General features: G+C 45.1%; 1 protein-coding gene and 1 long non-coding RNA gene across 9 annotated transcripts; one reads left to right on the forward strand and one right to left on the reverse strand.

The window, feature by feature from the left end:
- The first annotated feature begins 23144 nt into the window (after positions 1-23144).
- LOC146895025 (uncharacterized) lies at positions 23145-34205 on the forward strand. Its single transcript, XR_015737951.1, has 3 exons — positions 23145-23242; positions 30751-30866; positions 33745-34205. It is a non-coding gene; the product is annotated as an uncharacterized LOC146895025 (long non-coding RNA).
- A 4741-nt stretch (positions 34206-38946) lies between these two features.
- On the reverse strand, positions 38947-115312 carry Rnf152 (ring finger protein 152). Of its 8 annotated transcripts, none has more exons than XM_087906624.1 (5): positions 114950-115312; positions 113708-113830; positions 93568-93723; positions 83080-83132; positions 38947-46769 (listed from the first exon to the last, which is right to left on the reverse strand). In XM_087906624.1, exon 5 carries the CDS (start codon positions 46636-46638, stop codon positions 46027-46029), a length of 612 nt encoding a protein of 203 aa, XP_087762750.1. In that variant the 5' UTR covers positions 46639-46769; positions 83080-83132; positions 93568-93723; positions 113708-113830; positions 114950-115312; the 3' UTR covers positions 38947-46026. The 8 variants fall into 8 exon arrangements, with proteins under 8 accessions (XP_087762750.1, XP_087762749.1, XP_085544557.1 ...); XM_087906623.1 differs by having other exon boundaries at positions 82976-83132; XM_085688431.2 differs by lacking the exon at positions 93568-93723.
- Between the last annotated feature and the right edge of the window lie 28867 nt (positions 115313-144179).

Raw genomic sequence — 144179 nt, forward strand, 5'->3', positions numbered from 1 at the left:
TACTCACTACATTCCTCGGACAAGTCTCAGATGTTTTTCTAAATGAAACCCAGTTGACAGCTTCTGTTCTGTTTTTTAATAAAGTGGCCATATCAGTGTGCTTGCCTCTTGAGAGCCCAAGCTGCTCAGTGCCAGAGTATTGAAGAATGAGCTTATAATATGTAAGGGCATCTTCAAACCATGTTTCCCATTCTCTGTATCCATGACAATAAATGAGAGATGGGCTGTACACATGGATGGAGAATGGGTGGCATTAAAGCAACCAGTGGTGACTTGTCAAGTGGAAGCAAACTCAGTCTGAAGTTCATGTCACTAGTAAAACAATTGCCTGTGAGTTTTAAGACAGTTCAGAGTTGTGAGTTCACATCCTAGCTTTGCCAATAAATAGCTATAGGATATTATACAAGATTCCTCACTGTTCTGGACTGATATAGACTTTTCATCCTCCACCTTTTGCCTATTGCATCAAACCAACCTAGTTCCCATGTCTCAAAAAATTGTCCACAGCAAAACTCACCATGTTCCTCCATTGTCTAGATGTGAAGTTAAATGCTCAACATCCTTATCCACCAGAGGAATGTGAATCAAAACAACTCTGAGATTCTATCTTACACCTGTCAGAATGGCCAAGACCAAAATGATGACAGCTTATGCTGCAGGGGGTGGGGAGTAAGGGAACACTCCTTCATTGCTGCTGGAAGTGTAAACTTGCACAGCTGCTTTGGAAATCAGTATGGCGATTTCTCAGAAAATAGGAAACAATCTGTCTCAAGACCCAGCAATACCACTTTTGGATATGTACCCAAATGATGCTCAATAATACCACAAGGACATATGCTCAACTATATTCATAATAGCATTATTCATAATAGCCAGAACCTGAAACCAACCTAGATGTCCCTCAACCAAAGGATGGATAAAGAAAATGTGATACATTTACACAATGAAGTACTACACAGGGGTAAAAAATGATGACATTTTGAAATTTGCAAGCAAATAGATGAATCTAGAAAATAAAACACATTGAGTGAGGTAACCCAGACCCAGAAAGATAATTATAATATTGCTTACTCATAAGTGGCTTTTAAACATAAAGCAAAGAAAAAGCAACCTACCTACAGTCCACAACTCCACAGAACCTAGACAACAAAGAGAACCCTAACAGAGGCATACATGGATCTAACTAGGGAAGAGAAAGAGATAAGACCTCCTGAGTAAATTGAGAGCATGGGGGGGTCATAGGAAAGGGTAGCAGGGGAGAGAGGAGGAAGGGAGAGGAGCAGAAAAAATGTATTGCTCAATAAAAGAGAGAGAGAGAGAGAGAGAGAGAGAGAGAGAGAGAGAGAGAGAGAAGTTAAATGACACTTGAGTTGGGCATCTGAAATGATCAGGATTTGTTAGGGGTGGGGAACAGTGACGCTATTCCAAGGGAAAGAGCAGCATGAATGAAATCAGAAAAGCATAAGTATGTTTTCTGAAGGGAACAGCAACTCCATGCATGAAAGAAAACTGGGGAGACCTTGGGGATGAGACTAACTAGAAAGGTGAAAGTGTGCCACATCATGGGGACGTGGAAAAAGACCCTGAAGAGTTATACTTGGTGCAGATGACAGGCAAAGAGTAGGAATCACCTAATGTGTTTTTAATGTAATGTCTAATTTATTCTTTGAGAAGTTCATCTATGTATACAATGTATTGTGCTTAAATCCACCCCCAACTCCTCCCAGAGCCCACCACCACATCCTCTCCCAACTTCATGTTTCCTTTGTGTGTTTATATGCCACTGAAGCCACTTAGTGTCACCATTATGCACATGGGCATAGGGATGTCCAGTGGAGCACAGCAACCTACGAGGGACCACATCCCTCTGGAAAACCAACTCTTCCTGCATTCACGAGCATCTGTCACTGTCAATAGCTCCTCAACAAGGGTGGGGCCACATGAGCCTCCCCCATGCGTGCTGGCTTGTGGGTTACTTTGATCTTGCACAGGCCCTGTGTAGGCAGCCACAACTGTTATGAGTTCATAAATGCAGTAGTCTGTCATGTCCAGAAAACAGTGTTTCTCAGCATTCTTCCCTGACTTCTGGCTCTTATAATCTTTCCAAAATGTTCCCTGAGTCTTAAAGAAAGAGAGTGTGAAATTGATGTCCCATTTATAGCTGAGCACACCTTTTCTGTGCTCTTTGACCAGTTGTGGTTTCTGTGTTCACTACCACCCACTGCAGAGAACGGCCTCCCAGATGATGACTGAGAGCTGCTCTGCTCCGCGGTACAAACATGAGCCTTTAGAGGCCACTTGCAGTCACAAAGAGGAGAAGCCATTGTGCTCAGTTGTACTGAACTTGAGTCTTCTCTTCCCTACTAAGCATGCTTTGCTGCTGAAAGCCTTTTGCTTCTTGTCTGGCTGCAATCCTGTTCTCCCTTCTGAACTAATTAACTGTTTATGTCCCTTGTCACACCAGCACCAGGTCTGTCTCCACCTCCTTGACAACCCTGTCCCCTCTCCGCTTGCTGCTCTCAATCCTAATCACAAACTTCTCAACCTCTGTGCATAAGTGACCCCAATTCAATCCAAGGGTTGTTTATTCTTACTCTGCACATTTTACTCTTTGGCTTAAGTCAGGATCTACAAGACAGATAGCACTCCAGAACAGAGACATTGTGTGACAGGCAGGATAGTGCAGGAGCTCCTTCAGCTTGTACTCTTGCTGAGGCCATTTTAGGTGTAATTAGAAATTCATCTTTTTGATGTAGAATCTCATGGAAAATTGTCCATCTCTGTTCTAGGAACCTGAAGTCAAGATACTCCTTAGCTTCTGTTAAATAGCTTGTTTGCAGAAAACCACCCTCTGCAGCTACTGAGAGAGGTACCAGGATGTGATTTTTGCCTTTCAAAACCTCTTTTCCCTAAACACTTGGTGCTATTACTTAGGTCTTGAACACCTGTGTATAGTCCCAGCCAGCTGGAGTGAAGACTTTAATTAACTAGACTGTGTTTGAGTGTTGTATTTGGAGTACTCATAAACAACTGGCTTCCTGGACATCTCCACTCATATGACAATATTCATCTCAAATGCTACTTGTTCAAACTTTAGTTTGTTTTGGCCATCTCCATGAAATGTGCAAACTCTTCATCCACTGCACCATTTACTGAAATGGCAGAAACACCTATAAATGCCCATCATATCTAGAAGCGCACATGGCGACTTTCACTTTGTCCTCTTGCACCTATCCACTTCCAGTCCGCTGCAATCTTGCTCCTTCTAGGTGCGTTAGAATACCAGTTGAGCCACTGTCCCTCAAAAGAAGCTTTATAACGCCCTTTTCCTCTGGGAAACAACTGACAAGCTCAGTAGCGTATGAAGCAGAAATGCTTAAGTGGTGGTATGATTTGTGTCCTGGGAAAAAGGGATTTCACATTCAAATGGATTGACCTTCATTGGTAATAAAGAAATGTTTGGGGTGATGTAGAAACCCTAATATTAAATATATTCTTGGAAATCTGCTTTTGAAGCAATTGAATTGTACCTATCGCAAGCACACATTTAATATGGCATATAAGATGTTACCTCAGAAGCAGCGTCTGCTGCTGAGTGATAAGGCACGCCATTTGAAGCCTCCAAGTTCTAAGACAAGGATACAATCAGTTGTGGTTTGCTGTGAGGTTTTTGAGGGCGGTAGGTGCCAGTTAGAGGCAGACACAAATGTTATGAGCACTTTGATGATCAAGACTTGTTTCCAGAGGCTGTCCAGGGTTCCAGCAGTTCATTTCCCGGAGCCATCCTTTTCATCCTGTTTAGACTGAAGATGGCACAGGATGGCCTCTGCTGTGTTATAGGGTGTTATAGGCTGAACTGTCCCCCCAACAAACACACAAAAATGACCGAGTCTTCACTTCTGTGCAGTATGAATATGATCTCAGAAAGAAAGTTTTTGCAGGTGTATAGAAATCGAGGTCACACTTGTGTAGAGGCGATCTGAATCCAACAACCCTGTCAGAGCAAAGCTGGGAGCCGCAACAAAGAGAAAAAGGCCACATAGAAAAAAACAGGGGAAAAGGGATCTGATTCCTCTGCCCACAACCAGGGTAACCAATGGATCCCAGAAACTTCCAGAAGCTTAGAGAGAAGCTTTTTCACAGAACTCAGACAAAACTTTGTTTTTAGACTTTTGATTTTATAAAATGAAACAAGTTTTTGTTGCTTTTAAGCCACTCAGTCTGTGTTTCTTTCTTACAGAAACACCCATAAACAAATATAATGGTTCATCCTTAGATGGGACAGAGATAGTAGCCGAAAGACAGGCCAGTAAAAACTCCTCACAGACTGAATGGCAACCTAACCAATCCTGTCCATCTCAAGTTCGTAGACTGACCAGCTTCTCTGGACTTTCATGCCATCTTTCCTGGATTATATAGTATATAAATATATATATACTATATATATATATATATATAGTATATAAATATATATATATATATAAAGTATAGTGGGCTTTGGGGTGGCTCTCGGCTCTAGTCTCGCACCAAGAGAAAAGAAAGTTCAACTTCATTGTAATAATACTTATTTAGATCTACTTGCCTGGACTCTCCTAGGCAGCAAGCATCGTGTGTGAAGTACAGTCTCTTAGTAAAGAGCTAACCCACCTTGGCTTTATTTGTTGCAGTAGTCCCATATAACCGGTAGCACTGTACACTTCATCCAGGGGCATGAAGATGCCACAGTCCAGAGAAGTTAGAGCAGATCGAGGTCCCTAGATCAAAGTTACACAGGTAGAATCCAATCCCAGACCGACTAACCCAGTCTTTGTTGTATGTGATAGTTAATACCGATTGTCCAATTAATAAGGTCTGGGATCATCTAGGCGACAAAGCGGTGAGGGAGTTTGTAGATGGGGTAATTGAGGATAAATCCAACTGTGAGTGCCACCATCCCATGGCCGGATCCCAGGCTGTAAAAAGGGGCAAGTTCAGCACCAGTGTTCATCTCTCTCCTTCCTGACCTCAGACACAGTGTAGCCCGCTGCCTTGTATTCCAGCTGCCATGCCTTCCCTGCCGTGAGGGCTGGACTCTCAAGTGGAGAGTCAAACACACCATTCCTTCCTGAGCTGCTTTTGTCTAGGGTTTTGTCACAGCAGCAAGAAGTGTTGTTAATGTCATACAGTGCACTGGGGAGCCACAGTTCAGGGCTCGGAGAGCCGAACAGAACCCTAAAATAAATCACCTATCTTCAGAGTCCTTTGAACCTCGGGATAAAGGACACACCCCTCCACCTCCTCTGAAGACAACAGTCCCATGTGTCCTATGCTGGCCTCTAATTTGGTATGTAGCTTAATATTGCCTTGACTTTCTCATCCTCTTGTCTATACCTCCTGAGTGCTGAGGCTACAGATGTTTGCCACCACACCTGGTTTATGTGGTCCTGGTGATCAAAGGCTCAACTTTGTGCATGCTAAGCCCTAAGTCACTGAACCTTAGCTCACCATAGAGATACTGAGTCTGATTTGCCTTTTGCTCTGACGAGAATCATATTTGTGCATCTGAAACACTGCTTGCCACATTTCTTTTGCTCAAAAAACACTGCTTAATTCTGCTTTGGCCTCCATCAGCCAAAGCTCCTGAGCCCTTAGCCACTGGAGAATAGCATTACTGCTGTGATCCAAGGCTGCGGTTTATTCGCCTGCCAAACAATATGCTATTATAAACTTTCCCAAGAGTACATGAGAGTTAATGTTTACAAAGTGCTCCAAGAGACACTGATATAAGATGTTAAAAAGGCATTGATAGAGCACATTCTGCAGGCCCACATCTCACTCAGTCTTGATGGATATGCGTCTCTCTTGCACAGTAGGTGGACTCTGCTTCAGATGAATTGAGCTCATTAATTAGGCTCCTGCCTGCAGTTTATTGTGAAGGATGCTCCATTATTGCTGTAATTAGGACCCTGAGCCAACTTTTAGACTATCTCACTGCAAACTTACAGAGGAAGGGGCTTGTCTCCTTAAAGCCACTGTGCTCAGAGATGCTAAATTCAAGTCCTTTATCTTGTATAGACAGGCAACCAAGTTGCTAATCAGATGAGGAGATCCATTGATTTCCACAGTGCTTCGAGATGACTCCTCTGTAAGCACAATAAATGGATGCGTTGCCCAACAGTGTTTCCTCTCTCCAGCCCTGAGCACCATGCACACCCTTGATGCCTCCTTGTACCACAAAGCCTACAACCAATCGGGTTTTTTTTTGTGAAAAAATAAAACAAACAAGTTCAAAGCAAGACAGAAACAAATTCCAACCTTCTTTACCCATTTGCTGGCAAGAAGCTACTGTATTGGCCAGAGAACCCGCAGTACTTCAAGGCAATTCTCAAGTCAGATAAAGGGGACATCACTAAGCCCCACATTCAGATGTCCAGACCTGGCTTCATTTAGTTTGAACTGGGTAAGAGACATCACCAATCTCTCTGTCTCTCTGTCTCTGTCTCTGTGTCTCTCTGTCTCTGTCTCTCTCTCTCTCTTTCTCTCCCCTTTCTAATGCCCCCTTCTTCTTTCCTATTTTTCCTTTTACAGCAATTGTAGACAATGCTTTTCTTTAAAGAAAAATTAAGAAGGAAAACACACCTTAGTACCATAGAGAAGGTTTTTTTTAAAAAACCTTGAGGAATATAAATGTTCAGGTCATCCTAAGAATTCAGTTTTAATGCAGCCATTTGACAAATCCCATATAGTTGGAATCCAACAGCCCTTGTAAAAATAATTTCTGATTAAACCACAGCTCAACATTTACATTTTCCTCAATGCCTTTCCTTAATATAGCAACACATGCGAGCACACGATTGGCACTTGGCCCCCGGCAGCCTTCTGTGCTCACCACCACCATGGAGAACTGTGCCTTCAGACTGCATAATGAATGGTCTTATCAGTTATTACAGGTCTCGGCGGGTTCACTTCCTGGCTAGATTAAAGGGAATATAAATAGAGATAATATGCACAGGGTCCATCTAGAGCTCTTTTGGAACAGTTGGTTTTCTTGACTTAAGGAAAATTACTACATTACTTCTAAAAAGAAGCTGTTTGAATATTTTCCAGCATTAGTAATCAGGCAGGGAGTATAAGTAAGAACGAAGGCAACAATCCATTTGACAAAGGATGGAAAAACTGAAAAATCAATTTACCATGCCTTAAAAGGGCTACAATTTAACGGAGTCATTATGGTCCAGAACTCATTACTCAGAGCTATTGAGAACCTAGCATGTGGCTCTGGGTGCTGGAAACGAAGGGAAGCACTAGAGCTGGGGGAAGTCGTCATTCTGACAGCCATTGCAGTCGAGAACCTTCCACTTCTTACCCCACTTCTTATCACTACTAACACAGCGATGAACACTTCACTAATTTTGGAAATGTGAAATATAAAATCAAAACATTTATGTTGTTAAGGACCCTCATCACATAAATGCTAAGATTAAAGGTACAATACCTGGAGGGCCAGGACCCAGACTCTAAAGGCCCAGAGACCAGGGATAGAAGCAAAAACATGTCAAGGGAATGATACCTAATTCTGCTGTACTCTAGATTGGTGCCTAGCTCAGGTGTCGTCAGAGACACTTTCTCCAGCAGTTGATGGAAACAGATGTAGAGGCCCGCAGCCAAACATCAGGCAGAGCTCAGAGAATCCTGCTGAAGAGAGAAAGGAAGGATTGTAGGAGCCAGAGGGGTCAAGGACACCACAAGAGAACCCATAGAATCAACTAAGCAGGGTTCTTAGGTGCTCACAAAGACTCAGCCGACAACCTGGAAACCAGCACGGGGCTGACCTAGGCCCTCTGCAAATATGTGACAGCTCCGTAGCTTGGTCTTCTTGTGGGACTCCTAACAGTGGGAGTGGGGCTGCCTCTGACTTCTTTACTGGCTGTTGGGATTCTATTCCTCATACTGGATTGCCTTCCCCAGCCTTAACACAAGGAGAGGTGCTTAGTCTTGTTACACTTAATATGCCATGTTTCGTCAATATCCATGGGGGGGCCTGCCCTTTTCTGAATAGAAACTGAGAAGGAATGAATGGGGGTGCAGGGGAGAGGTGGGTGGGGAGGGGCTAAAAGGAGAGGAGGGAGAGAACACTGTGGTCAGGAGGTTATAAAATTAAAAAAGAAAACCTGAGGAGCTGCAGACATGGCTCAGTGGTTCAGAGGTTTAGTTCCTAGTGCCCATACATCAGCTCACAACTGTCTACAGCTGCAGTTCCAAGAGACCTGACACCCTCTCCTGGCCTCTGTGGGCACCGGACACAATATGGTACAATAAATGCATGGAGAAAAACCACTCATGCACATGAAATTAAACCTTTCTGTTAAATAAATAAACAAATAAAAACTTTCAAAAATCACTATGACATTTATGGCAATTAATTGTTGATTAATTAAATATTGATTAATTAATTGTGGAACTTTGACATTAAAAAAAAATTTTGACATTGGTTGGTGAGCTATAAAAGGTAAAATATTAAAGTGAACATAATTGATCAGGTAAGTCAAGAAAATGAAATGAAATTCCTTTCAAACATTACCAGTTTATGAAAGGTGTGTTGGATCTGTTTAAGTTGAAAGACAGCCCGTTTACTTTAGATATCCATTAGGTAGAAATGGAATCTTAGGGGAGGGCACTGGTTCAGACCACTTAGTTTCTGCTCTATAGAAAGTCACCCTTATATTAAATGACTTTAAAAAAACCTACCATTTGATTTGCTTCCTTTTATAATTCTTTCCATCTCTGAAGATTTCCTTCAGGTATGGTTTAGGCAGTCCCTGGAAGATGGCCTCCTTCCCGTGACTAATTCTCGGCACATGAATTGGCCAGTGTCTTCCACTGCAATGGAGCCTGTCTGTCCTGGCTGGCCTCCCGTGTTTCAAAGGCCAACCTGAGTTGTAGTCAGGGTTCCAAGAAGGAGAAAGAGACTATGAAGCCCAATGCTGACTATTTTCCAAGTCTCAGACTTAGTTGTATTTGCTCCTCTTCCACTGTTTGTCTGCTGTGGTTCATGGGATCGCACTTGGGGACCCACACATGTGTGGCAATCACCCTACCACCAAGTTACATCCCCAAGCTGGCCATCTCGTTGGTGAAAGTAATTTGTAAGGTTAAGAGGGTCTGTGTTGAAGGGAACTACAGAGGGACAGAGAGAATCACAAACAGTCTATGCCAGGATCCCTTTTGCTTGGGTACAGAGAAGGGAATTTGGGGTTCACCTTAAGCATGTGTTTGCTTTCAAAAGAAAAGGAATTAGAAAGTGTTGTCGTCCTTTAAGACAGAATGATTGCTTTGGAGAGCATCACCCAGCAACAGAAAGGTAACACCTCCCCCCCCCCCCCCCCCCGCCAGCAGGCGGACCTCTTGCTTGTGTTATTGAACTCTCATGCATCCAGCAATTCTACTGAGAAACTATCACTTTAAAGGGATCAAACCATACAAACCAAACAAAGTCAGATTTGAGTGTGTTGCTTTTCAAACAGTACCTAATGAGATTTTCATTGGGTGAAGCCATTCGGGCCTTTCAGGTCATAATTTAAAGAGCTTTGTTCCGTCGGCATTCACAGGATCTCACAAAGAGCCTGCAGTAAAATTCCCGTTTGACTCCTGTCTGGGCATCAAAGATAAATGGTAAAGCAGAAACAGAGTGGAAAATGTCAGAGAATAAAGAACAACCTACAGCTTCTCCAGGGTGGCTCATTCCTTCTTTCTCCTTCCCTCTCCCTGGACTCTCCCCGACCAGTCTTTCACAACTGCGGTCCACTCTTCTCTGGGAGTGGCCCTCATTTCCTGTGTTTTCACTTGCTGCCTCTGCCCTTTCCAGGCCTCCTCGTTCTTCCTAAGGAGACTGTTATCCAGTCTGCCCTTCACACAGCTGGCCAGCTGCTTTCTGAGGAGATAGGCCCTTGCCTCACTCTGCTCTGCTAAGTAGGTACAGTCATCATGGCTGCTTGATTCAATCAAGTTCCACCTCCTCTGTCTAGCACTTCAGACTTGGGATCTGATCGAAGTTTTGGGTTTTGGTTTTGTTGGCTTTATATATATATATATATATATATATATATATATATATATATATATATATATATATATATATATAAAGTTTATTCTCATTTTTCTACCCATCAATTCTAGCCAAACAAATTTTTTGGTCTCTCCAAACACACTGTGAACCTGGTTGATTTTACTGGAGGCTTTCCAAATGCACCATCTTGAACACCACCAGTTACCTAAGTGAAGTTTGAGTACTACCTCCTCCAACAACACCTGCTTTGTTTCTTCCCTTGGTAGTGACAGTGACAGCTCTGTAGCGACATAGTAAATACAAGCGACAGGTAAACAGTGAAAACGAACGCTCACAGCCTAGCTGTGAGAGAACTGGAGCTGGGACGCACGTCTGTGCCTCCCTTGCAGTGCTACCTCGGATAAATCACTTAGCCTTGCTCAGTTCAAGCTTATGTTTGCTTGGAGAAAATAAGATGCACATTGGTTTGTGGACATTAAATCATGGTGTACTACAAGCCTGCTACATAGTTAATAGTTACAATTAACGTACTTTTAAAAATCCTATTTAACTTATATTCATTTTGTTTATTTCCCAGCACTTTTCCTGTTGCAAATCTTTTGAGGACAGAACTTCTGTCTCTCCCCAAGGCACCTTCCAACTACTCATATGCAAAACACTTGAAAATTTTAAAGTTTCGTTTACTTTTATTCAATGCATATGCGTGTTTTGACTGCATGTATGTACATGAACCCTGTGTGTGTCTGGTGCCTGTAGAGTCAGAAAAGAGTTCTGGATCCTTTGGAACAAGACCCTGAGTCAAACCTGGGTCTTCTGGGAAAACAGAAGAAAACCACAGAGCCATCTCTCAACGTCCAAAATACACTTCACATGAAAAAAGGCTTTTCTTAAAGATTAAACTCCCCTAAACTTTCCCTGAGCAGTCCAGCTAAAATGGTCCCCAAGCCTCATTTCCTATGAGACTTAATCATAATCTGTAATAGTATTACATGTATGTTGCTTTGTGATGTGTTTGTTTGTCCACTAAAATATACATTGAATAAAACAGAGATTCTTCTGCACATTTCAATTACTGTGAACTTCCAGCACTTAGAACAACACTTTAAACATAACGGGTGGTGGACAGCTATTGAACGAGTGGGTGCATGGATCATGGATGGATGGAAGGATGAATGGAAGGATGGGTGATGGATAATTGCATGACCAGATGAATGAAGACATCTCTTTTCCACCCTTGAGTTTTATCTCAGTTTTAGTCCATTTAGGATACTGTGAAAAAATGATAAAGACTAGATACTTTATAAATAATAAGAAGTATGTTTAAAGGCTCCGCAAATTGAAGCCCAAGATGAAGGCATGGGCATTGTCAGGGTCTGGTGAGGCCCACACTCTGCTTTCAGAATGACACCTGTTGCTGCAGCCTCACAAGGCAGAAGGTCAGAGAGCCAAAGGGACAGACGGGACTTGCTTTATAATGATATTAATTCCTCCTAATCACGTCTTAAAGACTCTACATTTTAGTACTATGGCACTGGCAGTTACATTTCAATACAGGACTTTGGAGAATACATTCAGACCATTGTAATCCCTAGAGAAAATGACATCACTGACTGCTCTTCAAAGCGAGCTTTACAGAGGACAAGTGAAATACCAGAAACTGGGCTGTGCTGGCAGAAGAAACTGAGAACGTGATCTGAACTGGAATCTGCAGTTGCTGTGTCTGCTGCTAACCAGATTCCTTTCTCCCCCTCTCTCCCCTTTCCTCCCTCCCTTCCTCCCCCCTTCCCTCTCTCTCTGCCTCCTTCCCTCCCTTCCTGTAGTTCCTTTGCTTGCTTGCTTGCTTGCTTGCTTGCTTGCTTGCTTGCTTGCTAGATTGCTTGCTTGCTTCAGGGCAGATAAGCTCATGAGAGCTGTGAGCTTCCCTGCAGCTTGTTGTGAACCAGAACAGAGGAAGATCATCTTCTTTCTTGATGAAACCTTTTAATGGTCAGTCTAAGAAACAGCTCTCACTGACCTGTCAACTAAGAGGTTCAGTATGGTTGTCCTGGATCATGGGATGTTTCACAGAGTGAGCTGGCTGAGACCCAGTCACGTATATCTGCAGCAGCTTGCAAGAGTGAGAAATCAGCATGGTACCCAGTTATGAGATTCAGGGGTTATTAAGAACTACTCTACAGCCTCGTCAGACTGAACAGCACAAACTTCATTTTGGTGGCTATTTTGAAAAAGCAGAAGGAAGACAGGGGAGGTTTGGCATTTCCAAACGAATCTTATCAATACAAAACAGTCTGCTTACCTGAAATGACAAGCCGGTCACTGTGAGTGCTCATTAGTCTATTTGCAATGATCGTGACATGACCTCTGATCTCCGTTGACTTCTTTCATGATAAAGGAATCTATCATCTTTTACTGAAATAGACAATTTTTTTTTGGTATGGTATGACGTTGTTTATAAAACAATTTACTCTGCAAATGACAACCATACAAAGTCAAATTGCAATTCCAATTCATATGTGTTCCCATATACATAGAACTGGGCAAACCAAGGACTGCCTACTATTTGATCTTTCCACAACGTATTGTAGTTTTTTGATTTGTTCTTTGAGATTGTCTTCTAGAAAGTTTATTGCTGTTATTACTAATATTATTATTATAATTTGTTTATGATTCAAGTTCTGATGATTTATTTGTTACTCTTGGGGAGTTATTTTTAAAATGTCTTTATCACCTTAGGGTCAGTGTCAGGGAGCAGGCCACCAAGAGCCATGACCGCCTCCTTTAAGCAAAGGAGTGAGTTTTCACAAGTCCACCACACTCCACCTTCTAAACAGAGGAAGGAGAAGGAACGGGAGTCCAAGGCCATCACTGGCTGCATAAGGCAGGGTGGGTGGAAGGAAAGGCAAAGTAGACTTACATCCGGCCTAGGGAATCCAAATATCCACAGACACCAATCAGAAGACCACTGAGTGTGACTAGATACAGGACAGATTCCCAGTCAACTTCCAGTTGCTATGGCAATCACTATGAACAAAAGCAACCTGAAGACTGGGGTTGATCTTAGCTTACACTTTCAGGCCCTCACTGAGAGGACCAAGGGCAGGAGCTCAGGGCAAGAACTGAGCAGAGACCATGGGGTAACACTACTTACTAACTGACTAACTGCCCACAGTTTGCCAAGTCTGTTTTTATGCCATCCAGGACCACCTTCCTGGAGGTGGCACTGGCCAATGGGTTGGGTCCTCCTACATCAGTGGTTAATCAAGAAAATGCCCTACGAACAATCCTAATTTGAGGCTCTTTGTTTCTAGGGGACTCTACTTTATGTCAGGTGGACAAAACCTTAACTGGCACAAAAACTTAACTTGACACACAAATATATAGATACTAAACCATGTTTCCTTCATTGTGTCGCCCCAGGATTCCATGTTAATAACACAATATAAAACAACTATAAATTTAAAAGGCTTCACAGTCTTTTAAAAATTCAGTCACACAAAATTTAAAGTCTCTTTAAAATATTCAACATCTCTTATAAAGTCCCAAGTCTTTCAAAGCCCCAAGTGGCCTTTTGTAAAATACAAATAGGTTAAATATTTTCTTACTCTCGGAGGGAAAAACTGGAGCACAGTTATAAGAAAGTCAAAGCAAAATTAATGTCCAGCTATGTAAATCACTCCCGTAGCCCAGTGTCTGCCATCTAGGACACACATACAATCTTCTGGGCTCCAAAGGATTTGGGCAACTTCACTCGCCCGGCTTTCCATAAGTAGCACACACAGCATGTCTTGCAGCCTTGGGTCAGCTCTACTCCGTAGTTACTACTGCCCTTGTGAGCAATCCACGGTCCTGGCATCTCCAGTAAGCTGGATATGCCCACGGTCTTCACCCACTGCCGCTCCTAACTTCTCTTCAGAGAAACTCCAATCCTGCCACATAGTGCTAAGCCTCATCTGCTCTCTGTGACCCCTTCGTGCCTTGTGGAAAACACACTGCCAAGCATGGATGGCAGCTTGATGTGCAGTCTTGGCTCCTGTAAGGACCACAGCTTCCGGGTGCTGACCCCAAGCTTTCCAGCAGGTTATTAGCTCACTGATGATTTTCCAGCTCCAGCTAACCAGTGTCCATTGTCTCCATAAAACAAACTCTCCACGATCAGCCCTGATAAAGCCTTTTCTCTGGATGGTCACAAACCAGGCTTCTGCCATCCACCTTTTTTCTGCACATTCCCATCTTCTAAGCTTCTCTAAAAGCTCATTAAGCACAGAAAACTCAATAGCCTTGTCTAGATCAAAGCTCCAAAATCGTTCCACAGTTCTTTTCCAAAACCACATAGTTCCCCATGTTCCTGGTATTAATTCTGTTCTCATCCATTTTTTCTGCTACTGTGAGAAAACACGGAGCTTACAGTTTACAGTCCATCACTGAGGGAAGCCAAGACATGAACTCAAGTCAGGAACTGAAGCAAAGACCACGAGGAGAGCTGCTTACTGGCTTGCTGGGGCCACTCTCCATTAGCACCCAGTACCGCTTCCCCAGGGGCAACAGTGCCCCTGGTGGAATGGGTCATACCACATTGACTATAAACAAGAACATGCCCCCACAGATGTGCCCACAGGCCAATCTACTAGAGCCAGTTCCTCAAGTGACACTTCTTCCAAAGTGACTTTAGTTTGTGTGACAAACTTAACAAGTGCAACAATATTAATTCCACATTCCCAGCATAGAAGTGGTACCCTTGGTCTATCTAAAGCATAGCAGTGAAAGACCTGTTAGATATTTATGTGGAACAGCCAGCTTTCGACACTGGTCAATTACACAGTTGAAGGTCAAGTGGCCGGAGCAGCTGAGTTAAATGACCACTGCAGCTCTGACCAGGGCTCCAAGGCAGACAGCTTGAACAAAACTCTTTCTTTTCATCTTTCACCCAAACTTACATTTCAAATGACTCTGGGGTTTATGCACATGGAGTATCTTTATCCCTAGTAAAATTGATATTAGATACGGTGCATTTACTTTCATAATTCCTTAATTTGGAAGAGGAAGTTTAAGATATTTGCTTCCTTCTCTGACCCTGATGATTTGGCTCTGTCGACGGTAATCAGCCCCAGCCTCTGGCAGGCTGGAAGCACTGCTGGAAGAGGGCTAGCCTTGATTAATTAAACCGTTTGCTGAGAGCAAATGGCAGAGTCCTCAATCACAACCCAGGCCTTTGCAACCACGTCTGGGGAATCTCTGGTCTGAGTCTGCAAAGCTGTTACTCTGGAAAGCTATTCCTCCCTGGCAACGCTTTACTTTATCACATTGTTTATCAGAGAAACACGTTCGTATTTTCCACTTGAACTGTTCTAAGTCTACATTGGCATTAAATGCAATCACTGTATTGTGTAACCACCACTGCCATCTATTTCCAGAACTTTCACCGTTCCAGATAGGAACCGTTGCACATTAACTCCCTGCTTTCTTTCTCCCTGGCTCCTGGAAACTGGGATTTTTACTTCTCTATCTTCTTTAGTTAGTTTGTTTTGAGGCAGGTCTCACTATGTAGCTAAGGCTGGTGACCTAGTGAGACAACCCTCCAGCCTCAGCCTCCCCAACTCTGGATTTCAGGCGTGTGTCAAAATGTCAGCCTTGTAAATTGAGTAGGACCCTTTAACAATCCAACTAGTGAAGTGGGCAGGGTGGTGGGGATCATTTCATATCAATGGTTGGCACTGAGAAACAGTTTAAAATCTTTCTGACATAGCTGGATTTACAGAAGATAAAATGGCCTGGGCGTGTAATTCAGATAGTAAAGCAGTTGTCCAGTATGCACAATGGCCTGCTTCTCAGTCCCAGCACTCTTAATCTTCACGAATTTGCTAGTTATAGATATCTCGCATACGCAAAATCACAGCAGCGCTTGCCTTTCCATGTCTAGTCTCCTTCACTCCATGATGTCGTCTAGGTCATCCATACTATAGCGTGTAATCTTCTCTTGTTATTGTTGTTCCTTCCACCCTTTCTCTAATTTAACAGAAAATATACAGAAAAGCAGAAATACCTTAGCACAAAACTGCCTAATTATATATCATTCAAAGCTTCAGTTCTCTTAAAAGGGACCTGATTCATCCAAACATATGATTTTCAGACTGTTTGAACTTGAAACTAGCATCATCATGAACAACCTGCTTGGTCCTAAGAAAGAGATCCCTTCTTTCTATGCTAAGGAAATGGTAACTCTTAGGAGTCTTAATATCCAGAGTTTTATATGACATTCACAGACATTCCAGTCACATCCATTATTCAGAAAGGTTGAAGTCATTTTATTTCACTTCAGGGACTGTTTATGTGATGAAAGACTGTCTAGTTAAATAGAAGTACATTTAAGTGATCTAAATCATTTAAATCCTTGTTGTGAAGCATGTACTGTTTACTCACCAGGAGCTCGCAGGTGCAAGAGGGTAAGCGATGAGCTGCCGCGCTCCAGGGACATTTCTCTGCAAGGTGCACAGCTGCCTTGCCCTCTACTTGAAGATGGGAAGCTAAGCACATGCTACACAACAGAACCACAGTCACAGTTCTCAGTGGAGAAACTCACGGAAACCACTGGAAGGAGAAAGTCAAGATGGGAGGGAAGGAAACAAAGAACAAGTCCAGAGAGGACTCCAGGACTCATCTGATGCAGCTACAGAAGCCTGGCTCTCCTTCTGGAGACCTTGGGAGCACATACCTTTGCTGTAGCATCATGTCAGAAGGTACGGGTGGAAGGGAAACCTTCCCTTTCTTTTGGGAGATAGAGCCTAGTGGGGGTCAGAGCCAGGGTAGGGGATAAACAGAGGAATGGAAGTCCATAAATACCAGGGCACTGCAGAAGGCAGACAAGTGAGCACTCTGTTAGGGTCCATAAATCTTCCTGGTGGGTGTGATAGCTGCACTGGAAGCTAAAAATTAAGTAGAAGCTTTGCTGTCAGACTAGATGGACAGGGTGGGCCAAAGAGTATGGACAAATGCACTTGTCAGGCAGGGTGGACCATAGAGTATGGACTAATGCACTAGACAGGCAGGGTGGGCCATAGAGTATGGACAAGTGCACTAGACAGGCAGGGTGGACCATAGAGTATGGACAAATACACTAGACAGGCAGGGTGGGCCATAGAGTATGGACAAGTGCACTAGACAGGCAGGGTGGGCCACAGGGTATGGATAAACGCACTCAGGGACAGCTCTAATCTTCTGACATCACTTAAGATTATAGCTAGACAAGGCCATGGATATAGCTCAGTCTCTAGAGTGCTTACTCGGCAGGCACAGGGCCCTGGGTTTGCCCCTCAGCATAACATAAACCAGACCTGGTGATGATGCCTTTAATCTCACACGTAAGAGATGAAAGCGGATGAGAAATTCAAGATCATCCAAGCTGTACTGTGAGTCCAAGGGCAGCCTAGTCTCCATGAGATCCTATCTCAATTTAAGAAGAGGCCTGGAGATGCTGGGAGTGTTGCAGATCAGAGGTAACTAGGACAAACCCAATCTTCTTAGCCTGTCCAGGCGTCCCTCCTACATCCATGTCACAGCATCAGTAGCTCAAACAGTCTCTCTGTTGTCACATGCTAAAGAATGCAACCTATCTCCATAGCAGCGCACCAGGGCTGTCTCCACAGCAGAGCACCAGGCCTGTCTCCACAGCAGAGCACCAGGCCTAGAAGTAAATGTCTGCAAAAAGACTGTGGCTATGTAGCTCAGTTGGTGGAGCACTCTTCCAGCATGCAGGGTTCAATACCCAGCACTAAAATAATCCCAGCACTCAGAAAGTAGAAGCAGAAGGATCAGGTGGCCCTAAGGCTAGCCTGAGACCCTTGCTCAGAAAAAAAAAAAAAAAAAACAAGCAAAACAAAGAAAAACAAAAGCAAAACAAAACCAAGCCTGTTTCTTTTCTAAGAAGGCTGACTTTTAGCAGACCACAGAAGTACCCACGTTGCTGATCTGGGTACGGTGTTTTGGCTGGCACAAGGAACAACACTGTGTCCAGTTTGCTGTGAAATACAGTGAACGCACTTGTGCATTTGCACAAAATGGCACATGGGGTCAGCAGAATTATGGGATGCTTGACATGGTTTATTTTTACCTTCTCTCTGCTGCCTGAATAAAGTTTCTTCATGAGACGAAAGGGTTGATCCCACCAAATGGTCATCGACATCATACACACACACACACACACACCAATCAAAGAACATTTGATGACCTATTTAGGCCTAACTGCTTTAGGGCTTCTCTGCTGGCTGTGGGAGCCGAGAGCCAAATGCCCTTCTGCCCACTGATGCACGCTGACATTGTTTGGTGTCTTGGTTCTCCTGCATGGCAAACAGGAGGACCTTCTGAACTGCCAAGGTCAAGCAGGTCTTCCTCCTCATGCTAATCCATCATCTATTTGTTGCCCCCAGAACCACTTGTTCTGAGTTGAATCTGGCCAATGCCACCACTGCACACACGATGGGCCGTGTCTTACTGCGGTAAGGAGATTAGCCATGCTTGAGTGCTTTCCATTTGCAGAGCACTTAGGGATATGAAGCTACACTGTTTGATGCAGGCTTTTTGGCCACTCTACCTCATTGAACTTTGTAAGGACAAAGCATAGCTTCTGGTTCTGCACCGAGGTAACAAGTTTAGGGAAGGATGGCTGGCAATTTCTTGTGAACTGTTAGGAGAGAGACCTACAAAAACATTCATCCAGTGTAACCATTCTGCCAGGAGCAAAGGTATTCTAAAGAAAGACACCGTGTCCCACCCTTTGGCTATTGAAACAACGATCCTCAAGAAACTGGAATATCCCCAGGGCTCTCAAGCTCTGAGGATGACAAGGCTGAAGCCCAGAGCAGAGGAAGAACCTGCCTCCCAGAGAGAAATTTCACTCAGTTCCGACAACTTGTCAGACCTCATCGCTGGAGAGACTGGGACTGAGACAATGATGGATCACCACGGGCAGGACCACACCTAGACAGGACTGCTCAGCTGTGTACAACCCTTGCCCTCAAGTCAAGACTCTGAAGATGGAGAAGGGAGTCATTGAATCATTTTGTTCCTCTTCCTAGTGTGACTACCATCAATTATCTCCTTTCTTTTATTTTTATTATTATTTCTCTGTTTACTAATTGGCCTATTGAGGATTGGGGGTTGAGCCTAGCGTGTTAGGACTGCAAGGGTGTAGGCTCTGATCTAACGAGTCCATGATCATGAAGACTTTACAGAAGGAGCTCTTTGATTCTGTGAGGTCCGTGCTTTCCCTGAATGGGAGTCCTTGGGAGACCTTCAGTTCTAGCTCCCCTGGTTAACTCCCTCCCAAACATCCCCCATGTTGAGGACTGTCTTAGAATTTCTATTGCTGTGAAGACACACCTTGTCCACAGCTTCAGATATTTAGGCCATTATTATCTGGTGGGAAGCAGGGCAGCATGCAAGCAGACATGGTGCTGGAGAGGAAGCTGAGAGTTCTACATCTTGATCCACAGGCAACAGGAAATGAACTGAGTCCCACGCTGAGCGTAGCTTGAGTATGAGACCTCAATGCCTGCCCTGCAGTGGCCTACTTCCTCCAACAAAGTTACATCTATTCCAACAAAGCTATACCTCCTGATAGTGCTATGCTCCCTATAGGCCAAGCATTCAAACATGTGAGTTTATGGGGGCCATACCTATGCAAACCACCACAGGGACTCGGCAGCTTCTCATTTGCCCTCACAAGTCCAGATGGAGTTGCTATGTAACAGCTAGAAGCCTTTCAAGGAGATACCATCTTCAGGCCAGAGCTGTCCAAGTGCTACCCTCACCACACTCACACATGAAACCATCTGCCAGGATAGCACCTTCTGTGGAAGACTGGGCTCCCTTGCATCAATCACAAATCAAGAAAATGTCCCCACAGACATTCTGATAGGCCAATCTGATGGAGACAATTTCTCAGCTGAGATTCCCTCTTCTCAGACAACCCCAGTTTGAGTCAAGTCTTGTGATTATGTGAGTCTCATTTAGCCGAGGCTTGCCCAGAACTCACTGTGTATCCAAGGATTCCTTGAACTTTTAATCTTCCTACCTCTCTTCCACATGCTGGGATTACAAGGGTGGTGTCACCATAACCACCCTTGATGGAGGGAAAGAGTAAAGCCTTGGCAAGTCCTGAGCCAGCTGCTCCTCAGCTCCCTTCAACTGCCCTCCAGGGGTCCCTGAAGCATTGCTCAATACTGGTTCACTTACTGAATATATCAATAAAAAGATGAGAAAGTGAACCCCAAATGCACAAATGCTTCAGCCACCTACTTAGCCAGACCTTCCTGGAGGAAAAGTCCTTCTGACGAGCGTTTTCAGACTTTACTTTCTTCCTATTGACAACCACCTCCTCCTTGCCAATCCCAGACATGTCATTTATATATGTCCGGAATCCCTGGATAATGGGTATGCTGCAAAAAAAAAAAAAAAAGAATAAATAAACTAGTTCTTTAATGTCACAAATAAATGCAGTGGAATTAGACATTTCTAAAATCACTTGGTCTTGAAGAGTGAAATGGAGATGATAAAGGAATGGTAAATAGGCTTTTCACTTGAAGAGAAAGTGGGAAAACTCATTCAATAGACAAGAGAAGTTCAAGAAAGAGAGCCATGCTTGCATGGAGAACTGGCTTTGTTGTTTCTGAGGCTTTGCCCTCTCACTGCCTTTCCCCAGAGCCTTCATTCAGCCTCTTTCTCTGGGCTCTCTGTTGAGGGGAGAATGTGGATCTTTACAACTGGGGTAGCAACAACGCATTACTATAAACAAAGGTCTACTTGGTTTAGAGACACATGGACTAGAAATGTCCACACACATGCACCCCCCACACACACACACACTGCACTAACTTACACACCAGGCAGACGTAGAAACCATCTCTTGGATCTCAAAGCATTCCAGGCATTCCCTAAGTTCATTTATTTCTTTCTCTACTCATTCATTTACTCATATTTGCTTTGTTGGATCAAACTCAGGGCCTCATGTATTCTAGGCAAGCACTTTACCAGCCAAGCTACCTTCCCTATTTATTACCTATTTATTTTGGGCCCAGGAATTGAACCCAAGACCCTGTGTATGCTAAACTCCTAACCTACCTTGAGCCTCACCTACTTTATTTACATGACATCACAGTCATCCTCACAGCCACACGGACTGCTGTAAGTCAGGTATAGAGGTGACCTGTGCTGAACATCCGAGGACAGGGAACCTCAACTGTGGAATGACCTCCATTAGATGGGTCTGGAGGCAAGTTCATGTGGCAGTTTTCATGATTAATGATTACCTTGGAGGCCCAGTCCACTATGGGTGGTGCCAGCCCTGGACATGTGGTCCTCCCGGGCTGTATAGAAAGGCAGACTGAGCAAGCCATGGGAAACAAATCTATATGCAGTACCTCTCTGTTTCCTGCTTGGATTCCATGATGGTGGGCTATGATGGGAACTTGTAAGTCAAAAAACCCTTTCTTTACTCATGTTGGTTTTGGTCAGTGCTGTATCACCGCAACAGGAAGTAATGAGAACATCATCGGATAGAAGTGTGTATTCTAAAATGTAAACAAGGGAAAATAGCCTAAATTTCAAAACATGCTACACAATTACTGTGAACTATATTTAAAGTATATATCTGATCTATGTACCTAAAGAAATGTATATATTCAAGTTTACCTAAATCATGCTTTTTCTTTTTAGATGCCTGGGAGTATTTAAAAAATGCCACGTTGTAATTGGGATTGTTGTATATTTAGGCATAAGAGGCATTTACTGAGCATCTGCCGTGTGTTTAATCTGGCGTATGCCACACTTACACTACTCAGTCTCACCCATACCCTCCTAAACCCTTGCGACTTTGGAACCAGTTTGAAGAAAGCTGATTGCTTGCTCCCTGAGCACCCATGTAAGTGCCTATCCCACACACCTCGTCGCCCCATCTAGAGCCTCCTCATCTTTCTAAACCCATCCAGAAACTGAGTATAACAGAACAGAGCAATAATGTATTCAGATTAGCAGACTATGGGGAAATACCCAGCATCTGTAGGTGATCAAAACCTGGGGATCCAGGGGGGCTGTGGATCTTCATTCACTAATTCTTTGTAGCAAGTTGACTTGCCCAGACAGTCATCCATGAACATGAATATTTCTGAGCAAGAGTATATGACTCTATTGCAGGAAGACAGCTGTACAGGAACAGTTCATTAAAATGACTTTGATAGACAGGAAAGAGAAAGCGAGCTATTCCCTACAGCAAAGCAAGAATCTAAGTGCAGAAAAGGATGAGATCTGCAAAGCTCAGAATTCCAACCACTCATCCATGTCTTCCAGAACTGTCAGCTTACCCAGTGCTCAAGGTACCTGAATGATCTCAGTGACAACTCAGACTCATTCATTCTGGAAGTGTTCACAGATGTGGGTACTTGGGCTTCAGTGGCAACCACACAGTGGGAAGGATGTATCAGAAACAAATCCCAGGCAGAAATAATTACACCGCCCCCTCAGCTCTGGTACTGGCCCTGACTCCAGCTCCAGCGGGAATTCTTCCTCATCTACCCAGCGTTTACTGACTCTACAGCTCCTTAGAATTTATATAGCCAGTCTGTCCTCTTTTTTTTTAAAAAAAAAATCTTTCTTTTATTTAGTCAAAATGTTGTACTGCATTTAATTTTATTTTGTATGTGTGTCAATGTGTACATGTGAAAGGCAGAGGAAAACTGTGAAGGTCAGTTTTATTTTTCTACCGTGCGGGTCACATGTCTCAAACATCGGTCATTAGTCTTGACAGGGAATGCCTTTACCTGCTGAGCTGTTGCATTTAATTATAAATCATTCTTAAACTAGTACCTGATATAATTTGATTATGAAATGTTCCCTATAGGCTTATGTGTTGAAAGCATTGTCCCCAGTTGATAACACTGTTTTACCTTAAGAGATGGGATCTAGAGGAAGGAAATCAGTGGGGTTGTGCCTTTGAAAGCTGTACCAGGTGGTGCGGGAGAATTATCTGTATTCTGTCAATCATATTTTAATAAAACGCTGATTGGCCAGGCAGGCAGTATAGGCGGGAAAGCCAGTCAGGAAGTAGGGGTGGGGAAAAGAGACTGGGAGTATTCTGGAAGCAGAAGCTCTCTCAGCGACTCCTGTGCAGATTACTGAAGAGGCAGCATGTAACTTGCCCAGCTAAGAAAGGTACGGAGCCATGTGCTAAAGTAGATAAGGATAATGGGGTAACTAACATAAGTTATAAGAGTTAACAAGAAGCCTGACCTAATAGGCCAATCAGCTTTATAACTTATAGAGTTCTCTGTGTGATTGATTTTCCTTGGGACTTGCCGGCTGTTGGGTACTGGGTGGGACAGAAACCCCAACAAGCCGGCCCTCAAGCTACAACCAGGTCTCAGTCTCTTTCTCACTTCCTGTTTACCATGAAGTGAACAGTCTTCTCCACATGCCTATATTGCCATTGCACCCTGTAAGGACTTTTCTGGTGCAAGGACAACTTGGTAATCTGGAGCCAAGGAACCACAAGTCACACCATGCAACAAACCTCACATGAGAGATTTATTGGGGAGAGACACAGAATGGTAGCTGCCTCTGAGCAGGAACAGGCACAGCAGAGGATTGGGTAGAGGGGAGAGCTTCTATAGGCCTTTTGGAGCATGCACAGTCGTTAATGATGAGTCATGAGGATAGGCATTTCCAAGTCAACCCAGGAGCAGTGTGCTTTTCCCTTGGCTCTTGCCTACAAGCTTGGGGTGAAATCAGGGTCACAGCGTTATTTCCTTGGCCCTTTCTCCCTATGTTCCTCCATTTTTAGTGTACTACTGATATCTAATCAGGGGTTGGGAAACAGGGTGGCATTATCATTAAATTACTTCCTGCTGTATGGAGGCATCGAAGTCCATGGGGCAAGCTTGATCCTCACCATCTGAGTACAGTCAGGAGCCAAAGCCCCCTGAAATAGCAAGAGATTAAAGGTCTGGTTAGGAATCACTTGAATTTGTTGTTGAAGAAATCTAGAAAGAAGTTTATAAAACAGGGGCAAGTAGGATGAGGAAAAGGAGAAGAAAGGTGTAGTGGCATTTCAATAAATAAAAGCTGAAGATCTGAGAGTAAAACAGTCCCATTGGTCAGCCTTACAGACCAGGATATGGTAATACACACCTTTAATCCTAGTAGCTACAATGGAATGCACCTTTAATCCCAGTAGCCACACTAGCTGCCATAGAAATTGGGTGCTGCATGCCTTTAATTCCAGTGGTACGTGCCTTTAATCCCAGTTCTAGCAAGGAATATAAAACGTGTGTGTGGGGGCGGGGGCTCTCAGCCATAGTCTTATTCTGAGATTTCTGGAGGCAGGATCACCATTTCGGACTGAGGTCAAGGTAAGAGCCAGTAGCTGACTGGTTTGTTTTTCAGATCTTTAGATTGAACCTCAATTTTTGACCCTGAATTTTTAACAATGCTTCAGAAAGGGGGTTAAGAAAGGCGTTATTCAATTCCATATTGGACTGTCAACAATCCACTAGCCAGAGGAATCAAGCTGCTCCTTACATTTTTGGAGATTTGACGGGAGTTGTCAGACCACATCTTTTACTATATCTGATTGGTTGACATAGAAGCAACATTCTTCCTCGAGGAAAAGACGAAGGCCACTCTTCTCCATTTTGAGTAGATCTAATCCTTGCCAGTTTTCTCTAATGGTTTTCAAGTGGTTTACATAGAAAGAAGAATTTTTCTTAAAGCCTCACAATAATTTCCTTGTCTTTTATAAAGCAGACTGAGCACCCCATCAAATTGTAGAACCACTTCAGATAATGAATCAACCTGTTGATATATTGGGGTGTATTTGGTTTCAACAAGTACCTTCCCTTGTGTGCCAATGGGCAGTATGAGTAGCCATTTTGTCCCCTGTGCCAGGAGGTTTCCTTTTGACCTAACATTCCAGCCTTTTATTTATAGGATAAGAGGTGAGGGGCTCTCTTCTGTGACAACTTCCTGCTGAAATTGAGACGTCACTCTCAGGGCACAGGAAGGTTGAATGATAATAAAAGACTGGGAGAGATTTCAGGCAGTGGAGAATTGATGAGAAGGATCTGGTTTGCTGGCCCAGCTAAACATACAGAGAACTCTCACACTGGCTGGACTTGTTCACATCAGCTTTCAGCAAGTCCAGGACTCCCAGCTGCTTGGGGCAGCTTGTAGTCTGTGCTTGTCAGTCAAGTGAAAATCTGCTGAAACATACAGACTAGAGACAGAAGTTAAAGTTTAGGAACTTAGAGGAAAATCAAACATTTGGAACTTTCAAGGTCATAGTCCTGGTAGCTGGGGGAGGTGAGGGTTCCCAGGAGAAGGGTAAACAGAGATCACACTCCCAGGAGTAGGCAGGTGGGGAAACTTAGGCTGTATTTATCTGTATGAGGGGTGAATCCAAGTCTTATGACTCCCTTGACTCCCTAAAGCTTACATGATTTTTCTTTGTTTATAAGAAGAGATAAAAGTTTTAGATATATTAGCATTATCACTGTTTGAAATCCACTTTGTAAAAAATCAGCTAACAGTCATAACATAGCAAAATCTTTTGGTTCTTTAAAATGCTAATTAACCCAATTAAAAAAAGGGGCACTGAATTGAACAGAGAATTCTCAACTAAAGAAGTTCAAATGGCCAAAAGATACTTAAGGTAATGGTCAACCTCCTTAGCGATCAGGGAAATGCAAATCAAAACAACTTTGAGATACCATCTTACACCTGTCAGAATGGCTAAACTCAAAAACACCAATGATATCCTTTGCTGGAGAGGATGTGGAGTAAGGGGAACACTCATCCATTACTGGTGGGAATGTAAACTTGTGTAGCCACTTTGGAAATCAGTGTGGCGGTTTCTCAGGAAATTAGGGAACAACCTACCCCAGGATCCAGCAATAACCACTCTTGGGAATATACCCAAGAGATACCCTATCATGCTACAAAAGCATTTGTTCAACTACGTTCATAGCAGCATTATTTGTAATAGCCAGAACCTGGAAACAACCTAGATGCCCCTCAATGGAAGAATGGATAAAGAAAGTGTGGAATATATATGCATTAGAGTACTATTCAGCGGTAAAAAAACAATGACATCTTGAATTTTGCATGCAAATGGATGGAAATAGAAAACACTATCCTGAGTGAGGTAACCCAGACCCAAAAAGATGAATATGGTATGTACTCACTCATTAGTGAATTCTAGACTTTAATAAAGGACATTGAGCCTATAATTCTTGATCCTAGAGAAGCTAAATAGGAAAGTGAATCCAAAGAAAAACATGTAGTTATCCTCCTGGATATTGGAAGTAGACAAGATTGCTAGTCACAAATTGAGAGCCTTGGGGGTGGGGGTTATAGGAGACGGGGAGAGAAAAGTGAGAAGGGGAGGATGGGGAGAGCTTGGGGGAATGGGATGGTTGGGATGGAGGAAGAGTGGATATGGGAGCAGGGAAGTATAGATCTTAATTAAGGGGGCCATTTTAAGGTTGGCAAGAGACTGGTCTCTAGAGGGGTTCCCAGGTGTCCAATGAGATGTTCCCAGCTTGTTCCTTGAGCAGCTGAGGAGAGGGCACCTGAACTGGCCCTATCTTATAGCCACACTGATCAATATCTTGCATATCACTGTAGAACCCTCATCTGGTGATAGATAGAGACAGAGACCCACATTGGAGCACTAGACTGAGCTCCCAAGGTCCTTATGAGGAGCAGAAGGAGGGAGAACATGAGCAAGGAGTCAGGACTGCGAGGGGTGCACCCACCCACTGTGATGGTGGGGCTGAAATAATGGGAACTCATCAAGGCCAGCTGGACTTGGACTGATGGAGCATGTGATCAATCCGGTCTCTGTGAACATGGCTGACAAGGAGGGCTGACTGAGAAGCCAAGGACAATGGCACTGGGTTTTGATTCTACTGCATGTACTGGCTTTGTGGAAACCTAGTCTGTTTGGATGCTCACCTTCCTAGAACTGAATGTGGGGGGGGGGACTTCCCACAGGGTAGGAAACCCTGAGTGCTCTCTGGATTGGAGAGGGACGGGGAGAGGGAATGGAGGGAGGGGAGGGAAATGGGAGGAGGTAAAAATTTTAATAATAATAATAAAAACCTGAAAAAAAGAAAAAAAGTATAAATATTTCTCCTTTGTCCAGAGAGCCATGCATATAGATTTGGATTAAACAGAGAGGTTTTAGCACATGAGAAGCAGCTTTAAGTTCTTTCTTAGAAGACAATCAAAGGAAACTTCAAATCTTGAGCTTGTGGCTGATAATCGTAGTCAGTGCTTTACCAGCTTACCAGAACCCCGTTGATCAGTGTGATAGTGTTGAACCTATAAATAGAGGGAGAAGAAAACCTGAAACATTTTTCATTACCTTAAATTACTTTCTTGTAATTTTATAACTCGCATTTACATAACTTAAAACATCAGCTTTCGCATCCTCAGGGACTTTGTTTGACCCTCAGAACTTACGTAAGCTTTCACACTTTCCACTTAACCATTTACCAGAGACACACGTAGTTATTACTGAAAGTACTCACTGCAAAGCAGGTTCCTTTAAATCCTTTTGTTTGGCTCTCTTTTCTCTGTCATAGTTGACATGCCTGATATAGGACAAAGATGTTAGAAGAAACCTTTAAAGAAACATGCTTGGGTCTACAAGAGAGGAGCCATAACCCAACTTCAGAGCCAGCTTTCCTATAAAGTGGAATAACAAGAAACGACTCTAATATTATGTACATTCAAAAGACATGAACCCTTGATAAACTGAGTCCAGTGACCAGACAGCTCAGAGATAAATTCAGAGCCCTGACCATCGAAGTAGTCATGGCCATTGGCATTCATGGTGTTGGCAAATGGCTGGCAGCAGCGGAGAAAGTAAAAACAAAATCAATAAATACGGAAAACAGAAAGCTTATATGTTCAAAGTAGACAAGTCAGAAACAAAACAGGTGTTGCCACAGTCATTCATACATTCAAGTGAGCCTAACCCATTTCTGATTGGGCTATTTGTCTACCACAAGATTTATAGACATAAAAGAAAACACAGACTCATCCTCACAGACAAAACTTTCCAAACAACCAGAACCAAGCAGGTAGACAATGTCTCCCTTTTTGTCCTGGAAGGGAGTAAAAGGGTTTTATAGTTGGGTGATGAGAGGGGAATAAAGTTTGCCTATAGAGGAATTAGGTGTCCCACACCCAAGGGTAAATGTGGGAGGCCAGCAAGGACAAGGTGTGTAGAATTGTGTGATTTGGAAGAGAAGGAGGAGGATAGCCAGTGAGCCTAGGGCCAGGCAAATGGGAGGAGTGAAGGAAGCAGAAGCTCCCACTTTGGTTAGGAGGTCCCTCCCCAGAAAGGGGATGGTGCAAGTAACACAAGGAAGGAGCAGGTAAGAGAGATACCCCTAAAGATACACATAAGTGATGGAGTTCGGTAAAGTTGGTAAGGCTGTTCTCTACTCCAACAACAGGGAAATGAGAAGGGGAGGTGAGTCCCCAAAACTCAATCAGGACCAAGTAGTGACCCCAGTGTCCAGGAGGAAGGAGGTGAGCTGCTCTGATATAATGATGACTCCCTGGTGCTCCCTGCCAGAGATGGTGGTGGTCAGACCAAGGAAGTCTAGGCCCCCAGGCACCTAAGATGGGCTAGAGTATGCCTGCGCCTGATGCCCCCATGCCACAAATGACATGGGGACAACCTGCATACCAGTGACCCTTTTGATGGCACCTTGGACATGGCTGAGGAGCTTTACAAGGATACAAGAAGGTCCAGGCTCAGTGACCATCCTGACCGCATTTGAAGCAGGGATGGATCCAGATGTTCTCAGGCTTTAGGAGGTGAGGAATTTAGGCAGTGGCTATGGCCAGCTTAAAAGCCTTAGCCCACATCAGGTATTTTTGTTTGGGGTTTTCTCTTCTCTCCTGTACCTTAAAGGCCATTACTAAGACTTTTGCCTATGGAGTCAGGGTTCCCCTCTCTAGGTACTGGAGTTTGACCCTAATGTCAAGAAAACTCTGGGAGAAAAAGTAAGTCATAAGGAGTTGTTGCTAATGTGGGGTCTCAGGATCCAGATTAGCATATTGTAGGAGGAACTGTGTAAGGCAGCCTGGGAACTGGGATGGGTTTTCACATTTGTGCATGATGACCTCTTTGATTTAGGGCAGCCTTGTAAAGACTGACCAGGAAGCAAGTTATAAATTGACCTCTAGCTAAAATTGGAGTTCCATTAGGAATTCCAGACATGGGTTGCCTGAGCCCCGACTGGGTGGGCAGCATTAGCTTGGTGGACTTCTTCTGCAGGTACGCTAGCCTGTTCCCAGGCTTGTCTGCGCTCCTCAGGCACGCTAGCCTGTTCCCAGGCTTGTCCGCGCTCCTCAGGGAGAAGGCTGGTGTGGACTTCTTCTGCAGGCACGCTAGCCTGTTCCCAGGCTGTTCCGCGCTCCTCAGGGAGAAGGCTGGTGGTAAGAATCATAGAAATGTCATGGAAGGTGAGGTTGTGAGATTGGGTAACACACCGGAATTCTTTAATAAAGGTAGAGGAATTAGCTGTATAGGACCCCAATCATTTTTCTATTTGAAAGAATGCATTTAGTAAGTAGGGGACGTGTATCCTGATGAAGTCATCCACCCTGGTGACTTTCTGCAAAAGAAGAACTGTGACTGGGTGTGACCGGGTTAGGACGGGTAGGGGAGGCAAAGAGGGTTCCATGGTGGGGCAGAAACAAGTAGCAGGGGAGCTAAGGGCTATCAGGTCAGACACTAGAAGTTGGCACCAGAGAGGTTTGGTTAGGGCAGCCTATCACTGAAGGTGAACAAGCAGAGATGAGAAAGGAGCTAGGGGCTGAGGTCAGTAGGGGGAAAGGTTGTTAGCTGGGTAAAAAGTAGTGGAGGAATCACCTGGTTCAGGCTTTATGGCTAGGAGAAACGGGGTAGGGGAACAGGAAGAACAGAGAGAGGAGCTTGGGTCAGAAACAAGAGGAAACTTGGACAGAGGGAATTCCTTTACGTTACCCAGATTGCTCGCAATAGTTGTAAAGGTCCTGAATAATATTGGGCTCTAGGGAGCCATTAGGCAGGCATTTGGATTGGTTATCTAGAAAAATTGAGGTCAAATTTCATTACAAAAGCACATAAATTTTGGGACCTTTCAGATCAGGTGCCAGGTGGAGAGGCTGGAGGTTTTCTAAGAGGCATCCAAGGGAAAATCACAGGGTGTGAATGTCACTGTTTCCATGGATACAGGGAGGGTTGTTACAGCAGCCTATAGTCAAGGATGTCCCAAGACTTAGTGGGGATCAGACGAAGACCAAGCCATTTAGTGAGTCACACTGCACCCCACAGGGGTCAGGGCTAACCACCTGTGGAACTAGAGCTCTCGATGAGGCCTGAAGTCCTGAAAGAAGATAAAACCCGGAGCTTAGGAACGAGGTTTCATCCACAGGGAGGGCAGGGGATGGAGTCGCATGGAATCAAAAGCCATGAGAGCACAGGGAAGCAATGGGCATCTCTGGGAGGGGGACAGGAAAGAAAGGGGAGGAAAGGGTCACAATAGCCCAACTAATCTTCAGGAAGCTACAGGGTTCAGGTTCCAAGGTAGGGGTTGAGGGAAAAATGAAGAGGACCAGGCATTACTGTAATGACCATATCTAAGGTGATCTCCATTTCCAAGGGCACCAGGGGGTTACCAGACAGTCACTTCCTCGGACTTAGGAAAATGTTTACACGGACTGAAGGTGAAACTTAGCAAATTATTTCTGGTGGATGGGATCCCACATGATCTGGAAGGTGAGTCTGTTGTGGGTGGACTGGAGATGAGGGACTAAACCTCCAGAGGGAGCACTGGCCTAGGAGGGCCTTCCTGCCATGAAACAATGTCAAGTTTTTCCTGTGCAAGGGCATTTTGACAGTTGGAAGCCAAGGAATACCACAAAGTCACACCATCTGATGAACTGCATAAAAGGTTTATAAGGGAGAGATGCAGGATGGTGGGTGTCTCTGTCCAGGAACAGAGACTACAGAAGATTGGGCAGAGGGGGTGGCTTTTTAAGGTTTTTTGGGAGCATGCTCAGTGAGCAAGTGGGAAAGTACAGCACTGCCAACAGTCTCTTTTGGTCATTAACACTGAGTTATGGGGGCATGGATCATGTCAAGGGCAGGGTATTCTTAACTTAGCCCCCTTTCCCTACACATCCTATCTCAACATGGGTCCATAATCAACAGTTCTAAGGACTATGAACTAAAATCTCTCAAACTGTGAGCAAAATAAGTCAGGCATGTTATCACACCCACCAGAAAAGCACCTAATGTGAAAGTCATTTCTATTCAATCAAAACGATCAGATATCTTCTCAAAAGGGCCACAGAAATTGGGCTGGATAGCTAGGAAATCGATGTATTTTACCTTGGGGTGGGTTTTTGTTGCCCAATGAAAATGGTTGAGGAAGAACAGTTCGAAAGAAAACCCGAGTCATTTATTGATTGTTTGACATGAATGTTGGAGGAAGTTATGAACAGTTCTAAATGGTATGGGACATACACAAGCAGGAGCTTAATCACGTCGTGGGATGGAGTCATGAGCTTAGAGTATATAAAAACCAATAGAAACTCAAGGAAACACAAATATCCCTCACATGCATAGACTCAAGCATGCTTTAATTAGTTTGCTCATTGTTAGACGGGGTCTCACTGTGTAGCCCTTGCTGTCCTGAAACACATTTGTATACCAGGATGGCCTTAAACTCTGATCCTTCTGCTTCTGCCTTCCAAGTGCAGGGTTAGAGGTATGAGCACCATGCTTACCTTCCAGAGCATATTTGAAAGCAAATATCACAAAAGTAAGTACCCTAAGTACCAATTTCATTCATGGTAATGTTAAAATGACATTCTAATGTTAAAAAGAAAATTGAAAAATTGCTTGAGCATTTTGTCCGTGTTCATAAGTCCTAGCTAGTCCTCTGAGCTGTGGTTCTTCAGGGATGAACCTCTGCTAAAAAGTCTTCCTAAGGTTTTACCCACCAAACCCAAGACTTGTGTTGGGCCTGGAAGTAATCTACTTATGAATAATTGCTCCCATGCTTTGCTAAACCAGATATTTTAAAACTGAAATCACTGGGTTTTATAGTCTATGGAAGAGAGAGGTTATTGCAATTCAGGATTTTACTAGTTTAGTACCTTATCAACGTTGCAATGTCTCTAGTGCACAATTCCATTTGCTGCCAGGTGAAATCCTTACAATTTGAGCAAAGACGCCCATCACCAGCACTGCCCAATTGATCCTGTTGTTTAATTGCTACTCTTAGGAGATCATTGTAGGCTTTGCTCTTCATTGACAACTTAGTCTGTTATGTTTTTCTAAGTCACACAATATGTAGTAATGACTATTTATGAATTTTTAGGCTATACTTTTTCAAACTAGACTCTGATATATATGCAGTACAGTCAAGTCTGAGTCATCACACCCCTACTGCTGAAGCAGATTTATACATATTTTCTCTATAATTTTCACATGGAAGAGCAATCCATTGTCAGTGTGTGCAATACACAATTTTAATGGGTTAATTATTTAATTACCATTAGGACAAATCTAATACAACTATTGTATTATTTCATGTTTACATGACATTGTCCAAAAATTTAAAAAGAGGGCTAGAGAGTTGGCTCAGTGGTTAATAGCACTAGCTGCTCCTCCAGGAGACCCAGGTTTGCTTCCCAGAAATACTATCATGGCTCACAGCCCACCTATATCTCTAGTTTCAGGAGATCCATGACGCCTTCTAACTTCCAAGGGCACCAGGAAGTCATGTGGTATATATACATTCAGACAAAATACTTACATACATTCTCTCTCTCTCTCTCTCTCTCTCTCTCTCTCTCTCTCTCTCTCTCTCTCTCTGTGTGTGTGTGTGTGTGTGTGTGTGTGTGTGTATTTTTAAAGCAATCAAACTAATATTTTCATTTTATTGTATATAAGTGAACATTTAAGATACACTTTTTGTTTTGTTTGCGGCAAGGCTTTGATGGTCACTTTAATGCGGAAATACATGGGGTAAGTCAAAACTAAAGTCAATGCGGGACTCAAGAGATGGTTCAGATTAGAGGTTTACCTCACAAGTGTGAGACTTTGCATTTGGATCCCCCAGAACCCACTCAAAAAGCTTAGCATGGTGGTACAAACCTGTAATCCAAAATGGAGGATCTCTGGAGACAGGTAGAACAAAACATCCACCGTACATGACAAAGTGCCAGATGAATCATGTAAAATAGAAGACACCTAATGACAGACACCCAAGGTTGTCCTCTGACTGTCTCCCACATGCCAGGCTTACATGCTCTAGGACCTTGCTATGCATCCACCTCTATATGAACACATGCACACATACATAAGAATAAATGAGCTCCATGTCCATTTGGTTATGACCCTTCAGTCATCAGCACATGCTCTGCAATGGCAGAGTCTTTAGTTAAGTGATTGGGAGGAGATAAAACCCTGCATCATTTTTTAGAGAATCCCTGGGTACTTTGGCATACTTGGGAGGTTGCCATGATCAAAATCATCATTAGTAATCATCTCATGATGATGGCAATCAAAGCCAAGGTTAACGTTCTATCACTGAGCTACATCCCCAGCATCTTATGATGTTCCTTTCTTATGTCAACTTGTCTAGGTCATGATATCCAAAGACTTGGTCAAACATCAGTGTGGAAGGCCACTCTGAAGGTTATTTGCTGTGACTGACGTTTATACCTGAATGAAGGACATACTCACTGTGCTGTGGACAGGCCTCATCTAATTCACTTCAAACAAACAAAATCCCGACCTCCCTGGAGGAAGAAGTGTTCTGCCAGAAGATGGTCTTTGCATGCAGCTGCAGCACCATGGCCTTGTGGGGCTCGAGTCTGCTGCCCTCCACGGAGCATTTGAACTTGCTGGCCTCCACACTTCACCGAGTGAATCCATCAAATCTCTCTCCAGCTTTATCACCCTCCCTTTCTCAGTCTCTGTCCCCCTTTCTCCACACACATGTGTCCTATTGTTCCTCAAGAGAACCTCAACTAACGCACAAACCAAAGACTCTGAAAAGGTCTATAATTAAAAATTAAAAAATTAAAAAACCTGTTTAACCCAGTGTTTTCCCAGTTTGCTCAGCTATAAATCTTTCTTCTGTAAAACATATTATCCTGAATCACACTTGGGAAGTGCTCGCCTGCTGAGCATACCATCCACATCGTCTGTAGTGTGTGTCACTGCTGACCTGACCATCCACGTCCTCTGTAGTGTGCGTCACTGCTGACCTGACCATCCATGTCCTCTGTAGTGTGCGTCACTGCTGACCTGACCATCCACGTCCTCTGTGGTGTGCGCCACTGCTGAGCAGACCATCCACGTCCTCTGTAGTGTGCGTCTCTACTGACCTGACCATGCATGTCCTCTGTAGTGTGCGTCACTGCTGACCTGACCATCCACGTCCTCTGTAGTGTGCGTCACTGCTGACCTGACCATCCACGTCATCTGTAGTGTGCGTCACTGCTGACCTGACCATCCACGTCCTCTGTAGTGTGCGTCACTGCTGACCTGACCATCCACGTCCTCTGTAGTGTGCGTCACTGCTGACCTGACCATGCGTGTCCTCTGTAGTGTGCGTCACTGCTGACCTGACCATCCACGTCATCTGTAGTGTGCGTCACTGCTGACCTGACCATCCACGTCATCTGTAGTGTGCGTCACTGCTGACCTGACCATCCACGTCCTCTGTAATGTGCGTCACTGCTGACCTGACCATCCACGTCATCTGTAGTGTGCGTCACTGCTGACCAGATCATGCGTGTCCTCTGTAGTGTGTGTTAGTGTGTGGAACTCTGCTTTATTTCAGAAAGAATTGCACAAGCGTTGGAACAAAAATGTTGCACACATTATTTTCTTCTGCATAAGGCATAGAAAAATATAACTGCTTGTGTGAACACAAGGAGGTAAAAAGTCCACTACGAGCCCTTTACACCACTTAGGGAAAAGCAGCAACCACCTGTGAATAGACCCATGACTGCGTTTCTGTAAAATGTTCTTTATGGATGGCTTAGTCTGTTTGGGATGCTATAGTAAACTACCATACACCTGGTGGCTTATAAACACAATTTATTTCTCTCAGCTTTGGAAGTTGGGAAGTTCAGAATGGAGGTGCTGGCAGATTCAGTGTCTGTCAGTAAGAATGCATTTCTGAGTTCTTCAATGGTGCCATCTAACTTCTTCCACAGAACAGAAGAAAGCAGGGCGGTGTTGTCCCGCTCCTGCTTCCCTCTCCTACCACCCTCCCTACTGCCCTCTTCCTTGGCTGTTGGTTTCAAAGTTCCAGCCCCCACCCCATGGGAAGAGGGTGTGGTTGGGCAGAAAAGCATCTATCATGGCAGGAGAAAGCAAAGAAAATGGCCAAGCTCCTGGCTTTCTCTTCCCTCCCCTTTTATTTCATCCCGACTCACACCATGGACTGGTTTGCCCTCATTCAGGGGTGCCTTCTCCCTTGGCTCATCCTTTCAGGAAAACAAAGTGGTTCTCTTTTTATTAATCCTGTGCATTATGTCTCTCCTCTTATGAACTAGTCACCTCTCCCAAAGATTTGAACAAACGAATTCAGGGCAGACGCGACATTGAGACCATGGTCATATATATAACGAAATAGAGCAGATTATGGAACGCCATTGCTCACAGCATGGTGAGCACAAAACCATGCAGGACTGGCCAGAGCCAAACAAGGGATACCCATGTCTGTTTTCCTTTCTATTTCTCCTCTCCAGAAACCATGAGAAAATCTCTTGTGACCACATCTCCTACCAAAACAGGTGAGCCTACTGTCTTTCTAGGAAAAAAAAAAAATAATGAGGCAGATGCCGTGGGCTACAGTATCATTTATTGGAATCAATGCTTGTTTTTCCTACAAGACTATAAGTTCTGTGGACATGCTCAGGTTTAAAATAAAATGTGTTAGAATATAGCCCTGACTTTCTGAGTGTTTCAAGGCAGAGAAAGCCGAGGAACCTGAGAAGGCAGGGTGTCAGGCTCTCCAACACTCTCCCACCAGCACAGAGCAGGAGCCCCTGACCTTTTCATTCCAGAAGGAGGCAATAAAACCTGCAAACATAAATCTGTCTTCTCTTCATTGAGCCCCAAAGACCGTCATGTGACAGGTGTCCTTCCTGTGCCTGAAGGAGAAAACATCCATGTACAGGGATACCAGGAGAGATCTGGACAAAGGCAGTCCCTCCAGTCCGCTGCCTTCAGCTCCTCAGATTCATCTGTCCTCAGACACTCTGCCACAGGATTTCTTGTGCAATACAATTTTAGGGTGTGTCTGTGTGTGCGCACGTGCATGCGTGTGTGTGTGTGTGTGTGTGTGTGTGTGTTTGTGCGCGCGTGTGTGTGTGCGCGCGTGTGCATGCGTGTGTGTGTGTGTGTGTGTGTGTGTGTGTGTGTGTGTGTGTGTATGAATGCTGAGGCACGGGTTCAGAGACTACACATGTTGATTGCATACTCTATGAATGAGCTGCATGTTCCAGCCACAGCGGCCATTAACGAAGCTTCCTGTGCCGGGTAAGAGTTGTATTAGAACACGTCTGTTGTGTTCTTCCCATCAATTTCTTTTTCACAAGAGCCTCAGCAGTGACCCTTGCTGTGAGCGAGGAGTTCACACTTTTTCTCTCTCAGTGTAGAGGGATCATTTCCACCCTGAACAAAGTGGGCCCCATGCATCCCTGGACCCTGGTGTGCAGAGGAAACACTGGAGAAGAAAGATTGCTCAAATTGTACTGATGGTCTGAATGAGCAATCTTCAGAGACAAATAAAAGTGTTTGCCTCTACTCTGATAGCTTTAGAGTTTTAGTCTATTAACCTTAAAAAATAGTGCTAAGAGCCTATGAAATGCTCCTGAATGTGGATATACATGTATATGCATACATGCATGCAAACACACATACATGCACACTTATCACACAAACACATACTGCATAAACGTGCACTCAAATGCACAAGTCACACATCCAGATAATCACTTATTCTTTCAACTAAAAAAGAAAGAAACAAAAAAAATCACAAAATAGTGTGAAGCAGGGAGTCAGGTAGGGAAGAGAAGCTGCATCCGATTATAGCTGTACTGTTTTCTGGGTCATGCAGAACTGCACAAAAGACTTCAAACCTATAAAAAGAAAAGCAGAGGCTCAGCCTTACCCCAGAGCTGGTTGTTTCCCTCAGCTGACCATGCACGCCTAGCACTGCACTGTACACACCGAAGAGGGCGTTCTCCCCAGACCAACACTGAACACAAACCCAAAAGGAGCATGCAAAACTAACGCAACTGCCCTAGGTTCTGATGTGTGCTCTCCTCTCTCTCTCTTTCTCTCTCTTTCTCTCTCTCTCTGTGTGTGTGTGAATGAGAGAGTAAGTTGAGTGCATGACCGTGTGTGTCTCTCTGTGTGTGTTTGTGTGTGAGAGAGGGCAGGGAGAGAGGTGGTGTATAACTCTGTGTGTGTACATGTGCGTGTGTGTGAGGGCGACATGTGTGACTGTGGGCCTGCTGATATTCACTCCTCCAGGCCTTGAGTGCTCACACGTTCTTCCTTTACAGGGACAAACTAGGATGGCAAGGACCCTGGAGCTGACAGACGCCTCCTCCTCCCCGCCATATGTCATTTGCACTTTTGAAGTCACAGTGGCTGTGATTGAGCCCGTTAACATGGCGGGAAAGGCTCGTGAGGCTTCTCTCCTCCCTGAGGATAAAGTAGTAGAAGGAGCCTCCATTTCTGTGGTGTAGCTTCCCATACTTCCACAAGCAAACCTACTCACTAAGCCAGGCTTGTGTGGAATTGCTTCTTTGGTCTGTTGTTGCCCTCTCTACCTAGAATTAATAGAAACAGACTCTGCCAGTCAACACAGAAAATCTAAACCAGCCAACAAAGTCATCAGGAAAGAGGCACCTAGAGGGCTTCCAACCAACCCCTCTGCTCCACCCTGTCTCTATCACTCCACAAAGATAGGATCTTTACCCAGCACACACATGGGGAGCCAAGTCGAGGAATTCATTTGCCTGACCTTCTACCCTCTTGCTGTTGAGTTCTCTGGCTGACGGCAAAGTTCAAGTCTAAACAGGTGGTACTAGAAAGGGGATGTCTGTCCAACTCCCATACTGGAGACCAGGGAAAGTCACACTAGGGGTTTATAAAAGAAGAAAAGTAAATTTCACACCGTCAAAAACCCAGACTTCCTAAAGCAGAGCTTTGTGCTGGGAACAAAACAGTGGCATCAAGTTATCATCACATCTCACTTAGGAAACGATGAGGAGGAATTCAAAACCTGACAGACATGAAGCATGCTCATACTGGCGTCCGTGCAGATCAGATAACCCCCTAATTAGGAAGAGGCCGTGTGCTAAAATAAGTTGACTTTCCCTAATGTGATCAGAGACGGGAAGCCAGGATGCTTTCCACCCAGGAGTGCTGTGCGAACTCTGCCAGCATCAACAAGAGCACTCGTCTGAAGTCACCGTTCCACACCAGAGCCAACAGGCGAAGCAGGGGCCTCGGCAAGGTGGCTGCCTGCCCCGAACCTCAGCATGTGCTGTCCTTTCTCAGTAGTGAGGACAGGGTGAAGTCACCAGGAGCCCTGAGGACTCAAGCAGTTGAGTCTGCCTCCAGCTCCTGGTTACAAACCTGTTCTTCAGCTTCCCCGAAGTCACGTGAAAGTCACCTCCCGGTACAACCCTCCACGTTGGGGCTGTCTTGCTTCAATACCCATCTATTAAAATTTTCCAGGATGATAAAAGTCACAGTCATTTTTTTTCCTTCTGTGGGATAGGGAGGGGGGAAAAAGTCCAATGCACGAATCTACTTGAAATCACGTTGAATTTTAATCATAGCAAATGTGTTTTAACAGTAGTCGTAAAATGAACATTACCACATATACAAAGGACAAGACACCAGTTTGGCATACAAAAATACCATATATTAAAATCAGTTCATTGGAAAAACTCGAGACTGGCTGAGACACCATCTATCACAGAGAGAGCAAGCAGGAATGCTTTTAAGACATTCAGATTAATAAACAGCAGCTTGATATCCCCTTATGAAGTCAGTATTTGGCAACATTTGGACAAGAATTTCTACACTGCCCTGCAGCTCATTTATCTGTAGGGCAATTTGGCCCTTTAAAAGAAAAGCTCCCCGAATAAATAGTCTCCATGATTATAAAGGAAACATGTCAGGAACTGAAACTTACATCCACAGACCAACACTGACCTCACCATTTGACTGCAATTATCCGAGACTAGGAGGCCCATGTGTGGAGCTTACAGAATGGAAACAAGATGGTGGTTATACATATATCTTCTGTTGGGAGTTGGAGGCCAACCTGCCAAGCTGAAAGCAATTTTCTCAGCTCTAACCATCAAGCGAGGACACACAAACAATGGTGAAACTCATGGATATAATGAACGGCAGCAGCCAGAATATAAGCATCACGTTCTTCAACTTCTGTCTCCACAGTAGCACTCAAGTCGCAGTAGCCTCGTTGAACTAGGAGTTTCCACAGCAAAGAGGGTACAGGGCTCGCCAGAATGACCAGCTCTGCCTGCTCACAGCAGGCTCTGGAATTTTCTACATCCCTGATAACTCAAGAGTATCGGAGAGGATGACGAAGGAAGAGCACTCCTTGGGAACCCCTCAGTCAGGCACTTTCCTTTTGTCTTCACCTCAGCATCCTGAGCTGAATTTGGTGCTCCACGATGTAATGGCCGGGCTTGATGACATCAACCCAAATAACAGTTTTCTGCTGGCTTCTACCATGACTGACATACAGTGCCAAGTCTACTTCTGAAGCCATAACCTCATTACAAATTTCTCTCTCTTTTAAAAACAGTATCTCCTTTTCCAGGCACATCTGCCTGTTAGGAGCATTGCGCTGCCTTGTCCTCGGGCGGGGCTCCTTGGCAATGGATTGTGTTTGAGCCCACCTAGACAGTCATATGACAACAGCCCCCGCCTGCTCTCACAGTGCATAGATACCAATTTGTCCCCTGAAGGACATATTTGTCACATCTGTTTCTTTTTTCTTTCTACTCCACATTTCTTTGCCACCGACATATCTAACCATTTCCTACTAGATTATCAAAAAGCAAAAATCTAATTAAAGACCGACCAGTCCCATTAGAAAGCTCCTGTTAGAATAACACAGTGAATAGCTGGCCAGGAAGATTATAGGAGGCTGTCCTGTGGGCTGCAGCCCTCCCCAGTGATCCGGGAAAGACGCAGGCTGTGACTGTAAAGAACAAAGGGAAAGCCCTGCTGTTGTGGCTCTCAGGAGGCCTCACTGATGTCCTAATAACGGATTGTCCCTGAAAACAGAACATGAATATTTAAAAGTCCAAAACTTTCTTACATTAATATCCAGATAATCAAATCAGCATTTTTCAAGCACCACTACAGGGTGAGAGCCACACATGGGGACACCCTAGGCAGTAAGTATGGAAAAAAAATCAAAAGACCATGCACAGCAAGCAAGGAAGCGTGCAGAGAAACTGAGTCACACTGGAGGAGTTCGGGGATAGTGGTTTTTACAATCTTGACACTTAACAGGGACCAAAAAAGGAAAAAGACAAGCTTTTTACAAGTCAGAATTAAAAGATTAAATGCCTCATCTGCTCAGCGCCTCAGTCATAATTGGCTTTCCAATGCTGTTGTAGGATTACCCACCTCTGTACATATGGAGCGGTCTTAAGACACTCCCCAAGACAGTTGGTTTGACACAGTATATGGAGATCATAGCATCTGCTTAAAAATTAACATATAAATTCAGTACTTTGTGATCCATGAATGAAAAATAGTATCGATAATCTTCTCTACTTTGTTTTTAACCTTCAATTACAGCTAAAGTGTGTGTGTGTGTGTGTGTGTGCATGTATGTGTGTGTGGGGGGGGGTAGGGTGTAGTAAGTCAATTGTGTCAGAAAAAAATGGCTTGAATTTCCACTTTTTTTTCAAGAGTTTCAGGTTGAAAAAGATCTAGCAACTATCTCCTTCAAATAAACACGTTGAGTAAAGTGTCCCATGTGTCTCATTGTTGCCTGTGACTTCTGACTGGTAAGGATCACCTTGCAGGTTTCACTGAGTGTGGTGGAGATATCAAGAAGCAACTTCTTCATGAAGGTTCAGGTTGTGGGCTGGATACCTGGTGTAGTTTTAAAATGCTGCCTGATCCACAGCATCATTTTTCTCTGACAGAGCGCTGTAGTTGTGTGGGTGTAACCCATAGCGTATGAATACCCTCTGCCCTCCTAATTTCCAACAGACTTAAGAAAATACCACTTGGCCAACATTAGATACAAAAAGATGAGCCCCAAGGGATCATCTTCCCTACTAAATGCTGCAGCACTAGAAACCCAGCCCAACTCTGCTTCATGGAAGCAAACACACTTAGTTTCGTACACTGGGAGAGCAATGAAGAGGCAGGCTAGGCAATCTCAACACAACACAACACAGATTTTCAGATGAAGGCATGGGAACACTTTAAGTCAAATCTAACCATGAATAAAGGCTAACCTATCAGAAAACAGTCCGATCTTTATACAGAAGCATGTATCTCAAGCTTAGTTTTCTGTTCTCCTTACTCACTTAAAAGCAATTCTACAGAGCAGCTGTAGTAACTTCCAGTTTCTAAATTCCACTGGGCCATGTTTGTTTTCCTTTTTAACTATGAAAAATGTAAAAGTGCCTTTGTGCAAAGTTTCAAACCTTCTAATGACAACTAAATTTAAAAAGAGAGACACTGAAACAATGTCACATCTCAGTCTAAAAATAGTGCCTCCGTTTTAGCCTGGCATCCAGAAAATTACACCCACATATGGCCACACCAAGTACAATGACAAACTGGCTGACTTCAAGGACAATCACAAACACCCTGAATGCTACAAAGCATGCTTGCTCTTGGATTTCCCACCTCACTGATACAGTGATGAAGTCGGGAAAGAGATCAGATGAGAACGGGGATTTCACCAGACTCTTATTTATTTGATTTTCTGTAACATTGACTCTTTTTGACCACAAGACCCGAAACACAGTTTCATAGCACAGGTCATGCACGACTTGCAAATGGAAAATTTTACAACTACTATCTAGCTATGAACTTTGGGCAGTAGATTCACATGCAGCTAATGGTCTCAGAAAAGGGGCTTCATAAAGCCTGATTTAAGCTTCACTGCTCGTTCCCTGGTCCTAAGTAAAATAACTCCAAAGGACAATGGGTGAGATTTTATTATCTCGCTCAGCCCCCAGAGCTCATAAGCGTCTCTAAACCTGCAAAGGAATTTCCTTTGGAAACTGCACACTCTCTCCTGGTTTTGCTGCTACTTTGTAAACCTTTGGATGGCATCATGGTCAATGTGGTAGCCACAACCATACAGGGATGTTTACTTTTAAGTTACTTGAAATTAAATACCATTTCAATGCCACTTCTTCAGTCATTGCTACTCAGTTGCCCAACAGCCATGGGACTGCACAGATTACAGAGCAATTTCCTCTATCCAACAGCACTGACCTAGAAAATTCCAGGAGCTGTAGCAACACACAGCTGCCACTCCAAGAGGCCCACTCTGTGAGTCATGCAAGGGGTGAACTCTAATTATATGTCTAAAGAAGATACCTTATATTGAAACTCAGAGACAATTTGCTGTTGTCGCTACAATTTATGTCCCATGTCATTATACAAAGATTTTCTAAAGACAGCATATGAGGTGGCATACTTGGCTCTACGTAACGGAGTAAGCATTCTCTTGCTTATGTCAAGATCATTAATAAAGAGGAAATTCATGCTTCTTATAAGTTACTATTTACACAACACTCATTGTCCTTGACATGTGGGGATTGGGTCTTGGCCAATGTTTTACATTTCTAAATATTCAAATCACACAGTTCAGAAGTTTTCTTTCAATATTCATATTCATCCCCAAATCAACCCTCCTTTTCTTCCCAGAGAGGAAGCTACCTAAAGAGAAATTAATCTCTAGACAACCCTTAAAGCACTAATTGACAAAGCAAAGGGTATTCATAGACCCTGTAAAGAATCATTGCCTGGCGGAGAACCTGACATATCTAGGGAAGGATAGCAGGGCACAGCAGTGCACAGGTCTCATCCTCTAGCTGCAGAATTACAACCTGCACGCTCATCTCCACTCCCACCCCGCTCTGCCATGAGCTCATCTACAAAATGAAGTCACTGGAGGCTCCTTTCAGCTGTAACTTCTGTTCTTGCCACTGACATGTGACTCTAAGTCCTGGTTGCCTGTGTCGCATGGGGTAAATAGGTTTTTAATGATGCGGGTAAATTCCAGAAGAAGTTGAGACCTCAAGTATATAGAAATTGTCAGGCTTCTCTCTCTCTCTCTCTCTCTCTCTCTCTCTCTCTCTCTCTATCTCTCTCTTCTCTGACACACACACACACACACACACACACACACACACACACACACACCTCCTAACAAGCACATATGCAAACTCTAGGCAGAATCCATTTCAACAGTTTTCCATAATGTTTCTTGGAAGCACACACACACAAGCCCTGACTTGGCTGTTACTGTCAGGTTGGAGGTCAAAAATCTGCCAAGGAGCAACTGATTTTGTTTCGTTGAAGCTCAAGCGTTTTTACGTAAAAGTGCTATGGACTTTTTACTATACCACTTTGCTATGGAAACACAGAACACCATACGCACACACAGTATTCTATAAACAGCCTCCTAAACAACTAGAACCCTATCACACGCTGCACTAGAGATCAGTCATTTTCTACTGGATAGAAAGGTATGCAGATATCGCTCACAAATTAAGTTAAATAGGGTTTGTCTTAAAATTGCAAGGGTTAAAGTTCTTTGGAAACATAATGTCCTTAATGTAACATTTCTGTCTATGTGTGTTTTCCCCTCCAAAAGAGATCAAAATTAGGTCAGGCATGCATTACAGCAGCCTGGGAGTTTGAGCAACTGCCACTACCCCAACAGTATATTATGTTACATAATAGAGGACGGTATTCAGATAATATGATACCTAAATTATTAATACCAAATAAATCCTAGATTATTTGTTGTATAATGCCCAATAGCTTACACAATAAAATGGGATTTTAACCTAATTTCTAGTTTGAGCCCTCAAATGCATTTTTTAAAGGTCTTACAAATTTGAAGGATTTAAAAAAACCAGAGTTCATAATTTAATGTTGAACATTCATGCCAATTGCTAGCTCTGTACTTAGAGTACAAAGAGCTATTATTCTTTTGGGTTTCCCCCACAGCAACGCCATCACTTTCGTACACATTTGTTGTACCGCTTGAAGATGAAGGCTAGTATGCAAATATGCCGCCTCAATCTTACAGGACGGTTCCTCATTTTCCTTTTTACAGGCCTCCGGTCACTGCTTACCTTTCCATTGCTTTTCCCATCCTTCCCACCATTTCAGGGATTCCAAATAACAGCAAGGATTCTTTGACAATACCAATAGCTTCTTAGTTCTAGAAAAGGCATTCAAAGAAGACTGTGGAGCCCAGAGCTCTTTCTTTATACACACACAGCCAGAGACAGGGACCGACCCTTTCAGTCTAACTAGTCTTTCCCCACGACTTCACATTTCACGACAGTTGCACACTCACAAGAAACCGGTCCGCTTACACAGGGAACACGAGCTTCTCTTCCTCGTGCCACTTCTGTCAATAGAGACGTTTTGAAACACAAAACAATTTCTTACTGATTCCAACAAGATGAAATTGTCAATTCTAAACAGGTTAACTCTTACAGGAACATCTTAAAAAATGATCACCAAGGACAGTCTATAAAAATGCCCATCTAGGTGTGTCATTAATTAGCAACACTTGAGGATTTCACACAAAAATCTCCAAACTGGGGGACATGACGAGTTCTCCTGATAATCCCCTCCCATGTCTTCCCGACAGGAGCTCACACAGCACAGCAGCCGGTGGGTGTTGCAGGCGATGTGTGGCAGACTCTTGAAGGAGAAGATTCAGGCACTGACGAGGAGGCCAGTGTTTCAAAAACGAGGCTTATACTTGCCCACAGTCTTCCCCCGAGGATTCTTCAGGAAAAACTCAAACATCTGAGGTAAATCAATTTGTTCACACAAAATACACACACAGATTCACAATATTTACATTTTAAATTCTTATTTTGTGAGATGGCTTGAGAAAAATTTGCAGAAAGGTTTCCTGGGGAATTAGGCATTTTCCCTTCTTTCCCAGTCTCCGTCACCCACCCACTGGGCTTCCAGCTCCACAAACACAGAGCAAGCTCCGTCACGAAGGAAGAGAAGTGAAGGAACATGACAATACCCAACATGCTGGAGACACGTGTTCAAATACTTTCTTCAAGCAACCAAAACGTCTGTTTTGGATATTTGATTTGGGTCCCATTCAAAATTTATCAAAATGTTACAAAGACCAGGATGCAGGCACACACACACACTTGCACGCCAGCTCTGTGTCTTCACTGGTCTTCTTTCCTTTTAATATGAATTTGAGGTTTAATTCTATTTGCACACACAGCATCTGTTTTAGCCTACCATCTATCGTATTGAGAGAGCTCATCACACCCACAGGTACAGTTTCATGTCTAAGTAGAATAGCCTAACTTGGGGAAATAATTTTGGAAAATCATAAATCACAGCCCATCGAATACACAATTATGAGGAAGCATGCACCCATCTCCACAGCTGTCACCGTCTCCAAACAGTTCTCCTGGGATCTTGCTGAGACCTCACCCTCTGCTCTTGTCTGCAGGTGAATCAAGTGGCCAATCAGAGACCAGCGCTTGCACCAAATGGTCAGTGTCACCCCCATCTCATCACAGGGATCCCATCACCAACACCTGCTCACCCCTTAAGTTGGTACCCACAAGAGGCATCCCTGTGACAGGCTTCAACCACAGGATATCACAGTGAAGCGCTTGGAGATGCAAGACATATTGTGTAGCACAATGCCCAGGAGGAAGACCAAGACACAGGCCACCAAGATGACAGTGCACACGCCAGACCACGTGGAACTCTTCACCACACCCCGCCTGTCAGGCTCCTCCTCCACGGCCTCTTGGGGAGCCCCACCCTGCAGGGGCTGCTGTTCTGCAGGGATGGTCACCACGGTGAGGGACTTCTGCTGGCTCCCTGGCAGCAGACGGCAGCCCATGTCTCCTGGCAGGAGCGTGCGCTCCTTAGAGATGGGCAGGGGCAGCATGTAGCACCCATTGCTTGGAAGTTTGATGAAGACTGGGGTGTGCTCAGAAGTATGCGGTATGGCAATGACGGCCAGGACCTCGGGGTCATCGGGCAGCTGTGATACAGAGAAGCCTGGGGGCAACTTGGTGATGCCACGGCACCAGGGGCACCTTACATCCTTCTGGCTGGTCCTCATCTGCTGGAGGCACACCGAGCAGCAGGTGTGCTTGCAATCCAACAACTTGGGCCTTCGTCGCGGGCTGTAATAATTAAAACAGATCTGACATTCCAGCAGGGAATCCTGGGAGAGCGTCTCCATGGTGGACCAAGAGCCAAAGGGCAGGGCCAACAAGAAGGTCAAAGAGCTGTTTCTCAAAAGTCTTCTGCGCCAATCTTCTCAAGGAGAGCAGCAAGCTCACGGGCATCTAGCATTCGGGCATGTGCTAATTTCTGAGGGAGAAAAATAATGCAAATGAAACTAATTAATCCGTTAGAAGAAGTTGAAATGTGGATTAGTTAAAATATACTATTATTCAAAAGTCTTGACTCTGGGTCAAACTTAAAAAAATGTCTGTCTCACCACTGGGACTGTAGGCGTCCTGCACCACCTGGTGAGAAATCAGTCGCTTGCTTTTATCTGTCTCCCTTTAAGAATTCACAGTCAGATAGTGACAACTTTATAGACCAGGTGCTCTGTGTAAGCATAACCTACTTGTTTTATGACCATTCCTTTCTTAATTATATCTTTACATTTTGTTATTTACATTGTCACATAATACTCCCACAAATGTGTGGGACACAACGTGATGTTCCAAAACATGTTCACATTGTGTAGTGGCCAAATCAGGGGAATTAACATATCCTATTACCTCAATATTTACTGCTGATTTCTATGTTTTTGTTATTATCTGTGATATATATATATATGTTAATATATATTAATATAATATATAATAAATATATAATATTTACTGCTGATTTCTGTGTTTTTGTTATTATCTGTGATATATATATGAAAACCCAAAGCAATGTCAGGAATTTCCCTTAGCTTCTCTCCAAACTATTCGTTGAGGCAGGCTCTTTCAACTGAATACACAGCTCACCCATCAGCCAGCCCAACCAGCTTGTTTACCCAAGGGCTCCCTGTCTCTTTCCCCTGTGGAAGCCACCACACCTACCAGGCATTCGCCTGGATGCTAGGGAACCCAAACTCTGGTCCTCAGGCTTGCATGGCTAGTAAATTATCTCCCAGCATCATTTCCCTTTTACTGGCTTATGTGGAGTCACAAAAGAAAGTGCTTCATTGTGACAGCTTCAGGCAGCCAGACAAATGTGCTCCTTTCTCAGAGGTGATTGAAACAGCCCCACAGGCGGGAGCACGCAAACCCATCTCTTTATCTCTTCCTCCAAACACCTTTAGTGAGATCATTCTTATCAATTAGCTTTAAAAGAGACCAAAGAACAAGAGGATAAGCCAGCTGCAACAAAAGCAAAGCAGCAACGGACAGAAAGGACTGCCGTCAAGGGCCAACTCCACAGAGAAATCACCAGTCGGTTCTTTCAATTCCATGATTGTTCAGCCTCGCCTGATTGAAAGCTTATATTTTGTGAGATTTTTGGCAGTGCAGGGAATGAACCCAGGACTTCACATGTGCTAGGAATGTCCTCTACCGGGGAGTTATGCTGCCCAGCTCCTAAAAGCAAATACTCGACTCATTTATCACAGACGTTAGTGAAGAACTAACAGAAGACTATATATTTGAGGGGAAGCATGCGTAGAGTGCCCTGGTATCAAGGGGAGACATAGATACTTATTGAATTTGAAATAGGTTTGAGGGATGCCTCAGCATCTCAGGTTTGCAACAAAGGCTCCCCAGGTCTGTTTCCGGTCTAAAGTGCCCACCCACATGCTTTCTGCTTCTTTTATGAGTCATGATTCTGAAGAAAAAAAAAACTGTTTGCCATGAGCTTTTATATTTCTAATTTAATTTCCTTTGTGAAATTAAAAACAATCACCTTTTTTGATGTATACATGGTTAAAATAAAAATGTTAAATGCTTGAAGAAGCAGCACAGTTTGGACACCAAGTATATTTTGTACCAAAGAGCTGACTCAGAGAGCAAAGTGCTTGCCCGCTTGGCAGCTTCACTTCAGATTCCCACACCCGTGAGAAATCTCAGAAGTCGGAACTGGCAGTCACATCTGTAATGCCAGCTTCCCAATCTGTAGTGAGGCGAGAAGCAGGGATGCAAGTGCCCTGCTCATTGGTCAGCAAGCACAGTAGCAGAAACACAAGAGACCTTGCCTCAAAAGAGATGGGAGGAGGGCACCACAGATGTGTAATACAAATTAAATTAATCACTGATAAAGTTAAATGCTTAAAAGAGAAACATTTTTGTGTGTTAAAAGCACCTATTTTAATATTTTATTAAAACTGAAATTAATAATACATCCTTCAGAAAGGCCATTTCAGAGTCAGCCGTATCTCCAATCACTAATCTGAATGGTCTGTCATATATGTGGTAGATAAGTGTCGATTATGTGGCATATAAACATATATGTGTGTACATGTATTCATGTATGCTCACATACAGCTAGAAGTCACAGGACAACTTCAAGTGTCAATAGTCGCTGTCCGCTTTTGTTTTGAGACAGCATCTCTTATTGGCCCAGAACTTCACCAAAAATGTAGACATAACTGGCCAGCAAGCCCTCCTGTCGGCAAGCTACTAGGGGCCTGCCCTTCACCTCACATTGCTCCATTGTTGGGACTACAAGTGCATTTCACTATGTCTGACTTTTTTGATTAGTCTTTGTAGCTAAGAATTAGGGTCTGCCTACAGAGAGCCCCAAATTAGAGCTCAGAATTCTGACTACTTATGCTTTGTTTCAAAGTGTCAGTAAGACTGGAGGAGTTTGGGATGTCAGTGGAAAATCTGAACTATAGAGAAGACTATGGCATGCAGAGCAGAAGGCTGGACAGGCTGCTTCCTGTTAAGAAAGCAGTATGAGCCAAGGAAACACTGGAGCCATGGTCTAGCTATTCTTCCACCTCCCACGTCAGTTAGAGGGTTGGGTCTAATACTACAGAGACTTGCAGGTGTCTTCTCAGAGAATTCTACAGTGTTTGCTCTTCTTTTATGTTTGGTCTTTGACAAAGACACCTTTAAAAGAAAGAAACAGTAGCTCAGCACTAGGATGCTTCCCAGCATGCCTAGCATCATCAATAGATAAATGAAGGAAATGAGGAAATAGCACAGTAACATAGTGAAGCTCCATATTATTCCCAGTATGGCAAAGATGAAATAAGTAAGTCCTTCTCAGAAAGCCTGTGCTCTGAGTCCTCTTCCATAGGACAGAACAGCAGATCCACAGGGAAGGAGGACAGCACCAGTTACAGACTGAGGGCTATGGACAAGGACCAGGCATTTGGTTTTATAGTAGGCAATGGAAAAACACCAAAATGTTTGAGAGAAAGACTGATCCATCTGGGTCAGGTTGGAAGGACCCATGAGCAGACTGCCACAAAAAAAAAAAAACAGATAGGAGCTGTGGCCTAGACAACTGTCACATTCGACAGAGAGGAGTCATGGTCTGGACAACAGCCATGTTAGACACCTAGGAGCCATGGCCTGGACAACTCTCACTTTAGACAGAGTGGAACCATGGCCTGGACAATCATCACTTTAGACAGAGAGGAACCGTGGCCTGGACAACTGTCACATTAGACGGACTATCATTAGATAGTTATAGGATGTTAGTTTGACAGAGGGGGGGAGGAATTAATTTTAGGGCTAAAGCTAACCTAAGATAAGGCAATTAGCTTCTGGAGGACTGGCAGTGTCCCTCCCTGTCCATACCAATACAGTCCTAATTGGTCAATCAGTTTTTACAGACAGGGCTTCTTTGTAGGAGACCTCACTCACTAGAGTAGAGCCGGGTAATTACTGCAATGAAGAGGTCACAAGAGTGAAGATGTCAAAACAAAGCCTTGTGAAGGACATGGTGTCACCAAGAGAAGTGGAGATGACATGCAGCATGTTTGTTTAGGACTTACTCCACTGCAGGTTCTAGCAAGGTATGTAAACCGTCCAGGGAAAGTGAATGCCGGGCTGACAGACAGAATGATAATCACAGGAATGTGAACCGTGGGCTCAGGAAAGTTATTATGTAGAAATTAGAAAGAGGAAAGGAGGTGCATTGCTGCCATGGAAGACCCCGAATGGAGAAATGAAGAGAGCCTGAAGAGGTGGTGTAGTCTCCCCTTTGCCCTAGGCAAGGTTACTTACCCTTCCTATGGCTCACCTCCTAAAGAGAAGCCACACCTAAATGATTACGATGTCCACTGTTGAAAAACCTTTCTATAAATCTGTAAAACCCATAACACGGTGAGCTTCAAGTTACAGCAGAGCAGGACACTGTCCTCACTGTCTAATCTCCTCAGTGACTGATACAAAGTACGTCAATCACTGTGAGGTGGACTTTGCAAAAGTGATGTTTGCTTAAGGAATCTGCAGGAAGAAGCCCTAGGCAGTCAGGATGATGGAAGCTCAAACAAAAGAGCGAGACATGTGCCCTTAAGAAGAAAGACCTTGGGGTCTTCTAGCCTTCTTGTGACTTGGCTTGCTCTTTTTTCCCCCTCTCTGTAAAAAACCCTTCCAGCACCCTTTGATTACACAGCATCTTCTCAAGATGCCTGACCCTGAATAAAACTGACTGCTTTCCTTCCCAGATCTTTGTTTACTGAGCTTGTGAGCAGCTAGATGTGGATCCAGCGACACTTCTGCTAATGCTGTACGCAGGACAATTTATGTATTTTTCTTAAAGAAAGCAGAACCAAAAGTCCCCAAGGTGTGCTGACGAATCACAGCCCTAGCTACTTTAAGTGTTAACTTCGCTGACAGAGATCAAACCGAAGCCTGACTCACTGATGTGAGTGTGCACAGGGAAGGCTTGAATACTTCGAGCTATGGTAGCAGAAAAAAAAATCACAGAAAAGTATTAAAATGATAGAATCCTGAAGCTTTATGAGAAATCTTTCCTTCACAACTATACCCAAGAAAATACCCTTGCTGTAAATGTAGCTGGCACCAATATCAAAGTTGTCAGTTACCTGCTCTCCATGTTCTTTAGATCATGTACTAAGTAATAGCAGAGGAACAGTCTGATGTGGGCAAAGCAAGGTAGACTCGGTCTCTCTCGCTCTCTCAGATAAAATCCTCTCTGTCTCTTACCACCTCTGACTATGACACCAGAGAAGTCACTTAACTTTTCTTATCCTGTGACCTCATCAGTCAAGCAGAGATGGTGGCATTCTGGCTGAAGGTCAAGTGAGTCCACCTCTCTGCTCAGAGCATAACAGCAGGGAATTTGCCCAGGGAAAATGCCCAGAGGCACTTCCTGGTTATCAGAGGACTGCCATTTTGAACAGTGAGCTATAGAAAATTCAAGCATTCTTTCTGGTTCTGCTCCAAGGCCTGCAGCACCATCATTTTTCAATAAAGTCAACTTGCAATTTGATTTATGAATTTATGCTCAGAGAAATGCTCATTTAATTTGTGTTAAGTTCCCTTAAAATTAGATTATACTACTCAATTTCCAACTCCATCCAAATAAGTTCCACTGAGGCAGGGTGGGAACACAGTTCTTATTTTTAACGCTACAACCCTGAAAGCCTTTTTGACAGTGGCATGTCTAATTTATACCCTGCTTTGTTCTACACTCAGCCAACCTGTATGGCAGTGCAGCTGGTTTTCTGGACTATAATTAGTGATGACGGTGATGAGTTGGGTGGAAAGAGGAGAACCCGTGAGGCGGTGGCCTGTCGCTGAGGGTGACACACTCTCCCTCCTGTGCCACCAACAGAGAAGCAAACCAGCTTCCAAGACAGGTTGCAGGAGCTCTGCCCACTCAGGCTGGAGGAGAAGTTCAAAGGTCTTGTCAAGTGTGCTTTACAAATACGCACACTGGCCATGGCCTTGGGAATCTGTGTTTGGCACTGCCTTCCTTGAGAGCAAGATTGGATACTCAAATAAAATACTCATTAAATTTTAAAAGGAACAAGTACTTTGGTAGAGTGCACAAGAACAAGTATAGGCTAAAATATATTGGACCAATTTTTAAAAATGTCACTGCAATTTATTTCTTCAAAGAACATAAAGTAGAGACCAAAGAGGAAAACAGACCACACAATAAGGAGCAGTGGCCAGGCAAGACGTTTCCAGAACATTACAGCTTACAAGATAGACTTCCTTTCACGCCTGACCTCATAAAACAGTGCCTGATTACACACACAGTATCTTTTCTATACCACGCAGATTGACTAATATCTTCATTGCATATTAATTACTATAGCTTTAGGAAACTTTGGTATCAGGGATCTGGAACCATTTTATATTATTGGCAGTTTTATAAAATAAGATTTCTTTTTTGGGGACTATGTGATCTGTACATCTTTATAAAATACAGGTGTGGTAATATATTTGATTAAATTTAGTGAGAGGTGAAATAGCAAAGGTTTGCAACAGGGAACTTTCACAGTTCTCATAGCTTTGTACAGGTCCAGGCACATGAATCTGCACGTAAGTAGGATGTGATGAACAACCCAGGTTGGCTTACTCCATTCACAGTTAGACATTCCCAACTATTCCTCGGCCACAGGGCAAATCAGGAGGCCTCTGTGGAACCACAGCGTGATACTAGTGACATCCACCTAATCTATACTTAGCACAATTGGCATTCTACACAAGGACCTAAATTTAATGGTAGCAGTGAAAGAAATCTCAAAGATTAAACTCCACACTGTATTGCTTTTCTTTTTTCCTACTGAAAAAGCTTATTATCTCTCTGAGGTCGCCTCGCTACATGATGCTTGAGGGAGATATTTGAAATGAGATTGGGTAAAATAATTATCATTGCATTTTATCTGGCCAGGCTGCTAACTTATACTGTATCATAGCCAATGCCCCAATTAGTGTACAGAATGGAAATGGCCCAGTAATGTCCTTGACTTCTAGTCTTCTTGCAGCAGGGAGAAATCCTTCCAGGACAAGAGACCCTTCATGTATCAACAGTCTACTTGGTCCAACCACAGCCAATGCTTTAACAGAGCGAGGCAGTGAATCCTGGATATTGACAAAGTTCAATCGAGGATTCCACTGGCATAAGCTCCAATCTTTGTACCATTTCTCCCTTGGAGCATTCTGAGTTTCTATACATGATGAATCCCAGAGTCTAGAGATGATGAAAAATGGGGAGGAGCACTGGTGGTGAGCTGGTAACAGAGCAGGGAGGGTGTGGCACAATCCCAGTGGTTGAACAGGAAGAGAAAATGACAGGGCAGCCGTGAGGCTTACTGCCCCCAGTGACCTTCTCAAGCCAAGCTCCGCCTCCTGGCCTGGCCACAGGCTAGTTACCTGTATCCCTGTATATGGCATGGAACCAAGAATGTGCTGTGCCTGGGGGCCCTGAAATAGTACATGAAGAGCCTCTCACTGAGAAACCTAACCTATCTAGCAGCCATGGCTGCCAGAGGTGATTTGACTCAACCTGATTTGCATTCTGTAAAAGTCAAGTTAGCAAAAGAAAAACGCATTGGATCTAGCACAGTTTGCTACGGCATACTACAAAGTATACTATAAACTACATACCTAGCCTCTAGAGCCAAATCAGCATCGTACAAGTCATGATGGTCATTGATTTTGACTATGTACCCAACAATTAATACCATTTGAACAGAAGATAAGGGTTTTCTACTCTTAAAAGATAATTCTACTCTTAAAAATGCCATGCTACCTTAGGAAAATCGCCTCTGGACTAGATGGTACCCTACCTTTTAGTAAAAGCACCGTACGGCATACGGCTGGGATTCCAACAGCATGGCAGCCTTCCACACTGCTTGTTCCTTCCATGTCTTTTCTACTCAGCAATAATTCAAGAAGATTATGTTGGTGAGCTTCAAAGAATGCATATTTGTGTAAAATGAGAAGTGGCATCTAAGCTATTTATGATGGCCTACATTAGAAGTTGTTATGGGGTGCCCCAGGCGCTCACAATTACAGTGTTGTTCCCTAGCTGGTGGCACTAGCTTGCTGGACTGTGAGCCTTTAGGGGGCAGGCTTGGTTCTCAGAAGGTCACTGGGGGCAGGCTTTTCCAAGCTTCTGTCTGCTCTCTGGTCTGTTTTGAGAAGCTGTTACAGAAGGGACACCACTATAAACTCCACCACGTCCATCCTGTAAGCAAGGCCTGAGATCTCACGAATCTGGAGCCAAAACAAACCTTCCACCCTTAAGTTGCTATTGTCAGATACTGTGGCCGCGGCCAAGAATGCATCCAGAAAGTATGACAAACTTTTAATATTTGACCAGCGCCTGGATCAAGGAAGACATTCCTGTGACCCCAACTTGTGGCCCAGGTAATTCAAACCATCCTTGAAAAGAAGAGGCTGCATAACCATGGGGCTCCTGCAGGGGGCCAAGGTTACATGTGGCATTCACCCACCACCCTGTTGGGTCTCTATTTACCCATCACTCTACACTGTCTTTATTTGTTCTACATCCCAGTAACAGGCAAGGAGACGTTGCTGATGGTGGAGAATAGCTATAAAGGACTGCCAGGGGAGCCCGGGAGTCCCCGAGGGAAGGGTGATAAAGATGCTGGCCCCAGAACAAATGAAAAACAATCAACTCGATCAAGTAACCGATGAGTCTGACAAACGGGTAAAGTCAGTGAGATGAGAAGAAGGAAGCTCAGCCTTACCAAGGATTTGCACACCCCTGTAACAAGTCAGTCCACACAAGGAAACAGATGTCCGCTGAGAACCATGCCAAGCATCCTTCAAGGCACTGGGGACACTATGGCCGGCAAATGTCCTGCCTGCTTGCAGCCTGTATGTGAATCCTGAAGAGAAGAGCCATGCTCACGAAGCACAGGACAGAGGCCCAGCAGGCAGAGAACTGAAGAGACTTTTCTCATCTGTCATGTACGTGTGAATGACCATACAAGGGGCTGGCCAGGACTGCCGAAACAGGAACAGGAAGAAGACTGGACCTTAAGGGGCCACTGTGCAGAGCCAGGCAAGTTGGAGGGGAGGGCACTGGGGTTTTCTGTATCTCGTTAAGCATTATCCTGGGAAGCAAGGCAGGCTCTGGGACCACAAACCACGCAGATGCAAAACTTTAAGGATTGAAAACACCCCAAGGCCAAGGCTGACTCACTGCTGAAGACTGGGGTGCAATGACTTGACAGACAGGAATCATGCATAGGTTGGTGGGGCTCAGCCCCAAAGGCAAGCTCAAGCTCCCAGAAACCAAAGACCTCTCTAGTTACGGACTTTGATAGTCCCTACTTTTCCTGTGCAGGCTACCCAGGACTTTTTAAAACCCCCAAATTACCATATAAATATAAATTCTTTGTGGTGCTGGGGTTCAAATCCAGGGCGGGCCTTTTGCATGCTAGGCTACCACTGAGCTGTGCATCTTCCGTCAGCTCTACTGTGATTATGTGAATATCCCCCATCACGACTTTGGTATATCGATATTGACAGGGGTTTCACTCTGTCGTGCAGGGCGGCCTTGAGCTCTCTATTGTCTTACCCCGTTTCTGTACACTCACGTTACAGCAAGTGGACCATCAGTCCCTGACACTCCTAATTGTTTTTACCCAACCTTGAATTCCAGGGGCAAAGAAATGCAAGCCTAACTCAGTCTTTCAGTGTTGTCTCAATACATCAGAGACATAATGGCTTTGCCGTGTCGTCCTTGTTACTAAGTTCTGATTCTCCGTAGGTGCCAGTATCTGGAATGTAGTGTCAGTACACTCAGTAATGCCAGGACGGGAAGGCAGTCACGGTCAAGGAGTAGGGGTAAGTTCTTCAGTGACCGGCAGAGAACCTCCAGTCAAGTACAAGGTTCTTTCAAGCCAAGTGTGCCTGGGGTTCAACATCAAAATGAAGCCTTCTTGGAGCATCTCTCATCTGACTAAAAGTAGAAATGAAACTGAGAAATCCTGCCATGAATTCCCATTTTAGGGCAGTTCCTGCCCCAGGACAGAGGCAAAGGGTAAATAACTTACCAATTCCTTCGGCTGCGTCTCAGGACCCAGTCACCACTGTTACCCTCATCTCCCATCCACAATTTTAGAAACCCCATTGTCCTCCCTAACCAAGATCCCTTAATTTTTTCCCCATTGTTCCCCAGTGCTGTTTCCCCTGTTAAACCAGGTACATAATTTCTCACCCCAGCCAACCCTTCCAGTTACTCACTCATTGCTTAGCACAAGTTGGATGTCTAAACAAATATTTTTCTCTTGTAATCTTCTTTTTGCCAGTTTAATTCACAGGCCCCCTAACATTGCTCTTAAGACAGGATAGGAAAAATTTTCCCCTTACCAATAGCTCTAATAAAACAAGGGCCCTGAGGAACTGAGTCCTGAGTGTCAGCAATCCCTGCCAGCCGAGCCCCCATTCTATCTGGAGACACCTGTCCCAAGTCAGCTAATCAGGTGATCTCTGGGGCAATTGCAGGATGCAAACTATTTCCATAGCAGTTTTGCATTCCGTTTAGAAAGTAAGAAGGCTCGGGGATACACCATTATTGCCTTACAGGTACAACACATCAAAATGGTTCCACATGCAGGAAATCTTGAGATTAGAGCAAAGAACATTCACAATGGCTGTCACTGGTGTGACACATTGGTCTGACATATTGCTTAGGGACAGACACCAATATGTAGAGAAGGGAGACCTGGATCACACGATTACACTGCTGAGAAGTCCGCTGACAGGCCGCCTCTAGGCTGAAGATCCTGGGGGTGCATAATTGTCACGGAGCCCAAGTCGTAAGGTCAGAAAGCTGAGGAAAGTGGTGGAAAGCCTGGGACTGGGGCTGCTGGAGTCAGACCCAGGGTCAGAAGGCTAGAAAGCTCACCTGGGCCTTTCCATGGCATTTCTGTGCCAGTGGACAAGTGTGCTTTAGATCTAAGGGAGCAGGGAAATGAACAAGAACCACGCACCATCTATGTCTGCTCTTCTTGGCTATCAGATGACTGGATTCTCGGCTGTACTAGGAAACAATCTTGCCCACCTAATCAGCCCACCGCTCTCCTCCTCCTCTGATACCCATACTGCTCTGGGGTAGCAGTGAGGAGACAGGGTCTCACTTTGCAGCCTCAGCTGGGCTTGAACTCACAGCCATCAGCCTGCTTTAGCTTTCTGAAGGCTGGACATTGGTGTAAGCAATGAGTTACCACATCTGGTTACCCAACATTCCACTTTACCACAGGTCTAGGTGTTTCTGGATCCAGGCATGTTGACACCTACAGTTTCCCTCATATCTAATAGCCCAACACTAAGAAATACATTAAGTGAGAACAGTCTAGACTCTTGAACAACGTGGACAGGGATACGGATTCATGATAATTGCATATCAAAGGAAATTCTTTATATAGTGGTGCTTCACAGAGACATAATGATAAATCGCTAATGATAGGAACACAAATCCTGTATTCCTTTCCATGACTGTGGCAGCCATAGGCAGCTGAGAGGATGGAGATGCAGCCTCGTGAGTCTCAACTCCGCACAGTAGTACAGTGGTGGAGTACCACAGCATCTCAGCCATCATCCCGTTCCCTCTCCTTTCTGCGGTCATCTTGTATTGGTCTCATCTTCTGGAAATCCCTGACTAATGCATAAGGATCTTGTGTAAATGGTCAAAGACACCAAAAATTTTTGGATGTATGATTCATGACAAAAGGAGGCTTACTGGGAATACAGTGAGAAGCAAGCGGGGGAAGCTCTGAGTTAAAACAAACCAGCCCTAGTTGCTTGTGAAGGCCCTTTTACTACACACAAACACATACACACACACACACACACACACACAGAGAGAGAGAGAGAGAGAGAGAGAGAGAGAGAGAGAGAGAGAGAGAGTTTTAAACTTCTTTAAACTAACTCAGAAAACATTCAATGTCAACTCTGAAGCTGGTCATTTTCGGGCCTCTCCAAGCGAGCTGGTCTGCACCCATCCTGAGCACCCTTTCCTTTGAATGGGGGACAGGGAACATTGCTTCAGTCTCCCTGCCTCCCCTCAGCACTCATGATTCAAAGCTCGAGTTAAGAGTCCAGCTAGAATTGCAGAGTCCTGAAAGGCATTGGCACTGACATTAAGTACTCGAGGAGTCTGCTGCCTGTTCGCTCATGACCATGACCCGCTTTTGCTTCCTTCCAGCTTTACTAACTCAGTGAGGGGTTGATTTTCCATTTAGGCAAAGTAAGAAGAGAAGAAAAAAATGTGCAAACGCCAAAAGGTAGATGGTGAAGACTGGTGCAAAGCAAGGCCATTCGTCATTAACTAGTCCTTTCCAACCTAACCAGAAGTTCAAAGAACTTGTTTTCTTAGATGTACATTAAAAGGCAAGTTTGAGACAAAGTTAATTAACAATAAGACACACATATCTAAAGTGTGTGGTTGATGGGTTCTGACAAAAGCCTCACCCTGGTGACCACTGCACCTCCGAGGTATTTCCACCACCCTGCGAGTTTCCCTGTGTCTCATCAGCTTCACCCGTTCACCTGCCCTCATCCCCGTCTCTTGTAGCCACTTCCCTGCCTCCCACCTTTGCATTCGTGAACTGGAACTTAGCCCATAAGTGCCAGCTTAGGGGAACGGCAATATCCTGACTGCAAATATCTGTGTGTCTATGGCACACCCCCATGTAGCCCTGCCTGCATGCGCACCCTGAGTGTACATTTATTTTATATTGTTTCTGTGTGAATGTCTTTGTGCATGGGTATGTGGGTGGCACAGCATGAATGAGGCAGTCAGAGGATAACTTGGGGGAGTTTTCTCCTACCATGTGGGTCCCGAGGCTCAGACTCAAATCAGCAGGCTAGGCAGCAAGTGTGGTTACCCACGCGAGGCCTCTTGCCAGGTCCTTTGTGTGCTTGTCGATGGCTAGCACCATGTTTCTGGATACAAAGTCGTTGTTCAGTTCACATTCATATCTTATGCAGGACAAATGCTACTCTCTCACACTAAGCCATAAGAGTAGGAATGAATCCATCCAGACGATCTTAAATAGAAGATACTCTTCTAAGACCTGGAGAGGCAATGACACCAGGCAGGGGGTGTGGGCAATGGTGCCAGGCAGAAGCTGCTGCTCACCCCACCAGGCGGGGGCTGCTGCAGCGCAGCTACAGGGTTTCATGGGAAAGTGCTCTGTAGAAATAGAATACGGGTGATCTGAGTCTCTCTGAGGAAATGTGTTTTCCAGGAAAGGAACCATTCCATATCAAGGATGAGAGGTCAGCTGTGTGCATACTGCCCACAGGGTCAGTGTGGTGGAAAACAGAGCGACCAGAGCTTTGCAAGGGAAGTGCACTGGGTCTTCAAGCTGTCTGCTAACTGAAACCTTAATTTCTATGTGAGATTATTTTAGGCAACTACTGGAAAATGACCTCTGTACTATTGCTCTCCTTAGGTAATATTAAGAGTTCATCAAGGGGATTATTAGATAGGCAAGAAACAGATAACTCCATATTAAGTCTTTTAGAAAAAACAAACAGCAATAAAGGGAGAGACTTCTCATGGATACTTTCAGTCTACAGTGATTACGCCTTGAGCATGTTGTTTCTGCCCCCCATCTCTCAGAAGCTGACGGAAGATACCTGCAAGGCTTTCCTGGGGTTTGCCAGACAGCTGTGCCAACCAGAGACAATTAAAGGCTGGAGAACTCCTTTGTCTGTATGTATAGGGCTGTGATTGCAGCAGGAAGAAGGAGAAGCTAGACGCCAGTATCTTTGCTCTTCTGTGTGTTTAATTTGAGCACTTTAAACAGACTCATGTTCACACATGAATGAAGCCTGCCCATCTGGAACGTGATGCAGACTTGGCATTCGTATGTCAGATAACAGCAGTATGCACGTGCATGCCTGACGTTCACTCATTCTCAGATCTTAGCAGCATAATTCTCAACATTCTGAGAGACCAAAACTTATATGTGAGTCTACGATCATTCTATGTTTGTACATGTGTATGTTTGTATGTACATACACACACACACACACACACACACACACACACACAAGTATATGCTTCTGTACGTATCTGTGATAAATTTGCAAGTGTAGGACCGAGCAGTGTTGACACACCTTTTTACCCCTTTAATCACAGAACTCAGGAGGCAGAGGCAGACAGATCTCTGTGAGTTTAAGGCCAGCCTAATCTATAGAGCTAGTTCCAGGACAGTCAGGACTGTTACACAGAGAAAACTCTGTCTTTAAAAAAACAGTTTGCATGTGTATTTGTGTGTGTTTGTGTATGTGTATATGCATGTATGTGTATTTATATGTTTTTGTATGTGTGTTTGCATGTGTATTTGTGTGTGTGTGTATATATATATATATATATATACATGCATGTATGAGTAGTGTGTTTGTGTGTGTGTGTGTGTTCTCCATTTCACCATGTGGGTTCCAGGAATCAAACTCAGATTGTCAGGCTTGGTGGCAATCACTTTTGCTCACTGAATCATCTCCCTGGCCTCAATATTCTAAATTTAGTCTGTGTGTGGTATATATGTGTCTCATTATCTAGAGCTATCTTTATCTCTATATAAAGGCCACATAAAATCAAATTCGTTTTCTTGAAATTAAGACACAATACTAAGCCTCAAACTCACTTCCAGAGTATTTCAGATTAGTTCAGAGCATTGGTGGAATTTTAGAAGACCTTCTATATATTTAGAAGGCACTTTATGCCTGGCCATACACAAAAATGTGTTTTCAATAACCAAATAACAATTGGGTAACAATACACCTGACTTCTCAGCACACCACAATGTGGCTCTCTTATCAACAAAGATCCCGAGGGAGCTGTGTCGGTCAGCTGTCATGTCATGGGCGCTTAGAATATCATGGCACATCTGTAGCACCACCAAGACACTATCTATAGCAGAAACATGAGAGGGTCCTCTGCTAAGCAGGTCACGATCATCACTCTCTGCTTTCTGGGTTTGAACACAGTGTGCCCACTTCTCCATCCCGCAGTCGTGGACTGTACACACTGTGAACCAGAGGACCTCTCTCTCCATCCTGCTGCAGTGGATGTACACAATGTGAACCAGACATACTCTGTCTCCATCCTGCTGCAGTGGATGTACACAATGTGAACCAGACGTCCTCTCTCTCCATCCTGCTGCAGTGGATGTACACACTGTGAACCAGACATACTCTGTCTCCATCTGCTGCAGTGGATGTACACACTGTGAACCAGACGTCCCCTTTCTCCTTGTTTTTTCGTTACTTTGTCACAGCAATGTGAAAAGCAAGACCCTTGGATCCTGCTCCTCAGGACCTGCCCACACTGTTGTTTCTATTTCTTGGGGGAGGGGTGGCATACATGTGTGTGGGTGCATGTGGTGCATGTACATGTGAATATGCACACAGAGGCAATGACAACATGTTTCCCTTTGTTTTTGATTAAATGTTTCTACTAAAATCCACCATCTTTTGCCAACACAATCATCTCCTTATTGTGGGCTCTGACAGCTCCTCAGAGATGTAGCTGTAACAGGAGTTAAACAAAAATGCAGATTTAAATAAAAACAGATTTCTCATAAACCATTACTGATGTAGGTCACAAAAATCAGATTAAATTGCTTTATTGAGACAGCTAGTGTATTTCAAAAAATAATTCCCTAATGCTTTCAAGCTATTGAGTAACTTAAAATAAATCAAGGTCAAATTGAACCGACACGTGAAGAAAGCAGGAGAGAACAAAACCTCAGAAAACTGTGCATGTGATGTGGTACGCTCAGCCCTGCTGCCAGGGCTCCGAAGGTACACCCATTTCCTCAGGAGCTCCTGCCCTCAAATGACCACCTGAATGTTTGACCTGTGCTGTGCGCCTGCCAGAATATCAGTGAGAACGCGGAACCTCAGTCACACGCAGACATCAGTTCCTTGGAAGCTGATGGTGCAGCTCACACAGCCGGCCTGGTCTTCCTTAGCTGATGAGGAAATGGGCCCAATGAGGCCACACATTTGGAAAATATCATCTAACCCTGAGCATCAAGTGCAATAAGCACAGAAAGAGACACAAACAACTTGAGTCACGGTTTCTCTGTCCATAAATCTAAAGTGGATCCAGGGAACCTCTGCTAATTTTGGCAGCTCTGGAAGTCTAATGGCCATCTGCATAGGAATGGTCAGAGACCAGAATATCAGACACGCTAGGGATGCCAGCTCCCTTATTTCTGAGAATGCTTAGCAGACTCTGCTACTCCACAGATCAGCAAACTGTCACTCATTGAACCAATCTCCTTATTAACTACTGATTAAGTACCTGTCAAAGCCACTTAAGGAAGGAAGGGGGTTGCATCGGCTCACACGGTATTACAGTGGAGAGGCATGGCAGTGGCTGCCGAGGCCACTGGCCACATAGTGTGTGCAATCAGGAATCAGAGAGGGATGGATGCCCGTACTCAGCTGGCTTCTTGCTTTTCCTCTAGCCAGAACTGCAGCCCATAGGATGGTACCGTCTACATTCAGGATGACTCTCTTCATCTCAATAGACTCAATCTAGAAACTCCCTCACAGACATGAGCCATGTGTGGGTGTGGATGTTTGTGCAGGGGTACACTTGTGTTCTGTTGTGTACGTCTTGTGTAGGTATGGATGTTTGTACAGGAGTACACTTGTGTTCTGGTGTGTGCACCTTGTGTAGGTGTGAATGTTTGTGCAGGGGTACACTTGTGTTCTGGTGTGTGCATCTTGTGTAGGTGTGGATATTTGTGCAGGGGTACACTTGTGTTCTGGTGTGTGCATCTTGTGTAGGTGTGGATATTTGTGCAGGGGTACACTTGTTTACTGGTGCATGTGGAGACCAGCCTTGACCCTCAGATACTGTTTCTCAGGAGCTGCCCACACTGTTGTTCCTACTTTAAGGGGGAGTAGCATATATGTATGTAGGTGCATGTACACATGTGTGGGTGCATGTACACATGTGGACGCCTGTGATTGATATCGAAAATCATCTTAATTGCTCTTCTACCTTATTCAAGGAGGCGTTCTTTCTTAATCAGACCCAGAGCTCCCCATTGTGTCTTACTAGCCAGCTTGCTTGGGGATGCTGTGTCTTTACCTTCAAAGGCCAACATTACAGGTGATTGCTCATGTACATCAGCAATCAGATGACTTCTGACAACCCACTCTAGTTCTCACGCCCATGCTTCAAGCACTTTAATCACTAAGCCATCTCCCTAGTCCTGGCTTTCCAAGTTGAGACACAGTCTGTCACTAGTATCTGGACTTGCTAAATGCACTAGGCTAGCTGACCAGTAAGCTGTAGGAATCTGCCTGTCTCTACCTCCCTCACACTGGGATTACAAGCACACACCATCACAACTGGCTTCTTTAAGTGGGTTCTGGGGATCTAAATCAGACCTTCATGCCCTTGTGGCAAGCACATTATTACTGGCTAAGCGAGCTCTCAGCACAGTAAGATATTTCTGGATAGGACCTGTGGATTGGGGGCTCTTACTGAGTTAGCAGTGGTTTGGTGCTGTGGCTATGTAGACCAGTCGCAGCTCCCTGACATCCCACGTGTGGCAGAGATTAGCACAGGTGGTTCTGCTTTGTGCTTTTCTTTCCCACTTTTCTTTAGAATTGGATTTATTTTTTCAAAATGAAAAGTTTATTAGCAAGCCTCTCCACTTTTAGAAAACTCCAATGGCCCTTTCCACAGGTGTGTGGGGACCCACAGACGCAAAGGTCCCCGATTCTTCAGACTCTAGCAGATCTCCTGGCTCTGGAACAAATGTACTGTATCCAGCAGGTTTGGCAAGGAGACACACAAGTCCCTGCGGATCCAGTTCCAGCACCTCTGGGCCCCCCATCTCCCACTACTGTGTGTGTCTGAGGATCCAACCACCCTGCAACTCCAACTCCTTACCTATGGGCCATTCTTCGAAGAAACACATAGTCCTTGACTTAAAGGCTGCTTCCCATGCTGCACAGTTGGGGAGACTCCTTGCCTCCATCCTCAGCCCCTTTAAATGATCCCTTGCCCCATTAAGACTTGTTCATTCACATCTCTCGACCCCACACTGTTTCCTCCGGGACAGGACACACATGCTCATCATTTCTGCAAACTACAGCATCTAAGCACGTGCTAGCCATTCAACTAGCTAGATCAGCGGTAAAACCAGACAGAGCAGCGACACGTGAATCTACCTTCACGCCTTACACTTTGAATCAGCCCAATTCATAGGAGAACTTACAAGCAAACAAACCTCGAGAGCCAAACAGTAAATGAAACACACCATACTGTGGTATAAACCACACGTGTAGAACACACTTCAAGATACTTTTGAGGGACTTGATACCCTCCCACCAACCCCAGAACATCTCTATATAGTTCCAGATTGTCCCCAGATAACACTAACACTCGCTGGTAGGACCAGACAGGAATGCTCTTTACAGATATGGCACTGGGACCCAGCAAAGGAAGCCTCTCGTGCATCAGTATGTGTCTGCTTGGGAGGCCCACTTTAGTCCAGGACCCACCTCTACATTCAGACCTGCCGAGGTCTTGCCCAGTCTCTCCTGACTTTTTCTGCATGTCTTCACCCTAAGCTGACTGCCCCCATGTGTTCTCGTGGCTGCCGGAACCTCCCTTCTCAGCGGAATACACCAGCTGCCAGCTTACTCTCGCGCTCCTCCCACTTCAATCTCTGACATCAGCTCCCACGTCCATAAGCATAAGTTTCCACTGTACCTCACTTTGTTGCAAAAACTAAAGGCTCCCCTCCGCCTTCCTGGAACTGTAAGTGGTAAGATAAAAGCTGAAGTCCAAACAGTTGTGCATAGGCCAAGTTCTAAGTAACTACAGTGCAACCGTTAAGAATCAAGGAGATGACCCAGAGAGATCACCACCACACTCTAACCTTGCCAAATGACTGTATGAGAAACGAAAGATGCTCACAGTCTACGGTCACCTTTAGTGTTTCTTTAGTCTTCAGCCTGGAGCAGTCCCTTGGTCTTTCCTTGTAACGTGGCATGCTATTTCAGAGTATCACTTCATTTAGTGGTGTCCAGGAGGGAGCCTGAGTGTGCTGTGCTCCTGTAGGTGTTAGAGAAGTGTCTCCATAGTTTCCCAGCCCACCCTAGTGGGTGACTCTGTTAAATGATCTCTGTCACCAGTGTCTCTCTGGCGTTTGCTCATCACATTGTACTGCATCTAGTAAGGGCTTTGTGGAGTAAGGCCTTGGGCAATGTAAATACCTCCAGACGCGTTTCGTTCACTCATTCTCCCAGTTTTATAACGTGACTGGATTAAAGATGGCAATAGTGGTTAACAGATGATTTTTTTAATCCCACCATCTTTTACACTGACCATTTGCATTCTCATACAGGTAAAACATTCCCCCTTATTCCTTCCTTCTAGCCATGAATCAAGAGTCTCACATTACCCAGCGAGTTCTAATCTCTGCCTGTTGAATGATTTGATTCTGCAACAATGCCAAGCTTGGCCAGGGCAAACACCTTACTGCTGGCCCCTGTGCCCTTGGGCACATCCTTTGAGCACTTCCTTACTTGATGACACCAAAGATATTTCAGGCTTGTCCTGTACTTCTTCCCCTGGCCCAGATCCAGTTCTTTCTCCAAGAGGACAAGTGTAATTTGGAAACCAAAACTTGACTAATCGGCCGTGTGGTCAGGTGTACGGCTCCCTGATCTGTCAGGGGACACAGTCAGGAAACGCACAGGTCCCATGAGCCTTTTATAAGATTAGGCAGGCACTCAATTCTGGATGATTGTAGTCTCCCAGCATCAGCTGAAGCCTCTCCCAGAGGATGTCCTCAGGAGATGCAACACTGGGCTGAGGCCTGTCTTTACTTTAAAGGGGGAGGAAACAGGAAGGCAACTCAGTTGGTGAGCCATGCGAACATGAGGACCAAAGTTCACTCTCCATAAAAAGCAGGGTGTGCCTCACACCCTGAAGTAACAACACAATTTGGAGTCGATTTTTTTTAAACAGGACATGAAGGAATGAGGGGGGATATGGGAGGAGCTAAGAGAAAGGACATTGTATGAAATTGTCAAATAGTTGATAAAATATTTTTAAAGCAGGGTGTGGCCACATGCATTCCTAATACCAACTCCAAGTTAGCAGAGGCAGATGGGGCTCCCCAGCTAATGGAAGACACTGTATCAAAATATAAGACTCTCGAGGAACAACACCTGAGCTTAACTTCTGGCTTCCACATGCACTTGTATGTGGGCCTGCACAAACATTTGTATCTGCCCTCAAAAACACACATGCATGCACACACATGAACAATACATCACACACACACACACGCATGCACACACACAGCCCAGAGGAGCTGCCCTGCCCTTCTCCATCTAATGGCACAGGAATGGACTGTGTAGCGGGTCACAAGCCCTCACTAGATGCTGAATCTTCCCACATTCCTTTGGCCTCTGAAACTAGGAAAAATAACCTTTGGTTGTAACTTTCCCAGTGTGTGGTATGTTATTATAGACCCACAAGGCACCATCTAAGGACCTGAAGTGGGCAAGGCTCAGTATAGCCTGCAGTCGTGGTGCCTTTTCTGCACAGCCCCACGTAGCTGTGCCTACTAAGCAGGGATGGGAAGACGGTGTCCTGACATCAGAGACCCTCACCCTCTACTGCACTCTCATGCTCTGCTCCGCTAGCTGACCATGTCGTCTTGTCTACAGCCAGACCACCCTGAATACGCCTGATCTCATCCAACTGGCCATTTTTGTTGTGCTGTTTTGTGTTTAACTCCGCTTTGTGGCCTCATAGGGAGCTTTCAGGAATTCCTGGGTTCCCTTAAAGAGTCCTAACTCAGTCCCCAGAACCCAGGACCCAGACAGAACCAACCTGGTCCACAGGAGAATCTTCCCTTTGAATAGTAGTACCCAAAAGAGTTCCCACGGGTAAGAGTGACAATCATATTTGATTGTCAGGTAGCCATGCATGCAACAAAGGGACAAGTCCATCTGTGGGTTTCCAGAATATTCCATTCAAAGCTCCTCTCTCCTTTGCTAGCAGCACTATGTGGCTTCTGCCTTTATTTATTATTCCATCTTCAGAAGTATCTATTACCCTGGGTAACACAGACGCACTTACCTACTGAAAGGGCTGATGGGGGAGAAAAAGACCCCACTGGATAAGCAAAGTCATGCAAGGGAAGGGCAGGTAGAAGTCAGACTTGACCCATACAGATCTTCTGTCCTTTAGAGATGGCAAGCAGGTTCCTGGCATGATGGGTGTTTAACAATACTGTCAGAGATTTCTATTGCATGTGTATAAAATGTTACCACAAAGGCCTAACATTCTGGATAACTTACATTTCTCAAAAGAGAGAAAGGCATGTAATAAACATCCCTTGCTTGCTATTTGATATGACACTAGCGAGGCCCAAGGAACCAATCCATGAGGCAGTCTCCTGTCTATTAATAATAGTTGCAAAAAGACACAGTTCAGAAATCTACGCTGCATTTAAAGATAATAAACATGCATACCGAGTCTGTAGAGTAGTGACGGCCTCAGGAGACACCTTTCAGGTGTGTGAGGATCCCTCTAACCTAGGGATTCTCAAGTTTGGGGTGTCGTAAGCATACCAAGAAAGTGCTGAGGGTGACAGACCCCTCTTCCAAGGAATGGAAGAGAAAACAAATACACACACCCTTTGTGCACACAGCTGCGCATACATTGCCTGGAGGCTGATCCCTGAACCCCTCTCCTGTCATGATTGAAGAATCCGCCTACTGTGTTCCCTGTGCTTTCAGGGGCCAATGAGTGCTCTGGGCTGAGTTTGAACAGCAACATCAGAGAACACAGGTCAACTAGCTTCCCAAAGACAGATGGGAATGCTTCAGACTTTGTGGGTCTGTCTGTAGCAATTACTCAACTCTATCACGGTAGCGGAAAGTGGACGTGACCATGTTCTAGTAAAGCTTTCTTTACAAAAACAGAAGTAGAAGCTGTGTGAGTGAACGGCCTGCCACGCAAGCGCAAAGACCTGGATTCCATCCCCAGAGCATTGTTGTGCATGTGTCTACACACCACTACAGAGGCAAAACATTTGGATCCTTGGGCTCTCTGGCTAACTGATAGATCCTATCTTAAAGAAAACCTAAGGCACCCAGAGTCCAACAGCTGAGGTCCCCTGGGCTCCACATACAAACATCTACCTGCACACACACACACACACACACACAGAGAGAGAGAGAGAGAGAGAGAGAGAGAGAGAGAGAGAGAGAGAGAGAGAGAACAGGGGAAGGAACTAAAGCCACTGCTCTTGCCCAGCATATGTGAGGCTTTAGTTTAATTCCAAGCACTGGAAAGTAAAAGAAACCCAGTACAAAGAACACAATAGGAAAATCCCCCAAGCTAAGCCAAGCTCAGGGATCTTTAAATGGCTGTGCTCATTTCTGCCCGGTATTTCTCACACTCACTTGTTATCCTCTGACCAGCAGTACCATGTATGACACCTCTTTCCTCCTAAACAATTTGCTGTGAACAAGCCATTGTTCCCTTTGCAGCTAACACAATGAAGGCAGAATAATTCCAGGTACCAACATTTCCTGGAAGACCCTGTGCGACCTCGTCCCCTAACTCACTGTGCTGTGCTGTTCATGGACAGCTGACCACAAGCCAGATGACAAAGAAACACATTCGCTCATGTTCCCAGGGCTCCTCTCTGCAGGAGGCTGCTGTCACTGTGTGAACAAACCTGGCAGCTGCCACACTCTGCCACCCCAGGGGGGTTTTGTTTCCCTGGTGTCTAGAACCACAAGAGGTGCTGCCTGGCCTCTGCTTCCCTTCATGACAGAAGGTCAGGTGTTCAGCCATGAGATGCCCATCTGCCCTCCTCCTTCGCTTACACCACAGCCTGGAGGTTACATGGAAGGGGCATGGGTTGGACAGGTTTCCTCCCGAGCCCCACATCTGGAGCACAGGCCTGAGGACACACTAGCCACTCTGCTCCAAAAGGATTGCAGGAGGCAGGGCTGCTAGACAATCCAAAAAGGAAATTGTGTTTTCATTTCGCATGTACCCTGTATGAAAGCCAGCTCTCACCAGAAGTAACCTAGGCCTGTGGTGAACCATAATACTGATGCTTTGGGAAACCAAAGCATGCTGCAGTTTATCAAGAAATTTAACAGAGAATTACCATTTCATTTAGCAAATCCACTGTGGGCACATGCCCAGAAAAACCAAAAGCAAGACCTTGAAGACTTAAAGACATATCCTTCCATATTATTTCTAATAGATAAAATAAGAAAAATTCAGGCATTACAGACAGATGAACAGATAGGTAAAATACAATACGTTCATACAACGAACTACTATTTTGCAGCCTTAAAAAGATGAAAAACCTGCCACCTGCTATAATATCGATGTGCCTTGAGGTCACTACACTGAGTAAGCCAGTCACAAAAACACAAGGATCATATGACCCCACTGAAGCAAGGTAATTCATACAGTCAAAGGGATATGGCTTCGTGGCGCAATGCCCTCCTGCTATATACAAGGCCCTGGTTTCTCTCCCGAGCACCACACACACACACACACACACACACACACACGTACACACATACACATGCACACACATGTACATACTTATACACACAGAGGCACACATGAATGCACACACACGTACACACATGCACGCGCACACACATACTTATACACACATGCACACTCAAGCACACACACATGCACATGCACTCACATGCATATGCACACGCATACTTATATACACACAGGTATAGGCACATATGCACATGTGCGCACACACAAGCATACATACACATACACTTGACACACACAGGCACACATGCATACACACATACTCATACGCTTGTACACACACATAGACACACATACACAGGCACACATGCACACACACATGCACCCACACATATGCATACACTTGTACACACACATAGACACACATACGCAGGCACACATGCACACACACATGCACACACACATATGCATACACTTGTACACATACATAGGCACACATACACAGGCACATATGCACAAGCACGGGGGATAGAGGGTGTGAGAGAGACAGTGATTTTTGTCAGGAACCGAGAGGTGTTTTAAAAGGTAGGGTTAGTATTTAAGAGGTACAGAGTTTAAATTCTACAAAACAAAACTGGAAAGTTCCGGAAATTGTGGCGGTGAGTATTTAACATCAGTGAACCATACATTTAAAATAAAGCTGGGGCTGGGAGGCAGCTGAGTTGGTAAAGTACTTGTTGTGTAAGCACACGGACCCGAGTTCAGCTCCCCAGAAGCACTGCAAAGCTCCAAGGGCTGCAATGAGTGATGCAATGCATGTGTGACCTCTGCACCAGGTAGGCAGGCACAGGCAGACACCTGAAGCGCTCTCAAGCCACTTCTCTGAGTCCGTGGGCTTTGGGCTCAGAGATAGAACATCTCAAGAAATATAAGACAGAGAGTGAGAGAAACACATATTCAGTGTTGACGTATGACATCTGTACAGACAAATAGAGACATGTTCTGGGACCTGTATGTGTGTGCATGCATACAAGTGCACACACACACACACATACACAAACATGTGCACACACCAACATACACACAGGCATATGCCACATGTATAAAAATTACATGAATATAAAATAAAAAGACAAAAATGAAAGAATGTTATATGTATTTCACCATAAGAAAAAGCTTAATACATTGCAAGGCAGGAGGAACCCTGCAGTGACTTTCCGCCAAAACAAAAGGGAGTCCTCCATCACTCCAGGCTGGTGGTGGAACCCATGCCCAGTCTCCGGAGTCTCTCACTTGATCCTTGGCCTTGCTCTGGCTTACAGGGAACTCATAAGAACATTTTTCATCCAAAGATAAGATTCCACGCAGACAGTCAGGGCATCGGTCCCCTCGTGTCTATTTAGAAATAAGGTAATAGGAGCATGGATGCCCAGGTAACATGGTTTAAACCCTTTATCTCCTGTGAGGGCAATAAAACTTGATTTCTCAAGGGATTTGTAAAGTCCATTTAACCTAGTTTTGAAAGATTCTGATGACCTTTAGATATTCACATAGCCTTGCCAAAAAAAAAAAAAAAGCTATGCTTCTTTAATCTCTTGATTAACAATTTATGCAGAGCAAATAACAGGGCCTGATTCCTTCACTTTACTCCCTTTCTTCTCCTTGGGCCATCCCTGGACACAAGACCAGACCCTGTGATGTTTACACACTGCTAGGGAGGCAGGCTAAAGTGACCTTTATGGTCATTTGTAGAGGTGACAGTTTGGATGTGTGTAGGGGGAAACACCAGACCTCAGAAAAAACCTCACTGGATAATCAATCATCCCAAACATCAGAACTCTTCTGGGGCTGGCACCAGCACCTGCCATTCAGCTGCCATCTGCACTGACTCTACCACCCAGGAGCTTCTGTACAGAAACAAAACAAACAAAACAAAAGCCGATCTCCCTTCCAATAAGATGTTGAAGTTTTTAGCTTGTATTCGAAGAGTGGTTCGCCCCCTGCGGGTTCCAAAGGTTCCGCTGTCATTTCATTTCAAGGGTCTTAAGACACAGCTGGGTCCATGCGAAATTAAATCTGCTGTCAGAATAAGACTACAGGCTCCTCTCCACCACTTCAGCAAACCCACTCTTGGGGGGCCTCCCAGAGCGACAGTCATCACTGTCCCTTAAAAGATCTGACCTTGAACCCATTTGAAAGCTTATACAATGCACACTGCTACAATTTCAATGTGCACCCCCAAAATGTGCACGTTGTGGCCTGATCCCCCATTTAAAGGGATGAGAAGGAGTCGAGGTCACGAGGGTGGTCATCACAACCCGAGCCAACCACTGTGCAGGGACACAGCTAGAAGCCACCATCTGTGTAGTAGGCTCTCATCAGACACCAGATTTCCCTTGATCATGGGCTTTTACCCTCCAGAATGATGAGGACGACATCTCAGTGGTGTCTAAGTCAGCCTATGGCATTCTGTTACCATTGCCTAATGCGAGTGAGAGATACACTTCCTAATTCTCAAAGCAACCTGGCTCTCGTTTTCTCCTCTCTTTTCTAAGATGTAAAAGTTAGCCCCTCTTACACAGGGATTGTCTGCTATGGTATCATGTAATGAAAATCAAAGGTTTAAAGCCATTATTATCAAATAGTGGGACACTTCCTCGCAGCCATATATGTAGCCTCTAATTCAGTCCCTTCGCTGCCGCACGCTGCTCACTTCCCAGACTTTGGACTTCTGCTCCTGCAGTGAGGACATTCCTTCCCTCCTCCCTAGAGCACCAGCGGCAGCCTCTCTGCACCAGGGTGTCCTTATTCTCTTCTCCCAGTGTTGGCCCCCAGACGCTGGTGTCATCAACCTCACCACTGCACGTGACCATGAGGCGCAGTCTGTGCGAGAGGCGCCAGGCACAGGACTTCCTGGGAAGAATGCTAGAACTCGCGGTGCACTCCCCAAGGTCCTGAGCTGCCCAAAGACAGTTTAGAGGTCGGACCAGACAACACCCTTTAGAAATTCTCCGGTTTGAACTTGAATCTCCCACACAGGTACTGAGGATGTACTGAGGTGGTGTACCCACTTAGCAAACCAGAGGTCCTGGGTTCAATTCCCCAGTACCACTTACACTGGGATGGTAAAGGCACACAGGCCTGAACGGCAACCTCTAGCCACTCCTTGATCCCTCATCCTCCTCAGTCAGCTTGAGCTACATTAGACCCTGTCTCAAAATAACAAAAGGGAATTTAAGTCTCCCACCTACCTTCAAACAGTATTCTGAAGATGGGGGCCACAGCACATCAACCAGCTCAGCACACACGGGAGCCCTCCCACACCTACTTGGCAATCTCTGAGCTGGAAGTAACTGTGATGGGGCAGAAGGGAAAAAAGAAGCAGAGAGAAATGGACTGGGACTATCACCCATGTGGTACAGTGCTTACTACCTACCGCACATGAAGCCCTGGGTGTCACAAAAACCAGGGGAGGTGACCCATGCTGATATGCCTACCAACTCCGGAAGTAAAGGCAGAAGGATTAGAAGTCCAAGATCATTTTCAACTACATACTGTTAGAGCCTATTCTACGTAAGCTTTTAAAAAGGGAAAATAAAGGACAAAACTTAGGTAACTAACCAAAGAAAACAGGTAGAAATGAAACAAGAAGCACTGTCATGGTGGCGTGGGGAGTACATGCTGCACCTCACTGGGCGCCTGGTCCAGTCTCTGGACTCACGGTGGAAGACAAGAACAGACTCCCCAAGTTCTTCTCTGACCTATACACAGGTGCCCTCCCCCTTCTTTCTCTCTCTTTGTCTGTCTTTCTGTGTCTCTCTGTCTCTTTCTGTGTGTCTCTCTGTCTCTGTGTGTATGTGTGTCTTTCTGTGTCTCTCTGTCTCTTTCTGTGTGTCTTTCTGTCTCTCTGTGTGTGTCTTTCTCTCACACATACACACACATAAATTATATTTTTAAAATTAATGTAAAAGAATCTGAATAACATTAAAAGCAGAAATAGAGTCCTGTGGTCTAGCACTTGCTCAGAATGTGGTGTCAGACTCTATCACCACAATAAAACACACACACACACACACGCACACACACACATGCATGCACACGCACATGCATAAGAGCAACATTCAACTTATAAAGTGGGCAACAGACAAACTGCTAAACAAGCCTTTTCTGCCTGCCAAGTCTGCTCTCGTGGCTGACTCAAAGTCCTTGTCTAACACCAGAACACTTGGACACTGGGCCCTCTGTGTGTGAGCATGTGTGAGCTAGGCAATATAGCTACCACAGAGCTGGTAAAAACGGTGTAAGTCCCTTCTTACTGGTCCAGCGATGATCCTGGAACCTATTAACTATACATGTGTGTCTTTGAATTTGTGGTAAATACAAATGCATATTTAGCCCTGAAGTGAATTCTCAAAATTATCTACCATGGTATAGAGATTTGTCTTTCTTAAAGCATGCTTCAAAGAGAGCATGCCTCCAAGGGTGGCAGAGTTTTTTTATTTAGAATGCCTGTTCAAACACTAGGGAGGTCACTCACTTGGGATTGCCACCAGGGTCTTGTAAAAACGTCTCAAAGTTAACAAGTCCAAAGCAGAATCCTTGGTTCTCGATGTCCCCCAGAAAACTGCTCTCCCCTTAGTCTTCCCAGCAGCTAATGGCAGCCCTAGACACCACCACTTTTTCTTTTTTTAGTACTCAATTTTTAATTTTTCTTTTGGTCCTAAGAATTAAATCTAGGACTTTCTATATGCTAAGAAAGTACTCTGCCACCGAATCCCAACAACCTTCATTCGTATCTAAGATGTCTCTCTCATCCCATCCTCTGCTCACCCACAGGTTTGACCTTAAATCCACTTACAAGCCTTCTCTGCTCCACTGACCAGGGCTGTCTTGTGAGCTGCCCCGCTCTGGCTGGGGATTTTGATAGTAGCCCAGCGTGGATCTCTGTTCAACTCTGTGTATTGGGCACCGCAGTCTTGTTGTCACGCCTGCGGGAGTTCACTACCCTCTCCCAACCCTGCAGTACCAGCCTTTCCCACAGCTCCTGTGACACACAACTACCCCATCCCTCCCCGCATGCCTCCCATGGCTCTCCTTGCCCCAGTCTTGCTAGCTAGCTCAGCAACTCCAGGCTAGCCTCCACTCCCTTGACTCTGCAGGACTCTGACACATGCTGACACACCTCCCCTCTTCACTTCCTCTGGACCTGTGCCCCAAGGCATTGTCTTATCAAGGCTTTCCTTGAGCCCTGTTGGGGTTTGAAGGAGAATGGTCCCCATATGTTTGACTGCTTGGTCCCCAGTAATTGAAATTGTTTAGGAAGGCTTAGGAGGCGTGGCCTTGCTGGGGGAAGTGTGTTACCCTGAGTGGGCTTTGCATTTTCAAAAGCCCTTGCCAGACCCAGTCTGCCTCTCCCTGCAGCTTGTGGATCAGATGTGAGTGCTCAGCTACCTCTCCAGCACTATGCCTGCCGCCATGCACCCCCCATGAGGTTCTCTGTGAACTAACTCTGTGAAAATATAAGCAAGCCCCCAATAAAATGTTTTTTCTATAAGTTGCCTTCTCCTCACGGCTATAGAACAGTAACAAGACCTTTTTTGAAATGACATCTCCTAGCATCTTTTGTTCATTTTCTTTGTTTGCCATTAAAAAAAATTGAGACACACATATGCCCCCTCCCTATTCCAGGCTGTATGACATCATCCTATCTCCTTGCATGATCAGCTCTCTGTGCTCTTCTCCTGCTGGGACCCCAGCATCTGGAGCTGTGCTCTGCTCTCAGCACATACTCAGAATAAGGCTGCCTCTGGGCTCCTCTCCCATCAACCAACAATTAATAAGTCCTGTGAGGGGGCAGGAAGAGCTGCTCTCGCCAACTCTGTGTTCCACAACACTGTTTACACTTCCCTGGCTTGTTCAATGTTTTTGCAAGAAGCACTGCTATTTCTACAATCTTTGTAACCATGAATAATAGCCCCATATGTCTGGATGACTACATATTCTAAGAGAGATGCTCTTGGTTTTTATGTCAAACGCAATGAAGGAGAAGAAACAGAGTGGCCTGTAGCTCAGTGTCAGACTGCGTGCTTAATATGTGTGAAACCTTTGGTTCAGTCCCGACAGCTCCAGGGGAAGTAAGTCACTATTCCTTGGCTACCAGTCACCCTCCCCAACATCTCTACAAGTCAACTGAAGATGTGCAAGCAATGTCGTTGCTTAAATGCACAGACTTTGGCTGGAAAAGGCCTGAACAAAACATAGTCACCAAAGCAGCAGGATTAGCAACAGTGGAAGCTCCTTCTAATAGCAGGGTTGAGTAGACCAAACAAGCCCTACCAGCAGGTTCAGTGGAAGGCCGTTCTTTCCAAAGAGCTCCTGACTCTATGCGGAGTAGGCTGTGATAGAGAAAGCACCGGAAGCGGGGTGGGCAGGTGTCCTCTGACTTCTCAGTTCTCATCCTTCACTTTCTACTAGAGATCAAAACCAACCTGAACTCCGAACCTTTCTCCCTCCTCTTTTCACAGGGTCCTGCAGCATCTGGTGCAAGCTGAGAAGCTGTTTGCAGCAGCTCCTACTGTGTTCACTAGGGACTGTTCTGGACCTTCACAGCTGCCTTGATGCAAGGATGCTCGATTTCGTCATGTGATCACAGCACCCACAGAATCTGCAAATACACAGACTATACTGAAACTTGGAAAGTTTGAATGGTTTCTGGCTCAAACTCCATTGAAAAACAAGGCTGAGTTCTATACTACACGGTCTGCTTTCTTTATAGAAGAATCTTCATTTTGTTTCTCTAAGGAATTCCTCTGGGCCCATTATTATACCTTAAAAGAAGTAAGTTTTAGCAGACATTGGGGCCCCTCTTGGCTGCAGACATATTAAGGAGGTCTGAGTCCCTGAGTTGAAGCAGCTGAAGGTGACTACCAGAATCACTCTGAAGTCCGTGCACTTTTTGTCAAATGTGGAGAAAGAACTTTTGAATGTTGAACTGGACAACACTACACTGTAGCTTCTCACTGTACCCCTCAGGCAGACAGATCTCCCTCATAAACTGGGTTTTAGGGGGTACCTTGCTTCTTGACAAATTCCTAGCAGATTCTATGAATGTAGGGTCATTCTCAGCATTTCTGAGAGCTCGGCATCCCTAGTGCTAAGAGACTCTCGCGTCTCTGTTCAAACTGTCAGGGAGACATGGAGGAGCACCAGCTACTGGGCTCCCTGTCTCTGAAAGAGGCCCTTTCCTTTTACTGCCCAACTGTGGGTTTTATAGCCACCTCGGCAATTCCAGACTGATGAAAGCCCATGAATCAGAGCTGCCGGAACTGAAGTGGCAAGGCTACCTCTACAGGACACTTGACTGGTCACGTTACCTGCCCTGCTGTGCCTTCAGGCCTCCTTCCCGACAGCCATGAAAACAGCACCTGACACAGCTCCTGCGTGGTGAGGGGAGGAAGCCCGAGCAAGGCTCACCCGCGGCACATCGTCTGGCACGCAGCAGCCTCACCCGCGGCACATCGTCTGGCACACAGCAGCCACTTGTGCCACCATTATCCCAACCCCATCATTTTTCCTTCCGGGGTTCCACGTGGAACTGGAGGAGGAACGAAATTCTCTGAACACATTCAACAATTCCTCCACATCCTTAAAACGGTTCTCCTGTAGGTCTCCAGTAAAACAACCCAAACGGCTGGTACAATCCCACCAAACTGGTGACCAGCTCTAACTGCCAATAAAACTCAAACTACTGAAAGGTAGAACCGAGCTGCACAAAGCTATTTGAACCATAAGAAACTTGTATTGAGGGATCTCAGGAAAAGAGGATTTTACTCTGCACCATTTCTATGAGAAACATAAATAGTCACACTAGGACTGGCAAATAGGACCTAGAAACAGGGAGGATAAAACTGCGGCGTGCGATTTTACAGCTGGCCCAAGCTACTTCTTTCAGCTCATGCTGAGAAAGACCCCCTCCCCGGTGACCTCCCCCCACCAGGTGGCCCCAGAACTCACACCAAGTGGGCCCTGGCCAGTTTCCTATGCTGCCCAGTGACAGAACACAGTGTCTTAATCCTTATAACAGCGTGGGGAGGGCATCTTAGCTTCCTGTTTTATAGATAAATAAGCCGTCAGAGTCCCTCAGTGAGGTTCAGGGTCAGCTTTAAACTGAGGCAATATAAACCAGACAGTCTCAAAACACAGATCCGCTTGGTGTGGCCTTTATAAAATCAAGCCTAGAAGTTTCTATGTTAAATGACCAATAAGAAGTCACATGACACCAGAGCAGGTGTCCCTATTTATCCCCCGCCTCAGCATCTTACACAGCCATCTGTTCTTGTGCCTGGAAATAATGGGCTCATTCGCCAGGCCGTCACCTTTCCAGCCATGACCCAGAAATCCCACAGCAAACCCAACAGCAACATCTGCCTGACATCTTACAATTTATAGATATATAAAGGAAGTTTTATCTGCAACCTCTTCCCTGTGTCATGTGGAAAGCAGACAGTGTCACCTATCGTCAAAGGCCAGGGTGACTAGGTGATGGGCAGCCCAGAGTTGGCCTCAGCAGCACATAACACCACAGCCCAGAACAGCCAAGGAACCAGGAGGCAGTGAGGACAACCGACCGGAAACAGTGGCTTCAAAGGAAGAAATTCCACAATTATCTCTCTCTCCTTTCAACTGGAGACATAAGGATAGATACAAAAGCAATAGTGACCAATTCTCAAGAGACAGCCCTGTTTGAGAAGAGCGCCTCCTCTGTCTGCCTGTTCGCTGACACATCTGAGCAAGGACAGTGTCTGCAGACACTAATGTGGTGGCTCCCGTGCTCAGGAGTGCGGGGTGACTAAACTGCAGGGCTGGCTGGAGTGACTTCACAGCCCCTGGACTGACCATGGGAGAGGACTCAGTATCCTCCGTGGGGCTTCCCCCTAAGCTCAGAGACCACGCCCTGATCAGCCTCACAGGGAACCGGTCTGTGACCTTCAGCAGATCCTCTGCAGGGGTCAGTCTTATTAGAATCATTGCTGCCATCGAGCCTCTGGCGCTTGTTTCCGCGTGACTTTGAGCAGTTCTGAGTTAATTACCTAGGCTGCAGTTTGTATGTCAGGACTCTCTCTCTCTCTCTCTCTCTCTCTCTCTCTCTCTCTCTCTCTCTCTTTCTGTGTGTGTGTGTGTGTGTGTGTGTACACGCAAGTGTGCGTGCACACGCATATGTGGGGGGTGCTGTACATATATGTACAGGCAAGAGGACAACCTGGGCTGTCATTCTTCAGTGCCATCCACCTTGTTTTTTCAAACAGTTTGCCTTGTTGCCCTGGAACTTGCCAATTAGACTAGTCTGGCTGCACTGAGCTCCAGGGATCTGCCTGTCTCCACCCTGGGCCGGGATTACAAGTACGTACCACCAGGCCCTCAGCCTTGCAAAGCAGGTACTTTGTGGATAAAGATCTCCCCAGATTAGACATGAGGACTTTAGAAGTGTAACCAGTGACTCTACCAAGCATCCAAAATCGAGACCCACAGCTCTGGAAAGTAAGAGCTACACCTTCCTGCACCCGCCATAGCTGCTAAGGACCATGAACCATTTCACAGCTAAAACTATTCCATACTAGCCAGGCAGTGGCGGCACACATCTTTAATCTCAGCACTCCGGAGGCAGAGGAAGGCAATCTCTGTGAGTTTGAGGCCAACCTGGTCTACACAGCGAGTTCAAAGACAGTCAAGTCTACACACAAAGAAACCCTGTCTCAAAAAAAAAAAAATCCATAATTTAGAATTCACAGACACAATCTGCTTCCCGCATAATTTAAAGGTATTTGATACTGGTCCCCTGGTCTTCCTGACCTCCCACCTAACCTACAGTTCCAGGTGAATACAAAGTATCACTCTTAAAATTAACAATATCTAGATAGCTTTTTCATAGTCTATAGTCTTAGAAGATACAATGTCCCATTTAACCATGGGAAGAATGGGGAAATAAATTCCTGCTGCTGCTATGACAACTTTCAACAAACTTCAAAGCTGAAAACATGACTGCTTTCTTATCTTATTGATCTGGAGGCCAAATACCTGCAGCTCACCCCACAAGACAGTCACGGCTGGCAGGGATGCTTCCTTCAAGGCTCAGAAAGATTTGTTCCTTCTTCCGTTTTCAGCCTCCAATGGCTTCTGCACCTGAGGCTCAAAGGCCCTTCCTAACTGCCCTCACCCTTCCTCTAGCAATGAAAGGTGTCTCCCAGTATGAGTTCTGACCGTTCCTCTTAGGAAGCTCTTGTGACTGCATTGGGCCCACCTGATACCTGAGACAAACTCCCATCCCCACCCAACAACTTGTCTTAACCACTTTTGTGAACTCTGTTTGCCGTGTAAGATTTTTGGATGCAGGTAAGAGCATCTTTGGAGCTGAGGTGCAGTCTGCTAAAGGCAGGCTTCGCCACTGCTCACACTGTACCTCCTCTCTTCCACAGAGGCTGATTAGTTTGACCTGGGAAGAAAGTCTCAAGGGGGAGATTTCCTAGATCAGGTTAACCTGCGGGCATGCCTGTGAGGAGTGTCCTAGTTCAGGTTAGCCTGCGGGTGTGCCTGTAAGGGGTTTCCTAGATCAGGTTAGCCTGCGGGCCTGCCTGTAAGGGGTTGCCTGCTAGTCCCAGCCAGCCTTTATCTGGAATAGAGGGTTATTTCAGCCAGGGCCCTGAGAAGGCAGTGAGGGTTTCTGCATAAAGGGTAGGTCTTAACTGCTAACTTGGGGTTTCTCTACCACCCCCATTTCTTTCTCCTTCTTACTCTCTCTTCCTCTCTCCACTAATGCATCAGAATCCATTGCTGAATCATAACCACTTTAACAATGGAAGAGAGTAAACAGAGCCAGGCAAATCTTACTGCCAAACCTTTGTCTGTATTCAGTCTGATGTGGAAATAGCAGGGGATCAATGCTGCATCGGAATGCAACTGGCATCAGGGCAGCGAGCTGCATGACCTCCCCAGACTGCAGAGAACTCACTGGCACTGTCTGGAGAACAGGAAAACAGCATCAAAAGGTCAGGTGGAAGAATTCAAGTGAGGAGATAAGTTAAATGAGCTAATGTGGGGGAAGGGGCGGAGAACTGCCGGAGAGAACTGCATAGCTTGTGGGTCTGGAACGTGCAAACCCCCAAACCTACCCTCCAGGACTAGAGCCCGAAGGTGGAATGACTTAATGGCAGTAAGAGTCGCCTCACGCCCCAAAGGAACCTGAGAGAGGGAGCTGCAGTCCTTAGCTCAGAACAGCAAGCTACTGTATTTTGTAAAGTTTTTCCATCAAAAGAGTATGTTCATTTGTTTCTCTGTTGCTATGATAAAATACAGACTAAAGGAAATTTGAGGAGAAAGGTGTTTATTCAGCTCACACCTCCAAATCACTGAGGAAGTCTGTCATTGAGGAAGGCAGGGCAGGGGTCTCGGGCAGGAACCGAAGCAGAAGTCAAGGAGAAACACTATTTACTGTCTTGATCTCCACGGCTTGCTCAACCTGATTTCTGATACTACCCAGGACCACCAGCTCAGGGGTGGCACTGCCCACAGTGGGCTGGGACCGCCCACATCGATGATCAATAAAGAAAATGCCCCATAGGCATGCCCACAGGCCAGTCGAATGGAGGCCATGCCTCAGTTGAGACTTCCTATCCCCAGGTGACTCTCGTTTGTAAAAAATTGACAAAATCCAGCACAGGCCATAGCACCTGGAATTCTGATTTATCAGAATTTATCTATTAAAATGCAATAAAATCATTAGTTTGGCAACAGCACAGCAAAATGCTTAAATAATTGGCCAAACAGTGATTTAATTAATATAGTTTCTTTGTGGTTATTTCAGGTCTGAGGTGCCAAGCAGCCGGAAAGCAAACAAGCAGCCTCCTCCTTACACCATGTTTCCATCAGGTATTTGGCTATAGGGACAAGAAGGCTAAGAGATGGCCACTCTGCAGCTGGAAACAGGGTGTTCAGCCTTATTTCATGTTCCCTCTGTTGTGCCTCCTGGTTTCACGTCCTCACTCACAGTGCACATTCACCTTGGCACCTTGAGGTCCTGGGGATTAGCCACAGAGAACACAAAGTAAATTCAGGGAGCTGCCAATCCTCCGGGGATTCAGACCCTGACTGGCTGGCTCCGGCGGCAAACGCGCCTGCTGAAGTGGAAGAGCCCAGGGGAAGTGGCGGGAAAATCGAGGACTTGCCATAAAAGTCTTCTTCAAATCGCCATATTATCACAGCAGCCCCACCTAAGCGTTATTACAAACACGCTCCTGCCCGGTCTTCTCCCTCCCATCATCTTCTAGAAGCACAGTGGCTGCTCAGGACATTTTCAGTTAATTAAGTAGTGAAACAAAGGGAATTGTGCCTTCTCAATCAGCGCCCAGGGTGAAAGAAAGCAGATAGGGGAGCAAAGAGAGAGAGCCTCAGCCTCAGTGCAGACAACTGTCAAACCTCTCAGGACAACCCCAATGTAAGAAGAGGAACAAACATAGACACTGTTTTATTTTCAACTTTTAAAACTAAGACCTCAAGCCAGACATGGCGGCTTTCACCTTTAATACCAGCACTGGTGGTCATCCTTGACGACAGGGCAAATTCAAGGACATCCTGAGGCATATGAGTCTTTTTATCAAAAATAAAATAAAATAAAATAAAACTACAGTTATGATAGCTTTATAAATTTTCATTGCTGTACAGACCAAAATCGTATCACCTGGGAAGGGAGTCTCAATGAGGCATTGTCTGTACTGGGTTAGCCTGTATTGGGTTAACCTGGGCTATGTCTACTGTGGGAAGACAGAGCCTGCTGGGGGTGGCGAGTAGAAGACTCGAGCTGAGGACAAGCCAGCGCACACACTTCCTGCACTCTGCCCTGACTATGGTGTCATTTGACCGGTTGTTTTATGCCCCTGCTACCGTGCCTTCCTCCTTGTGACAGTCTATAACCTGGAATTATGAGCGAGAATAAGCTCTTTATCCCTGAAGTTTTTTCGTTCAGAGTGTTTTATCACAGTAACAAAACGAAGCTGGAACCAAGATGAATGGCCATGAAATGACACATCCAAGGTCACCTCATCTAATCGGGGCTTTCAACGCTTCCTCCTCAAGAACCTGGCCCACTGGATCCACGTGACTTCATTTTCATGGTGAAACTAAAAATAATTTTTATATTAACCGTTGTCATATTCTTCTAAGCTCTTAGGGCCTCTGAATACTCTGGTTTGAATCCTGGGGGGACAAAAACAAAAGCAAATTTTCAATAGCCACACATACAAAAAAAAAGGCATGTTCAATGTAATAGCAATGGGATGACAAGTGCCCGCAGCCCACGGTTGTTGGGGCTTCCTCTGAACTCTGGTCACCCTCTAAATGGCCAACCCTTCCTCTTCATGGTCTTGTTAGGGTCACTAAGGGCGCAAAAGCAGCAAAGACGCGCATACTGCAGTTCCCTGTCCCCCACAGTTCAGTCAACCGTGGAAAGCAGGAGCTTGGCTCTGTCGCTCTGCTTTCAGGCACCAGCCTGTTGAAAACCCTTCTTCATCAGTAGTTATTTGAAGTGGTTGTCATGCAAGCCTCTAAACTTCAACCTTAAAAGTGTTTCCCAAGACACGCATGTGCCCTGTGATGCTGAATCAGTGGACATTACAACAACAGCAGCAGAGACCACACCCTATGTTGAGGAAGTGGCTCAAGTCAGCTTGATATGGAGTCTGTGCCGTTGCTAAGTTTCTTAAAATGCACCAAGCCAGCTAACCCTCCCAGGGCATTAGAAAGACCACTTCTAAAAGTAGTCCCCACACTGGCAGAGGTTTCCGTGCAGCTCTAGGACACTCTCTGAGATTCCGGACAGGATCCATACAGAGTAGCTGTGGCCTCCTGCCCACATCTCCTGGACACAGGAGGCTGTGACTGGCACTTTCGCTGTCTACATCTGAAGCTGACTCGTGTTTTGTCAGCCCCTCTGCCTCCAAGTCAGCCAGACCTGTCCCTTTGTACCCATGCACACTGAGGTGTGGGTTCTGTCCTGAGTTACAGCCTACTTTGGAAAGTCTCCATGTCACCCCTAGACTCCTCATAGCAACTCACAACTCTGAAGTATGCTCACATTTGCTCTCTCCTGTAGGCTCCTGTCTAGTTGAACAAGTCTTCAGGACTCCTTCCTAGGTCTAACTGGCCCAAGAGTCAAGACCTCAGTGGGCCCTCTGGACTGGAGACTTGATCTTAATTAGTCCCTCAGCCCCAGCCTAGATCTCTCGTCCCCTGGAGATGAAGTTAGAGCGCTGTCCTCATGATCACCTCTGCTGTTTCCAGGAGAGCAGCCACAGGCTCACGTACAATACCCTTCGGATTGCCTTGCAAACACCATGACTCGGCAAAATTCCCCTGTTTTCACAAAGATGAGAGAACTGGGACCCATTTTACTAAAAAGTTTATTTGGCAAGACTAGGAGAAAGCAGGGATGGATGCTGGGGTCTCCTGGCTTGTCCCTGCGATGTGAATCCCACCTCGGAAAACTCTGGGTTTCTTATGCCCTGGGTGAAGTCAGCTACTGACTTCAGGAGAGCAGAAGAGGCATTCTCTAGCCCACAGGGGCCCTCTGAAGAGCCTCACAGCACAGTCCCACATTACAGACTAGTGTGAGTGGCTCCCTCAGGCGCCTACCAGGCACAGGCACCGTTCAGTAGCAGACATGTGCTCGCTCTACCTCGCAGAATGGGACGGAGGATGCATCTGCTCAAATTCCCACCTCAGTGCTTCTGATAAAAAACCAATTGTTTCAAATAAAAGAGGAAGAGCTTCAGTACTCCCCACTGGTCCCATCTGAGCTTCTTGGCTGCAGGCTCAGTTGGCTTAAGTGAAATCAGCAATGGAGCATAAGAGAAGAGCTGAACAAACTCAAACTCCAAGTCACCGCAAAGTGCTTCAGGATTTTAGCACACCACATTCCCAGGATACCATGACATAGTCATTAGAAACAACTACCGGCTCAGCCCAGAGTTCTGAGAGAGCAGAGGCTGCATGTCATCCAGGCGGCCATATGCTGGCTTGAGATGAATTGAAGTGGGAATGGATCTGAAACCATGGGAGGAGGTTGTGTCCCTCAAAAGAGAGACTGAAACTCTACAGTTCTCGATAACTCAGAATGTGGGCTCATTTGGAAGTACGGTCGCTAAAGGAATATTTAATTAAAATGAAGTCATGGAAAGTAGGATCAATTCTTTTCCATCCAGCTTGAAGGATATTCTTATCAAGAGAAAGGGCATAACTGAGAGTTGGTCACATGACAGACACAGTCAGCAGTGGAGTATCTCCAGACTGGAGAACGTGAAGGATTGCTAACACAGTGGGAAACTACAGACCAAGAACGGACATCGGCTTGAAAGGAGCGACTTCGACTTTGACCTTCTACTACTTGAGAACCTAAGTTTTCACTCATTTATGGCATGTGGCTCATAGATATCTAGTACATTAATGTAACTGAAGAACCATACAAACGTCCTAATTTGGAAACAGCACCAAATGGCAAAGAAAAAAATTGTCAGGGACCACAGGTGTCCTGGGACAGACAGGACTGCAAGGGTGAAGCTGGAGAGGATGGACATAAGAAAGGGTTCAGCCAGAGAAGCTTCCTTCAAAATGAATGCCAATAACTGCAGAGACCTGAGAGACAGCTGGGTGCTCAGCCCTGAACAGGACATTTAGACCAGACCCTCTAAGGCTCAGAAATTATGGTGGAAGAGGAGAGGAAAGAATGTAAGAGCCAGAAGACAAAGAGAAAGACAATGAAATACTGCCATGCCCTCACACAGCTATGACCCCGCAACAGGTGGACAATAAATTGTCAACAATCAACCATGGAGCAAGGAGGAGCCGTTGACCCCCACCATCTCTGTTGAACTGTAGCTACTGATGAATTCCGTGGGAGGAACAGTCATTGTCTTCAGCTGTGTACCCCTGAGGGACACATCAGGTGCCAGCAGATAGTTCCAACCCGGTGTTACACATGGTCACACCGATTCTCCAGCTTCCTGGACACTGACATGGTGTTTGCTGGTCAGGTCAGCTGGGATGCTCACCACCTGACATCATTACCACAGCATGCAGGTGAAGAGCAGGGTCAGGCCCACAGGCCGTCCCCACTGCAGATGTGGACTAAGGTTACAGGCCTCCCACACATCTGCCTGGAGTCCTAAAGGATCAATGCAGACCAGTCAAGCAGAGGAGACATACCGGGCAAAGCATGCAGGGAGGGGCACACAGCACCTTAGTCTCTCTGGGCATCACCCTCACAGTACTTGCAACACCCTCACCAACTGGAAACTCTTTAGTCGGGCCAACTGTGATGTCCATGGAGGTTCCTTTATTTAGGGCAGTTGAATTAACAGTTGGCCATGGGCAATTGACCCAATTTTCAGTCCCTCTTTTTCTCCCAGAAAGTCCAGAGTGAAACTGAGGCTCCCTGAGCTTAGATAGCATGGCAGTCACTTTGATGATCCCTCACCATCCTAAGGCACTTGATAGCTCACCAAAGGCGCCCTCATTGGCACGAGCTCAGGTGTAGTAGAGAGGAGCATAAAAGGCCTTCCTTGCCCTGCACTGTAAGGCGTTCCAAATTTCACAAGCTGAGTGTCAGGAACCAAAACAAAGCCTAGGCTTCTCACCAGGCTCCTCTTGGAGACAAGAGAGACAGGCTTCCTCCTCGGTAAACTGTTTCTTGTACAAACAAGCACGTGTTAAATCCCCAAATCCCGGATAATCCCAGCACTAGGGAAGCAGAGAGAAGCCAGATCTCGGAGACTCACCTGCCAGCTGACTTAACCTACTTGGTGAGTCCCAGGCCAGTGAGAAACACTGTCTCAAGAAACAGGTTCATGGCATATGAGGAACGACCCCTGAGGTTGACCCCTGGTCTCTACACGTATAAGCACCCATGCATACATATACACACATGCACATGCAACATGCACGCACACATACTCTCCCTCTCTCTCTCCCTCCCCCCTCCTCCCTCTCTCTCTCTCCTTCTCTCTCATAAATTGCTCAGAAAATCACAGAGGTTTAGGAATTCTTTGAGAGACACTAGGAGGTGGAAACCAGACAGGCATATCTTGACACAATATCATCCCCTCAAACTACATAAGTTTCCAGCATATATGTGCTATGGCGACCCCTAGTCATGATGAAAATCAAGACCATTTTCTATATTGTGTCAGCTTGAAAATATTAAACACCACCAGAAAAAAATATAAGGTTTCTTTCTCAGATTGATTTAAATGCTTACTTATTTCAAAAATGAATTAGTCGTGCTCTGGGTTTTGTAATGTTTAACTCATTAGTGATAACTCCAGCTCGGGAACTGGAAAAGAAATGGCTGCCAGGATAAACGAAATGTGAACTTCTAAGCAGTGATTCCCAGCTGCTCTGTCTAAATTACTAATTCGTGTGACAAACCTGGCAGGCAGAAGAAAATCCTAGGCACCCCTGCCACCTTTGCTGTTACATACTTTGCCGAATTGCTTTGCTAACAGCCTAAGTTCCCCATAATTCCCTGACAACAGCTTCCATTCCTTTGTAGAAACTAGTGCTTAGTCTCCATTGCCAAAGAGACATTCATCCTGGGCTAGCTCACTTGTTCTTCAAAGAAGAGTTTTTCTAAACACTCGAGTTTAGACACAGCCTAACTGAGCTTTAAGACCAAGGAGAAATTGTCATGCTATCTACCACAATCTCTAAAGAAACCTACAAAACATCTCCTAAACTCTAGGAAAATGGCAATTTCCTCTTAATTGGCAGGGAAGACTGGCCAACGGGGGTTCAGTCATATATCCCCCATTTGATCAATAGGCACAACTATAATCATGATTCCAAAACCCTGTATGATATTTCAGAAATGTCACCAAGCCTGCTAACAGTTTCCAGTTCTTCTCTTAGGCCATCACAGAGGCTCACAACACAGGCAGGAGCAGAAAAATGTCAGGAGAGTAACCATAGACCCCTCGTCCAGATCTCAGGGACCAACTGCCCTGGAATCTCTACCCAGATCCCCACAAAAGCCAAGCACATCAGGTTCCTAACTGTGGTTTCTTCCCAGCCCTAGCCATCTTGTCTGCTGCTTAAGGCGGAGTCAGGCAGCTCCCGGGGGAGGTCACTTCATCCCCACTGCTTTACAGAGCAGGCTCTGGTCAGAGACAAAACCCTTGCCTGTGGCAGAGAATACCTGCAGAGCCAGGACTCATACCCACACGTCCACCCACTTCCCCAAGCTCTACACCCTGTATTGATGAATCACTGTGGTATCTAACTGGCTCCCACCACCAACTGGGGGAGGCCTATGGGCCCTCAGCTTTCCTCCTTCTCACCCTACTCCAGCCTTCCCAACATGTTCGCACATGCTGTCCCTCAAGGACCCCTCAGATACCCCTTCTCTGTCTACTGTGCTCCTATAGTGCCTCACCCATCCTTTTATCCAGTGTTCACAGTGTCTCGTCCATCCCTTTATCCATTGTTCACTACGTCCTGCTGACAAAAGCAACACTGAGTATGACCGCCCCCAAGGCAATAGCTCTGACTTTTCTACCATCTGCCCTCTCTCCCACCATCTGCGTCACAGTGCATGGCTGACATAGTCCATCCCTTAGCACTAAGAATGCACCTAATGCACTAAGAATCAGTATTAACCAAAACACTGATCTTGCTCACACTTAACCAGTCTTAACACACTGGGACACAGTACATTCCAAGGTGACAGGACAAGCTACTAACTGTAAGGCTCACTTGCACAGGAGAGCATTTCTTCCAGGAAAAAATATCAGTTTTTAAATCTTCTTCAATATTTATCTTTCCTGCTGGTTTAGGCAAAGTCTCAAGAGCAACTTCACTTGTCCAGTATCAGCTCAGACACAAAGGTTAGGTCGAGTCCAATTGTCTCTCAGCTGACCCGACAGTGAGGATTCACTGCATCGGACATCCAGGCAGCCCACAGGAACCACCCATGGCCTTGAGAAGGGACTGTGAAGTCCTAAGTGAAGGAAAGATTCTATAATCACAATTAGCATGTTGAAGAGGGGAGTACACAGGAAAACCAGCAAAGGCAACTTCATGATGAGGCCAGCAGCATCTACACACTTCACATGTGGTAGCAATGTACTGGCTAGACCTGCGCTCTCAGGACCCCCTCTTCAGTGAATAAGTGGGGTCACTAAAACAGAGGGTTCATTATAGGAATATGGGTCTTCATAGATGATTGAAGCTTTCAGAAAGCATGCAACACTCCAGCATCTTACAGGTAATCTTGGGTTTTCCAGGAACTTTCTAACTTTCTTTTTAAGTCAAACTCAATCTTCACCATTTCTTCAGTGTATATGTGTGTACAAGTATATGCATATATATGTGCATGTGTGCTATATGTAATGCGTGTGTGCGCGCGCACGTGTGTGTGTGTGTGTGTGTGTGTGTGTGTGTGTGTGTGTGTGTACAGGCATGAGATTGCAGGTGGAAGCCAGAAGTTGACATTCAGTATCCTCCTCACTGCTCACCACTTTTTTTTTATTTTTTGGAGACACAATCTCTCACTGAACCTGGACCTCATTGATTGACTAGTGAGTACTTAAGAACCTCCTGTCTTGAGAGAGAATATCCAAATTAACAAAATCAGAAAATGAAAAGGAGGACCCAAAAAAGACATGAAGGAAATCTAGAGAATCATGAGGTCATATTTCAAAAAACTGTACTTCACAAAATTGGAAAACTTAAAGGAAATGGACAATTATCTGCATAAACATCACTTACCAAAATTAAATCAACACCAGGTAAGCAAATTAAATAGATCTATAACTACTAAAGGAATAGAAACAGTTATCAAAAGTCTCCCAACAAAAAAAAAGCCCAGGACCAGATGGTTTCAGCACAGAATTCTACAAAATTTTCAAAGAAGAATTAATACCAATACTCCTCAAATTGTTCCACACAATAGAAACAGAAGGAACATTGCCAAACTCTTTTTATGAAGCTACAATTACCCTGATATTCAAATCACACAAAGACATTACTAAGAAAGAGAATTACAGACCAATCTCACTCATGAAAATTGATGCAATAATATTCAATAAAATACTGGCAAACCGAATCCAAGAACAGATCAGAAAAATCATTCACTGTGATCCAGAGAAGCAGGGATGGTTCAACATACGACAATCTGTCAGTGTAATCCACCATATAAACAAACTGAAAAGAAATGATCTCATTAGATGCTTAAAAAGCCTTCGATAAAATACAACATCCCTTTATTATAAAGGTGTTGGAGACAGAAGGGATATAAGGAACATACCTAAATATAATAAAGGCAATATACAGACAATAATACCAAAACATACCTAAACATAATAAAGGCAATATACAGCAGGCCAACAGCCAACATCAAACTAAATGGAGAGAAACTCAAAGCAATCCCACTGAAATCAGGAACAAGAAAAGGTTGTCCACTCTCTCCATGTCTGTTCAGTATAGTTCTTGAGGTCCTAGCTAGAGCAATAAAACACCAAAGGGGATACAAATCAGAAAAGAAGAAGTCAAACTCTCACTATCTTCTGATGATATGATAGTTTACATAAGTGACCCCAAAAATTCTACAAAGGAACTTTGACAATGCATAAAAGCACCTTCGGTAATGTAGCAGGATACAAGGTTAACACAAAAGAAATCAGTAGCCCTCCTGTACACAGGTGATAAAAGAGCTGGGGAAGAAATCAGAGAAACATCACCCTTCACAATAGCCACAAATAACATAAAATATCTTGGAGTTATTCTAACCAAACAAGTGGAAGACCTGTATGACAAGAACTTTAAATCTTTGAAGAAAGAAATTGAGGAAGACACCAGAAAATAGAAAGATCTTCCATGTTCTTGTGTAGGTAGAATTAACATAGTAGAAATGGTAATCTTACCAAAAGTAATCTACAGTTTCAATGCAATGCCCATCAAAATTCTTCACAGACTTTAAAAGAACAATACTCAACTTCATATGGAAAAACAAAAAACCCAGGAGAGCTAAAACAACCCTGGACAATAAAAGAATTTCTGGAGGCATCACAATCCCTAAATTCAAACTCTACTACAGAGCTACTGTACTGAAAACAGCCTGGAATTGGCATAAAAACAGACAAAAGGTCCAATGGAACCAAATCGAAGACCCAGATATCAATCCACACACCTACAATCCAAACACCTGATTTTTAACAAAGAAGCAAAAAATATAAAATGGAAAAAAGAAAGCATATTTAACAAATGGTGCTGACATAACTGGATATCAGCATGTAGAAGAATGAAAATAGATCCATATCTATTACCATGCACAAAACTCAAGTACAAATGGATCAAAGACCTCAACATAGACCAATCACACTGAACCTTAGAGAAGAGAAAGTGGGAAGTACACTTGAACGCATTGGCACAGGAGACCAGTTCCTAAATATAACTCCAGCAGCACAGACAGTGAGAGAAACAATTAATAAATGGGACATCCCAAAATCGAGAAGCTTCTGTAAAGCAAAGGACATGATCAACAATACAAAACGGCAGCCTACAGAATGGGAAAACATCTTTACCAACCCCGCATTGGACAGAAGGCTGATCTCCAAAATACACAAAGAATTCAAGAAATTGATCATCAAAAGAACAAATAATCCAATAAAAAATAATGGAGTACAGATCTAAACAGAGAAGTCTCAACAGATGAATGTAAAATAGCTGAAAGACACTTAAGAAAATGCTCAACACCTTTAGCCATCAGGGAAATGCAAATCAAAACAACTCTGAGATTCCATCTTACACCTGTAAGAATGGCCAAGATCAAAAACACTGATGACAACTTATGCTGCAGAGGTTGTGGGGTAGAGGAAACACTCCAGCACTGCGGGTGGGGGTGCAAACTGGTGCAGCTATTTTGGATTTCAGTATGGTGATTTCTCAGAAAATTAGGAAAAAACCTTCCTCAAGACCCAGCAATACCACTTTTGGGTATATACCCAGAGGATGTTCAATCATACCACAAGGACATGTGCTCAACTATATTCATAGCAGCATTGTTTGTCATAGCCAGCCCCTCTACTGAAGAACAGATAAGGAAGATGTGGTGCATTTACACAATGGAGTACTACATAGCAGAAAAAAATGATGACATCTTGAAATCTGCAGGCAAGTGGATGGATCTAGAAAACATCATATTGAGTGAGGTAACCCAGACCCAGAAAGATAAATATCATATATACTCACTCATAAGTGACTTTTTGACATAAAGCAAAGGAAAACTAGCCAACAATTTCTATACCAGAGAACCTAGACAACAATAAGAGACCATAAGAGAGACACACATGAATCTAAAGTACGTGGAAAGTAGAAAAAGACAAGATCTCTCAAGTAAATTGGGAGCATGGGGACCATGGGAGAGGGTAGAAGGGGAGGACAAAGGAAAGGAGGGAAGCTGCGAAAAATGTATAGCTCAATGAAAACAATAAAAAACAATCCTCCTGCTTCTTCCTCCCAGGACTGGGAGTCTAAGCACATGCACCACACTCAGGCTTTTAGGTGGGTCTGAGATTCAAATCCAGGTCCTCGTGTGTGCGCAGAAGACAGCTTCCTCACTGAGCCACCCTTCCATCTCAGCGACCACTGACTGACTCCACACTCAGCAAGGAAGGGACAGCCCAAACGGGTCAGGGGCCACCTTCTAGCCACACTTTTAAGGAACCTGAGTGGCCCTGGTCTCCAACAAAGACCCACTTAGGGGGATTTAAAGAAAATGACTCCTACCTCTGAACAAACCTGACATAGAGACACCATCTCCTTGCTTGACCTTGACCAGACTCTCCCTAGGAGAAGGTAATTGTGGAATTATGTCCCTGACATCCCTGGGCCTCAAGAAAACCACTTTGCAGTAATGTATAAACTAGTCTGCATTGTTCTCCTTTCTGCTCACACCTTCAGTGGGAAGATTGGAAGCTGAGTCCCAAGAACGTGCAGCTGCATACACTTATTCATGTATCTGTGCACCCATAGATGCACACATCTCCCTCCGCATCAGAAAGCATCACCTCCAGTCACTCAGACAAGCCCTTAAGCACCAACCACCTCCACTTATATGCCTCCATTAGCTTAGCACAATGGCATAAAAATAAGGCAAGAATTCACATGTTAACAATCTTTGGCCAGACTACTACAGAGAAAATAGGACAATTAAAGTGGACTAAAACTGCTGGTATATTTTGCTTTAATTTTATTTATATTCATGTGTGTGCATGCATGCCTGCCTGCTTGTCTGCATGTTTACCACATGTGTGCAATACCCGCAGAGGCTAGAGGAGGGTGTTGGCGCTCCTGGAACTGGAGTTCAAGCAGTTACTAGTTACCAGGTGAGTGCTAGGAGCCAAACTCCAGGCTCTGTGAGGAAAACCTGTGCTCCGGCCAACGAGCCATCTCTCAAGACCCTCTATTGCTTTCTGATTAAAGCTTCTACCTCGGGTTCTTTCGCTCACCTCAGTCCTTGGAGGGAGAGTTGAGTGAGCCCACAACTCGTCACCACGCACCTTACGATGCCAGGAAAGTATTCCAATGTCTTCCACACATCACACTCTCAGAAAAAGAACATGTGAAAGTATAGAAACGTTACCTTCCTTGTGTTCGCATTTGTCACCAATCTTCTGCTCTTAGGGGGATAAAGGTATGACGTGGCTGTGTGGCTTGGAAGCTTTGGTGGCCAGATTCTGCTGTGGCTGTGATGTGGCCCTCACTCAAAAGGGGAGCAGATTTTGTTCCCCTTGACCTCCTAGGATAGAGTTTACCATTGTCGATATACACAGGCACAGAGATGAGACATTTATTCATTAAATTATTATTCATTAAATTCATTAAATTATTTATTCATTAAAGTCTAAGCTCAGGCTTGCTCTGGTTCTCTGCCACCCCAGCAAAAACAGGAGGGAACCTTACTCCCCAAATGTCTCTACCTTAAGAAAATAAGCTTCAGATGCCTTTAATTCAGTGAAGTCCATCCTGGTCTAAACTCTGCCCATTTTAGGTTTTGCTTCAAACCACTTTTTCCTCTTCTGGTGTAAAATATGGAGGGGAGAGGCGGCTCTTTTACAGTGAACAATAAAGAAACAGAGTCCAAGTCTTATTTTTCTACCACACCTTGCAGACCTCATTTCAACCCCAATGAAAAGAAGCTGACTGTAGTCCAGGCAAAGCTGCCCAGGGGGACAACGCAGGGGCACCTGATGACTGAGTGTGACCTTCTTAGGCTCCTCTGGCTTCTCGTGCCACCCTCCCCACCCCTGATCCAGGGGTGGTATAGGCATCTGCAGAGCTATGCCAGCTCCACGGGAGTGAGGGTTCCCCTTCACATGGGGCGCTATTATTTCAGCACAGAGATCATGGACAGAAAACAGAAAGAACTGAGACGGGACCCAGGGCTTGCCATTCATCCATCTACCCACCAGCTTCCCAACTCCTAATCACCTTCACCCGTCCCCAGACCTGCCCCACATCCTACCCTGGCCTATTGTTCTAAGAACCACACCACCCAGGTACCCTGAAAATGCTCCGCACCCACGTTATCAGTGCTAGTCTCCCGTTGAGTGCGCCGGGCCGCCCACTCTGCCAGGTGTATCAACACTGAGTAGCTCTCCAGGACCACAGTGTTGACAAGAGGCAGAGAAGACACTCAATCCCCATCAAGACCAAAACCCATGCTACCTTTTCTACAACACAACGAATGAGAATTGTGTGTACGTGTGTATACAAACGTGTGCATGTGTGTGGAGGTCAGAGGTCAGCCTCCGGTGCTAACCACCTGAGACAGGGTCTCTCACTGGGGTCTGCAGCTTTTGGCCAGGTCGGAAGATGAGGGAGGCCCACTGACGCCCTGCCTCTGTCTCCCTGACACTGAGATTACAAGTGCAGGCCACAACACATGCCAGCTTTTCCACCTGTGTTCTGGGGATCAAATTGAAGTCTTTATGCTTATACACCAAATGCTTTACTAACCGAGCCATCTCTCCAGCCCAAAGAATGAGACTTTTTAAAATCCAGGATGCCACCCAGCAGCCTGCAGGGCGGGGCTTTGGCTAGTGGCATTTGATGCTGAGTCCTCAGATGGTCAGCCTGGACTCCTGAACCATGAACAGAATGTCTTGTTCTCGGAGAAAACAATTCAAAGTTCACCTCAGGGCTGCAGAGTACCTGACCTGCGAAGCCAGTCCTTCCTGTCTCAGGCACTCTCGACTACTGTAAACGGAAACAATGCACAGTATAGACAGCCTGACTTCGTAGTGTGTTCACAGAGAGAACTAACCTTCCTGTGAAGATCACAGAAAGGGTTCTGCGTCTGCAAGAGCAGCAAAGCTGATGTCTAAAGTCCCACCTTGGTCAATGAGACTTTCCAAAGACCAAAACTATTTGAATAAAACTCAATATCAGTGCTAATAACTTCAGCAATATCTAATTAAAAAAGAAAAAGAACTCTTACTTAAGTCTGGCGTTAACTTCTCAAACATTACTGAAACTCCACCCATCTTCTCAGCCTCTCCTTTCTGGCTTGCCCTGCATTCAGGCGGCATTTGCTGCTCTACTGAAGCCGGCTTCCCTCTAAATAACCTCAGCATTTGCTGCTTCCACAATTATGTCATTGATGTAATTGCTGCCATCATGGCTCTGGCAGCTATTTGTTGCACTATAATTTCCAGATGAATTTCGGGTGGAGAAACAAAATAGCCACAATAAGATAATTAATTAAAACTATATTATTACTTTATCAAAGAGTGTCTGGAATAAAAATCCTCAGGCTTCTGAGGATTTCGTTTTTAGTGCATCTCTGTAGTGAATAAACAATTCATCAAGAATTTGGTTAATTTTCTTTGTTTCTTAGGGCACTGTGTTTTCATTTGCATTTCTCACTAGCTAATACTGTAAATTTTGAGTTTACATGTGAACGCACATGTGTGCTAAGCAGTTTTCTGTAACACAGTGATAGGTTGCTCCACTGGCACAGTAAGTCAGACCAAGCAGAACTGAAAAGTAAAAGAACAAATTTATTTGAGCAAAGCTACTCCCGGGCAAGTCCTCCAGTCTCAGAGATCGGGACTGGGGAAAATTACAAACCTGAACTAAAACAGGGAGTTTATATACTGTGTAGGCAAGGGCTGAAGATGTGTCCCTTACACGCTGAGTCTGTGCCCAAGTATGGCCGAAAGCTGACCACTTGAGGCGGGGTCTTGGGCTACTGGACCTTCAGGGGAGGAGCTGCCGCAGCCACCAAGTGTGGAGCAGCCACCAAATGTGGGACTGGGCTTTTTGGTGCCTTTTCTTTGCTGGAGATTCTCTGAGAGGTTGGGGTTTGGAGAGACAGGAATGGAGCTTTCTGTATCAAGCAGGAATGAATTAAAAGATCCGGGTGAACATGTGTGTGGTGTGGATATGTGTGCACATATGTCTGCATATATAGAGGCCAGAAATCAGTATGGCTCTTTTTCTCTATACTCATCTTTGGGGGGATGAAGTTTCTCACTGAACTTGAGCTCACTAATGGACTAGATTGGCTGCCGGCCTAACAAACCCCCAGAATCCACTTGCCTCTGCTTCTCTGGTGCTGGGATCACAGGTGTGTGACATTACACCCAACATTTTAGGTGGATCTGAGTTCTACACCCAAATCCTCATGTTTGCAAACACTTTACCCACCGAGCTGTTTGCCCAGCCTCACTGTCATAAAGATTGCAGTAGTATAATAGCAGACAGTCTCTCAGGGCTACTAACGGTGGGATGCAGGACTTCCATCCTCATTTTCCTGATTTCTAGAACAATCTGAGCTGCTGTGTCTTCTGCCTGATCCCCTCAGAAGACAGCAGTTAATACAGAGACCTTTGACTGCTCAAAGTGCAGAGAATAAATGACTGCCGCGTGTCCGGCTCTAAACGGAATGTATGCGTCCCCTCCTCAGAAGGCTCAGGGGTTGTCGCCAAGGAGCGGGAGAAAGAGCGTAAGAGCCAGGAGCGGGGATGGCAGTGAGGAAACGATGCTTTCTTCACAAAGGGGGGGGGGGGGGATCCACAGAGCTGTGCGAGCTCAAGCTGGAGAAACCCCAGCGTGGGGAGTGGGGAGGCGGGGAGGTGGGCGCGGAATCCCACCCCGCGCTGAGGAGCCACCAGCACTGAAGACCTTCACAGACAGGCTTCTTTAATGGCCTGATAGGCCAACGGTCTTCCAGGACAGGCCCCACTCCCAAGAGGCAGCACAAACTAGACTCAGAGAAAATAAAGCAGAAAGTTCAAAGTTCACTTGGTATAGAGGGCAAGGAAGAGAGGGTGGACATGGAAGGAGTTGGGGGAGGGGTGAGCACTGATCAAAGTAACGGGTGAAATTCTCAAGGAATTAATGAAAATATTTAAAATTATATAAACATTTAAATATATATTTTAAAATGCATAGCCTATTACTATGACAATCCAAGTGGAAAATACTTAGAAGGTTTGGGATTTAGTACCTGTTAGTCGTTAATTTTTAAGTTTCAAAGGTACAAATACCAAAGTTACTACTTAAAGTTTTATTCAAAACTTGCAATATCCATATGTAAAACCTGGTTGGGACTACCACAGTACTGTACAATTTGTATGCAAAATGTGTGCATGTGTGCACACATACACTTGTACACATGCGCATGCGTTCATGCGAGTGCACATGCAGTTACACATGCTTGGATATGTGCATGTCTGCGAGGCTGTGGGCCAGCCTCGGGTATCAGTTCTCAGGACTCCATCCTCCTTGTTTTTGAGACACAGTTTTTCTTGACTGGAAACTCACAGATTCAGCTAGGATGAGCCATGAGCCGCAGGGATCCACCAATCTCCACCTTCCCTTGCTGTGGGTACAAGTGTCTGCTTCTTCACCTATCTTCTTGCACGGATGTTAGGGGTGGGACTCGGGTTTTCATGCTCACATGCACTCCACCGACTGATCTGTCTCCTCACACCACTGCTCACTCTTCTTACAACCTGCACAGAGTTCTGCACAGTTTGACTACACAAAGGTTAGTTCTAAGGGAGCAGGTTCAGTGACAGAGGGCATATTCATCCTATTTAAGCCCTGGGGTCAACCTCAATACCACACATACACACACAGAGAGACACACACACACACAGAGAGAGAGAGAGAGAGAGAGAGAGAGAGAGAGAGAGAGAGAGAGAGAGAGACTCACATGTCAATGTCTCCATGTCTCCGAAGCAATAAACACATTTGGCTAAGTCAGTGGTAACAACCAACCCATGACAATTCACCTAGCATGCTGAAATTAGTGTCTATAAAAATAAGAGTTTCTTGATGATAGAGCCCTCAATCAACCAGCACCATGGTGAACACAATATCCAAAACAGTGTGGAGAAATTTTACAAACAATAAAATAAAAAGCATGTTATTACTACAGTCCTTAAGGAGATCTGAAACTAGGTAGAAATATAATGTTTCGTGCTTTTTAATAGTAAAAAGAACCAGCTACAGCCAGAAATGTACAGATCAGCCAAGCCCACCCTTCAAAGAGCGCACATCTGTCCCTGCCTGCTCAGCAGCTGGGTGATGGGTGTGCACAGGCAGCACTAAGGCTTGCAGGATGCTGGAGGCAGCAGAGGTTGCCTCTGAAGGAAGCAAGCTAGGCATAGTCAGGATCTGCATAAGGTAGAATATAGGGCAAAAGATTCCCAAGGAACCAACAGCTCCAGTATTGTCTGGAACTGGAGAATTACACAGCTGTTTGTGTGGAGAGGGGACCTTCATCAGACTCCCTATGCTCCAGTCAGGCTATCACAGGACTAATTTTATACAAAGTCTGGAAAATATTTTAAGTAGTTTAAATCCAGGAGAAATCATATCAATTTGGTAGCAATAACTATAAATCAATCTACCCTACAATGCTAACATAACACCATTGATTTCAAAGCGTGAAAATATTCTCTTTTAAGAGCCATTTTTTTCCCTTTGTTCCATCAGTTTTTTTGAACTGTGTCCTTCTAAAGACAACTTTCTAGAGAGTCCTTATCACTGTGGACAATGTGGTTTAGCCTGAGTCGTGTGGATATTTGGAGATTGGCTCCCATAGGTGCTGCTGGCCTCTATCCAATGCCATTTCCAAGGTCAACACTGATTTCTCTGAGTCTGGCCCTTAACTGGAATTTGTCAACACCATTCGTTAACTCTGAGGGAAAAATAAAATCCATTCACCTGATTCTACCATTGGGCCATACCCCAAAATCATGAATTTCCTCTGAGGACCCCGGGCACTCATTTACCCTTTACACTCTTGCTGCCCCCTCCCCAGGGCTCAGGCCTTCACCGTATTTTCTGTGGACCTCGGGGATATCCTCATCTTTTTGTCCTCTTCTTCAATTCATAGTAAACACTTTTGGATTCATCATCTAAAAACAGCTTCATGTTCACTTTCTCCTCTGGATGCAAAGCCTATGTTCCTGACAAGTGACTGTGGAGGCCCTATTCTCACCAGCTGTCTTCCTCCTTTCTCACACATTTCTACTGCATCCTCCATGTTCCACCACACATCCTCCATGCTCCAGCCACACATCCTCCACGTTCCAGCCACACATCCTCCATGCTCCAGCCACGCATTCTCCATGCTCCAGCCACACATCCTCCACGCTCTAGCCACACGTCCTCCACGCTCCAGCCATACATCCTCCATGCTCCAGCCACACGTCCTCCACGCTCCAGCCACACGTCCTCCATGCTCCAGCCACACATCCTCCATGCTCCAGCCACACGTCCTCCACGCTCCAGCCACACATCCTCCATGTTCCAGCTACACGTCCTCCATGCTCCAGCCACACATCCTCCATGCTCCAGCCATGTGTCCTCCATGCTCCAGCCACGTGTTCTTCATGCTCCAGCCACGTGTTCTTCATGCTCCAGCCACGTGTCCTCCATGCTCCAGCCACGTGTCCTTCATGCTCCAGCCACGTGTTCTTCATGCTCCAGCCACGTGTCCTCCATGCTCCAGCCACGTGTCCTTCATGCTCCAGCCACGTGTTCTTCATGCTCCAGCCATGTGTCCTCCATGCTCCAGTCACGTTTCCTCCATGCTCCAGCCACACGTCCTCCATGCTCCAGCCACGTGTTCCCCATGCTCCAGCCATGTGTCCTCCATGCTCCAGCCACACGTCCTCCATGCTCCAGCCACGTGTTTTCCATGCTCCAGCCACACGTCCTCCATGCTCCAGCCACGTGTTCCCCATGCTCCAGCCACGTGTCCTCCATGCTCCAGCCACAAGTCCTCCATGCTCCAGCCACACATCCTCCATGCTCCAGCCACACGTCCTCCTTGCTCCAGCCATAAACACTATTTTCTCTCCAGAGGATAAAATGCACCGTCTCCTACCTCCTGCAGTTGTTGATTTTGTTACTGCCTTCCCCACCTGCCATACAGTACAGCCTAACAAACGCTATCTGGTCTTCAAAGGATGCTGGATGCTACTTTTTTTTCACAAATCCTTCCTAGGTTCTCTGACACAGTTATCCACCCCCCGCAAAAACTCCAAAACTGTACTATTACATCATCTAGTATGACCTGGCATTTGTATCCTGTGTACAAATATTCTTACTCCTGCAAGGTAGCCTCTTTCAGGAGAAGTAATCCATCGCTTTGCTAAGTTAGGACCTTCTGACATGAAATGTTACAGAATACATGACACAAAAGGCATTAGCCAAGTTGGAAAACTACCTGACCTACACATAAGGAGGCACAACACCAAGAACATTTTCATTGCCACACTCAAGTGCTCATTCCAGAGATGAAGTTACAAATCTCTGGGCAGAGTGAGGGCTGAGTCAGCATTCTGCAATGACCACAAGGAGCACTAACTCCAGAGCTGTGTTTGTGTTCTAATCCCAGCTTTGTGACAGGGAAGAGCCAGCTAACTTCTCTAGCTGACGGTGCTCACCTGTATCTCAGTGCTCCTGACATAACCTTCTGCCTTTCCCTGCAGGACCATTGTGAGGTTTCTACTCATACACAAAACACAGATAAATAAAGGTATTTGTAAGTTAGATGTCTACAGCATTGTTACTAGAAAGACTTCACTGACTTGCTGTCAAGTCTGATTGTCCTCTGTAGTCGGGCAAAGGTTGTGACAGACAAGGTGAAATTCATCACGAGAGTGACCCTCCATAGAATGGACAGAATCCTAGTCAACAGAGCAGTCACATGAGGCCCTGAGTCAAACCAACAGAAAGCTTTCAGCCACCAAAAGGCTGGTGCACAAATAGCCATTGTGTCCATAAATAAACCCATTGTTGCCATCCAGATGGGCCCCGAAGGAAACCGTTGGACTTACATATTTTGGCCAATGATTCGACAAAAAGGCAAGCACAGATAATTGCTACAAAAGAAACCTAGCACTGTACACTGAGTTTAGTCTGATAAGCAAGTTCTGAGCCCAGGTTTTTAAGCCACATCATAAAGAAGGACTTTGAATACCGGAGTCTGCCTCAAAGATGCTCAAATGATACCGTGATTTGTTTATTGATGGTGTGGTTAATAGCTGTGACTGCAGGGCATCAACACCTGTCATTAAGATACATTAAACAGGCACTGCCATAAGGGCTTCAACTTGTCTCACACTACAGACTCAGATACATGGGGCAAGATCAAAACAGCTAGTAAACTTGATGCTCGATCACTGTTTACTCAAAGCATAGGGAGGTACTCTCATATCCAAATGATTACAGTGCTAGGAATAACAAACTCATTTTATCATCTTAATTTTAGACATGAATTACATGAATTTACATGAATTATAGCAAGCAGGCTGATTCTATACAAAACAAACACGCAGAAGCTCTGGCCTTTGTCCCATGGTCACTGGAATCCCTATGTTCCCTCATACCTGGAAGACTGGCCCATACGCTTCAGCTGGTTCCCTTCTTCCTGGTGTCAGGAAAGGTTTGTCAGGGTAGGCTGAAGGCTAAAGCAAGTGTCCCCAAATCTCAGCAGCCTCATGCAAAAACACTTCGCCTCTTCTTCACCTTGCATTCTAAGTTGCTGGCTATCAGGGGCTCTCTTCCACATGGTCATTTTGGGGATCCAAGTTTTTTCCATCTGTCATCTACCCAGAGACCTCCCTGGACCCTCAACAGCTGATCAGCAGGTCAGAGCAAGAGGAGTTGTAAACAAGCACCCCTCTTTGAGCTTTATCTCACATCTGTGTACATCCCATGATGATAAGCAACTGGGGTCTAATATATAGACTGTCAATTGGTGGTAATTTTATCTCCTAAAATATAGAAATTTATCAGATTGTTAGACAATGGCACCTAGTGGGTAGAATCCAGGGACTCTATGAAACATCCCACAGCACAGTTAGGTGCCTCCACAACAAGTAAACATCCAATTCCACTGTTAAAATGCTGAGATTTCAATGGGCTAGTCTCTGTCACAGTCATTCCTGTGTCCATGCTGGAATCCACCATCACTTTCCACTAGTCAATCCCAGCGGTCCCGCTTGGGTCATTTACTAATCTCTCCTTCCTTCAGCAGAACTTCTTACCAAGTCAAGGTCCCAACAGTCAGAGAATTCACAATGGAAGGCTATGGCAGCATCATGCAGAGTGAAAGAGAATGAGATTAACAAGAAACAGTGGAAGGAGGGAATTCCGACTGTGGGAGTTGGGAGGAGACCAATAGACGGGTGAAGAGGAAAGAGGCCTTCGGGGGTACATCCTACAGCTCTTCTTCGGCATACAAGGAAATGGCATGACTCACGGAACAGAGCTGTCAAAAGACAGACTTCATTCTTTCTGGAATGAGGGGCAATAGTAAGAGAAGATGGCTGTAAATGCTTTTCTGTTCAAATGTAGGGTTTGGTACTGTATTCAAGAAAGGTATGGGTCCTGGCATCTCATCTGACACAATAACACACACTGACTTTCAAAAAGTGACACTTGTAGAAACAGCTCACACCCCAGGCTTTCCAGAAGCTTACCCAGCACAGTGTAATGCTCAAGCGACAGTGAAAGCCACTCCTAAACTCCCGAAAGAATTTGACACCAACGTTCTCAAAGGTGGCTCTTGAGCCAACAGCGAGCCAACCTCGCACCCAAAGACAGGCTCGTGTGGGGCTCTGATTCTTTTACTAAACTACGTGGTAGTGAAGCATCTTTTAGTGAATTTCCCTTTCTAGCTCCTCACCCCCGTTTTGAGTACGGCTCCTACTGGGTGAGGGTACAAGGACAGACAAGAGTTGCAGAGACAGATCAGCTGATGCAGTGCTGCAAGCAACAGGGATGAGGCAGATCCCAAACCTGAATTAAAAAGTCAGGTATTGTGATGTGCATTTGTAATCCCAGTGCTTGGGACCTAGGGATAGCTGGGTCCCTGGGTCTTATTAGCAAGCCAGCCTTGTCTACTTGATAACAAAATGCACACCAAATAAAAACCAAAGATGTATGCCATCTGAAGAGCAATACTTGAGATCATCCTTTGCTGTCCACACATAAACACACAAAAAAGAAAACAGATGTGACCATATCACCCAGGGCCATAGACTGCTCTGGCATAAGCATTCCATGTGCCCTGAGACAAGTCACTTAATGTTCCCAAGTTCTAGCCTCCCAGACAAACTGGTCTTCAGGCACTTTAAACCAGAGTGCGTAAAGTACAGGACGGGCGCAATCTATCACATGTGTGCTGGAGTTGACACCTACCATCCAACAGCTCTCAGTTTGTAAAATAAATTTTATAACTCTACATGTTTGGGAAGAAAATTCTCTGATAGCCTACCATGTCATGTGGTGGACATTATCAGTGAGCGACTTCTTCAACCGGCTTGAGAAGACGCTTGGAAATGAAACCGAAATCACCACAGAAACAGCAGAGACTTCTGATTCTGAGAATAAAACCAAACTTTGGAATGACCATATTTCTATAAAAATTCTCACTGCCACTCTGCCTTCCCATCACCGTCTCACTACTTCTGTGATAAGCTTGGGAGAGAAAACATATATTTAACTATTCAGTACTACAGATTATATAGAATACTACCAATTACCTAGCCAAAAAAGAAAACTTATAAAAGGAAGAAATTTGTTTCTTTATTGAGTCACATTTGCCTTCAGGAAAATGGCTACAGGACCTCATGCTGCCACCCCACATGGCACCAAAGAAAGACCAGGCAAGTGGCACTGACTACATCAGCCTACATGTCAAAGCTGATTAGGGCTGCCCTCCCAATTTACAAGGAATTCTAGACTGTCTACATGGTGTCTCTCTTCCATTGCAGACTAGACTTGGCCATGAGGGAATCTCATTCTATGGGGTACAATAAAAAAAAAAGCAGGTTTGGAAACGCCAAGGGCAGACTCCACACATTAGGTGATATAGGATCTGAAACCTAACTTAGTTGTTTTTCCTTCTTAGTGAAGGCATTTTCCATGACAAACTAACAAATATCTTGCAGGACAGTGTGACAACTACCTCAGGATGTAATTCTCAAATACCTTAATTACTATTTTGTTATTTAAAAAAACCTAAGGGTAGATAAACCATTAATTTTAATAGACCTGGTTCTACCATTGGAGGGAAAGGAAAGCACCAACTAAACTAGTATTGAGCATTTTGCTTTTAGAAAGGCTATTCACTAAATGCAATCGGCTCACCCAAGATTCCCCTCACACAAGCAATCTGTTTGCCTTTTACTTAGGTGAGGTAACACAGAATGAAGAAATCCAGCTCCTCAATATACAGTGAATATGATGTCTTAGTGATCATAATGATTCCATGGGAAAAACTGGCAAGCATGCCTTACAGTTACCTCACATGCTGCATTCATGAGGGTAGCAGAAGAAACAACCACCAAACTAACGGAATATACCAGTTGCTGGCAATCCACTGCAAACTCTGCTCACAACAGCATAGTAGCCTTGGATGCATTGCTGTCCTTCCCGAGGAGACAGAGATCCCAGGGTTATCATCTAACACATCTGGTAAATACTTAGAGAGTCTGTGGGACTGAAGGTCTTAGCAGTTTCTTCCCAAGAGATACTAGAGCATGGAGCGAGGCCTAGTTCACTTCCTCCCCCAGGTGCTGCAGCAGACTCATCATGAAATCCCTCTGGAATCCTTGGAAAGAACGCATGAGGTCTTGTGTGTACAACATCCCCAGACAAGCCCACGCTTCTGTCATGTTTACAACATTGGGCAAGTTCCAGAAACATCCCTGCTTCGAACAAAAGACAAGGCAGTTTGATTGTCTGTTGGGCTGTGTGATTTCCCTAAGAAGAAAAACATCGAAGACAGACTCCTACATAAACATACTCCAGATGCCACTGCACCAAGACAGCAAAGTACATCTAGAATCACACCCCTCAAATTACGAGAGACTCGGTGTGAACTGGTTCGACATTGACGCTGATCAGCAACCACAGCCTGACCAGGACCTCAGGATGAAGAGGCGCCACACCTTCTTTGTGTGGCTCTTTAAGTAATTGCTAAAGAACTCATTGCTTCCAGCAAGTCTTCCTTGAGTGCTTACCATGTTCCTAGCTTTGGACAACAGCCTGGGCTAGCTCAGGAGCAGCCGCTGGTAAAGGCGATTTCTGAAATAGTTCATTAGCTTTCTGTTTCTAGTATATTTTTATTTATTTATTATATTCTTCATTAAAGCATCTTTCTTTTAAAAACCAGGAACAGAAGAGTAGCAGCAAGCAAAGACCCATTCCAGAATGCAGGTTCCCAAGTGAGGGCTCCAACAACTTCAGGTCACCTTCTCTCTGCTCGGTCCAATCCTGCCCTTCACCATCCTCATGCCTGAGCCGGTCAAATGCCCACAATGTCTGCTTTAGGATGGCATACAACAACCATAATCCACAACAGAACTTCTATGGAGAAAGGCAATTTGCCCCAGTTTCCTTCTGACTGTTCAGCATTAAAATGGAGTTTTGTGACCTAGGTGTTCCTATGTAATAGACAGCCTTGGGCAAACTCTGCACAAGACCCCTGAGCCCAGGAAAGGGGCAGACTAACAAGGTTCTAACACGAGTGACATGCTGCACAAACCCCTGGCCTCTCCCTTGGCTATCAGACTGCAGAAGCAGTGGCCCAAGGCATTGAAATTTCTACAAGATTCTCATACCAAGGTAAGGAAAAAGCAGGAGCCTGGGCGCAGAGCTTATGTCCCAGGAAGAGATTTCACGCAGCGCCTGCAACCTGTCAGACCCCATGCCAGGAGAGCTGGAGCTGAGACAGCGATGGGTCAACAACGCACCAGAACTTCCTGAATCTTCTATTTAAATCTAACCCTCATGTCAGCACCCCGAAGATGGACTTTGGGATCACTGGATCTCTTTATCTGTCCCTCTTCCCTATGTACCCACAGCAAATAAATCTCTTTTTTCTGCTTTTCACTGTTGCTTGTCTCTTTTTTAAAAATTCTGATTTATTTGTTTTCTTTGTGTGTGAGTATCCACCTGCATGTATGTATATGTAGCAATGTGTCTGGTGTTCATGGAGATCAGAGGGCATTGGAGTTACAGCCAATGGAGTTACAGATGGCTGTGAGCGCTTGTGTGGGTTCTGGGAACCAAATCTGGGTCCTCCGTAGGAGCAGCAAGTGATCTTTAATGGCTGAGCCTTTGCTCGACCTCTATTGCTTATCTCTTTAACTGGCCTCTTGAGGATGCTAAGGAACTGGCTTGTTAGGACTGCAAGCACAAGTACCAACTCAATGCTCCAACAAGATCATTCTGGTGTGTCCTTCACTGGGCTTGGAGAAAGGAGCTGTTGTCCTAAGTCAGATCAGCAACTCTGGCTTCCTCATTCTCTTTCTGACTTGTTGCCTCTAGCTGCTTCTAGTTGGCTCCAGCTTCCTCCTGGGCAGTAGTTCCTTTGAAACTACAAACCACTTGAGAAAAATGTCAAAGAGATGCCCCAATATTTCAATGTTAAGTCCTCAATGACAATAAAGTACAAAGGGAACCCTCTGTAACTATTGTAGGCTTATAAATATTTAGGGGAAGTTATCTCCTAGGCTAGCTTCCCTGCTGGTTAGACCAGGCTTCCTCACTGATGGGTGGTAGATGTTGAATAAAATTGAAGTGAATAATAGCTGCATTTATTGGTGCTTACCACATGTAGAACATGCTATGTAATCTCTAATAATCTATCAATATCCTATCTGTCTGTCTGTGTCTGTCTTGTTCTCACAGCAGCTCAAGGAGGTTGGTTCTCTCTCACTTTTAAAATGAAACAATGCCCACTCAGTCCTTAGTCACTTAAGGTCAAACACAACGCCACCACACTTTAAAACTTCCCTGCTTCAAATCGTTCCCCTGGAGCAGGGCCATGAAAACACATGGTAAGAAATCAGAAATTGAGAGATAGCACCAGACAGACACATTTCTTTCATTATCTTCCCCTTTAGCTTTGTATTTACAAAAATACTGAGCTAAGTATATACATTAAACTGTAACAAAATAGAGACTTTTGTTAGAATGGCACCTGGTAAAGACAGGCACCCACTACCTGAATAGATATAACTGTTTATCCGATATGTGGCGTATTCACTGATGATCAATGTTTCAAGTGCTAGTTATATTCCCTTAGGATCCGGCCTTGTGGGTTTTGAAGGATCAGTGCCATAGGGCAGGAGAAGACAGAGGGCCACTCCATCTAGTTATGGCTGACCCTGCCCTCCAAAGGATACAAAGTTCTCTAATATGCTCCTAATTAGTTTTTTGTTTGTTAGTTTGTTTTTTTGTTTGTTTGGTTGGTTGGTTGGCTGGTTTGGTTTGGTTTGATTGTGTGGTTTTTGTTATTTTGGTGGTTATTATTTTGACAGAGTTTCTTGTAATCCAGGCTCCTCAGTAAATAACTTCGGCTGTCCTTGAACTTCTGAACCTGTTGCCTCTACCTCGCTTGGTTCAAGGCCCAAACCACAAAATAAACAAATACATTTAGTAAGGTGGTGCACACATGTAACCCCAGCACTGGGAAGGGAAAAAGAATGGGAGTTTAAGGTTGTCTTTAGCTACATATAAAGTTTGGGGCCAACATGGGTTCTAGAAGACCTTATTTCAATAAAAAAATAAAGTAAAATAAGCAAGTGCTGAAATTGAAGGGAAGTGCCACCCTATCTAGCTCTCCAGCCATTTGTAATCTCACACTACTAACCCAAACAGAACCTAGCTGCAGCTGGCACACCTGCCAAAGAACCTCACTTCACAGACTGGTTTTGAGACATCTGTCTCAGCTGTACTCTTTGTCCTTCAAACTGAGAACAGTTTGTATGAATATATTCCTGCCCAGCTGCTCCCAGAAGCTGAACATACTTCTCTCCGCAGTAATAACACTCTCCTTCACGATCGGTCATGGCAGTTCTAGAATCAAAAGAAGCCAGGTAGCGGAAAGACCACTGTGAGAGGGCATGGTGGTCAGCCTTGTTTCCCAGTCCCGCGGGCGCCATCACCACTCGTTTGCATGGGCATCTGGGGAGACGGGAAGTCCTCGTGTTGCTAGCACTGTGTCACCAAGGAGAAGATTGATTGATTGGTTGATTGATTGACTGATTGATTTTGTAAGTAATGGACAAAAGCAGGCTGAAATAATAAGACCAGTTTTGCTAGAATGACCAACAATAAGAATCTTTCCTCTCCAATCACAGTGCTATGATAAGGGCAGCCTGGAATTCAAATTTGGCATAACAAGAGAAAACTTTTAGAAACAAACTTCTTTCTAATCTTTAAGAATATAGAACAAAAGTGTCTATAATTCCTTCATGGTGGTAGATCAAAATCAGTTCCTATGTCAAAGATTCACCAACAATAAGGTATTTATTGATCACTCCTTGTGGATTAACAAGGTGGTAAATACCAAGTGGTGTGAGATTCATCCAGGTCTCATGTTGTAGGAGCTTTTGAAGAAAAAGATCATATAGATAGCATTGGCTGCCGTCCCCTGGAGGGAAGTGCACCTCGGCTACCCTCTCTCACTGCGGGGCAGGACCCAGAAGGGCAATAGCTGCAAGGGTCTCATGCACTAGGGTTCTGGGGAGATGAGGCTTAATGGCAAAAGACATCTTCGGATATCTCTTTAAAGCACCCGCCTTTATGTTAATTAGCCTTGATAAGTTTCAATGATATAGTAACTAAACAGAAAGACAGTTCAATACAGACTAACAGTACAGTGCTCTGTCATGAACGATGAATGAATAAATGAACAAATGAATATGAATGAATGAAAATGAATGAAGAGGTTGAATGAAATGAGACAACAGAGACAATCTTTCCAGAGAATTTTGATAATGAAGGATCACTAGGGGATCAAATGACCCAGTTAGATGTTGAGTAGAAGTGAGCCATTAGCAATGGGATGGGCAGAGGGAAAAGGAAGGACCCTGAGGCCACACAGTGCACAAGAACCAAGAAAAGTGCAACTAAGTTTGGGGAAAATTATTGGTGGTACATGCCTATAATGCCAACCAAGATCAGGGAGGCAGAGGCAAGCAGGTACCTGCGGCTTGCTGGTCACTCATCCCAGCCTTACTCAGAGAACCCTAGGCCAGTAAGAGACCCCATCTGAAAAACCAAAGTGGGTGGTGTCTGAGTTAGAACAACACCAAGCTGTCTTTTGACTTCTACATGTGCACACACATAAGCAGAAATGAAGACTGGAAAGGAATTCTGGGGTCAAACCAGAGAAAATGAAAGGAAAAATAGGAACATACGCTCCCTCCCAGGAAAACCCTGAAATATATGTAAATCATGGGCGCTGACTCCTGGGACCCACAGCAGAGCAGAGCCCCCGGAAGAAGCAGAACCTTGCCTTCTCCCCCACCCCTTTCTGACTACTGGGACTTTGTGACGGCAGGAGGCAGGAAGCACCCATTTTTGCCACAAGTGTCCTCCACGTGAATAATCAACTTCATAAGTACATTAAAGAGGTCACATAGAATATAGAAATATATTTTGAATTTGCTTAAATGTCCTTCAAGGTGAGTCTCACAGGGCTCTCTTCTCTTTCTCACTCATTCTGTGTTCGCCCTTGGCCTAACCCTGCAGCTGCCTCCTCCATGACTCCCTCTCTGCTCCTCCTCCCAGCCTTGCACTCAGATGAAGCTGCGCTGGAAGGGTGGCCTCTGCGTCACTAGGCTAAAGCACTGCAATCTCAGAGATTAACTCGGTTTACCATGTCGCTTCTGTGTATCATTGAAAATTACTTCACGGTGACAAAAGCGATACTATTTCACTAGATTCTCTGCTTAATGTTAAAGTGCATATCAAATCTTAAAGAGTCTAATCTATGCACATAGTCATCTCAAAGTGGGCAATGGTGTTTAAGCAACTGTCTCTCTGAAAACAGCCAGGGTTGCCACGCCTTTGCAAGGCGTGGTCCACAGCACCCAGTTCTTTGTATGGGGAGTACGGCAAGACATGATTTAAAACTCACCACCCTCATAGCCAGCATGGTGGTTAATGAAAATATGAATATCCTAGAACCCTCTGGTGTCCTGTGAGTCCACTGACCTGAAAAAGCCTTCTGGCCAAATTGTTTTTTCTATCAAAATTACAGGAGTTGTCCTAAGCCCCTCCCTACCTGTTCTCCTCTGTTTTCCCAAGGTCTTAGCTACAGCAGGTCACCTTCTGGGTGACTCTAGGCCCACCTGCCACTCCTTTTCTAACCTGGGCTGTTCCAAACAAAATCAGGAAGTCTTAGACAAGAAGCAGATGGTAAGGGAGAAAAAGTCTGCAAAAGACATTTCCGTGTTACATAAGGCTGGGCATGCAACCTGCTAGCATTGGCCTTGGAAATAACTACTGGCCTATTGCTGCAAAGCAAACCTCACCCCAAATAGTCATATAGAAAAAATTCTCTATTTTTTGATAATTAGGAAATAGTCATATAAGTAAACATACTAACACTTTAGTAAATAACAGTTTGGAGAAGATCTATGTTTTTAATGTATGTGTACATGTGTGTATATGATGTGTATGTGCATGTGTGATATGAATTCACATTCCTGTGTTTACATGTGTGCATGTCCACAACAAACATGTGGGGGTCAGAGTACCAAGGCATTGGTCATTACCTTCCACCTTGTTTGAGAGGGTGTCTCTTTGTCATTCTCTGCTGCAAATGCTTATAGCTGGCATATAAGCCTCCAGAGAGTCTCCTGTCTCTCCTTTCTTTGTTGTTGGGACACTGGGATTACAAATGCGTTCTCTGACATTCAGCTTTACTTGGGAGCTGGGAATGCAATTCTGGTCCTCAGGCACTTTACCCACTGAGCCATCTCTCCAGTCAATGGACCAGACTCTTTAAGATACTTAACCATTTTTCTTTTACTTAATAACTCCTCATGGAACAGCAAATGCCTTCCAAGTCTTGAGCCAGGCCCCATGAGACAAGAAATGTATTAAGTCTCTAATGTAGCACAGCTGTTCCCAGTTCTTCCCACTTACATGCAAGAAATACTGAATTGTAGCTAAAAAGTTCATAGAGCTTGCTCGGGACCAGAACAGTGCAACACGCTTCTGGGGAGCATTACGGGATTGACTGACACCTGAGCCTCTTCCTCTTTTGAGTACAGTGAGTTTAGGGTCTGAGTGACTACAAAGAGCCTGGCCTTTCTACTCAGTAAACCCAGGGAAGAAGCTGCCGGGCAGGGACATGTGGAGCACTCCTTACTACAGCAAAATCTGTAACACATCGCTGCTGGAAAGGACTGGAAAGAAGCCCAAAAAAGTCTACCTGTCCCAGCTGTCTTCTAAATCTGGTAACACAGAAATGTAGACTTTGGTTCAAACTTGAAGCACAGCAGGGTGTGAGAAGCACCTTGAGAAGCAGGTATAGAACAGTAGTCAAGAGAAAATGAAAACAGAATGACCTCTGTACATTGGTCAAGCCTCAGCAGCCATGGAGAACCCAACTGAAGAATTCAAAGTTCATAAAGAAAAGGTTACTTCTGACCCAGCCCAGCCACTTAGGGAGTAGAGGGCACCCTAGAGACAAAGATCATCAAGCAGAGGCTGCATGAGCCTCCTTGGAGGCTCTTCCCTTATCTCAGTCCCTTACAATTAGGCTTGCATTTCTTGTTCTGCCTACGAGCTCTCTGAGGGTGATTCATGACTGTGTCTCTACCCATCACTCAACCCTGGGCACCTCTCACAGACCTGTATCTATTAAGTGCCCAAGAACATCTGCTGAATGAGAAAGTGAGAACCAAGAAAAGCATTGGAACCAAAGGTTAGCCATGCCAACCTAAAGCTAAATTCCCAGGGAAAAGAGACTCTTCATGGGGGGTGGGGGAGCCAATGGAATGCAGCATTCCGTTATGAGTTATGACAGCACATGATTAAAAATCACAGTAAAACCTAATACAACACTGTGGCTATCTTTGTTCTTGGACATGCAATTACATGTGCAGGCAACTGTTTTCTTAGGTGGAAAATTGTAGGTGAGTTTTTTTTTCTATTAAAAAAGCCACACCCTTGGTTCTATTGCATTATTACATTCTCTGTTATTCCATCACGTGGTTTTCCTTCTTGCCGCAGCCCAGGGCACACCCCGAGTTACTGCTGACAGAAAAATCACTTGTCAGAATACCTCCATCCTAGCACCATTATAGGGATCTTGTCTCCCCAAAGTCTTTGTTTCAGCAAGAGCCACATGACTGCTCCACTTCTAAGCATTTTCCAAGCTTTCCATAGGATTCACATGGGTGCCACTCCTTGTTTTAAAGTCACCTTTCAAGGTAAAAGTACTCTAGACCCGAATGACGAGTGTCTCAAGTTCCTTACACTTTATTTTGAAAGGGAACTGGGGAAACGGTAAAGACCATCCGCTGCAGTCCTTGATGCGGTCTCAGGGCAAGAGATCCCGGTAACCTATGGCCTTCTGCAATCTGACATCCTAGGAAAGGAAGCCCTAAGTCTAGCCCTGTGTGGGATTCTGTAGGCCAATGCAGAGGTGTGTGTCCTGGTCCATGTGAAGGTGAGGTCTCCATGCACTCTGTCAAATTAATCTCTGATCTGGTGAGGCTGATCACAATAGACCCATCCTTGAAAAGAGATGAACAGGCCAGAGTGTTCTGGGAAAAAAAAAAACAAACAAACCCTAAAGATAAAATGTAGGAGAGTCTAATGGTTCATATTTCTACAAGTGGAAACTTAACTGAAGCTTGCCTTCTCCAGGCTTTCTGCTCCTTCCCAGCAACCTCTCCAGTAACTTGGTGCCAACCCACCCTGCTCACGACATGGCAAATACTATTACAATAAAAGATGGGAGAGAAATAGTACTATCTCCTAAGGCGGCCACTGTACTCAGCCAGTGCCCTAACTGAGCACTGGTCAGATTCCTCATCGGCTTCACAATTATCAGCCTGCCTACAATATCATTAGATGACGTCCCTACTGTCGACAAAAGACTGCCTTATATCCAAGCCCACATTTAGGTACAATTGTCTGCGAAGGGGCAGCATCAAAATTCCCACCATCCAGTGGAACTAATACACTCCAATGTAAGCCGCCCCCAGTGGCCTCTCCAAAAGGAAAGGATGAAGTCATTTGCAATTTGTTGTTGGAACAAGACATTCAAATGAAGTTCCTTAGATAGGGCAGGTTTTGTTTGCCTGGTTGGGCAGCCCCCACTCCTTCACAAATGGGAATGCTGTGGAAGCAGAAACCACCCAAGCAGTCCTGGGCCAGCACTGTGGGCCCAAATAACCCAGAGACGCACAGGCAGTTACACAGATCATCGGGGTTACCTGGATCTGTCACGCGTCCCTTTCACCCCCGTCTGCGTGATGACATCAAGTGGAAAGCATATGCATTTGGGAGGCAAGAGGCTGACAAGCAGGAAGCACGATTGGGACCCAGCTTTGTTCAGCCTGCAGTGAAACACATGCAGTAAGGGGTTAGATACACGCGCTACAGACAGAAATCCAAGCACCCTCCAGGGACACTGGGATAGGAGTGGGTGTCCCGGGAAGGTGAGACTGAGGGGTGGAATGCTGTCAGGGCAAGAAAGGGGCATCATGGCTCTCCCCAATAAATAACCACCTCCCAGCTCCTCTGCAGTCTCCCCCGCCCCCAAGTTCTCCCGCGGTATAGCAGCTACCAGCAACAGTAATCCCTCAGAAAGATAGGAGTACGGATGGAGAATACCATCATCTTGGGGCAAAGATACACTAGCAAAATACACTAGTTAATCCACAGAGCTGGCAATGCGGGGCGCATAGTCACCAGGGCTGCAATTCGCAAGCATCCTTTCCTTGCCCGGGCCACCACCTCTTCAAGTCACTGTCACTGTTTTGTCAATTACCCTACTGTTTCCAAATCTGTGCAGCGCTCCCCCCACCACACCCCCACGGTAGGCGGGATCCCAGACCAAAGCTTTCCAAGCAGCTCCCTACAAGTCCAGCTGGCTTTGTCCTGCCGCTGTCCTTCCAGGAGCAAGCGCCCCAGGCCCCTGGGTCCGCACAAAAGACCCCTGGAATCTGGCCCTCCACTCGGCTCCCTTTTCCCAAAAATGGCTCGGGGTCAACTTCTAGCAGGACATCGTGGACTGGGAAGGCAGGACAGGACTGCAGGAGACTACCCGGGGCTTGGAAAGGCTGGGGGGCACAGCATGGACGCGCGCGCTCACACCTCAAGGGCGCGCGCGGCTCATGCACAAGGCGAGCTCCCGGGACCAAAGCTCCAAGGGGGCATCCCAGGACTCAGCGGAACCAGAGGCAGCTGTCATGGCCCCATAGCGCTCCCAACTCGAGCAATGCCCGGGAGAAACACAACTCCTGGGACCACCTCCCCGGAAGACTCCACTCCAGCTCGGCACTTTTTCACCCAAATAGGCCACCCCAATCACAGTCCAAGAGGTACCCCCAAATGTATCCTAAGCTACCTTTGCCCTTCCCGGTTTTCATTAGGAGCAGGCATTCCCGCGCGCCCCCTCTGCACCCGGGACCGGGGAGCATACAGAGCCGGAAAACAAACCGAAACTCACTGACCTCTCTCAGCCGCCGGCTCGTACTCTTGCTATGCTGGCTGTGGCCGCAGTAGCATGGGAAGCATGAGTAGCATCCCGGGGGTCGACGTTGCCTGCCGCGCTCTGCCAGACGCGCGTTGAGGGCCGCCTGCCGCCTGCTCCTCCCGCCGCGGGTTGCGGGGCGGCGCGGGCAGAGTGGCGGCGTCTCCTTCCGCAGCCCAGCTCCTGGCCCGTCCTTCCCTTGGCTTCAGGCGGCGCCTTCCATCTGCCCCGCCACCCTCCGCGTCCTGGATTGGACACCCTCCGCCAAGCGCTGGTCACCGAACGGGAGCTTTTTGTGTCACCCCAAAGACCCAAGAGCTGAAGGGGGCGGGAGGCTGAGCTCTGCTCCACGGCACCGCCCCTCCCCGGCGACTCCGCCCCCTCCCGCACCCCACCCGGCAGCCTGGCCCGCACGTCCGTGTCTGTCTGTCTGTCCCCAGTCGCAAAACTCCTGGGTGCGGGGTGGGGGGACCGGGACGCGCCCTTGACCCACCCAAGACCAGCGAGCACCTGGACGTCTTGCCTTCCCCGCGCGGAAGCAGGACCTGAGCAGGGATCAGGTGTGACCTGGAGCCCGGGTGCCCGCAGGCTGGAGCAGCTGGCCTGGCCAAGGTGGTGACCCAGCTGCGACTCAGGACTCAGTATGGAGAGGTGGAGAAAGGAGTCTAGACTGTGGCCTTTCCCTCGGGTTCTTTTTGCCTGCTCCCAAAAGTTCACGAGCCCAACTATGGCAGGAACCTGTCAGCATGGAAGGGAATATGCACCAGGGGAGGCCCACAGGGACGCCTCACACCTGGACCTCGCGCGTTGACAAAGCATGCAGAATAGGGCAGCAGGAAGGAACAGGTGCTAGAGATAATAAAGAAGCCCAGGGGGACTTCTAAGCTCATCTGATAGCCTATGTTAAAGCCCAACTTCGGCTCGGTAGTAAAGTGCTTGCCTAGCGTGCATGAGAGCCCAGGCATATCCCCAACACCCCCAAACAAAAATAAAGCCTAACTTAATAGCTCCTACCTTACAGGAATGCTCTTAATGCCATGTAATTCCAGAAAACCAAGGGGCTCCTCCTGCCTCCTTGCTTAGCATATAGTGGGGAAATGGGGGAGGAAGGTGTCTGGGATACCACGCCTGAGTTCTGGCTCCTTTTCGGAAACATTCCACCAAGAAACACCCTGTGTCTCTCTCCATCTCCACCGTTCAGCCGAAGGATCCCTCGCCTAGGCTGCGGGTACTGAGTGCCTGGGTGGATCCCATGCTCCTTCCTGTACACTGGTGGTTCTCAACCTTCCTAAAGCTTTAATTCAGTTCCTCATGGTGTGGTGACCCCCCCAACCAAAAAATTATTTTCATTACTACTTCATAACTGTAATTTTCTACTGTTCTGAGTCATAATGTAAATATCTGTGTTTTCCAATGGCCTTAGGCCACCCCTGTGAAAGGATCGTTGGACCTCCAGGGTTTGTGGCCCGGAGTTTAAGAGCCGCTGCTCTAGCGGCAGCCCTGAGAACCACGATGGCTCTGTATGACTTAAGAAAACAGAGTTGGTAGCTGGTCTCTCTCGCTTTGTCCCACACTTACAACTTGAGGATGGTGCTCAAACCAAAAATCTGCATCCAAGAGACTGATGAAGTTTGTAAGGTAGTGCAGTTTCTGGGGTCCCAGTAGGGGTGCTGCTTCCTCTAGTCACCAGGGTGTCTTGCCCCATTGTTTCCATCAGAACCTCTACAGAACCCACAGAGAGGCTGTATGCAGGTCTTAGGAACCTGAGGTTACTTTGTTTGAATGGCTTCGACTTTAATACAGAAGAAAAAAATTCTAGCCAGGTGGTGGTAGTGGTAGTGGTGCCTTTAACACACCAGTAGGAAGACAGAGACTAACAGATCTCTGTGAGCTTGAGGCCAGCCTGGTCTACAGAGTGAGTTCTGGGTTAGCCAGAGCTACACAGAGAACCCTTGTCTTAAGAAACCAAAATAAGAAAGAAAAAAAAGTCTTTGGAGTCAGGACTTACACACGAACCCAAGGCTAACCTGGAATTCACCGTGCGGCACAGACAAACCTGTTTGGTAATCCTCCTGCCTCACCTTTCTAAGTGCTAGATTAACAGGTGTGAGCCACTATGACTTACTTGAAAAACTAATTTTTAGTTATATTTTATTCACGGTGCACAACCTGCCATAGCACAGGATGAAGGACAATTTGCATGCTGAGGAGTCAGTTCCCTCCTTCCTCTGCAGACTGAGCTCGGGTCATGTAGCTAAGGCCAGGCATCTTTATTCACTGAGCCGTGTTGTGGGCTCTGGACAGAAAGATAATAATGAGAAGCTAAGCAAGGAATTAATAACTCAGACGTTGGTCAGGGGCTTGGAATAAAGGTGATTCACAGCACCCCAACATTTTACCACTAGTGCTCAGACCAGAAATATTATTATGCACGAGTGCCTCTGAAGATTGCTTTTAAGAAAGTAATTTCAGGATTCAGTAATTATTCTAAAATGTTTCCACATCCCTCCAATTGCTTTCTAGACAATTCTTTGGAGTCGGAAATTCAAGAATTCTGCATGTCGAAGGTAAGAACCTCCAACTTAACTCATTTCCACTGACTGGGGTTTTAATTCACAGAGCATCATGGGGGTTCTGCCTTCTGTCCAGTCTTGTAAGGCTGTCACACAGAGAAGGTTAATTAACTGGAGCAGGCTGCAATGGGACCGTTCCTGATACACACTGGAGGCCAGAATCTGGACAGGCAGCTATGGTCTAAGTCACGGGAAGAACAGGCAGAACATGTTGTAACAAATTCATCTGCGGAACAGCCAGGAGCCAGGCAGCTAAGACCAGTCCGAGTTCAGAGCTGCAAGCCGCTAAAAGCCTGTCAGAGAAGCTGGGATCATACTCACAACCCACTGCGCATGCTTGTGGGGGGAGACCAAGTGGGCACCTGAGGTCTGGGAGACAGAGCCAGGGTTAGACCCACGTGCACAGACCTGCAAACAAGATAAAGACACAGATACTAGGTCTAGGGAAGTTGATTGGTAAAGTGCTCCCTGTGTAGCCATAAGGACGTGTGTTCCATCTCCCAAAACACACCTAAAAAGCCCAGTGTAGTGGTGTACACATCTAATCCTTTGTAATCCTAGCACTGGGAAGGTGAAGACCGTCAGATCCCAGGGCTAGCTGGGGAGCCAGGCTAGCTGAATGGGGAGTTTGTCAGACATCTTTAAAAATCAAGGTGAATGGCACCTGAGGGATGACACTTGAGGTTAACCTCTGGCCTTCGTACACATAAATATACCTGCACACACATGTGATTCAAACAGCCAATCATCATAAAATATGGACTATGCTCCAGGAGGATTAGGATGAGGTGGGGGAAAACCACACATCTAAGTTCCTGCTGCTCAGAACTCACTTCATAGAAAAGAAACAGATATTCCACGTAAAGGGACAATAAGAAGGGTAAGGGAGAATGAAGTAGAGAGGCCACGAAACCTGCATGTTGGGGTACATGTTAGACAGTGACAGGAAGCCTCACTCACAAGCCGCTTTGGAGCTGGGACCTGAAGGCTATGGGGGAGCACACAATGCCAAACAAATGAGGAGGAACCAGCAAGAGTAGAGAGAAGGTATACACGTGGCCACGGGACAGGAGGTCAGTGAGTCCCATAACACTGGTGGATACGTCACCCCAAGGTTAAAGTAAAGGATGGAGCTGAAGTTCTCATCTTTGTGCCTGCAGCGTGGAGCAGAGATACTCAATAAATGTTTATTGAGCAGAGTTCTTAAATTCTGAGAACCTAGTATGGAGCTGAGACCAGTTTGATGCCCAGGCAGAGCTTCTACCAGGATGACACATGCATAAAAGAATGTGATGATCTTGTGGAGATAACATTAGTGAGCTTCTTCCTGGTCTTTGAGGGCAAGGATCACCTTTCAATTTGTACCATCAGCAACTAATCCAACAAGGAGGGGCAAGGACAGGAGGGAGTCAGGAAGGAAGAAAGAGTAGCTAGGAAGAGGGAACAGACCAGTTCTGCTCTGTGCTCTTACCCCTGAGGTCCAAATGCAAATATTGAGGATGAGCTTCTTATTCAACACGTAGTTGGCCAAAACTTTGCAAGGTGCCATTTGCAAAGTAAGGTCTTTCTCCCTCCATCTTCGCCTGGCATCCTAGATCCTAAAGAGAAGCCACATCTAAATGATTAAGATGTCAACTGCCAAGTCATCTTTCTCCATATTTGTAGAACCCACAGGAACGGGTGACCTTTAGAATGTGCCCCCCCCCCACCCATCCTTTAAATCTGGGCTCAAGCTAACATGGAACATGAACATTGCTCTGACTCCGTTTCTGTTTTTATCAGCATCAAGGATTAAAGCCAGTGCTTCCAGCGTACCGTGCAGGCAGTCTACCGCTAAGCTACGTCCCAAACCTGCTCCATTCTTTAACTTAGAGAGAAGTAATATGCTTTTAATTAGCCCCGGGAGGTCAAGAGCAATAATTAGAGAAAAGGAAGGACTGGAGCCACAAGTCCTGGAGGGCAAGACCTCATCCTGTATGACAAAATTACTTAGCATGCTACTTGCCTGATCTCTAGACTATTCCCATCCTACCCTTCTATAAAAGTTCTTTGTACCACCGAGTGCTCAAGGTGAAACCCTGAAGAAGCATCATCCTGTCTTCTCAGATGTCAGCCTGAGAAGAAGCCTGATTTCTCTCCCGCAAACATTGTCTCCTGAGTACTGACATCCAGGTGGTCCGCAGGTGAGTATGAGAACACTATCAAACATGTTTGAATTTATTTGTTAAAAAGAGGATCTTGAAAGCAGATCACCTAAATCACAAAATTTTTACAGTGTAATAATTTTTAAAATCATATTTATTATTGTAGGGTGTGTGCCATAGTGTGCTTGGAGGCCAGAGGACAGCTTGCCGAAGTCAGTTTTCTTCCAGCGTCTGGGTCCTGGGGTCAAACTCTGGTTATCAGTCTAATGACAAGTTCCTTTACCCGCTAGGCCACCTCAGCAGCCAACTCAATCACTTTAATAAACAGGAAGACATTCTACATTTTAAACAAATGTGAAATACAGTTAAATTACAGCCAAGTTGTTAAAAACATCAAAGTGGAAAGTTACATCTAGATAGCTTTCACAGGCTGTCAGTGCAAACACCAAGAGGCATCCTCAGCAATGACGTCAGCCTGCTTCCTGATCAGTCTACGATTCATTATTTAATGTAGCACTAGTTACTGTAAAGGATATATACTCTGAAAAGTATCTGAGGACTCTTAGGGCATGAGGAGCTAAGATTATTTGCAAAAAAAAATGCATGCTAAATGAAGTATTCATTTCAAAACTAGTTGTTACTTGGGCCTCTATTAAAGCCAGTCCCAACAGGCCCATTATTCTGGCAAGGCATTCTGAATGAGAGAATCTATATTTGACATATTGTCTTATTCATTTAGACCTGGTGCTATCTAAGGACAATGACATCCCATCTCAAAAAAAAAAATCAAAAACAAAAACAAAAAGAAACAAGCATTTTGAGGACCTCAAAAGATGTTCATGGAAGCTACATCTAAGATTGCTTTCTAAAAGCTGTAATCAGTTAAATAAAACATGTTTGATATGCACAAAATACATTCCAAAGCCAAGCTGACATGGCCATGATCAAAGGTTCGGGTCCTGACTAGAAGCAATCTGTATAGCCATTACGGTTTCCTGGCTGTGTGTCCCAGTCCTCTGGATACCCTCTACAGTAGCAGGCTTCAAACCATTTTCTTACTACGGTCATATGATATGGGGCTGAATGAGGTCCTCACTTCCATCAGTAAATGGACAAAATCTTTAATGTGACTATGGAAAGAGGATGTCATCATGATAGGCATGCATCCCTTAGCATTCTCCCTGCTGAGCAGGTTGGCATGCCCTTGTGTGGCTGGAATGTGGAGCTTCTCTCTCTCCCCTCATCCCATTGTCTGTCCTAGCCTCCCTCACTCCACATGTCCCCCACCTTCTGCTCTCCCATGTAGTAACTACTGTGTTTCCCCATCACCTGCCAGGTTTCTGGCATTCACAGGCTCTTGCTTTCATCTGACCACCAATCCTGCCGCTCTAGCAGACAGACAGTGGAATGGTTCTGCTTTGAGATGATTGAGAGGGAACAAAAGAACCAAATGGGTCTGTTCTTGGGAGTCACAACCTATGCCCCAAATCAGGCCCAGACACTCGCTGTCCTCAATAAGTAAAGTGAAAGGGAGAGCAGAAAAAAAAAAATTTAGTCAATGTGAGCATATTTGGCAGAGGGACAGGAGACAGCCAGGCCTGCCCCCCATCCACATACAGCCTCCTGGTCCTGGGTGTCAGTAAAGTTTAACAGGAGACAAGGATGTGTGTATCTAAGCAGTCCTGCTCCTTCCCACTGCTGACCCATCCTTGTCTGGGCTTAGTCTCATCCCCTAAGGCAGTCTGGCAAGTTGTTAGAACCCTGTGAAATCTCATTCCAGGAGACAAGCTCCCTCTCCAGCTGACACCTTTTTCTTCTCCCAGCATGAGATTCCTGGGGAAATTTTCATTTCTTTGGTGTCCACTGTTTCTACAGTCTGACAGTCACATTGAGAAACATAGTGTCCCTTTGGAATATCTTCATCCGCCAAGTTCATTACACTTCCACTTCCATTTCTCAAAACCCCAGTATGAATTTAGTTACTTGCTTGGTCCCAGAAGCTAACTGAATTCCCTGCAGGCCCCCATCTTCTGTAGCTGGACTCTTGTCTAAGTAAATCTGGCACCCTGTACCTGCCTGCTCCAGGTCCAGAACCAGCTTCAGCCAACCCCTCCCCACTTCTCTGTCTTTAGATTTACATCATTAATCATTCAAACCCAACTGAATCAAAAGGTCTGTTTCTTTTGCAGCCAGTCTAGAAGAGCTAGTCAGAGTGCCATCTAGTGGTGAGGAGGAGAAGCAGCGCCCTCTGAATAAGGCTCAGAGGTCAGGCAGGTCACCTCAGGGCGACGACCACTGGGACTCCCGGCATGCTTTGTCCCCTTTTGTTGATTTAATGACTTTCCTTTGCAGTTAATTTCTTCCCTTCTCAGCAAGTGAAGTGTGCTGGGAGACAGTTAAGTGATGACGGAAGTTACAAAATAAGCCCACACTAGCTCAGAATTACGTACAATAAAGAGTTATTTATTTAGGGGTAGACTCACAGAGCACAGTCTAGATCACAGTTCTCTGCACGAATGGGGAACAGGAACAGAATCCAGTAGCCGGAAGAGGGGGGGCGGGGCTGAGCTTTACCTCAGCAATTACAGTATAAGAGATCACACCCAAGTGGGCTGGTATCTTAAAGGCTATTGGCTGAAGGAGCTCCAACAGCACCGCCCCCTTTTGCTTGGCCTCCCACTACAGTACCCTTTCCCATCTGTCTCCAGAAATCTTAAAGAACATGTGTGGAGTTTAGTGTGTTCCCATACTGCTGTTGTCATTTGCTGGTTTGTTTTGTTTTTCTGAGATGGGGTCTGATGTAGCTCAGTGTCTTAGTTACTGTTCTATTGCTGGGAAAAGACATCACGACCAAGGCAACTTGTAACAGTAAGCATTTGATTGGGGGTTGTCTACAGTTTAAGAGGCTGAATTAATGATCATTATGATAGGGAGCATGGAGACAGGCAGGCAGGCATGGTGCTGGAGAAGTACCTGAGAGCTCACATTTTATCTACAAGCAGGAAACAGAGAGAAAGAGTGAGCCTGGGCCTGGCTTGGGCTTGTGAAACCTCAAAGCCCACCCCTGTTGACAAAATTCCTCCAACAAGGCCATACCTCCTAATCCATCCTAAACAGTCCAGCAATGAAGGACCAGACATCCTCAAACACATGAATCTGTGTGGCCATTCTCGTATAATCACCGACACCCAGGCCAGCTTGAGCTTCACTGTCCCTGAGAATCACCTCTTTGCTCCACCCCTGGAGTGGGAAGCATAGGCAGGCACTGCCATGTGTGGCTTTCATTTCTTATTTTTAAGGACACAAATAATTTGGCCACAGGACAAGGAGACAAGATACCACCCAAGTGAGACATGGCTCCTCTTCTGGTGAGTCTTTATTGGTTCTGGGCCTGATTTATTGCTAACCATCACCTGCAGTTTATCTCCATGCATGTCAGAACCTGAGAGCCAAGGGGGAGCCCACTTTACAGACCAGTGTCTGATGCCTGGAAGACTTGGACAAAGTCATAAGGTGTTGTGATAGTAAACAGTGAACATGCAGTGGTCCCAGCTCAGCCAGATACGAAACACTTTCCTTAACCATCGCACTGAGTTCAGGCAATTCTGTGTGGTTGGCCTGATACGAAACCGTTCCTGCTTTAGTGAAGGGTGGCCTGTGACTGACACTGTGGCTCCTCCTACCACAAGACTCTAAGAGTTCATGTGAGTTGACTGTCCCTTGTCCATACTGCAGATGCTCCTTTGTCCCTTTCCTTATGCAGCTACCTAACTTCCATTTACAGCAGCAAGACCCAAAGATAAGATACTTGCAAGATTTCCAAGGATATTTCCACTTCTGCTGTGTTGACTTTTTCCAGCCAGATTCATTTTCTCTGTCTTGGATGCTTTTTTCCCTTCAAGTCTGCCCTTACTGTGCTCTGCTTTATACTGTAGCTGTCAGTGTATAATCTACAGCATGGGAAGCTAAGGGGAGCTCCCCAGAGACTGGTGCTGCACTTCATTCATTCACCTGCACACATTCCATGACTTCATGCAGATTAGGGAGCTACTGCTCTGTACACAGACTGCACTTAACACATGCATGTAGAGGAAATGCACCATTAGGAATTTCTGTTTGCCCTTCTGGGGTCATGCTTCCTACAGCCCTCCTCAGAAGACATCACTGCAATGTTTCCTCGGGAGTCTGTTACCACCCAGGTACAACAGGTCAGCCGGAGTGGGATTTAGAGGTATTTCCAGCTGCATTTCAAATGAGAAGGCTGGAGAAGGTGGCGAGTGTGAGTGGAATGAGCTGTGGCTGACATTAGAATCTTCATCGTGACTTTGTAGGAATACGGAGGGGTATCGGTATCAGCTCTTTTCTTAAAACTCTTCTATTACATTCATTTATTGAAGGGTGGAACATGTATATGCCACAACACACATGTGGAGACCCAAAGACAACTTGTAGGAGTTGGTTTTCCCTACCCTGTTGGTCTCTGGGCTTAGTTACAGGCTGTCCTATGTAAAGTTTCTATTGTTTTGAAGAGATATCTTGACCACAGTAACTTTTATAAAGGAAAATATTTCTTTGGGGTAGCTTACAATTCAGAGGTTCTAGCCATTATTGTCATAGCTGGGAGCATGACGGGGCACAGGCAGATGTGGTGCTGGAGAAGGAGGTGCTACTTGTTGATATGCAAGAAACAGGAAGTAGACTGTGACAGTGGGAGTAGCTTGAGCATAAGAGACCTAAAGATCCACCCCCTCAGTGACACACTTTCTCCAACAAGGCCACGCCTACTCCAACAAAGCCACACCTCCTAACAGTGTCACTCACGATGGAGTCTGTTTTCTTTCAAATGACCACACTGGTAACTTTTACTCACTGAACCATTCAATTCTCAGCCAAGGAGTCCTTACTCTACCCTTGAGGCTGGTTAGTGTCCCTCAGAGCTCACATATTGAAGCCCTCCGAAGGTGGGCATATGTGGTATCTCTTTACACAAGCTAGATCAAATGGAGTCATGAAATGAGTCCTGAACCAGATTGAGTGGTATTAACAAAAGAAAGGAAAACTGGACACAGATAATTGAGGAGGGAAGATAATATGGAGCCACAGGGAATGGACAGACACCTGCAAGTCAAGGAGAGGGAACTGGAACACAGCCTTCTCACAGCCCCAGAAAGACCCAACACTGTGGAGGTCCTGATCTCAGACTTGGATCTCCAGAAATATGATACATTTTCTGCGTGAGCCACCCATTCTGTGACACTGATTAAGGCAGCCCTGGAGGACTCATCCACCCAGAACTCTTGTACAAGAAGAGAAGTGGATCCCAGAGCCCACACTGATTTATTATGTCTGGGCTATGTATTTCCTGTGTTTACCTGCATGGGAAGACTAACATAGGAAATGAAGAAATGGTGCATTTATCCATTTAGGAGGATCATTACTGGTGAAGCATTCACTGTTTGCGTCAGTAATGACATAATGTTCAGTGCAGTAATGTGAATAACACACTGTACTGGGAACTCTGTAAACATTGTCTTGATCCCCTGCCACCCAACTGAGAGGCCCTGTTACCTGCAGTTCACGAAGCTTAGAGGTACTTAAGGGAAATTTTCCACTATTTCTAATCAGACTAAGGGCTCTGCTGGAGCCCATTGGCCTTCAGTTTTGTTCTTCTGCATAGCAGATTCTTTCTTCTGCTCCTGTGTTGCTGTGTGCTATGGGCCATGCTTACCAGTCTAGAAGGCGCATGGAACTATTGCTCTTGCCACTAGTTGGTGCAAGAATGAAAATGGGATCCAGTTGTGGTGCAGGAGAATTGTCTATATTCTGTCAATCATGTTTTAAATAAAGGCTGATTAGCCAGGCAGGAGGTGTAGGTGGGAAAACCAGACAGGAAGTGGAAATGATGCAAGGAGAGCAGGAGAATTCTGGGGAGGAGGAAGTTGGTTCCTCCCACTCCTGCCCAGATCACCAAAGCAGCAGGATGTGAGCTGCCCCACTGAAAAAGGTACTGAGCCACATGGCTAACATAGATTAGAAAAATGGGTTAATCAAGATGTGAGAGTTAGCCAGTAAGAAGCTTGACCTAAAGGGCCAATCAGCATTATAACTTACAGAGATCTTTGTGTGATTTTTCTCTGGGACTAAATAGCTGGGGGGGCGGGCAGGACAGAAATCCAAACAAGCCAGCCCCCATCATGTTACACAGTTGCATGCAATGAGACTGGAAAGGAAGCTGGGCAGAAGGGTTCTTCGCCCTTAGGGAGTCATTTACCAAGCAGGAGCACCTCTCCTATTGCTAGATGTTACATATGTGATGTCTCCATGGTAACAACCATCAGGTGACAGTGGTGGGAGTCTCCCTAAGGAGCAAAGGAGGCTAAAAGAACCAGGGTTGGTGGCACCACTTTGCCCAAGCAGACCAATCCCAACAGTGCCCTTCTTCCTATTTTTTACTAAGAAAATAACTCCCTTATAGTTCAAACAATTCTTTGTTGCCTCTGCTACTTACGGTTGAAGTTATCTTCAGATGTACCTATTCTACAAGTACATTTTGATTTCTCTACCATAAGAGCCATTTTTAGATATAAATATAAAAAGTCAGCAGCTGCAAAGTTACTGGCCTGCAGAAATGGAAGGCTCAACAAGGAAATATGTTTCATTGTTTGTTTTACAATAAGGTAAAATATACATTAAATTTGCCATTTAAAATTTTTAAGTGCACAACTCAACCTGTATTAATTAATCCTCAAAGCTGTGTGCAGATTGCCACTGCTCAGCTTGAGAAGTCTTTTGTTACTCTGTTGTGAAATTCTGGGCCTGTTAAACAGGAATCCTTCTGTTCTGTCTCCCCAGACCTCAGTGACCACCACTCTACTGCCTACCTCTGTGAGTTTAATTTCTGGTAAGCTTGTAATGTAAGCAGAACCATAGATTCTTACTTTTTGATATCTGGCTTATTGCATCAAGTCTAACAATTTGTAGAACCATCCACCTTGGAATGTGTCAGAATTTTATTTCATTTCAAAGCTAAGTGGTAGGTATGCCACTAATAGAGCACACTCTATTATCCGCTTGTCCCTGAGGGACATTTGGGTGTTCTCCATCTGTGGTAGTTTGATTGAGAATGGTCCCTGCAGGCTCATATGTTTGAAAACTTGCTCCCAGTTAGTCAGACTCTTGGGCAAAGATTAGGAGGTGTTCCCTTGTTGGAGTTCATGCCATTACCAATTAGCGCTCTCTCTCTCTCTCTCTCTCTCTCTCTCTCTCTCTCTCTCTCTCTCTCTGTCTCTGTCTCTCTCTCTCCCTTCCTCCCTCCTTTCCCTCTATCCCTCCTTTGCCTCTCCTTCTCTGCCTTCCTCTCTCCCTCCCTCCCTCCCTCCCTCCCTTCCTTTCTCTCTCCTTTCCTTCACTCCCTCCCTCTTCTTTCCCTTCCTCCCTCCGTCCATCTTGTGTTTATGAAACAAGACGTAAGCTCCCAGTTACAGCTCTAGCACCATGCAGCCATCCTCCCTGCCATGATGCTCATGGACTCACTTCCTAAAACTGTAAACCATGAATACACGCTTTCTTCCGTAAGAAGAAAGTCATGTATTGGCCATGGTGTCTTATTAAGCAATAGAACAGTACCTAGGACACTAATTTTGCATTTATGAGTAATGCTGCTCTGTAGAAGGTAAACAAACATTTGTTCAAGATTGAAGTCTCTGCTTTCCATTCTTTTCGATACACATAGAATGTGGAATTGTTAGGCCACATGGGAATTCTCTTTCAAAGCTCCTGGGAACTGCTGTACTGTTTTCTACTGCTGCAAGACCACATTACATCCCCACCACAGTGGATACAACTTTCAGGTTCTACACATTCTTAGGGCACTTGTTTTCTGTTGTTCGAGTGGCACCACGGCCTCTGCCTCTTTCTCTTTTTCCTCCTCCCTCCTCCTCCTTTTCCTTATAGTCATCCCGAAAATAATAAATACCATTTCACTGTGCGCTTAGCCTGCCTTTTCCTGGAGACTGGCAATGTTGGCTTCTTTTCACCTGGTATTTGCGTGTGTTCTCTGAAGACATAGCTGTCGGAAACTGTCGCTCATTTCTCAAGTGTGCTGCTCCTTGACTTTTGCTTTCATCGAGTTTTAGTTCCTCTTCATGAATTTTTGGGCTTTGTCTTTTATCAGAGAATAATTTGCACGTGTTTTCTCCATTTCTTTGAAATATTTTATTTTACTCAGTTGATTGTGTTCTTTGACGATGGCATTGCTTTCTTTATTGAATTTTTCAAATGTATGTGTATGTTTGTGCATCATGTCTGCATGTGTGTGTGCCACATGTCTGTGGGTATCTGTGGAGGCCAGAATAAGGTGTGGAATCTCCTGGATCTGGAGTCTCAAGTGGTTGTGAGATGCCTGCTGTAGGTTCTAGGACCTGGATTCCAGTCCTCTGTGAGAAGGGTAAAATACATTATTTTTACCCTCTGAACCATATTTCCAGTCTCAACAGTAACGCCTTTTAAATGAAGGGTTTCCCAAAGTTATGGAATCTATTAATTCTTCAAAATACTCTGAAGTCTGTCTCCGAAGTAAGTTGTTCCACCAGAGTGGGACACCAAGTCCTGTCTGTGCTCTTCCTCCATATGGATCCGCTCACTGGCACACTCATGCATGCATGTGCCCAGCTCATAGGTGGAGAGCTCTCATGAGCAAGGCTGTGCTAAACACATTAGGTGGAGGCCTCCTTTCATGGGCAAGGTTATGCTAAGCAACTTTTCTGAATTGTGTGTTACCACTGACTTAAGGAACATAAAAATGAAAACAAATAGACCAGTGGAACAGAACAAGGGACTCAGAAATAAAGCTCCGTAGCTACAGCCACCTAGTTTTCAACAAAATGTCAAAAATATACATTGGACAAAAAGAGCTCCTCTTCAATAAATGGGGCTGGGAAACCTGGATATCCATATGTAAAAAGATGAAACTAGATCCGAGGCTTTCACACTGCAGGGAAAATCAATTCAAAATGGATCAAAGACCTTAATGTAAAACCAGAAACTCTGAAGCTGCTAGAGGGGCCAGGGAGAAGGCTTCAGGAGTCAGTGCTGGCCAGGATGTTCTGAAAACAAATACCGTAGTTAAGGAAATAGTTCCCAGAACCAGAGAATGGGAGTACACGAACTAAAAGGCATCTTCACAACACAGGGGAAATGCAGCAGGGTGAAGTGACAGCTCAGGGGGAGGGAGCCTCTGCCAACAGTGGAGCTGACAGAGAATTGTCGCCTAGCATCCAGAGAGAACGCCAAAACACAAACAATCCCCAAACCAAATTATCTAAGCAGCAACTGGGCAAATGAAATAAACAGACAGTCCTCAAAAGAAGAAATGTAAACGGCCAATAAATACACATAGCTTCTTAAAAAGTTTAACATGTGATGTTAAAAGTTTAAAGTGATGATCTATATACACACATGTGACATGACAGATGGAGGAGGCTATGAGGAAGGAGGAAGGCTTGGGAAGAGGGCAAGCTAGACAGGATAATGGGGATAAACTATTATATTTTCCCCCATACATGTACTCTAGAGATACATATGATCACATATGACATCAGAGAAATGCTAATTAACAGTTCCTTGAGACTCCATCTCTCCCCAGGCAGAACTGTTAGTGCTGGTGAGGATGTGGGGAGATGGACCTTACACACTGCTGCTAGGAGTATAAACTAGAGCAGCCACGATAGGAAGGTGCCCAAAAGTAAACATACAAGTGCCATACGATCCAGCTATGTGACTCCTGGGTACATATCTGAAGGAATGCACGTCACATGATCACAGAGAGCCCTCCACCTCCATGTTTATTGCTGGCTGCTACAAAGCAAAGGTATGCAACCAGCCTGAATGTCCACCAACAGACGAATGGATAAATAAGATGTGGTATATGTACGTGATGGAATTTTTCATTCCTCTATCTCTACAGATGAAATTGTGCCATTTACAGGAAAAGGAGTAGAAACCAGACTCAGTAAGACAAGTACCATGTTTTCTCTCATATAGAAAATCTAGATAAATGTAAGTATGTGTAAGGCCTAGAGAAGACAGTTCAACCAAGAAAGTGTTTGTCACACAAGCCTTGGAGCCTGAGTTGAGTAGGATCCAAAGAAATCTATACTAAGAAGAAAACCAAGACAGGAGGGCATTGCGTGCTTATGTTCATAGTGCTGGGGTGGCAGAGACAGACCGACATTTGGGGCTCTCTAGTGAGGCAGACAAGCTTAATTTGTAAGTTCTAGGCCAAGCAAAATACCCTGACTCAAAAAACAAACTGGGCGACACACTTCTGGGCCTCCACACCTACACACATGCACACAGACACATGCTATCTCCCAACACACATATGTACACAAGAAGTGATGATCTATATACACACATGTGACATGACAGATGGAGGAGGCTATGAGGAAGGAGGAAGGCTTGGGAAGAGGGCAAGCTAGACAGGATAACGGGGATAAACTATTTTATTTTCCCCCAAACATATTCTCTAGAGATACATATGATCACATATGACATAGAAGCAGAAGGGGGCTACTTGGCAAGAGGAAGGGCTCTGGTAAGAGTGAGGCAAATGGAAACAAGTTATGACACACATGTATAAAAATGTCACAAAAATAATTAAGAAAAGTTTTTAGAGAGTAAGACTTGATTAATACAAAAACCCACAACTGGCCAACAGGTATAGAATAAGAGACTGGATCGCTCAGCTCTAAGTGGACAGCTGTATCATGGCTCGTCTCCGCAGGGTCATCCTGGGAGAGGGCCAGGACAGAGTCTGTGCATGTGTGATATTCTACAACAGTCAGACCCCCTCGTGACACTGATTTCCAGGTTCACAGGACGTACACTGCTCACAGCGTCGCTAAAGGACGTTTGTGTGTGCACAAATGCTCATGAGTGTTGTGTCATGGGCACACAGTTCTCCCTCAGCTGCTGATCACAGGGTAATGGGCGCTGCTCACTTGTGCACCCCTGATCAAGCGTCATGGCTGCTTGAAAGCTTCAGCTCACATTTGTGGGTGATTCCGGGAAGGCAGAGTGGACATTCCGATGTACTTCTAATGCACAGGCTCAGTTCCAGGTCATCTTAATTCCCCGCTCTCGTATTTCCTTTGCCTCGTTGAAAGCAGAGTTTGAGCAGTGACGATGGCACGTGCCTACAATCTCGTTTACTCAGGAGACTGGGTAAGAGGTTCCAGAGTTTAAAGCCAGCCTAGTCTGCTTAATAAGGCCCCTTCTCAAGTAAATTAATTAAATAACCAAGTTACTTCTCGGTTTTGTTATATACATCTCTTTGTCTGCCTTAAAACCTCTTTAAAAATAATAAAAATATAGGAATAACCAAATGCTATCTTATACTATCCTTTTGAAGAATCCGGTACAAGATGAAACATGAATTCTTGCCCCAAAGTTGTCAAGAATTTCGAGACAACAGAAACAAGAGAACATTAAAGCAACATGGGGCTTTGACTGTGTCTTGCCCACTCTAATCCAACATTAAGAATTAGCACTTGTATTTTTGTCTCTCAAGGATTTTCAAGAACTGAAGAGATGATGCATGTGCTGTACATGTGTGTATTTGAACAGAGGCAGAGGGATGAGATAATTAAAGCTGACTTAGAGAATTATTTCTGACTAAAAGTAGGGTGTTTTGTTTTTGTTTTGTTTTTACTGTCTAGATGGTTACTGCCTTGTTTCATCTCTGGTCCATCTTTTGATAACATTTACTTACTTATTACTTTTAAGAACTTCATACACGTGTACTGTAGTTACAGCCCTTTCCCCGACTCTCTCCCCTTTCCACCTCCTCCCATCCCCTCTCAAATGTATGACCTTTTCTCTATTATGGTTACACACACGCGTGCGTACATACACGCATGTGCACACACACACACAATATGCACGCACCATTTAGTGTTGCTTATATGCACGTGTTTAGAGCTGACCTGGTACTGGAGAACCTACCATGGCCGTCTCTGGAGAAGACGGGTCCTCCCTTTCTTAGCAGCCATTACATTGCTAGTTTTGTTTTGCTATCTTTCCCCTGGAGATTTAGCATGATGCTCTCATGTGATAGACACTCAGAGACCTTAAACTAGTGGGGTGGTGGGTAGATGCACACAGGTAGCTACCATTAAATGTAGATGTCCCCTCAATAACACATACTAAAACTTGGTCTTCAGTGTTGAAGTGTCATCAAGCAGAGTCTTTAAAAGGAACTTGGATCCTTTTGTGGATTCCTGCCACTCTCGCGAGATTGTGATTGTCTTTCTGAACTGAGTGAGCACTTGAAGCCATGAGCTGAAAGCAACGTGAAGTCCTTAACTGATTGTAATTGCCAGTCCTGGACTTTCCACCCAGAATAATCCATTTTTCTTGGCTAACTTTCAGGTATTCTGTTATAGCAACAGGCTAAGACCTGGACCAGATTTAAGAAACAGAAGATAAAGTGATGAAAGTAGCTTGGGGTTTGTCATTGTTGTCACCTAATTTACATGGAGGCAATCTGTTAACAGAGCCTAATCTGGGAATCCCTGTTCACTGTGCAGGCACCGTGACCCCTCTTTGTGCAGGTGTTTAAGGGGAAGGGGTGAGATCTCAGTCTGCTCTGAGAAATGACTGAGCCCCAGGATCAGGGGTCTCAGTCCGGCCCCAGTTTATGTCCTAGAGTTTGGTAGGGAGGGCAGTAATGCCCAGCTTTTCCCACCACTGAGTGGGTCATGTCCTGACCACCGTGGCCTCCAGTGAGGGGGACGTATCAGGCCAGCTTACACTTTCCTTCCCCCAGGTTCCTGAGAAAGATCAGTGGCCTGTACACAGGCATCACTGGGGGAAGCAGGGATATGGCAGGCATCCAATGCCTTCTCCCCTTCAATCACTGGAAGTCTGAAGGTGACTTGTTCTTTCTTTTCCTCCTCCTCTTGGGGTGTCATCTCTGCACGTCATTTCCCTTGTTTGGGTCTTGGCTTGAGCAGGTATAGACCGGTGGCTTTAACTTAGTAGAATGGAAAGTTGGACAGTTTCCAAGCAGAAGGGTGACCTAGAAAAGCTGACCTGGGCATGTATGAAGATGCCCTGGGGAGCAGAGCAGCTGCAGGCAGGCCACACAGCTCGAAAGCTGTAGCCCCAGTCTGCACAAAGGTGGCCAGGGCTCGCATTAGACAGGTAGCCATGAGTGTGAGCCCACAGCAAACACAGCTATTGTCCACGTCTACAGCTTCTCACACCACTGTTCACGTGCTCTCCAGTAATCCTCTCTGGTCAGTACCCATTGCAGACGTTTGCAGAGTGACCTTCACAAGTGGGAGCGAATGGCTGGTGAGAACAACTGGGCCACACGGAGCAGCGCGGCTGCTTCTCTTCTGGCTGAATCCTTCAGGTCCGGTGAAGGAACTTTCAAAGCAGGTGGTGCCTAGCATTCATCCCAGAGACTCTCAGTTAATTGGCCTTAGTGATTCATGCCCAGGCAAGGGAGACTTCAAAGCTAACCAGTGTATTTATTTTGAGCTAGGTTGAGCACTTCTGGGCTGCAGCTTGACTTGGCAAGAGGGCAAGGACCTGGACAGGCAGAATTGGGAAACCCAGAATTGAAGAGACAGCGCAGTCAACAAAGTGCTTGCTTTGCAAGGTTTTGAACCTGAGTTCAACCTCCAGAACCCAAATTGTTTCTGTTGCTTTAAAATAGCCAAGTGTGATTGTCTACGCTTATAATCTCAGTGCTGGGGAGGTGGAAAGGGGTAGTGGATCTCTGGAGCTGACTAGCCAGCCAGCCTAGCCTATGTGGCAAGTTCTGGGCCAATGAGAAACCCTGTCCAAAAATAAACAACGCCTGTTGTTACTGACTTTTGGGTTTTTAGCATTTCTACTCTTACAGAAACACAATGGTTTAATTATGGAAAAGACTCTTAATGCTTTCTTATCACTATTCCTTACTATGTATCAATAATCTTTGGGTCTGATTGTGTTAGAATATTTGATTTTAAATTAAGTTGACTTAAGTTTCATAAAAAGAATTGTTCAATAAATTTTGACTTAGAATTAGTACAAAATTTCCAACAACTTTTAAGTTGGCCTCAAATATATGTCTGCTAGTCTCTACTATGTATTTATGTGATATAGTGTTCTTAGAATTGACAATTATAAAATCAAAATATCAATTGACTCTAAAATAATAAAACATTAAGAGGCTCTATGAGCTGAGTGGTGGTGGCGCACGCCTTTAATCCCAGCACTCGGAAAGCAGAGGCAGGAGGATCTCTGTGAGTTCAAGGTCAGCCTGGTTTACAGAACTAGTGTCAGGACAGGCTCCAAAGCTACACAGAGATGACTCAAAAAACAAAACAAAACAAAAAAGAGACTTTATGCTCTACCACCAAGATTAATTATGTAAAAAATAAACAAGGATGTCTCATTAGTATGCAAATTTACTTTCATTTTTAATAAATGGTAAAATCGTATGTATAGCAAAGAACCATTTAAAAATAAATTTCTTAATGATTTATTATCAGAAAACTTTTGGTTTGTTTGACAAGGTTTCTTTGCCTGGGAACAGGAAAATGCTGATCAAGCACAAAGGAGCGGTGAGTGGCCAAAGCTTGAACATCTGCGTGTCAGAGTCTGGAGACACTGAGTGCACATGCAAGGTGGAAGTGTCCAGGACACATGGCTGAGCAAGAACCGTGAGAAGCCGGAATGGGAAGAACCTTGAACTTCAAAGAGGGGACGCGCAAATATTCCTATCTATGGTATTTTATAACAACTTGCCTTGCTTTGGAAGGGCAAGAGAGATAAATGTTAAACACATAGACGCTGTGCATACTAATTATAAATCAGAAAGTTCTTTGGGTTACATTTAAGACCTTTAAACATTTGGAGTCACATAAGGGCAACACTGTACACAGGAGAGAGCCTTGCGACACTAGGTAAGAATGATCTTTAAGGTCAGCCCCCAGAATACACGAAAACCCATGACGTAGATGGAGAGGAACCAGGCATGCCCACCTCGGGGAGAGGGCAAGACCAGGCAGCTGTAAACTGCAAACGGTCCTCTCTGGGTTCCAACGGCTCTTAGCAACAGTAACGCGGGAGATTCAAAGCATTGAGGAGGGCTTCCTTGCCGGGCCTCAGAGGGACCAGTCTTGCTTTCTGCTCTTTCAGGAGTGTTCAGACCTGACAGGGCGTCCCTTCCCCTCTCTCACCCTCATTCTGTTGGTCAAAGGGAATCAGGAGAAAGCAGCACAATGGGGCGGATGCTGAGAGATACCAAACTGCCTCTGTCCCTTGGTCTCCCAGTGTCCTTGTGGGAAAACTGTCTGCTCCAGACAGAGCCAAAGAAGCCAGTGTGTGCTTTGGAAGTTACCCCAGGTTCCCATGCCTCTGGTGCCCTCCTCGGAGTGGAACCTTAGAAATTTTAGGAAAATAAGAGCCGGGACTTGGAGAGATGGCTCTGCAGTTACATAAGAAAAAGGACCGAAGTGGAGACAGGCTCCGTCACAGCAGTGGAGACCTTCTGCTGTGAGCTAGAGTTGCGCAAAGGAGCACATTGAGGGTTTAAGAAGAGAGGCGACAGACGTGTGCCGGGGGACAGACACGACAGACGTGTGCTGGGGGGCAGACACGGCAGACGTGTGCCAGGGGACAATCACGGCAGGCGTGTGCCGGGGGACAGACACGACAGACGTGTGCCGGGGGCGGGGGGGCAGACACGGCAGGCGTGTGCCGGGGGACAGACACAGTAGACGTGCGCCGGGGGACAGACACAGCAGATGTGTGCTGGGGGCAGACACAACAGGCGACTGTTTCCGATGGAGATGGTAGCATTGGACGTGGGTTTCAGAGGACTGTGGAAACACAAGTATATGCAGAAGAGAAGGGACATTTCAGAGAAAAGAATGAGGAGATGAAAGAGCAAAGGTCACACCTGGACTAGGGACAGTCTATAACCCACGTCTAAACTGCACTTTAAGTGATACACTTCAGAGGAAAAGGAGTCAGGAAACAGGAGTAGGCTACAGGACCAGAACACACGGAGCTCTTCCTGCTTCTCACACAAGCCCCAAAGAGTCCTTTGGCCTCACTTGTTCTGCTGCTCTCTCTAGAAATCCATATCCCTGGATTCCACATAAATGCCAGAAGGGATGACCATCTGTAATTCCATTCCCGGAAGAAAGTTCTTCAGAGCAAGCTGGCTAGTCAGATTATCTGCATTAGAGAGTTTGAGTGGAATCGAGACACTTCCTCCACAGAGAAGGGAGAAGAGAGGTGGAAGAGGAGTCCCAGCATCACACCCACAAACGATGAATTCACACGCACATACACGCACACACATACACGCAGAAGAGGAAAAGAAGTGGTCATGTCTGAAGCAAATATGTGTTCTTCCTAAATATTAATATCACTGTACAGGTGAGGTAAGAGCCAGGACTGCCTCAAAAATACTCCATCAGTAAGAGAATGAAGAGTTTCTAGGGCTGGTGCATACCCGTAAGGTGTGCAAATTGGGGAAAGAAGGACTATAGAGTTTAGGCACAGCAGACTAGTTACCTTTAATGGATATTGTAAATATATGTATATAAATAGATGGAAGATATAGAGATATATCATCATCTCTCCAATGGATACACATCTCTCCAATACAAACATGTATTATTATATTTACCACATTATATCCATGTATGTTTACATACACACACATATGAAGAGAGAATATGTACACACACACACACACATATACACACACTTTAATTGGAGTTATCCTACACAGCAGATAATGTCCCTCCTAGAAGCTATAGGCTCCCAAATACAGAGTCCAGGGGCAAATGCAGGCCATGTCCTCAAGCTCTTGGTCATAGATTTCCTAGAGACTCTCGAAACAATACAGGCTGCTGCCACAGTTCTTGGCAAGGCCCTATTGCTGAAGACACTACACACTTTGATCACAGGTCATGAAGAAATCAAGTTGATACTGACCAAAAAGTTTCCTCTCTGCTGGCTAGCTTTCATAGCACTGGAAGAGACTATATAGGCTGCTGAAGGAGAAAAATGTCAGCAATGATTTAACCAGTTATGAACCTTGTGAACTGCAATAATGACCAGAGTGGCATGATATATTCTCATGGGCACAATGACAGCACAGTGTTATTGGGGGTAACCAGACGCTTTCTGGTTGGATAGAACACCTGCTCCACTGGAGGAAACTCATTCCTTTTACTGGAAATGATGTCAAGAACTCAGGTAGGACCTCAGAGGTCTCGGTGCTGAGCTGCTACTGTCATACTAGTGAGTTTACAACTTCCCTCTAAATCCGTCTCCCTGTACCTGTAGATGAGTGCAGCTCTCAGATCTCATCAGAGAAGCTTCTTTGTGTAGTAGATGGGGCTAACACACAGGCTCACAAAGGAACTAAGTGCAGAGAAGAAGTCCCAGAAGACTGCTCAGACACAAATGCACCATCTCCATCACCCCCTCAAAGGCTCAGAGACCCTGTGGAGAGCAGGGCAGAGTTGTGAGAGCCAGAAGTTTGGGGAGACCTGAGTGCAACGATGTCTTCTGGACATAGCAGGGCCGCTGCATGCACAGCTCACACAGCTGTGGTTACTGGCCCATGGGATGTCAGCCAGCATCCCAGAGCAGTGAGGAGTTAGGAGCCCCCATCCCTCTGGAGCTGCTGAAGGTTGATGGGTTCTCGGGAGAGAAAAGACAGGGTATGACCTCTGGCTGGTCAAACACATTCCAATGGGTAGTCAAAAGTCGTGGTCAGCACCGATTGGACTCAAAGCATTTTGGAAAAAGAGAAAAGAGGACTCCAAGCTGGGAGGAGGATGCATCTGGGAAGAGTAAGAAGGAGAAGTTGGGAATAAATGTGATCAAAATATAATCACAATACATACATTATGCACACACAAACACAGATATATGAAATTGTTAAAAATTAATTTAACATCCTTAGGAAGGACACCTCTGGTTGGCCTCTGACCTCCAGTTGTATTCACCCACATATGCACACACATACACGTGTATACTCAGGCTGCTTCTTGGTAGAAAGTCTGGTTCAAATCTCTGATTCTCTGAGCCTAGTACCACAGCTTACCACATAGTTACACTGCATAAATGTTATTTCAAACTAGATCAAATCCAATTCCATCTAGCTAAAATAAAGACACAAGAAGTAATTCTGCCTGGGGAAATTAGGAATAAACAAGCTAAAGCCAACAGTCAGTGTTCTGAGCAGTTATGCAAACCCTTTTAACAATTCAATTTAATTGCATGGAGAAAGCATGCATTTAATTTTAATAATCCTTACATTTTTTAATGCAGCATTTTAATCTTTGAAAGCCTTCCAGGCACTAAATAATTGAATTTTCTAGATTGCATTCTTCAAAAATCAACCACGTTGATTTAATGTTCCCATTAGAGTAGTTAATGAAAACATCAACAAACTAAAAACAGAGGTAGCACGGAGCTCACAACTCTTGTCGGCGTTACTCAGATTAAGATGGGTTCAAGAGGAAACAGATGGTACCTCTTTCTGTCTTCTAGTAAATGGGAACCCACTTTATCAGTGTGGACATCAGCATAGTCTCACCAAGTATCTAAGGCAGACAACACTCCAATCTCCCATCTTCAGCATGAAAAATAGTATTCAAAGCCTGAAACCTCAGCCAGGTTGGGCAAATTTCTCATCACAGCTATTTTGGTGGTTTAAGCTAGGAGAATATTTAGCTTAAGGCCTATTTGAGCTATACAGCAAGCATAAAACCAACCTGGGCAATTTATGAGATCCTGCCTCAAAATAAAAAATATAAAAAGGGTTGTAGATGTAGCTTGGTGGTAGAGTGCTTGCCTAGCATGACATTTGCAAGTCCCCACGTAGTGTCCGGGTTCAATCCCAGCAGCAGCACCACTGATGGTGATGATGACGATTACAGTGAAGACAAGGATTATGACAACAATGACAAAAACACGTACGAAGCTTGGTTGGCCATTCTATCCTATCCCTTTGTCTCAGTTTTCTTCCCTGTGGCTGTGATAACGTACCCTGAAATCAACAGCTTAAGTGAAAAAGATTTTGTCCCAGTTCACAGCTCCTAGTCCACCATAACAGAGGAGTCAAAGTGTTTGAAGCAGTTGGTCACATCGGATCCACAGTCATGAACAAGGAGCAATGAACACTTGCTGATTTTCAGTTTCCTGTCTCCACCTAACTATCCAGGACCCCGTTAGCCAAGTCAGGGAATTGTGTCACTCACAATTAGTGAATCAAGATAATCCTCCATAGCCTTGTCTAGGTGATTCTCCATCATGTCTAGCTGTCAGTTTGCACTAACTTTCACAATTACCTATGGTCTTTCTTGTCAAACTAAAAAACTTCAGGAAATAGTTTTTGTCTCTGAAGTACATGTTTGATAAGACCCTTTCGGCAAAGGCTTTGAGCATGGCCCCCAGAGTCAAGAGCCCTCAGAGAAAACTCTCTGGAGTTCATTTCTAGCTTCTTCAACAAAGACTAGCCATTAGGAAGTGTAAACTAATAAATAGAGAGGAGAGATGAGTTAGGTAGTTACAACCCACACTCTCTGAAGTGAGAAGCCACTGTGTGACCCACTTCCAGAGGCTGGAAGGCAACAGGAGTTTCCAGAAACCAGGGGGGATGCAGGAAGGGAGCAAGAAGCCACGGGCCTATAAGCCTTATTTGAGACTGAGATGGGAAGGAAGTCGCTCTGCCTCCAGGGGAAGACAGTTTTAATGAGGACTAGAGGAAACTTTAGCTCCTGAAAATGCCTTTCAGCTGCCTAAGTATGACTGTCTTTAACGCTGAAAACCATTAGAAAGCAATGGGACCTGCCCAGTGTACTATCCTGGGTCAGAAGACAGAAGAAAAAAAGACAGGGGTACAAGCCATGAAGGGAAAAATAAATAACCACAAGTGCTGTTTGTACCCAGTGAGATCATTCTACTTAATAAATAGCATATCCTTAAGATATAGGCTTGCTTGTTCTTACATGGCCAAAATAAATAGACTTCCCCATAGTCTATTCTGTTGGGGATGGTAATGACTGAATTGGCTTAATCCAAATTCTGTGCAAAAATCAACCATAATTATTGTTGAAAACTTTTAAGAGTCACACAGATATTGAGCAAATGACCCTGAAGAGCTGCAACATGAAACTTATCTCCCTGTTTCTCACACAATAACTCTCAATAAAACTAAATGATGAAACAGAGGTCACGTTGTCATTAACATGACATTATAGCTTGTTTGGATAATGAAAACCTGGCAGACAGTCCATGTGTGGCTGTTGTTTTAAACAAACACTTCCAATTTTCCACTGGGACACATGCCAAGTAACTAACCTCAAAGATTATTAAGGACAAAGTTTAGCTGGAGAAATAAATTTTAGTCAACCCCCTCGGAGGTCCCAAACTCCAACCTCTTTAAAAGAATGAGATACAGGAGTGATACTCTTTCTCTCTCGGGAGACTGTGTGATTCTCTCCCCTCTCTCAGGAGACTGTGTGAGTCTCTCAGGAGACTGTGTGATGTTTTCCCCTCTCTCAGGAGACTGTGTGATTCTCTCTCATCTCTCAGGAGACTGTGTGATGCCTTTTCTTTCTTTCTCAGGAGACTGTGTGATGTTCTCCCCTCTCTCAGGAGACTGTGTGATTCTCTCTCAGGAGACTGTGTGATTCTCTCTCAAGAGACTGTGTGATTCTCTCCTCTCTCTCAGGAGACTATGGGAAGGGCTCTGGATTTTGAGGTACTTAGACCTTCAGGATCCATTCCTTACCTGACCAGAATCTGGAAGTAGAAAATTTTATTTGTTTACTTATTTATTTACATATGTTTGTGTATGTGGTTTCCACACCTACTCATGAATATCTACATATCATTGCATGTATGTGTGCATGCATACATATGCCTGGGGTTGACATCAGGCATCTTCTCTGCTCTCTCTACACCTTACACACTGAAGAAGGCTCTCTCCCTGGGTCTGGAGCTTGCTGGTTCAGAACCTGGATTCAGCTAGTCTAGGCAGTCCCTCTGCTCCTGGGATTGCCCATCTCTGCCGCCCTCGAACTAAGACCTCATGCTCAAGTTGCAAGGATTTGACGTACTGAACCATCTCCCCAGCCCACAGAAGTATTTTTGTCACCATAAACTGTTTTTATTTTATAGGAAGTATCAGTAAGCTGGACCAAATGAAAAAAATCAACTAGACAGGAGACTGCCAAACAAATTCTCCCATGAAACTTGGAAAGTTTTGTATTTAGATTGTAATGACAGCATTTACAATGGCCCAGGGGCTCACTACTTGATTTTGCAGTCCCCGCTCACCCCGTAAAGCAACAGCAGTAACTTGTTTCGTAGAAGCAAGATTGTCTGTCTATTCACAAGGCTTCTGCCCATGTGAAAGTATTCCATTATGGGTAAACTGGAGATAAAATGGGAAGTTTAATATGATTATAGGTCAGTGATTTTAAATTGTTAATGTATAAAATATCCCAGAGGCATATGCTGAATATATAGCCCATGAAAGACACAATTAAATAAACAAAAAGCAATCTACAAGCCGGAATGCGCTTTGGGTTCCATGGAGTGTTCTAACATGTGTCCTCTAGCATCTAACTTAACAGGGCTGAGAGGACAACACAAAATGGGGCAAATAAATTAATTTTGCTTAATAACCCAGCAGGATAGTGTGTAGGGGAGCAGTGCAAATTGAAAATATGAACTTCAGGATAAACAGCAATGCTTAAGGGCATGGAAGCTTCCTAGAAGATCACAGGAAGTTATGAAACAGAAGAGATGTGATGAACTTATTGATGGCTTCATTTGCAGTATTGTGTCTACATCATAAAGGTCTCTCGGCGAATGAAAAACAAGTCCCGAGGTAGGAGACTATTTTCAGTCTAGATTAGACATGTTACCAACACACACGAGGTCCTGGAGAACCTCTGCTCATTTGTTTCCCTTTGAGAGTTTAAGAATCCCTTGGTCACGATAACCAACCTCCTTAATATCTTGACTCCTGAACCTATGGTTACCCATCTAGGCTATCAGCTTCTCCCCTCTATGATGCTGGACCTATAGTTACCCACCTACGCCACCAGCTTCTCCCTCTGTGAGGCTGGACCTATAGTTACCCACCTAGGCCACCAGCTTCTCCCTCTGTGAGGCTGGACCTATAGTTACCCACCTAGGCCACCAGCTTTTCCCTCTGTGAGGCTAGACCTATAGTTACCCACCTAGGCCACCAGCTTTTCCCTCTGTGAGGCTGGACTTACAGTTACCCACCTATGCCACCAGCTTCTCCCTCTGTGAGGCTGGACCTACAGTTACCCACCTAGGCCACCAGCTTCTCCCTCTGTGAGGCTAGACCTACAGTTACCCACCTAGGCCACCAGCTTCTCCCTCTGTGAGGCTGGACTTACAGTTACCCACCTAGGCCACCAGCTTCCCCCTCTGTGAGGCTAGACCTACAGTTACCCACCTAGGCCACCAGCTTCCCCCTCTGTGAGGCTGGACCTACAGTTACCCACCTAGGCCACCAGCTTTTCCCTCTGTGAGGCTGGACCTACAGTTACCCATCTAGGCCACCAGCTTCTCCCTCTGTGAGGCTGGACCTACAGTTACCCACCTAGGCCACCAGCTTCCCACCTAGCTGACAAAAGCACTTGAGAGCAGACTGCCACCCTCAGGGACATGGCACATGCTGTAGAGAAACCACCCAGCATGATGACTGGACAAGATGGCTCACAAAACTTCAGAAGTAAACACAGGAGGCTTTTCAATTCTCTGACTTTCCTAAAATGTGTGTGTAACAATTTAATTTATTCTCACACTGACAGCCATAGTTGATGGGGAACCTCCTTTAGTCAATGGCCTTCGAAAGGCTGGACCAGGTTGGGTGTGGCCTTGGGTACAAAAAAGGTTCAGGTCTACCCACTATGTCTCTTTTCTCTCTCACCTGGATGCTGGGTTTGTTTTCTGCTTTTGGTTTGTATAGAGGCCTGTGATCTGTGAGTTCCTCCTAAATAAAGAACTCCTTTATTATACTCAATTCTAAACTAGTGTGGGATTATTTTATTCATGTTTGCCTTCATCTGGTTCCCAACGTGGGTATATGTTTATATAAATAAAGTTTAAGATTTCCACAATAAACAATAAATTTTCCTGCAGCAATCTTTGAAGTTTCCAAGAAAAAGGGGTCCCATAACAACAACTCCACCTGGTTGATATGTCATCATGATGCTGATAGGACTACTATAAGACTGGTATTGAGTACCAGCTGCTCAAGAGGGTTCCGACTTGGTTAGCTGAAATTGTTCTCCTTCTTACAACATTCTGGCCAGAACTCCAAATAAAAATTCAAAAAGACCTATCAACTACTCAGAAACTATTCCCAACAAAGTGTGTCCTCAGGGTTAGGGACATCAATTAGGGATTGGTTATAACTGGTATAGGGTTGGGGGTTGGGATGAAATTTTGTTGGTTCAGGGATCTCACAAAAAAAGGAAATTGAATGGGATAATAGGAAGATTAGGGTGAGCTTACTCACACTAATAATAATAATAATAGTGAGTAATAGAGTAAATACTTGTGAGCAATTATTTATAGACAGTTTATTGGTATAGATTCTTATATATTGATACAAATTCAAATTATATTTGTTATATTGAATATGCTCCTATTTCTATTTACAGTATTTGTATACCTAGACAAAGTTATTTTGTCATATTGTTTGCATGCATGTTTCTACCTGTGCTGAAGACATTTTGTATATTGATACAATTTTAGGATATATTTATCATATTGCATTGTACATTTCTACCCCTGATCAAGATACTTATACATTGTTTACATTTTGAGGTCATTGTCTTCATTTATTGCACATTTGTTTAAAAATTGTTTAATATTCTAATATGAAGTCTTAGTCTTTAATTTCTACAGGTATTAAGTATTATAGGTCAATAGTCACCCACGATTGTCATACTTATAGTTAGATTAATCAGGTTCTCTGGATACATAGAGATTGTATTCTACAAGGATAGGTAATCTTCAAACACTTCCAAAATACTGTAAAATATGGCATTTAAAGAACTTAGGGTTTTGTTGACATGAGACACAATTGCTCCTGGCAGCACTGATCTATTCCCAAGAGAATGTTGAACACTGAAGACACGCCACTTGGAATTTGTTTTCTTCTTGGCAAAACTGCCCATGCCTCAGTCACTGACAAAATGCACGGTGTCTGGACTGGACAAGCAGAATAAAAAAGAAGAAGAAGGAGGATGGAGGTAGGAGGAAGAGGAAGAGGAAAAGGAAGGGGAAGGAGGAGGAGACTGCCAAACTGTGCCAAAACAGGGTAAGACAGTTTTGAAAATTTTCCTGCCTCCTAAAATGGTCTTTCAGTTACTCTAGGCCTTAGCCACAATTGGTTGCTCCAATGTTACAAATG

This window comes from Myodes glareolus, chromosome 5, assembly GCF_982192425.1.
Source record: "Myodes glareolus chromosome 5, mMyoGla1.1, whole genome shotgun sequence".
NCBI classification, from domain to species: Eukaryota; Metazoa; Chordata; class Mammalia; order Rodentia; family Cricetidae; genus Myodes; species Myodes glareolus.

Bases quoted from the DNA above. Each gene is read 5' to 3' on its own strand.
- Rnf152 (XM_085688433.2), bottom strand. From the start codon at position 46,638: ATGGAGACGCTCTCCCAGGATTCCCTGCTGGAATGTCAGATCTGTTTT.